We start from the raw sequence: 140,008 nt of genomic DNA, 5'->3' as shown, positions 1-140,008 counted from the left end.
TCTCTTTTCTGCAATAATTAATACTAAAACAGAATCATAAGTTAACTATAGTAAGATGATAAGAGAACCGTTTTGTTAATCCGTTACTATGGTTACCTACTTTACTGTTACCGTTGGTCAAACCGTTTTTCTTTTCTTTTTTAAATCCTGTAAAACCAATTAGAAGCATAACATTAAACGTTTCTATCTCCAGTGCTCTGAAATGGTCATTAGCTTAGCCTGGTGAAAAAAACGTTTACAATGTACTAAGTAAGTAATACTAGCCTACACAACTGCTACTGACTGGAACGTTTATTCATTCATAAACCAATGTTAAACATTTAGGGATTACAAAAGGGTATGCAATGCATCGTTAGAAGGAAATAAATAAAGTTCAAATGAATTCATCCAATTAATTTACTTTAAACCATATTAAACTCATGGTGGTTCTAGATGAAAAGTCTGAGGAGCCAATAGCATTCATCTTTTAAGGACCACAACTTTGATTAATCGTTCATCAGAAGTCTTGCTGATAAAATGTATAATACTCTGACTTACTGATTAATTGACTAAATGTAACAGCTTCATAAGGAATCATATTATAGATGTTCTGTGATGTGTTAAAGGCTGCTCATTAATTCATGTTTGTATGATGTTCCTCCCAGGCATGCTGCTGTGGTGATTTCGGGGACGGAGTTGGCCCGTCAGCTCCACAGAGAAATACAGCGTGATGTGGAAGAGCTGGTCGCTCAGGGCAACATGAGACCCCATCTAGGAGTGGTGTTGGTGGGAGACGACCCCGCCAGTCGTACATATGTTAAGAACAAGACCCGGGCAGCCAGTATCCTGGGTATGAGCATTGCATGTATTCCTGAACACTTTATGCATAATGTGTATCATGCAGGTCAAGAAACATTACATATTGCACATCACATTTCATAGGCATGCATGAACATATAGCTACACATGGATAAACACTTTTCGAAATTAAAATCATTGTAATGCGTAAAGTCACACAACTGCAAACTACCATGCTGGCAATCTTTGAACATGGGCTGCTGCAGTAAGGTTTTAGCTGTGTGAAAAGATCTGCAAGTTCCTTAGTGGCAGCCATAATAAGGGCTGGTTTGAGTCTTTAAAAGCAAAGGAAAAGTGCTTTAATGCTCTTTTCTTATCTCCTTTAGCATAGGGTACACTAAACCATCCCTTACCGAAGGAAAAGAGATGATGCTGCCCCACAAATCCTTGCAGGAACAACTTACCATTCCACTGTCACTGATGTCCTATAAACTATTGATACAATTAAATTAATTATTCTTTAGAGGTTTAATTTCGCTCTTGGACAGGAATCCTTACTAGATGAAATAGTCAATTTTAAAATGTTGTATGCGTCATCATGAATACAATTTCAGAAAAATATCAGCCGTCGCACAGTGCAGTCAGATTGTCTTAACACAGCGGTTTATCTCTCCTAATTCCCTATGAATCTCTCCATGACCTCATGACATAATCCAACTAGGTTTAGTAACAGTACATTTTTGACTTTTTGACCACAGCCACGGAGTGTGTATAATGTGTTTGTGCTCTCCAGGTATTTCCAGTGACACCGTGGTGCGGCCCAGCTCGGTGTCCCAGGAGGAGTTGCTGGAGCTGATTGACAAGATGAACCGGGACTGGAGGGTCAGCGGCCTGTTGGTGCAGCTGCCACTTCCCGGTAAACACAGGCCCCACAGCTGCCTCTCACTGACATCAAAGTTAAACCGATAAGTCTGTACAGTCCAATTTGCAGTGATTGTGTCTGTATGGTTATTTCCTTTTAGACACATGTGGAAGTTATTTGCAAATAGACTTCGATGGCTTTAGTTAAATAAATATATTTCCATTGTAGAAAAATATAGGTTTTTTTTCTCCCACTTGCCTTGACAATAATGATGATGATGTTAATTAGAAGAGTTGCTTGCCTTTGAATGACCTTACTTTACCCTGATAGGCCTTTCTAACAACTGACATGTTGACGTTATTAATCTTTACACTAGAGTTGGCTCTGTGCAAGTGTTCGAGTAAGAGTGATAGTGAGTTAGCATGGATGAGACAGCAAACCTGTGTGGATTCAGACATCATTAGTTCCATTATTTGGACCTTTGCTTTTTGGGCTGTGATGAATCTGAATATTTCCCCAAAAAAAGCACATAGTCCCAATAAAATAAATAATTAAAAATCTCTCGTCCTTCCCCCCTCTAGAGCACATCAATGAGCGAGCAGTTTGTAATGCCATCGCTCCAGAGAAGGATGTGGATGGCTTCCATATTGTGAATATTGGTAAGCTGTGTCTGGACCAGAGATCCATGGTGCCTGCAACACCTGCAGCCGTGTGGGAGATTATCAAAAGAGCAGGTATACCACTAAAACCTCTTCAGCTCCATTACTCATTCTCCAACTTTATTTGTAATGCTTTTATTTGTAGTGCTTTCAATTGTGTTTTTGTGTTTGTCTTTTTTTACTTTGCTGCAAACAAAAAATTCTGTAATGAGCAATAATTCTCTAAATAAATGTAAGTTTAACAAAGTTCAACAGCAAGGTTGCATTTAGTTCAACCTTTTTTTCTTATGTCTCAATCATTAAACTATGATATTGAAGCAACATTTAGTAAATGACTTTCCTCCCAAAGAGCTTCTTGCATTGTTAGCCCTATTGGTTTTACTTGACTCCTCATCTTACTCATATTCTGCTAATCAAACCTTAGCACATGTTTGATTAATTCCAAAGTAAACTCTGGAGGCAAAGGGAGGTGTGAATACATCATCCTGTGTTTTCACATCCCACTAGATGGCGACCAACCATAATTTCCCCCACCTGTACTTCAAATCTGTCCATTGGTAAATGCACTTGATAACATAGTCAGCTTCTTGACCAAGTAAAGATGTAAATATTTGGACAATACAATAAGTATTATGCTCTGGTGCAAAATGTAGATAAGTATGAACATGTATTGGATCTTTTTTTTTTTTTTTTACAAATTACTCCAACCACTTCTAATGAAATACAAAATATATTGTTCAAAATCTCCAAAAGGAAAAAAAACGTTGTGAATGAATTGGCAATAGTTTGAAATAAGCCCATCACCCTTCAAACAACAAGCTGGTTTAATTTAATATTTGTAAACTGACACAAAGACAATAGTTTATCAGTGAGGACATTTTCATTCCACATGAGGATTTAGAGTCTGACTGTACTTTGAAATACAAAGAACATTTCAGTATGATAACATTGGCTGCCATTGGCTACAGTATTCCTATGTTGCTTTACCAAACCAACTAGAGGGTTGTTGATCAATTATAAGCAGAGCAGAGCTGAACCTTAATTTAAAAGGTGATTTGTGCAGTTTAGGTTACTGTTGTGGCTGAGAGGCCTGGCTGCTGAGTTTTATAGTCTGTCAGTAGAAGTTTAGAAAGCCAGCGTATGTGAGAGCATGTGGAGGGTCCTTGGCGATGTTTGACTGTTTGTTTTTGTTTTTTATGCAATGTGTATGATGATTGATGATAAGTGCCATGTTTGTAGGTGACAGAGACCCTGCAGGCTGTTTTCTCTACCAGCTATCAGGGATTTTTGCAATTCCCATACCAGACAGGGTTAAAGAATGCTTTTTCTGCTGCCCCTTAAAACATGTATTGAGGAGGAGAAGGTGAAGGGTTATTTTTCGCTCTCTGCGCTTCATCGACACACTTGGATTTTGGGCCGGAAAGAATGTTGAGATAGCATTTAGAAACAAATAATGTATGTGTATGAATCTTCTTATGGAATTCGATCATCTTTAAGCAATCTTATGTAGACCAAAGAGAAAGGGCCCTTATGCATATTGATGGGGAAGTTGGGATACATTCTAGAAAGAGAACACATGCACAAATTAAAGAACTAAACTGAAAATCTACATAAATAATACAATTTCATTCCTACTTCCATAAATTCCTTTTTTTTCTATAGCTGCGTGTTTGTCAACTGACGACACGACTGGACAACATTCATATATTCAGTATAGCCTTTGTGAACCAACTTAAATACCGTCTAATGCATGCATATCTGTCCTCCCTCTATCAATCATTTGAACATCTCTGGTGTCGGCTGAAAATAGATGTAGTAATTGTTACTGACGCGACTTTGTGGTGCCAGGCTGTGGTGCAGCCGAAACATTGGCCCCCCCGCACGCCTGTTTGATCATTGAAGGTGAATTTCCGCCCCGGGCTCCCTGGATGTTTTTATTGAAGTTCAGTATTTTGTGCCAATAATTATTTTATTGCCTCTTGCACACTTAAGGTTACCTTTATTTCAAATGACTGAATCAATCCTAATTCATTATCAAAAATTCACTTTCCTGATAAATGTGTTTCTGCAGGTATTGAGACAGTGGGGAAGAATGTGCTGGTTGCGGGTCGCTCCAAAAATGTTGGAATGCCTATCGCAATGCTGCTGCACACTGATCGCAGGCATGAACGCCCCGGGGGTAAGTGTGTGTGTGTGTGTGTGTGTGTGTGTGTGTGTGTGTGTGTGTGTGTGTGTGTGTGTGTGTGTGTGTGTGTGTGTGTGTGTGTGTGTGTGTGTGTGTGTGTGTGTGTGTGTGTGTGTGTGTGTGTGTGTGTGTGTGTGTGTGTGTGTGTGTGTGTGTGTGTGTGTGTGTGTGTGTGTGTGTGTGTGTGTGTGTGTGTGTGTGTTTTAACTTTGTCTGTGAGTCATCAATGCATTGTAAAATGATTTGAGTGCTTCTCTTTGTATGCATATTATATTGCACCATGTTGGCTTTCCCTGAAAGGTATTTGACGTTGTTGTCATCAGGAAGTGACTGACAAAAAGTGGATTTTATTTAAGCAAATAATAAATGCTGAGGCACATCCTGCGGGAGGAGTTCAAATGGGAAAGATCCAGGTGAAGTAAGAGTACTCACAGGGCGAGACTTTTGGCAGACGGATAAAGTGTCCTTATAAGGGTGTAGGAAGGACGGAGAGGATTTGGAAAGGTATTGCATTTAATTTGCTTTTTAGATGAAGCAACATCTGTTTGAGCTGTCAAAGTGTAGCATTATTACCGCTCAAAAGGTGTAAATAACTCAATAACATTCAAACACAATGTGTAACATTATGTGTAATTTACAGATGTCAGGGAAGATTGATTGAAGTTGTCTTACCTGGCGTTGTCTTATAAATCAAAGGAGTGGGCCCCCTAAAAGCAATCTTTGCACACCGCACCTTTCAGAATCAGAATACCTTTATTCGTCCCACAGAGGGGACATTTACATTTGTTACAGCAGAAAAGAGCCAAATACAGCTTAATGTTAACTAAGAAACATGCATAAAAAAATATTAAAGATACAAAAATTAAAAAGATTACACAATTTACAAAATACACATCCTGTAACAGTTCTGAAGATATATTTATCAGACATAAAGGTCATTAGACATGCAGAAACAAAGCTGCAGTCCCCGCTGTCCATAACTTTGAGGGCCCAGTCATTCATTTAGGTTGCTTAGCTGGTGAAAGTGTAAGATCTTAGACCACGCTGATCTCAACCAGCTGGGGTATGTAATGTTTCTGATACATGACGCTATCCTCATTTGTATTTCCCTTTGTTGAGTTTTGAACAGTAAAGAGGAACAGCAAACATGGAAGTAGTAAAAAAGCATTTGAATTAAACATGTTATTATCTTATCTGTGGTCGAACTGTATGTAATCAATCAGATGTATTAAGAATGAAAGGGAACTCTTACATTAAAGACAACCTATTGAGCTTTTAAACACATTTGCATTTTTATTCTTTAAAGCTTTTACACAGTACGTTTCCAGCGTCCCTTTGAACCTTCTATTCCTAGAAAGACGAGGCCAACTAAATGTGCAGCATCACACGATGACGCAGTTACAGAGCCTCAGGTTTAACTGAGTTTTAATAAGTGAGTGCATTGACATTTAGGGTACAGTTCCCTTTTGTTTTCTTTTACTCTCTTGCTTACCCACACACACACACACACACACACACACACACACACACACACACACACACACACACACACACACACACACACACACACACACACACGCACACGCACACGCACGCCCACACACGCATCACATAAGGTATGTGTCCTGCAGGTTTGATGTGCTGTGACTTGCCTCTCATTCTTATCTTCCTCGAAGCCCTCTGAGCGATCCTCTGCGTCCCGCCCCACACCTTCTCCTGGTCACAGTTCAGTTGTGACTACACAGGATGTCCTCACATATTTAAGATTGAGATAAGGATTACTTTCGTCATTTTGACTTTCCTCATTGTGTAATTTCTGACTATGTGTCATATACCCAATACTAATATAATAAACATACTACGATCATTTGTGTAAATTAAATAAAGTATGTACACACTATTTCAATAATCTTTGAATTATCCTGTGCTACTGAGCCATAATCAGAGGTGGGAAGTAACTAAGTACATTTACTCAAAATTGTTATTTTAAAATTTACAATTTTGAGATACTTGTACTCTACTTGAGTATTTCAAATGTATGCTATTTTGTACTTCTACTCCAATACAATTCAGAGGTAAATAGTGTACTTGTACTCTACTACATTTATTTTGTACCTTTAGTTACTTTGCAGATTTGGATTATGATGTGAAATATTATTCACTTAAATCAGACGTTAGTAAAACCTTGATTACATTTACAATCTACCCTGCAGTATACAAAGTGATTAAAACTGGCTGCACCTTTACCAGCTGTGATAACACTTTAATGATCAATAAATATAATCAAAACATATAATATATATGATTCTGAAATGGACCAATCTGCAGAATGAGTACTTTTGGTACTTTAAGCATATTTGTATGCTTATACTTTTCTAGTTTTACTTGAGTAACATTTTGATTGCAGGGCTTTGACTTGTAACAGAATATTCCTACACTCTGGTACTTCTACTTTTACTCAAGTACAAGATGAGTACTTCTCCCACTTCTGGCCAAAACATATTTAAAATGCTGTTGCTTTTACTTTTCAAGCTTGTAAACACTATGACTATTTTCCATCATACTGTAGCATGCTTCTCTGAATATTCTCTGTGAATGTGCAGTGGCATCATCGATCAAGTTATGCATACAACTATTACAAACAATCATATATTTGTATTCATTTTTTCTCCTGTGAAAACTGACAACGGTAAAAATGCAGTAGCTGCAAATCACCAAGATGTCTTCATCATAATATGTTCAGGTTAAATGTAGTGCGTCTGAAATACTCATCAACAGGTTCTTTAATGTTTAAATTATACCTACAATGAAATAATAAAGCTTGTGAGGTTTACGAAATATTGATAAACCTTCAGGAACATATGTGATATATGTTTTTCTGACGTTATCAGATTTGACTGGAGGCACGCCTCAGGAAACCCATACAAACATGTCATTGTTAGTCAGGATAACTGTCACGTCCACACATTTCTGAGAGACTGTTTCTTTAATAAGCAAAACGTTCCTGAAGAAAACCCTTCACAAAAAGAGATACGTTTTATATAATTTGTCACTGCTCTGAGCACTCAATAGGTCATTTAATTAGGCAAAAATGTGTGTTTCCTCTCAGGTGATGCCACGGTTACCATCGCCCACAGATGTACACCCAGGGAGCAGCTGAAGGAGCTCACCTGCCTGGCTGACATCATAATAGCAGCTGCAGGTATATCTACAGCCAAGACACCCTGTAATGACACCTTTAACACACATTCCTAATCATTTACAGATTAACAACTGAAGTTAAACATCTAATATGGATACAAGTTGATCAATGGCACAAGATCATGCAACTCACAATCATTTGTCATTTCATATTGACTTACAATCTTTCATATCAAAGACACAAATGTGTAATAGGCTATTCGGTCAAAAAGTGAAGACACATTTGAATTGTCCAACGATTTTTGATCTTGTATTTTTGATTTGCCAAAACGATTTCCTCTTATGTTTACATGTCCATTGTACATGTCCATTGTATTGTAAGCAGCACGACAGAACAGACATTAGGTTATGGATGAATTATATCATGCACAATCTAATTTGTCTGAGTAATAACGTTATCTCTGTTTCACTTTCAAATACCTTGGTGAGTTACTACTATGTGAAACTACTCATGTTGTTTTCCGTCTCGTTGCCTTTGATGTGGGTAATCCAAGCTTAACAACATATGAATGAAAACAGGGTGTTGTTGCACGCTCTCAAATGTGTCTGGTTGGGAACTTTACATGTGTCAAAAGAGGTTTCGACATGTTGGAATTGCCATACAGGCAATTATGTGTGTGTGAAAATCATAATAATCAACACTGGAGCTTCTGTATATTTAACTGTTTAACAATTGTGTGTGTGGGTCGCAGCTAGAATGTGAGACAATCAATCTGTGCAGGGCAGGAGTTTCTGTTGAAAGACTGTTAAGTGACTGTATATGCCTTTGGGGGGGGCTGTGTGGCACTTCCTTTGTAATGAATAGGATGTTTCCTGATGACTAAAAGCAGCTCTCGGGGAAGGGCACTTTATTTTCTTTTCATCCAACTGTCAGGGTGGACCTTTGGAAAAAAGAGACTGCATTTACGCTGCACTGTATGATTAAGTGTACTGCAGCATATCTGTCGACACCTGTTTTTATGTCGCAGGGAAATTCATATGCACTTTATATTGTTGATAATCGAGTGAGCGTTTGGGATTTAATTATTTTAATTGGACATTATACTCAGGGTGTGGTTTACATTAGCGTGTCAATAAGCTCCAGCGATGTCCGCATGCTAAATACAGTATGAGTATTCTCACATTTGGTACTTTATTGTTATTTGACTCAGACATGATGCTATTGCAGAAGAGCTATAATTACAGTCTGTCTGGCAGCCAACTTCAAAGTGACCAAAATAAATACATAACGTTTAGTTATTTCCTTCCTTTTAGACAGTCAGCTGAGGTATCGTCTTATTCTGCTGTGCTGACTTTCAGGTCCAAGATAAAGTAGTCATTTGTCCCAAAGAGCCTGTGATTAAAAGGAGATGACAGCAGAAAGGAATCCACTTGCTGTTGAATAAACTGGCACAGCTTTTATCTGTGTCCCAACATTGGTTATTTACATTTGTATAGGAATGTCAGGTCAGGAGGGTGAGTCCTTGTCTTGAAGGGGGGCTGAAATCTTTTTTTTGATACTTTGCTTACAAACTGCATATCAAATGATTTGTGTTAAAATAGATTACCACAAAACCCATCTCCAGGAATGTTCAATGCACAGAGAGGGGGGAGGAATGAGGGTAATGTATAAGGGTAGCTCATTTTCCCCAAGAGGCATGATGTGTCCATGGGTTGCACTAGCTGACGTTCTCATTACAATGTAATGTTGCAATGATCATAATTTTCTTGGAACATCTAGTTAAGTCACCTTGCGTCTGGTAACTGTTAACCCCCCGTTGGTCGCTGTGTGTCCAGGTGTTCCCAGGCTGATCACAGCAGATATGGTGAAAGAGGGCGCAGCTGTCATTGACGTGGGCATAAACCGCGTTCTGGACCCAAAAACGGGGAAACTCCGGCTCGTTGGTGACGTGGACTTTGAGGGTAAGCGATCCAAACATTAAGTTGAATTTATTCATAAAATGGTGACTAAAGCTGCAACTTTTACATAATTTGTTATCAGGTTTGTTCATATGGGGACAGAAAACCAAATTGTTTAGCAAACTGTTTTTTCTAACAATTAAGACAGATATCATACGTAGGCAACAGTTTCTATTATTTAGAATTTTCGCACTTTGTTTTATTTGTTGTGCCTCTGATAATATCCAGGCTCCCCACCGTACTGCTAATTGAAATGACCTCACAGGCTTCTGGTGATAGATAAGAATAGTATTGTTAGGTTTACTGTAAGCAATGTTGAATACGTTGTTAAACATATTCCTGTTAATCTTAGCTCTGGTTCTTGGAAGTAACTCATTTGGTTTGCCTTGCAGGAGTGAAGGAGAAGGCAGCCTTCATCACACCTGTTCCCGGAGGCGTGGGTCCGATGACCGTCGCCATGCTGATGAAGAACACTGTGACCGCTGCCAGAAACGCACTGATGCATTAAACACACACACTTGTTTTATTGAATGATCTGTAGTACAAACAGTGTACAACTATATTCGCATACATTGATTCATTTAGGTTTACACACACTTTACCATCAAACACACTTTTATTTAAATACATAAACTAAAGACTCCATACCTGCTGGGAAACTTACTTGATATGTACTTACTATATGTTGGATTTGTTCATTTATTTGGGTTATTTATTTCAGTGTTCACTTTTTAAGATTTAAGATTAATATTTTTTCTACTGAAGTTTTTTTGGTTCATTTTTGAACATTCCAGATTCCCTGGAAAAGGAATATTAAATGAAAAACAATGCAGTGCCAGTACTACAATCTCTGTCTTTATTTTCTGATTCACAGATGCCCTTTTTTGCCATTTTGCCTTTAATGGAGAGTGAACTCTTCAGAAAGAGAAGTTTGACATGCAGATCCTCACCTGGAATCAAACCAGAGACATTGTGAACATGAGGTATTAAATACAAGATCTAATGATTTCTACTTCGGTTCACAGTCATTTTACTGATAGAAGAAATGTTGTGCATCGAAATAAGTAAAGTGAGGCACCCTTTAGAAAGGGTTTATACGGTGTAATCAATTACTTTAGTAATGTTAATACAAATGTATAGCACTTTATATATTAGGTATGAACATTTAGAAACAACTGGCTTTAATCTATTGGTGTTTGTTCTATCTGAGCTACGTTAATTTGTTACAATACATTCCTTGCTATTGTAAGGAATGATATTTATGGAGATATGGAGATGCAGTACATAAAGTCTTAAGTTTATATTAATGGCGTATGACTGATCTAAAAACATTAGCTGGTGATTTATTAATCATTAGTTAAGGTTATAATTATGGCTCATTAACCCTCTAAAAAAGGGGTACTGATATTGCATTTCAAGAATTCTTCATCTTTAAAACATTTACCATTTAGGTTTATGTCTAATCAATACTTGTTCTCTTCACCTGTCATACAGGAAGCTATAGCCAGCTATTTTACTTGTGAAAACCTTTGTGTAATCTTCGCTTTGAAGATATTGAGGCGTTCACAACATCTGTCAGGCTTAATTAATGAAGCAACCACTAAAACCTGCAAAGAAGGCATTTGAGTAAACTATCAACCTGCCAAAGGATTGCGTTGGTTCAACACTTCCAAAGAAGAAACGTCAGTAGAGCTTCTGGGCAATAACGTGCCCCCACCAGCAGCATCAAACATTTCCAGCTTTGCCTCTGCATGCAGAGTCGGTGCACATAAAGAAAAGAGTCCTCGTTTAAAAAAAAAAAAAAAATCTTCGGCTCATTGATTGGCGGGTTCAGTGGTTGGTTGGGAAACTCAGAGAACTGTGCTGATCACACAGAGGGAGTTGAGCTGAGAATCAGACGTCACACCAACAGAAGACAAGATGGTTACACAAAGACAGAAATACCTGGAGAACGGTAAGGTTCTACTTTAGTCAAGTTTTAAATAACATTATGTTTCATATAAGATACCTTAATCAGAGGAACTTTATTACAATTTGGTGTTTTGGTGATGAAACTAGAATAGCAATATTTCAATTTAAATCACAATTCTGTCATAGATTTGTGATCACACCAGTAAAGGAGTATAAGAATGACAGCACACAAAACTTGATTATAAATCTGAATACATTTTTTTCCCTCCATGTATCCAGCCCTCCTCTCAGCAGTGGCAGTGCTGCTTCTGGCCACAGCAGGACGATGTGAAATGCTGACTGTCACCGTGGAGACCACAGCAACACCTGCTACATTAAACTCCTCTCCCACCACACAGCTCCCCAACAGTAAGTGTCCTCAATGGAGGCAGATGTCTCTCAGCTGTTCTCTTTAAAACTGGTTTACCGGCTTTCTACATATATCTTGTGAACACAAATTGTTAACTTTTTCATATAAGATTTAAATTGCAAACATTTAGAAAGATGTGTGGGGAACAGTAGTCGCTACGGTGGTCCAATTGTGCCACTCGTAATTGCCAAAGATTAACTGGGATCGGTTCTAGCCCCCCAACAACCCTGGAAAGAATAGCTGACAGATAACTGCTTGAGGGAAAAATCCATTGATTTATTAACCCATACAATTATAAATAATTGTGTTAAGGTCCTACCTCCTGCTACATGGTAAACAATCAAAAGCGATTTAAAATCCTAAATTGTAATAATCTATTCTTAGAAATATTCTTTTACTAATCAAATCAAGAAAGACAAGCCTTTATTTATATTTATTCTCACTGATTTTTAAACTTTTACTAACAGTGATTAATTAGTGGCACATATGCAGAAATCTATGTTATAATGTTGGTCATTGATTGATAGTTAAGTCTCTCTCTCTCTCTCTCTCTCTCTCTCTAGGCAGCATGGAGAAGCCTCCAGTCTCACACTCCTCGCAAAGACCATGTCAAAGTCAAGATGAAAACTACTGTGCCAACGGGGGGGTGTGCATGTTACCCCAAGACAGCGACAAGCCCTCCTGCATGTAAGACATTGTATCTCACATACGTTTAACAAAAGGTTCCTATAGGCTTCTCCTCCACATGCACATGTTGGTGCGTGTTGGCTCTGGAATGCACTCACATTATGTTTTTCTCTTTGTTCTGCAGCTGCAAGTTCTCATACACCGGGCAACGCTGCCTCTTCGTCATTTCACCCTCTCACACTCTACCTGAGTTAGAGAAGGTGATCGCCATCAGTTTTGGGGCCATTCTCATCATCTTTGTTCTGGCCATCATCTTTTGCTGCTTTGCTCATAAGAGGTGAGCATCTCTGTCCGTACAACGATGCACTGGTATTAAAGAATCGGAGAATGTAGGATCAGGGGTAAACGCCTCGAAACATTGGAAATACAAATAAATTATGTTATTAAAAATATAGATTAGATAAAACTTTTGCCATTTGAAACCCCTCCCCCTTAATTCATAAGATTAGATTGACATTTATCTTATAAATTCTTGTACAGATTTACCTTTTTTTTTTTCTCTTGACAAATTATAATAGTCTCTCCCTCACTACAACCCTAACCCTTAAATAATTTTTTTTAAAAAACGTTTCAAATGATTAGCATTGGTGTATCCACAGTAGTTTATATATTGCTTTATATACTTTGTTTAAAATGTTTTGAATTGTTTCCAAGCATAATTAAATGTATACTAATCCAGATCTTTCTTATTTTCAGGTGTAGAAAATCTGCCCCGCTCCTAAAGTCTGCACCGTCTGAGTCGTCAGTGTGAACCCTACCAGCTCATCTGTTTGTCGTCTTCTTCATCGTCACCATCTTTTCAGTTATTTATAAACCATAAACCTGCAGCATTGTAAATTATTCACGAACAATTAAGAGACTTTATGGACCTTTTTTCCCCATTTATTGGACATTTGGTGTGCAAAAAGATGACCACTTTTCAGTAAACTGTTTATTTATTTGTAACATGTTAAGATATCAATCACTTCATTGTCTTGTAAAAGGTGCAGGAAGAACAAATATGATTATTTATTGTAACATAGAAATGTATTTATTGATAGCATTCATTTGAAATGTTTTAATAAATGTAAATAACAAATGTATGTGTTGCTGAAATTCCTTTGGATAAAAGGTGGATTAACACACACACACACACACACCCACACCATTATTAACGTGTAACTTAAGATGATGGAGATTTAAGCTTAACAAGTATTTTTGAACTTACCATTTTGGAGTATAAAAGATAAACATATATAGAAATATAAAATGGAAGTGTCCCTCGACTCATTATACCCATATATAGGTAGCCAAATATTGAGCCATTGAACAACTATTACAAATGCTTTCTGCTACGGTCCATGTACTACTCCCTTGAATACACATTGATCTAAAGATGAACTTTAGAAGAGTCTTTTTTGTGTTGGTTGTTTTTAGAATACTTCAAAATAAAATATTTAAACAACAAATATTTTTTTCAGTCCAAATTAGGTTGGGTTTTGCAAATGACTATTTTTTTTATTGATTTTTTTAAAACAAGGGACAGTGTACATTAATCAACATATTAAAAATATAAATGTACTCGAATTAGCCAAAATGCTAGTTTTCACCGATAGTCCCTTCGCATGATGGTGATCCTAAAAGCAAGAATGAAAACACCACTACATTGTTATACAAAAATAAAAAGTACACATTTACAATAGACGACATCACTGAATACAGGTAAGGAGCAAGTCATAATAATAAAGAAAACATTCACAATATGCACTCATACACACACACATCAGTGCTGACACTTGGTTATCAATGAGCTACTTTTTAACACTGCTTGAATGAGTAATAGGATGAGGACTCTCTTATAGATTGTGGTATTGAATTCCATTGATGGGATGCGTTGAATGAAAAGACAGCCTAGCTAAATGCACTTTTCCTAAATGGTATCGTGCAGTCTCCCCTCGCCGCACTTCTAGTAGCCCTGGTTGAGGTGGGCTTTAGGCTGATGAAGCCAGCCAGAGGAGGAGGAGCCAACCCACGAGTGATCTTGTAAACTAAGCAGACATTTGTGTATACTATGAGATTTTCCCAGCTGAACAGATTATACTTTCTAACAATGTGGCAATAATGATACCGGAATGGCTTTTTGTCTAGTGTTTTGAGAGCTTGTTTATATAATGATTCCAGTGGTTTTAGAGCTGTAGAGTGTGCATTAGGCCAGCTTATCAGACAGTAGTTGATGTGGGAGAGAACCATTGAGTGAAGGTATAGCTTAGCTGCTGCAGTTGATAGGAAGTTTCTAATGTATCTGAAATTTGACAGGTTGAACTTCACTTTATTGCAGACCTTTTTGATGTGGGTTTTCAAACTGAGGTTTGTGTCATTGTGTACTCCTAGGTTGCAACCTCTTCTGCGGTTTTGCCATGAGTCAAAACAACTGTATCATCAGCAGACATTAATACATCACATTGTCCACACACAGAAGGCAGATCATTGATGTACATGCTAAGCAGGATTGGGCCCAATACAGAGCCCTGCGGTACTCTAGTTGACAGACATCGCGCACTAGACTTATGGTTCTCAATTTTAACACATTGGGAGCGGGATGAAAGATACAATTTAAATTGGTTGGTGAATTCTATAGAAACATGTAAGTTGAGCATTTTTTGCAATACGATGTTATGATTAACAGTGTCAAAAGCTTTCCGTAAATCAAGGAACACGGCCCCCACAACCCCACCCCTGTCCATCGATGCCTTAACTTTCACTCTGTTGAGTGATTAGCCCTGAATCCAAATTGCACAAGGAGCTGTTGTTGAGATGATTGATGATCAGTTTTTCAAATACCTTGGATACCATGGGCAAGATACTGATGGGCCTGTAGTTGGATGTCATGAGAGGGTCACCACCTTTGAATAACGGGACCACAACAGCAGGCTTAATCTGACGTTTATTTTCTAGGTTATTCAAAGGAATCATTTGAAATATAAAATATTAGAAATAAGTGAAAGATGTACAACCCAGTTTCTCAAAGTCAGAGTTGATTTCTTTACATTTTATTTTATTTTCAATTCAAAGCCCAAATGTATTCAGTATTTTTGAACTTACCATTTTGGAGTATAAAAGATAAACATATATAGAAATATAAAATAGAAGTGTCCCTAGACTCATTATACCCATAGGCTATAGGTAGCCAAATATTGAGCCATTGAACAACTATTACAAATGCTGTCTGCTACGGTCCATGTACTACTCCCTTGAATACACATTGATCTAAAGATGAACTTTAGAAGAGTCTTTTTTGTGTTGGTTGTTTTTAGAATATTTCAAAATAAAATATTTAAACAAGAAATATTTTTTTCAGTCCAAATTAGGTTGGGTTTTGCAAATGATTTTTTTTTTTATTGATTTTTTTTTTTAAAACAAGGGACAGTGTACATTAATCAACATATTAAAAATATAAATGTTCTCGAATTAGCCAAAATGCTAGTTTTCACCGATAGTCCCTTCGCATGATGGTGATCCTAAAAAATGTTTTTAAGTTGAGCATTTTTTGCAATACGATGTTATGATTAACAGTGTCAAAAGCTTTCCGTAAATCAAGGAACACAGCCCCCACAACCCCATCCCTGTCCATGATGCCTTCACTTTCACTCTGTTGAGTGATTAGCCCTGAATCCAAATTGCATTGGATGCAGTGGGAAGGAGCTGTTGTTGAGATGATTGATGATCAGTTTTTCAAATACCTTGGATACCATGGGCAAGATACTGATGGGCCGTAGTTGGATGTCATGAGAGGGTCACCACCTTTGAATAACGGGACCACAACAGCAGGCTTAATCTGACGTTTATTTTCTAGGTTATTCAAAGGAATCATTTGAAATATAAAATATTAGAAATAAGTGAAAAATGTACAACCCAGTTTCTCAAAGTCAGAGTTGATTTCTTTACATTTTATTTTATTTTCAATTCAAAGCCCAAATGTATTCAGTATTTTTGAACTTACCATTTTGGAGTATAAAAGATAAACATATATAGAAATATAAAATAGAAGTGTCCTTAGACTCATTATACCCATATATAGGTAGCCAAATATTGAGCCATTGAACAACTATTACAAATGCTGTCTGCTACGGTCCATGTACTACTCCCTTGAATACACATTGATCTAAAGATGAACTTTAGAAGAGTCTTTTTTGTGTTGGTTGTTTTTAGAATATTTCAAAATAAAATATTTAAACAAGAAATATTTTTTCAGTCCAAATTAGGTTGGGTTTTCCAAATGCTTTTTTTTTGTATTAGTTTTTTTTTAAACAAGGGACAGTGTACATTAATCAACATATTAAAAATATAAATCTACTCGAATTAGCCAAAATGCTAGTTTTCATCCATAGTCCCTTCGCATGATGGTGATCCTAAAAAAAAAATGTAAGTTGAGCATTTTTTGCAATACGATGTTATGATTAACAGTGTCAAAAGCTTTCCGTAAATCAAGGAACACGGCCCCCACAACCCCATCCCTGTCCATCGATGCCTTCACTTTCACTCTGTTGAGTGATTAGCCCTGAATCCAAATTGCATTGGATGCAGTGGGAAGGAGCTGTTGTTGAGATGATTGATGATCAGTTTTTCAAATACCTTGGATACCATGGGCAAGATACTGATGGGCCCGTAGTTGGATGTCATGAGAGGGTCACCACCTTTGAATAACGGGACCACAACAGCAGGATAATCTGACGTTTATTGTCTAGATTATTCAAAGGAATCATTTGAAATATAAAATATTAGAAGTAAGTGAAAAATGTACAACCTAGTTTCTCAAAGTCAGAGTTGATTTCTTTACATGTTATTTTCAATTCAGAGCCCAAATGTATTCAGTATTTTTGAATTTACCATTTTTGTCACGATTCTCATGTCATGTCACATTTCTATGTCTAGGTTTGGGTGTTTTTGCTGTTCTCTCTGTCATGTTTTCCTCCTGGGTTATTGTCTGGTCCTTTTCCCTGTGTTTTTCCTCCTGTCGTTAGTTTCCCTGGTGTGTCTGATTACCCAATTGTGTTCACCTGTGGCCCCTGTGTTTTCTCCTCCCTCCTCACCTGTGTCTTGTTTGTGTGATTAGTCTTGTGTGTATTTAAGTTCTGGTTTTTCTGTCTGTCTTTGTCGGTTCGTCTTGTGTATTGGCTTGTCCTCGGTGAGTGTTCTGTTCTGTCATTGTAATTTTAGCCTTGAAATAAAGGAATTTGACGTTAATCTGCATTTGGGTCCTACCTGCGTCACACATCGTAACATTACGAACCGACCATTATGGACCCAGCAGACTCAGCCCATTTGATGCTACAGGCAGAATGTCTTGGATACTCTCTGGAATACATTTTTTATACATGGAAAGGCGCCTCATCTAGACGGGGTAGAGAGGCTGCGTTGAAGGAGGCACGTCAGGAGGTTGCTCGCAAGCCCTGGCTCTTAGCTTGTTGCCCGAGTGGCTTAGGGTTTTCTCACGTAGCCCTGAGTGCCAGTCTGCATGTTCTGACCCTTTCTTGGGGTCTGGTCTGGCGTTTGGAGGTCCACGAAGCCTCCAAAAGACTCCTAAGAGACGCAAGGCCAGGGTTCCAGCCCCAGTTTCGGCTCCAGAACCGGCCTACAAGGCCATGGATCATGCACCAGTACCGGTCCACGCAGCCATGCTTCCATTCTCCATTACCTGGCTTACACAGCCAGGGTCCAGGCTTCCGCTCCGCCCCCAGCAGCCATGGCTCCAGCCCCAGCAGCCATGGTTCTGGCTTCAGTACCGGCCCCAGTAGCCATGGTCCCAACTCCAGTTTCGGCTCCAGGACTGGCTCTCCGGCCGACGCCAGCTCCCCGTGTCTTGTCGGCATACCGGCCGACTCCAGCACCTTGTCTCCTGTTGGCTCTCCAGCCGACGCCAGCTCCCCGAGTCCTATCGGCGTACCGGCCAACGCCAGCTCCCCGAGGCCTGTCGGCGTACCGGCCGACTCCAGCACCTCGTCTCCTGCTGGCTCTCCAGCCGACGCCAGCTCCCCGTATCCTGTCGGCGTACCGACCGACACAAGTTCCTTCTCAAGTCCCCTCTCGACTTCCCTCTCAAGTCCCCTCTCCAGTTCCCTCTCGAGTCACCCCTCAAGTTCCCTCTCGAGTCACCCCTCAAGTTCCCTCTCGAGTCACCCCTCGAGTTCCCTCTCGAGTCCCCTCTCAAGTTCCTACCCAAGTCCCCTCTCAAGTCCCCTCTCCAGTTCCCTCTCGAGTCACCCCTCAAGTCCCCTCTCGAGTCACCCCTCGAGTTCCCTCTCGAGTCCCCTCTCAAGTTCCTACCCAAGTCCCCTCTCGAGTCCCCTCTCGAGTCCCCTCTCGAGTCCCCTCTCGAGTCCCCTCTCGAGTCCCCTCTCGAGTCCCCTCTCGAGTCCCCTCTCGAGTCCCCTCTCGAGTCACCTCTCGAGTCACCTCTCGAGTCCCCTCTCGAGTCTTCTCTCGAGTCCCCTCTCGAGTCTCCTCTCGAGTTCCCTCTCAAGCCCTCTCTCGAGTCTCCTCTCGAGTTCCCTCTCAGGTCCCCTCTCGAGTCCCCTCTCAAGTCTCTTTTCGAGTCTCTTCTCGAGTCCCCTCTCAAGTCCCCTCTCGAGTTCCCTCTCGAGTTCCCTCTCAAGTCATCTCTCGAATTCCCTCTCAAATCACTGCTCGAGTTCTCTATCAAGTCTCCTCTCGAGTCTCCGTTCAAGTTCCCTCTCGAGATCCCGCTCAAGTCACCTCTCGAGATCCCTTTAAAGTCAACTGTCAAATTTCCTCTTGAGCCCTCTCTCGAGTCCCAACTCCATGTCCTGAGCCGTTGGAGGTCCCGCAGACTGCTCTTCTGCCCGGGGTCCTGCCAACCCTATGTCCTGTGCCGTTGGAGGTCCCGCAGACTACTCTCCTGCCGGGGGTCCTGCCAACCCCATGTCCTGAGCCGTTGGAGGCCCCACAGACTGCTCGCCTGCCGGGGGTCCTGCCAACTCCATGTCCTGTGCCGTTGGAGGTCCCGCCGACTACTCTTCTGCCGGGGGTCCTGCCAACCCTATGTCCTGTGCCGTTGGAGGTCCCGCCGACTACTCTTCTGCCGGGGGTCCTGCCAACCCTATGTCCTGTGCCGTTGGAGGTCCCGCAGACTACTCTTCTGCCGGGGGTCCTGCCAACCCTATGTCCTGTGCCGTTGGAGGTCCCGCCGACTACTCTTCTGCCGGGGGTCCTGCCAACCCGATGTCCTGTGCCGTTGGAGGTCCCGCCGACTACTCTTCTGCCGGGGGTCCTGCCAACCCTATGTCCTGTGCCGTTGGAGGTCCCGCAGACTACTCTTCTGCCGGGGGTCCTGCCAACCCTATGTCCTGTGCCGTTGGAGGTCCCGCCGACTGCTCTCCTGCCGGGGGTCCTGCCGGCCCTGTGTCCTGTCCCGTTGGGGGTCCCGCCGACTACTCTTCTACCGGGGGTCCTGCCAACCCTATGTCCTGTGCCGTTGGAGGTCCCGCCGACTACTCTTCCGCTGGGTGTCCTGCCAACTCCATGTCCTGTGCCGTTGGAGGTTCCGCCGACTGCTCTCCTGCCGGTGGTCCTGCCGGCCCTATGTCCTCTTCCGTGGGGAATCTTGCCGACACCTGTCCCACAGGCTCCGGAACCTGTCCGGTCTTCGGAGCTGTCCGGTCTTCGCCCTCGAGCCCGGTCCCCTGAGTTCGCCCGCTGTGGTCTTCGCCCCTCCTCGAACTCTGCCTTGTCCCCGGGCCATCCGCCCGAGACCTCCTCCTCGAACTCTGCCTTGCCCCCGGGCCGTCCGCCCGAAAACCCCTTTTTGAACTCTGCCTTGCCCCCGGGCCGTCCGCCCGAGAACCCCTTTTTGAACTCTGCCTTGCCCCCGGGCCGTCCGCCCGAGACCCCCTCTTTGAACTCTGCCTTGCCCTGGCCTGTCAGCCAAGGCCCGTCCTCCGGACCCCCTCCACCCACCCTGCTGGACGTTGTTGGATTTTTGTTTTGGTGTTTGGGGACGTCTAGAATCCGTCCCTTGAGGAGGGGGTTCTGTCACGATTCTCATGTCATGTCACATTTCTATGTCTAGGTTTGGGTGTTTTTGCTGTTCTCTCTGTCATGTTTTCCTCCTGGGTTATTGTCTGGTCCTTTTCCATGTGTTTTTCCTCCTGTCGTTAGTTTCCCTGGTGTGTCTGATTACCCAATTGTGTTCACCTGTGGCCCCTGTGTTTTCTCCTCCCTCCTCACCTGTGTCTTGTTTGTGTTATTAGTCTTGTGTGTATTTAATTTCTGGTTTTTCTGTCTTTGTCGGTTCGTCTTGTGTATTGGCTTGTCCTCGGTGAGTGTTCTGTAATGTCATTGTAATTTTAGCCTTGAAATAAAGGAATTTGACGTTAATCTGCATTTGGGTCCTACCTGCTTCACACATCGTAACAATTTTGGAGTATAAAAGATAAACATATATAAAATAGTGTCCCTAGACTCATTATACCCATATATAGGTAGCCAAATATTGAGCCATTGAACAACTATTACAAATGTTGTCTGCTTTTGTTTAAGTTTGATACATATAAAACTCGATATGTGAAAGGCTGAAAGCAGACTTTTGCATTCAAAACATTAGATTACTTTAAACTCCGCGGAGCTGAGGCGGGACCTGCTGCAGCCTGCCTCCGAACTGGAAGTAAACAGAGCTAGCTCAGGCTAAGAAGCTAAGCTAACATGAAATACATGCATACCAAGTTACTGCTAACAGTGTAGTTCCCCTATATAAACGTTACATTCATAATCAAATGAGACAATCTGCAAGAGAATTAGCTATATTTTGTTTTTCTTAATGCTTGTCATTCACACGTTGAGAAAAGACGGACTCCACCGCCCGGACCTAACGGAGCCGCAGTGGGCTAGCTCCGGGATGCCGGCTGGAGCTAGCCCCCTGCGGCTCCGTTAGCTCCGGCGACCACCACTGGGATAATTGGGTCCCCTATTAACATTTTCTCCCGTTTAGCATTATGGGCGTCATAGCCATAGACTATAAAAGTCTTACCCAAGGCTGAATCATAAACTAAAATGTATATGTATGCATAAAGGGTTACGTCCTTAGCTGGCTAATAAGTAACAAGCTAAGCTACCAAGCACACAAACAACTGCGAACGGGGTTAACATGTATAATATTATCATTTTAGACTTCTTGGAAGTTCTGTTAGTACATTCAAGCGCACAGCACGACATTTTAATTGTCTGGTATTTGTAACAATATTCCCTAAAAGGCACAATCACCACGAACACGGCTAAAGCTAAAGGGTCAAGTACAGTACTATGACTAACTAACGTTGTAGCCTCTATGGTTGTAGCCTAGCAGAGTGGACAAGTTGCTGTTAGCTGACAGTGAGGCATGTACGTGTCCATCAAAGTGACCACGCCCTAATTTATGCAAACACTTTAAGACATAATATAAATAAAAGGGTCGTGTTAGAAAACAATTCACTCACAGATTCATAATCGTGAAGGTGGAATCTAACTATATCGATAATAATATTTATTGCATCCATGGGTAGAAACATGTTTTTTTTCTGCTGTAAAGTTGGGCATTTTAACATGGGGGTCTATGGAAATTGCTCCTTTCTGCAGCCAGTCCCTAGCGGCCGATGTATGAACTTCAGTGTGTGGCACTTCCCCAGAGTTTGCCGCTTGCACCACACCCAGACCTCAGGAATGAGCCAATTGGTTTTTTAGTTTATATGTGTCAGGAGAGGCATCGCCTTCCCCCTCTTCCTAAAAGTTTTTGGACAAATTGGAAGCGTCTCTGATCCAGCCTGCTCCACACCTGCGGTGCACCGAGCCTGCTGTCAGCGACCTGTGCGCCTCAACATGGGGAACCCTTCGGCGATCCTCTCAATGATCGGTAACGTTTTTATGTTTTGTTTTTTAACAAGTAATTTTAACACATTTGTTTGACGCTGATTTGATGTGTGGGTTAGGATTGCCAGGCTTCAGGTGTGTGCAGTTAAAGGGATCATTGTAACGCAGCGTCACACAAAGCTGCATTTAAAGGAGGCTAATAAGAAATTGCAATGAAGCCCCTGATATTATATAAGAAACAGCTAAGAAGCACACCTTACTGTTATCAATTGCAGTTTGACGCAATGTTACTTTACTTCAGTGTGTGTTATGCTATAGGCTATATTAGGTAACCTACTTCAGATTCAAATTGTACAAATCCAAACCTCTTTAAAATCCCCACTCAGGGTAGATGTGTTAAAATAAGTCCCATGTAGACGCACTGAATCAGTAATATATTACTTTCACATCAATGCATCAGTATTGATAATCAAGAACATAATAACACTCCTAGGGGACATGTTTTTCCAGCACAACAAGTAACCTGGTATGGAAACCCATTAGAGACTAAATTAAAAAAATAAACTAAATGTAAACAACACAATATCATCAGAATCTCCCAGATATGTATGTTTTATTTAAATAAAATATAAAATTGGATTATCCTATTTCGTCTTCACATACTCGAATGGGCGGTCTATGGCCATATTAAAATAACAATGAACACGTTGTTATTCATTCAATTGAATAATGTTGTATGTAGCCCATTTTTTCAGAAATAAACATTTTAATATTTAAAGATGCAATGCGTAATTCCTGCCCACATCTGCCAAATAATTAGGGGGCAGCATTTCCACTCTTCTACTGGGTTCATACAAGGTACATTTACAGTTATTAGTTATTTAAAGAAAAAAGAAAAACACCAGGGTAAGAATATGCAAAGTTAGCTTTTGTCAAAGTGAGATTGAAAACTCAATCTGTCAGTCGTGTCATTGAGGCGGCTCTCCAGGTAGGATGTAAATCATTCTCTGTAAGCCTCTGAGGAGCAGCACTTTACAGACCTAACTTTTACACTATATTTTGTAAACTGCAGTTACTAAGAAGATCAATACCTACGAAACATACTTATATTAGGATCCATCCTGCTGTGTAATGAATATTTTGACAATCATTTAAAGTTTTTCTATTGCCATTTATGTGAAATTAAGGATACATTTAACTTCTAATGAAAAAATATCTGAAAAGTGTGTCCACTTCTCTAAAATGCAGCTAATGTCAATTTGAAAGAATCTCAAGGAATAATAATGTCTTCCCCTTTGCATCAAATCTTTAATTAGATAAAGATACTGCAGCAGTTTGAATTTTGCGTAATGAGTATTCTAGGTTAGATTTAATTAGTAAATTATAAATAATTAGGATTATTTGTTGAATTAGGCAATATGATGATTTATCACCTAATCGAAGGCCTGTTTCCTGAGTTTTATGTTATTTCAGTAATCAGAAATGGAGTGGAAGTTTTTTTGGAGTACGTTGAACGTCTTTGCCACATACCTGTTATAAAGAGCTGACGCACAAGCTGAGCTCAGAGCCTGAGGGATGCTAACGGATGTTGGCAATCAAACCGGGAATGGAAGATTTATTATAGAGGTCTGAATAAATCTGTCATATGCTTGTTGTTTGGGCTCATTTTTGTCCATAAAACTTATATTACAACTGGCTTATATAAACTGAATCGTACCCATTGGTGGAGGAGTACAGAGATCCTTTGTTTAAGTAAATGCACCAATTCTAAATACTCAATTACAATAACTACATTTAAAATTCAACTTAGATCATCAAAATGTATTTGAATAATCAGGAAAAATATTCTTTCTGCAGATAAAATGTCCTCTGTGTCCCTCTTTTAAGTTATAGTTAAATTAAAAGTGTTACAAAACAAATCAGAGGGGTCATGAGATAATTTGTCGAAGAGCCACGAAGAACATAAAGACATACAGTTTGTCTCCTTTTTTCCTTCTTCTTCTAACAACAACATTCTGCTGCATACATTTGTATTCATGCTTTTGCCTTTTTGTAATATATTGAATACTTAATTTGGGCATTGTGCTGATATAAAACATTTATCAAATCAAATCAAGTTTTATTTATAAAGCACATTTAAAAGCGATTTTTGGTCGAGCCAAAGTGCTGTACATGTAATAAAAACACATTACTACAATCACAATAAAAGACAATAAATTACAACAGCTATATAAAAAACACAGGGAAAAGTCAGGAGTTGTGCTCCGCTCTGACTAGAAGGCCAGGGAGAAGAAGTGAGTCTTAAGAGTAGATTTAAAACCCCCTAGTGTCTGGGCCGACCTCACATGGAGGGGCAGAGTGTTCCAGAGCCTAGGGCCAGCTGCTGCGAAAGCTCGGTGACCTCGGGTTTTGAGCCTGGTCTTGGGCGCTACCAGCAGCAGCTGGTCAGCAGACCTTAAAGCTCTGGCTGGGGTGTAGCGCTGGAGGAGTTCGGCTATATAGGCCAGAGCCAGCCCATTTAGTGCTTTAAAAACAAATAAAAGGAGTTTAAAATCAATACGGAACCGACCTGGAAGCCAGTGTAATGAAGCCAGAATTGGGGTGATGTGGTCACGTTTTTGTGGCCAGTCAGAAGACGTGCAGCTGCGTTCTGGACTAGCTGCAGGCGTCTAATTGAGGCCTGGTCCATACCCACGTATAGAGCGTTGCAGTAATCCAGTCTTGAGGTTATGAAGGTGTTAATAACTCTAAGATAAATACGACTTGGTTTTGGCCAATAGTCTTATTTTAAAAAAAAAAAAAAAAAAAAAAAAAAAGCAGGATTTGACTACGGTGCTGAACTGCTTATCAAATTTAAAGGTGCTAGTGAAGGTCACTCCAAGGTTCGTGATAGAGGAGAGGATGTTATTATTGAGAGAGCCCAGAATATCAACCGGAGAGGCTGGCGGTTGGGGTCCAAAAAAAATGACCTCAGTCTTGCTCTCGTTGAGGTTGAGAAAGTTTTTGCTCAGCCAGGATTTTATCTCTGTTAAGCAGTCCATCAATAGCTGTAGTGAGTGTTTGACATTTGTTTTGAGAGGCAGATAGATCTGTACATCGTTTAACCACTGAGACGTTTAGAGATTAAATCTGCTACTCACAACTCACAGACATCTGAACGGGGCAAGTGGTCCCAACTAGACACTATACTTATTGGTAAGGACTCACAAGCCAAACTAGTTGTGAATGGCAAAATAACATTAACTGTAGTGGTAAAACATATAAAGTGAAGTAAAAATAGAATATTTTCCTCTGAGAATACTGAATAAAGTACCACACATTTGAGGTTGAGTGTGTCAATGTCTCAATACATGTACACTGCAAATCCTTACAGGATAATTGTAAAAATGTGTCATTTGGTAGTTTTTTGCGTCTAATAAACCTACTTGTATTCCTATTTTTTATTTTGTGTGTGTAAGCACACTTGAGTTTTTATGATAAACCAGTTATCCATCATGATACGAGTAGTTTGTCTGCCCTGATAATCTTCCTTCTGTATAAAGTAAGCTTGTTGTGCCACTGTCCACTTTACCCTATATTCATTTACATTTTTATCATCCAGTTCTGTGTTGCATATTATACTTTTCACAAAGTCAGAAGAGTCCAAATCCAGATGCTGTGCAAAATACTTTTAAAAAAGTGAAAATTCTGTCCAAATGAATGCGGTAAGGTCAGAAGGGGGTCATGGTCACATTGGCTCTGGCAAGATTAGAGTGAGTCATCATTAATGATGTTAATGTGCTGATCAGACAGTGACTAAACAATAATAGGCAAAAGTTCCCTAAGTTCTTTCCTCGAATCATCCGAATCAGAAACACCCAACAACCGGGCTGAAAATATCTGTGCATCCATAACAACGGACAGAAACCCAGAGAGGGCCGGCTTTTATAGCGAGTTTATCCAGATTCAGGTTCCAGGTTCAAGTTTTCTCTCCTGCCTGCAGGAATGTGGGCGTTCTGCAGATTCAGCACATTAACAGTTGTGCAGGCTGCTACAGGCATGTGGGGCTGGGCACCATGAGCCACACCGCATCAAATCATCATCATGCTCTAGCTAGGCAGGAAATCTGTTTATTCTCTGCAAAAAAACATTTTCCTTACAGTTTTTACTTCTGATTTTAGTCTTGCAAGTTTTGTAAAACAGTTAAAAAAAAATGTAAATCAATTTGGGGTGTTGGCGATTAATAATATAACAATCCCCCTTCTAATGTACAATGTCATATTTCAAAAGCACATTTATTTTGTATGTAATATTTCATTTATTTCAATCAAGTTCTCAGTTTAAATGTCGAATGAAAGTCATTTATAATGAAAAGTCAAGTCAAGTAGAAGTCACATCAAAGTTTTCATGTGGGAGAACATGTTTAGGTTATATTTAGTTTTCCTTATCTTAAATAAATGAATAAATACACTGAAAAACCTGAAATGTTGACTTTAATTAAATGTATTATGTCAACAAACTTCACATAACCGTATTAGGTGAGTTGAAAGCAATAATATTAAGTTGAATCTAATTTTTTTTTATTTAAACCTAATATATTTGCTGAAATATGTCGACATAATACATTTAATTAAAGTCAACATTTCAGTTTTTCAATGTAAGAATGTCAACTGTGATGTCAAATATCAAATATGAAAACCAGCTTAATGTCAACCATGCAGCTTGTATTAAGGGATCTTAAATGAGACAAATATTCTCTGTTCAACAGGTGTCATGCTGCTCTGGCCAAATGTCTCCTCCAGACTGCAGACTGCAGACGTGAGCACCTCTCTATCTGCAGGTATTTGCCTGGACAAAATCACTTTAACTTTCAAAAATAAGATATTGTGTGAGGATGAATCATTAGTGCATTGTCAGAAATCAGGATGTGCTGCTTTTCACTGAATTATGGTAAAGATCTATGAGTTTTGGTCTCTTGAAAAGAGGTTTTCTTTTTGCGGCCTAGTTATGAAGATCAGGTCTGTATGTTGTATCTCAAGAATAATGCATTGAATTAGCTGTCTTGGTTTTTCAGGACAGAGAGAAGAGCGCCCTCATGTGGTGAAACGATCAACACAGAATTGCGGCAGCAAGTTTGACAGCTTCTGCATGAACCATGGCCAGTGCATGCTGCTGGTGGACCTGCACGGACAACACTGCCAGTACGTGTGTGTGTGTGTGTGTGTGTGTGTGTGTGTGTGTGTGTGTGTGTGTGTGTGTGTGTGTGTGTGTGTGTGTGTGTGTGTGTGTGTGTGTGTGTGTGTGTGTGTGTGTGTGTGTGTGTGTGTGTGTGTGTGTGTGTGTGTGTGTGTGTGTGTGTGTGTGTGTGTGTGTGTGTGTGTGTGTGTGTGTGTGTGTGTGTGTGTGTGTGTGTGTGTGTGTGTGTGTGTGTGTGTGTGTGTGTGTGTGTGTGTGTTTTAATTTTCAGCTATAACGGTTATTTTTGTTTTGCAGGTGTGAGACAGGCTTCTACGGCCCAAGGTGTAGCAAAGTGGAGTTTGTGGTTAAGGGATTAGGGGAAAATCAGATAGTTGTCATCATTTTCTGTGTGAGTCTGCTGATTATAGGTCTGGCTGGAGTACTGTACTTCTTCTGCAAATGGTAAGGCTTTGCTCTGTAAATGTGGGTTTTGTGTATGTCTGTGTTCCTGGATTTGATGTCATAAATGATCAGAAACCAGTGTTTATGCTGCAGCATCACAGCTTCCATTAAAGTAGCATTCATGTCCAGATTTCTCAAAACACCACAGTTTTGTGTGCAACTCATAATTGAGATAGGGCAAAAAACAAATAACCAGGGGGTGGAATGTAACTTCAGTAACTTACTGAGGTGTAAATAATGTGATTAACTTAAAAATAATTATGTATGGAATTGTTTGTTCACTTTCACAGCTTACATAGCGTCTTCATCAGCTTCAACAAGCAGCTTTCTTCAGTAAAACAGCCCTAAATAATACCTTACAATACCTGACCAGCAGGGACACAGTTAGTTGTCTATTTTGTGGTAGTTCATACTCCTACTCTGCTTAGGTTTTAAAGCAAATATCGTCCTTTTTTTCACGAATTACAAAAAGATGAATTTAAACTGTCATCATGTCTAACCACCAGCACCTACAGGTGTAGCCCGTTTCAAATCATGCCTCATGGCCCTAGAATCCTGAGGGATGGGCAAATACACAACAAGCTTATTTTTTTACATTTGAAAGATAGTTCTTAAGACATTTCATCTTGTTCCCCTGCTCTTTTTTGTGGATTTTGGAATTCAAAGTAAAGATCTGGTTAGCAACTTTTTTTTTTAGATGAAATAAATGATGTTCTGTGCTTTTTTTTGTAACAGGTATAAGAAAAACAAATGTGGACGTCAACAGAAGCAGCAAGGTTACAAAGGAGTCCAGATAGCTTAGAGTCTCACTCACACACACACGCACGCACGCACGCACGCTGTAGCATCTTTACACCAAGCCCTATGTGTTAGCAGTCACTGTGAGATATGTTTTTAAGATTATAATTGTTTTGATAATGCTGTCTTAACCATCTAGCTGCCTTCTGTCTGCTGATTATTTTCTACAGTAAAGTTCTTCACATTTGTACCATTTCTGCAATGTTATGCTTATATGTATGGTTTGTCTGTCTTCTGTTGTCACGATGAATATATAAATTTAACAAAAACTGTAATTAAACTAATATTTCTATGTTTTATTATATGAAATGTGCTAAGTGAGAAAGAATTTTGATAATTTATTATAAAGTATTAATGTGTAAAATGGTTTCTTGTCTTGTTTTGGAAGCTCTGTTACAAAAATAAACTATTTTGTGTCTCATTGACTTTGGTCTCACTTCACATGACATTCTTGTCTGAAGGGTTAAGAGTCTTCACATTTTTCTCACGTATGTCTACAGTTTTCACATTGTTCTCCTTTGTGATCAATCATTCCTCTTTTCTTTTTTATATTACATTTTTAAATTGCAGTATCAGCTCTAAATTTACCAGAAAAACATGTTTAATAAAATAAAAACTAAAGCAAAAACATTTCACATTTCCAGCTTGTATTGACTGTATTTAAAGTGTTTTTGCTTTTATTAGTAAAAGTTAATCATCAGATAAGTAAAATAACTTTCCTAATGTAGGATGTTCCGAGACGGAATCAGAGTCTTGTACTCTAGTCTAGATCTCTAATAAATCAAATCAAAGTCCATTTGTATCGAACAATATCACAACTCGTTTGTCTCAGTGGGCTTTATAGGTTAAACAAACAACAACATTGCAAACAATACAGTTACAGCGAAATGAAAAGACAAGATAGTGTGTAAAATACAAATAGAAATAAATAAAAGTAAAATAACATACAACCAAAGAGAATAGAAATACTTAAAACAATAAAATAAAGCACCATAACATTTAAATAAATACCATAAAATGCCAGCTCTAACTGAAGGTCTTCAACTCACTCTTAAAAGTTTGGACACTCTGCTTCAGGAACTCCAGAGAAAGGGAGCTTGGTCGGTCAACGCTCTGAGTCCTGATCTGTTTTTTTAACAATCTAATAAAGAGCTCAGTAACCTAAAGGCTTCTAAACACCTACTCACATTATGACAAGTGTAATTAATTAAATTAACAACAGCTGCTTTTGATTGACAGTTTCGATGACCAGCCAAAAAAACGACTGAAACAAAGTTCTGTAACTTAAATGTACTGAAAAAAATACCTTTACAAAAACAAATACCAATTACTGTATTTTATGTTTATTTTACACAATTAATTTATACCGTCTTTGTCTTTTTAACCCACTTTTATTCTGCCCCTCTCATGAAATAACTGGCCCCAGCCTGGCCCCCCTGAAATTGGTCTAGAACCGCCACTGGCTATTTCCTTTTCCATCGATTGATTCTCATCTGATCTTGTGAAAGTTATTGCATCAAACCAAATTCGTATTATTATATAATTATTTTTGTTAACTAAATCTGACTTTAGGGTTTGAAGGTTACCCTGCACTTATAATAATGCTATGAAATAGCTACGTTTGTATGTCCTGGATGCAGGGTTGAGCTAATCTGTAACTGCTTCAACACTACTCTCTTACTCATCAGTGCTTCGCCCCGAGTCAATGAGCTGTCTTGAATGTTCTTTAGCAGTGAGCACACATAAACTTGAACTCTCTTAACATAACTTAAGACATACTTAAAAACACATAAGCATTAAGTTACACATACAAAGGCCCAAACAAACCCATTAAGTGGCCCTCATTTCATTCTAAATAAAGAACCTGTGCAGCAACATATCCGAAATTCAAGAATAACTATGCTAATCTCTACTGTGCTCATTCTGTGTAACAGTTATTACCTAATTATTGCATAAGCAATAGTAGTTGGCTCATTGCAGTGAGTCATCTGGTTGCCAGAAGCCCGTAAAGCTGCAACCTTGTGTGTCATTTAAGAAGACAAAAACGTCCACGTGTACCATGTACATATTTTTGCAGCTCAAATATGGCTCTAATATTTAACTGTAGCCTCACTAACACTCTGCTTCTAGGGGTGGTAATGTTGGTCTCTTGTGTCACCCCTGAAGTATCTCGACAGCTATTGGATAAATTGCCATGAAACACAGACATTCATAATCCCCAGAGCAGGAATACTCAAGACTGCCTTTTCCTCTGGTGCTTCTGCCATAACTTTTCACTTATTCAGTGAAACGTCTTAAAATGAATCGGCTCACACTTTAGTACAGGTATTCATGATTCTGAGAGGATGAATCATAGTGACCACTCTAATTGTAGTAACTTTGGTGATCCCCTGATTTTCGAACACCATACCAACATTAACATTTCTTCCCCAATGATTTGATTTGACATCAGCCTCTGTTCTACTTTGTGATTGCTAATTAGCAAATATTAGCATGCGTAAAATGGTGAACCTGCTAAATATCAGCTTGTTAGCATGTTGATAAGTATTAGGCTCAACAAAAAGATTGAGAAAGTTCCACATTTATATCGCTACAAAAATAGATCAACAGAAACTGCATTCATCAGGATAAAATACAGCTGTCACCGAAAAGGCGTTTCGCAAACTGATACAGGTGATACAAAGCATTAAAATAATAATCTAAGGAAGGGTTGAGACCAAACAGACGTTTAATTCTGACAGATTCAAACCTCTAACTGTTTTGTTACAATGCATGATTCAAACTTATCCAAATAGAAACGATTGTATCTGTGTGTCTGCGTGGCATTTAGTTTTCCTCCTTCATTAGTTAAGTAGCAGTGTGTTTACAATGGCGGCTATTATGAGGTACTTCTCTCCTGGCCTGTGTCACACTTTCCACACGTTCATATCACGTATCCCCAATGCCATCACACATAATCCAAACAATTCAATTCCAAAGCCTTCATAAACAAAACCAGTAAGGAGCTTCTGGTCGTGGTTGAAGGTTCCCAGCATTCCTGGCAGGTTTGTATTGGATCGCACCAGAGCTGGAGGATGGGTCATGCTCTGAGTGCAGACACAACAACATAACCAACACACCCATCTGTGCAGCATCCCCACCCAAGCCTTAAGGTCTCCTCTTGGTTACAGTGTACTAAAATAGTAACATCGTTTATTCAGACCACACACACACACACACACACACACACACACACACACACACACACACACACACACACACACACACACACACACACACACACACACACACACACACACACACACACACACACACACACACACACACACACACACACACACACACACACATTGATTCACATTGTTCCTGATGACCATCTTTCATCTGTGGCTCACGAGGTGGAGCAAGCAATTTATGATTGTGATTATTGCTTTTCATGCATGTATTTTCTTTCTGTAAATTGTAGAATTGCAGTGATGACCTCGACTTTCAGTTTATTACCAACACAAGCGTATGTTCATCATCTGTTAAACTCATTAAACGTTCTCACACTTTGAATATTCCAAAACTAAAATACAAATGATGTCTATGAAATCAGCTTTTTTTCAGTTTTTGTAAAGTTGAAACAAGGTCTTCACTTGTATCAGAGTTGTGAGTGTTTTTTTAGTTTTTTTGTGAGTGTGTGTCTATGTAGCTAATGGAATCACTTGGTAACTTTGGCCTGATTATTGAGCATAGAGGGAGACGTGCGGAGGCAATAACAATTACAGAATACATTAAAATGTTTTGTGTCTTGGTTTTGTTCAGGATTATTATTCAAGTCAGAAGCCTTTTTATATGTGAGGGCATAGGATGCTTAATCGATTGCCCCAGGCGATATACACGCACACACACACACACACACACACACACACACACACACACACACACACACACACACACACACACACACACACACACACACACACACACACACACACACACACGCACACACACACACACACACACACACACACACACACACACACACACACACGCCCTTTCGTTGTTGCATATAAGAGGCAGGCGTTGGTCTATAAAAGCTGAAGCTGCACCCAGTGGAGGTAAAGAGAGCAAATCACAACCTCGATCAGCAGGGGAGACACACACACTTGCACACACAGATACACAGATTAGCTGCCATACACACAACAATCTTCCTGGGATATGAACCCTCTCATCGTCACCTGTCTCTTCTGCTTCGGTAAGTCTGGACATGTACTGTATATTCTGTGTGCAGAGAGTGTGAATTGATGAAATGGAAAGAAAGATAAAAGTAAAATGGTATGAGGGCAGAGGGAGGGAGCTACTGTAGAGGAAGAAATAGATGTTTCTGCAAGTGAGAACAGGAAAAGGATATTCATTTGTTTGAGAGAAATAATTATTTGTGTCAGAAGTGTCAACATATTTACATATAAAGCTTTGATTGAATGTTTTTCGTAATTGTTGTTGTCTGGTGTGAATGGTGCGTTCAGGTACAGTGCAGTTCTGGATGTGGACTGGTTGTACTGGTTTCAGTTTGTCTAATTTACAAGATGTCAATATTTTAAGATAAATGGATGACTCAGATGTTCAGTATGTGGTCCATGATTATAATCTACATTACATAGTAAAGGTAAGTAAGGAACCTTTAGTTTTTGTTCATCATAGAGAAAAAGGAGAACTGTTGTCTGTTTCCTTGTTGCTTTTTAAGTATAATATTAAACATATCAGATAAATATAATACTTCACAGTTCTACTCTTAGTTTAGTTTCTAAACTTGTATAGCTTTAAAAGAGCATTATCTATGTTCCTATTTACTGATTTTTGACAATAAATGACATCATGTGATTTTGACCCTAATAATCGTATCCATATCCATATGCGGATTTGATGTGATCGCCCTGACATTCCCTTTATCTTTGTGTCCTGTGTGTTTTCTACTAGTCTCCGGTGCTTTAGGTGCCCAGGGTTCTGAGGCCACTTTCTCTGGTGAACTATCTGGAGTGACCACGGGTCCGGCCTCCGGGGAGGGCCTCCAGAGTTTGCTGAGCGACGATGATAAGCTGGAAGTAGACGAAGAAAATGTCAGCATTTCTGGTATGAGAAATTATTTTCTTCTTGGCCCTATACCTTTTTAGCATTTAATTTCTTTGAAAATGCTGGGTTATGTGATTTGAGGCTCATTTCTCAATTTAAACAGGATAACTAAATATGCCATTAGTACAATATGATTTTCCTAAATGCAATGGAGAAGTGTAGAAACAAAATTCTCTTGTACTTTATTTAGGATCTGCATTAGCTATTTGCGCAACAGTTTTTTCCTTGGGTCTACATAAAACGACATTATATTCAACATCAGATTATTCACATTCCAATGTAACAACAAAATGAACCTTTCAAGTTGTAAATAATTCAGTATAGTATCAGTGGTAGCGACAGTATTCAGGATATCTTTGTTGAACATGTAATACTTTTTTTTTACTTTGTTTTACTGGCGCACAAGTAGAAAGATTTATGATAACATCAACTGTTTTTGATTTGGAGTACATTCATTTCATTTAATTTCAAACCTTTATTTAATCAGATTGGTCCCTTGAGATCATACATCTCTTTTTCAAGGGAGACCTGCAGCATATAGGTTCCACATGAAACATAAAACAATAAAGGACATTATACATTATATTTACAGGATACATAGTTATAGACATTTACAAGTGCCCATTGTATCAGCAAGCATTTCATTTAGCCTAGCATTAAAAACATGCAGAGGAATGAGATTGCTCAGTTTCAATTCTTGCTGAAGATTGTTCCAAGCAAGTGGAGCTGCGCACATAAAATCTGTCTTACCTAAGACAGTCCTTGCTCTTGGCACAACTAACAATACTACATCATGCGATCTCAGACAATAGCTGCTTGCAACTCTCTGTGTTATCAGAGAGCAGATATAATACGGGAGTTTACCCAACAAAGCTTTATAAATAAACATGTACCAATGACTGAGCCTTTTTACAGTAAGTGATGTCAAACCCTGCCTTGGCATACAGGGTCGCTCAGTGCGCTGTGATAGGCGGCATCTAACTTGTTCAGGCGATAGGCAGGTGCATTCATACACAACAAATCACCATAGTCCAGCACAGGTAAAAAGGTCACAGCCTTTTCCTGGCTTCAAATGAGAAACAGGTCTTGTTTCTAGACAGTTCAGCAGAAAACCAAGGATTGTCTCGTCCCTTTACTCTAAATTTACGCAGGGGTGCATGTCTATCAATGATCGATTTTTCCCCAATCAAACCCAAACAGATCATGCACAAAACCCTGCTCCACAAAATGTTTTATGTCTCTCTTGATGATAATACGAGGTTTACCCTTTTGGACCTTTGTGTCCCTAATTGTGTTTACAGCACAGTGGTCACTCACATCATTCGCAAATACTCCCACAGATGAGTATTTATAGGGAATATTAGTTAGAATGAGATCAATTAGGGAGGATTTATTAGGGGACTTAATGTTAGGGCGAGTAGGACTGTCAACAATCTGAGTAACATTTAAAGAGATACAAAGGTTTTTAAAATCCTCTGACACTGCAGTTAACCAGTCCCAGTTAAAATCTCCAAGTAGCACTATTTCCTTGTAGTCTAGCTGTGATAAAAGATTTGCTAGCGAAGACAAGGAGTCCTTGACAGCTGAGGGGGGTCTGTAGCGGCCCACCACCATGACCTGTTGTCCCTTTTCCACTTCTATATTTAAGGCTAAAAATTCGAATTGCTTACTGATAGATTTGGAAACTAATGTGGTTACACTGAACTTATTCTTAACATAAATGGCAACGCCACCACCTTTATTAGGCCGGTCGGAACGATACACATTATAACCATTTAAGGCAATGTCAGAGGCCAAAATAGATTTGTTTAGCCATGTTTCTGATAAAAACAATGACGTCAGCGTCAGTCGAGCTCGCCCAAATGCGGACAAAATCTAGTTTACCTAACAGACTGCGCACATTCAAGTGGATGAAACCCAACCCAGACCTAGCTTTAAAATCAGCAGGAGTAGCGATCTGACTATTACTACTGGGCGGACCAGGGTTAGGTTGTACATTTCCTGACAGTAATAACAACAACAAAAACAGGCATCTTTTCCTCTTAAACGACACACATACATTGTCATCTACTTTAGAAACACCGGAAAAGTCTGCGAGGGTGTGATTAGAGCTTAAGAAGCAGTCCTGAAGAACCATCATCGCATGAAAACAAAAAAGACAAACATATTTTGTCGAGCAGATTGACTGTGACAAGGCAACCGGTAATTGTTTGTGCAACACATCCGAACCTTTGCAGGGGATGCCCACTGCGGGTGGCAGAACAGACCTGAATCCAGTAGACTCCTCAGAATGACTAGAGATCTTCTCATAGTCCAACACAGTTAACAGGCACAGCAGAATCCCGATATGGGCCATTTTCCCAGACCATGAAAACACTTTTATCAGAACCTATCATTGTAGAAACTCAAATCATGTCAAAAACCTTAGCTACCATTTCACTTGCAGTTTCTCCTGCTTCAGAGTTACACCCCAGTAAAGATGAGAAGAAGAAAAGGAAAGGCAAGAAGAAGAACAAGCACAAAAGTAAAAGCACGACTCCTCTCAACCCCGAGCCCACGTTCTCCACTAATGGGTACACGTCCACACACACCACCACGGAGAATCCCTGCACCTCCAGCCACGTGGGCTACTGCATTTATGGCCGCTGCAATTACATCGAGGGCCTGCAGGAGCCTGTGTGTATGTGAGTACAGCATCACTTCACTTTGTGTAGTTGCATATTTGTACACTAACAAAACTGAAGCATTGACTTTAATTAAATGTATTATGTCAACAGATTTCACATAACTGTATTAGGTTAGTTGAAAGCAGTAATATGAAGTTGAGCCCAATATTTTAAACATAATAGTATTGCTTTCAACTAACCTAATACAGTTATGTGAAATCTGTTGACATAATTCCTTTCTTAAGTCAACGGTTCAGTTTTTTCAGTGTCAAGAAAAGAAAATCACTCCTCCTTCTGTAAACTCTTTCCTCAGATGTCAGAAGGGTTATGACGGGGGACGCTGTGAGATCCAGTCTCTGGAGGTACTTAAAGACCAGACAGATCAGATCAACAATACTGAGCTGGTGCAGACGGTCCTGGTGATCATCGCTGTGGTCCTGTCGGTCATCAGCTGCACCGCCATCCTGCTCATGACCTGTGCTCAGTGAGTATTCAAGACACACACATCAGTACTTTGTGGGTGGAAGGCCAGTAAGGATTATTGTGGTTAAACCAGTTCAAACTTCTTAATGAAATGTGCAAAGATGCTAGCATAGCGACTTCAAGTGAACCTCACCCACAAACTTAACCCTGCTTAAGCTAACAAAGGTAGAAGTGATAAGCATTATTGTAGACATGGGAATGTTGCCAATTCCATAGAGATAATGAGATAAGAAAGATTATGACAAAATATTGTACAACACGCGAAGAAACATGAAACTGTTATCTTACTTAAACCGATTTAAATGTGTCCATAACAAGGCGGTACTCACCAGCATTATGTTGTTTTGCTGGCTCATTCCTTTTGTAGAAAGTACATTCAACCCCACTGGATTACAGTGTACCGGCTATCAGAGTGACATGCTTCTCTGTCCTTCTTTAGTATCACTTTTCACAATAGTTGGAACTATAACAACACTTTTAATCTCCTGGAATAGCGAGATTATTGAAGCTTTAAGCATGAATGCCTGAGGGCAAAACATCCTCATAAAACCCATGAAAACCAACATATCATACCCAGAAACCCTTCGTAGCATTTGGATACACTGATACATTAACACACCCAAACACACCCAAACTATAAAGGCATTGCTCATGACTTTAACAGGACTCCATGATCCACCTGTCTCATGGCTCATTCTTACTTTTACCGTAGACTTTCATTTCACTGTGTCAAGTTGATGAATGTGTTACTCATTCTTTATTTGAAACTGCCACCCACTTTATCTTAAGTGTCCAAGTCATTTGATGTTTATTCACAGTTCTCTATCAATATGTATCTAAATCACAGCTATTGTTGGAATGTAGGACAAAGTCTAAAGTCCGTTGCTTACAGCATCATAGCCAAAGTGGATAGAGAGAAAGTAAGACTTATTACAGAGTGAAACCGACAAATGATTTTCTTATCAAAACAGCCTGAAAATCAACAGTCACACTTTTAATATTCAATACACTTAATGTGCTGTACTTAATAGAAATTGTTGCCAAAACACAACAAAAGGCCACCTTCAATTTCATTTGTCCAGACAGCATCAAAGCCATGTAACTGACTCCCGCCTTTCAAAATTACTTTACTGTGATCATCTGATAAGAAATGTCCAAGTTTCATACTCACGTTGAATGTCTTTTGTAGCTACAGGTCACATAAAACTTCCTGGCATCCTACCTGGGAACTGGGACGGAGCAGGAGAAGCTACAAAAACCCAACAGGGATGTTGTGGTGTGAGGGCATAAAGTTACCATGAGGTAAGTGTTGCTGAGGTTCTGACTGTCACTTCTACTGTGCTTTTATAGTGCTCAAGAATTCATACTGCGTTAAATAGGCCTAGATTACATCGTAAAGCTTTTTAATTCATAAATATCTCAATACCCCAAACTTCAAAACGTTTGCTTAACTTCCTCCTTGTGATAAAGCTTAGCAACCCTAATTGCTAATGTTTGTAACAGGCTGTTTTATTTTAAAGTAGTGTTCATTGGCTGATCCTTTGTGTGTAAAGAGATGGATGCCCTTGTGCCTTTTTACCATCTCCAAAACCAAAAACACGAGGGCGAAGTCTCAAACTTTTCCGTTGTTTGTTCTAACGTAAGCGGCGAGCGTTAGCATGTCACTAGAATAGGGATAACACATATTTTAGGTCCATCACCTAAAGGTATTTTCTGTTGTAAAAAAGTGAAACATACCGTTTAAAAATAAGACAATAAAATAATAAATCTAACCTCAGTCTTGCATGTTTAAGTATGTAGACTGAGCAGCTAAACAGGTGTATCAGTATGTTAGATCAAAAGAACAGCCTAATCCTACATAAATCCTCATCATACTTATAATACTATAGGACAAACTACGGTATAGCTCTAAAATACACAAAATACTATTTCTTTATTCAATAATTAGGACCCCATATAGCTACCGAGTTTATGTTTTGAAAGGCATACTACCTAGCTAGCCAATGGTTTGTTAATGCCATATTAGATGCCGTAAGATGGACATCCAATCAGGCACTCCTGCATTTCCGGTGGTGTACAGTTTGGTGATGTATTACCGCCAAAAGTCTTGCTTAAGTCCTCAGAGGGTGTCGTCAGGCCTCCCCTCACGTGAGCCTTAAGCCAAACAGGAAAGAGTGGGCTCAGAGAGTGACAGAGAGCCGCACGCCTGTTGTTGTGTTTTTTTAACAAGCAAGTAATTTCACGCAAAGAGGAATCCCCACCAGAGGAATTATTTTGGATTAGCCTGGGGATGTATCAGCCTGCCCATCCCTGCACTGCATACCAGCGAAAAGACAGAAACCACACATTCGATCAAACACATTCACCATGTGTGTCTCAAACAATAACAGTTCTGACACACTGACTGTAAATGACCGTGAAGTAACAGCTTAATTACTCCACATACATGTGGTCAGATCTCACTGAGCAACACAGGCACAGCTTGCAGACTTCACCTGTTCAAACTGAAATAGTTAGCCTCCAGACAAACAATGAGGCTGTGCAGCATTCTCCTAAAAGCTGCGTCACTCAGTGTCCACAATAAATGTGTCTTTCAAATTGCACCTTGTTGGCTTGAGATTGGATCAGCACCCCAGCCTTGATTCTCACTCGCTTTAATAGTTTAATTAATGTGAAAACTATGGCCTGGGTATTATTTGTTAATCAGTTGAATCAGTTATGATAAGGGTTTACTCACCAAAGCCATTGGCGAAATAGGGGAAGTCAACGACATAGCTTCAACAAATGACAATAAATGAGCGGTCAGACCATTTGACAGGTTTTGAATTAGTAAGAATTCATTATCAAACCATGGCAAGTACAGTAGGTCATAGTTGAACTAGCAAATAAGTCTGTAGGCTTGTTCAATCAGATTAATTTCTAAGATCATATTTTTTTTTATGCATAATGGCCAATGGTAAATGATCATACTTTGTACTAAAGAAAAGTGCACTTACACAGGTTTAAATTGAACATTTAACTACACTGTACTGTATATGCTGACATGTACTTCATTTAAAACGTTTTTTATAGCAGTTTTGAATTTTATCTTGAAATAGTCTTACTTTGACTTAAAATGTGTTGCATCGTTTCTATGTTCACATCATTATTGACTTTTGATTTCTCTCCATCTCTCCTCAGCCAGCTGCGCGACTCAAAGACAAAGCCGACCAGAAGAAGTAGAGTGAATAGACAGCTTTATTAGATGTTTGTGTCAAAAACATTGTCCAGACCTTGTTAGAATGTAATTTATTTAGTGTGATTATTTATTGCTTATGACTGTATGAGTATGATTGAGTGTTGGACTATGTGAACTATGGACTTGCAAAACAGTGCGGTTTGGTTTTATTATTTACTGCTGTTATAGGTCAGAGAAAAGCTCCTCATCTCTCTCTGGGATGGGATTTGTTCACCAATAAAGTGTCTCAGTGTTATATGAAAGAGTTATTTATTTATGCATCTATGCCTCTGAATTGTGTGTTTACATTCCCATCTGCGGAGGCATCCCATACCTCTGCAGCCTGCTCACACAAACACCTCGACCTTTTAGCCAAACACAGATCAGTAGACCAGGAATAACCCTGAGAAAGCTCAATGTAATATCAGGAGGAATTCAGATAATCATGAGAGCAACCAAAAGCATATCAAGTATTTGTGTGTGTGTGTGGTGTGTGGTGTGTGTGGTGTGTGTGTGTGTGTGGTGTGTGTGTGTGGTGTGTGCGTGCGTGCGTGGTGTGTGTGTGTGTGTGTGTGTGTGTGTGCAACTCATTAACCGTTGTGTTGCCATAGCACTGAAGTGTTTTTAACAGCGGTAAGTAGTAACGCCTAAAGCTTTGTGAATGGGTCGACAACAGACAGGTTGCAAGAGGCAAGAAGCGGGGGGCGTGTTCAGTCTGATCTATTTTGAGATATTTCCAGGTAGCTTGGAAGTTATCTCCTATCACATATACAACACATACTTGAAACATAATTAGATGTTTCACGTCCGGACAAAGGAGCCTAGAATAGCCTGAGCAAAAGAGGGCGACACAGTTCCACACAAACACAAGTGTTGACGTGCAGCTCAGAGTTAGTTAGTTGAAAAAGGCCATAGCTACCAGAACAAAAATAATAAGATGTTAAGCGCATGTTGACATGAAAAGAAGATGGTTTAGCCAAACTTTACTACTTGCACTGCATTGGCTTCTCTTTTCAGCCATGGAGGTTGCAGCTTAAAAAAATCGTTGTTTACAGTGTTGCTCAGCAAAATACATTGTAGCCTACATTCTTGAGGTCTAACAAACGTGTTGACTAAATGTCCTTCCTCACATTTTCAATGGAGATTCTTTTTAAGGTTTAAAACCTAAATAGTGTAGCGCCAGGAAAAGGGAGTCGGAGGCGGTGTATTCAGAACGGAGTTCCACTCTTTATTATCCATTAAATATAGAGAGGTCAACACATCGTCTGCTCTGCTTAACGAGCTAGCAGGAATGGAGGCTAACACTCCAGGTGTTCCCACTAAAGGGTCCGTGTGGTAACACAATAAGAGAGGTGAATTATGTCCCATAACGTGTCACCACACAAGCCCCCCCAGAATTCACGTGTAAACAAAATCCGTTTATGGCGGGGAGGAACAATCCCCCTGCCCCCACGAGACCTGCGCACCGGAGTCGGTACAGCGACCTCCGCCCGTGCGGCCCCTGACAGAGGAGGGACCGGAACAACAGGTCCACACTCCCTGACAGGAATCAAAGCCGGGGGTCGGCCCCGTCTCGGCGGCCGAGCCAGCACCACCGGCCGGTCCACGTCCAAGTGAGCAGCCTTCACCCGGTCAACCGAGACGTGCTTAGCCTTACCGCCCATGTTCGACCACCAGGTGTTTTTCACCGTGTTCCAAAACCCGGAAAGGTCCGTCGTAATGGAGCTGCAGGGGGCCTCTGTGTGCGTCGTGACGGATGAAGACGTGCCCAGCTGAGCGTAGCTCCGCGGGAAATTGAGACCCTGGCGCACCGTGCTGAGTAGTCGGGACTGGAGCGAAAGCCTCCGCCGCGTCACGCAGAAAAACTCGCTGGGCCGTGGCAGACCAGGGAGCTGAAGCATTTGGGAGGAAATCCCCCGGAACTCTCAGCGGCTGACCGTAGACCATCTCCGCTGTAGAACACTGCAGATCTTCCTTGGGTGCGGTCCTCAGGCCCAGCATCACCCAGGGCAGCTTGTCGACCCAGTTACCGTCCGTAAGGCCGGCCTTGAGGGACGCCTTGAGGGACGCCTTGAGGGACGCCTTCATGGAGCGATGAAAGCGCTCGCAGAGGCCGTTAGCCTGAGGGTGGTAAGCGGTAGTCCTGTGCAGCTTGACCCCCAAACCGCCTGCCACAGCGTTCCAGAGCTCGTACGTGAACTGAGAGCCCCTGTCTGAGGAAATGTCTGACGGGGTGCCAAAACGACAAACCCACGTTGCATGAAGGCCCGGGCAACGTCTGCGGCTGATGTCGAAACGAGCGGAACTGCCTCCGGCCAACGGGTCGTTCTGTCCACCATGGTGAGGAGGTAGGAAAACCCCTGAGAGGAAGGCAACGGACCAACCAGGTCAATGTTGACGTGATCAAACCTCCTCTCAGGCACCAGGAAACGCTCCAACGGGGCCTTCGTGTGGCGGTGCACCTTAGCGCGTTGACAAGCCACGCACTCCCTGGCCCAAGTTCTCACATCCTTTTTCAGCCCATGCCAGACGAACTTCGCGGCCAGCAAGCGCACCGAAGGTTTAACGCCGGGGTGTGATAGGCCGTGCACCGCTTCGAACACAGAGCGCCTCCAGCTGGCAGGGACGACAGGCCGCGCCAGGCCCGTGGAAACGTCACACAGGAGGGTAATGCCCGCGTCGCCGAACACTACGTCCTCCAAGCGCAGCCCCGCGCCCTCCACCTTCAGAACCTGGACGCCGGGATCTGTGACCTGGTCCGCCGCCATGCGAGTATAGTCCAGGCCCAACTGGACGGCACCGATGACGACTCTGGAGAGGCAATCAGCAACCAGGTTCGACTTGCCAGCCACGTGCTTAATGTCAGTAGTGAACTCTGATATGTAGGAAAAGCTGCCGCTGCTGACGTGCCGACCAAGGCTCCGCCACTTTTGACATGGCGAAGGTGAGCGGCTTGTGGTCGAAAAAACGCCGTAAATTCACGGCCTTCCAGCATGAAACGGAAGTGCGCACGGCAATAATAAAGTCCAAGGAGCTCTCGGTCAAAGGCGCTGTACTGCGTTCTCTGGGCGTCAGCTGGCGGATGAAAAAGGCGAGCGGCTGCCAAGCGCCCTCCACCCACTGCTCTTGCAGCCTCCACCTTCGCTGGCAGAGGTGTCGCACCGCCCTTGGTGACGCGTTGCCCCAGGAAATCAATGTCAGACACCCCGAACTGCACTTTGCCGGATTGATGATTAATCCGGTCCGTTGAGCCGTGTGAAAAGGGCCTCGGAGGTGGGACAGGTGCTCTGCACTGAAGCGCTGGCGACGAGTATGTCGTCGAGGTAGACAAACACAAACGGCAGGTCCCGTCAGTACCGATACATCAGGCGCTGGAACGTCTGAGTGGGCATTCTTGAGTCCAAAAGGCATCCGCAGGAACTCAAAAAGTACCAAAAGGTGTTATATCACTGCCGTCTTGGGAATGTCCAGGGGTGCATGGGCACCTGGTGGTATCACACGCACCAGGTCCACCTTGGAAAACACCCCTGTAACCGGCCAGATTGACGCCCGAAAAGTCCTGAATGTGGCAGGCACTGGATAGCGGTCAGGCGTAGTGGCGTCGTTGAGTCGGCGGTAATCCCCGCAACGGGCGGAACCCGCCGTTCGGTTTGGGGACGACGGCAGGGAAGCCCAAGGACTGTCAGAGCAGCGGGACAATGCCCAGGCGCTCCATGGTTGCAAACTCCGCCCTCGCCACAGCCAGCTTTAGAAGGGTTCACCGCCGGGCCCTGGCGTAGACAGGAGGCCCCCTCGGTAGTGACGTGGTGCTCCACGCCATGCTTAGTGGTAAGCGCAGACAAGTGTGGCAGCGACAGGTCTGGAAACTCGGCCAACAGTCTAGAAACGTGTCTGCCCCTGACAGCGAGCCCGACAGCCCGTCAGTACGCTGCGCTGCCAAGTGTGCACACGAGGGAAGAAAACGTAAGGCATCATCAAACGCACTATTCTTAAAGAGCCTGTGACACGGTTTTCCCCCATCATCCAAACCCATCAATTTGAGTACATATTGTCCCCTTGAAAACCGTTACTTGAACTGATTTTGGATATTTGTACTTTGATAACCATTAATCTGCCTTTCAATGTTGACAATTTTGTTCTGGATCTTCTCGCGGATTCTTCAAGTCCCGCCAAATGATGGGTGACGTCATTGCGGGCACAGCGCTCCAGCTGCACCGTCCAGGATCCCAGCATCTGCATGTAACCTTTATATATATACAGTCAGATGTAAACGCACGACGGCGCACACAGCAGCAAGCTCAGACAGCGATGACGGTTAATGTTGAACGTGTCTGAGAGCTCATATGAGGCTGAAGGATCGGTTTATGTTGTATCTGTTAGAAGTTTAGGAATGAGGTGCGTCCAATATGGGCGATCATATGGTCATGTAGCCCAGTGGTGGACTGGGACTAAACATCATCCCGGGACTCTCGACCGGCCCACTTCGGGTTACCGCTAGTAAATTGTCAACGGGGGGAGGCGGGGGATGTAAATACAAATATAATGTATAATGTCTGTGTCTTGACATTAGCGCTGCTCGCCACCTGTGGCCCTGTACTACGAAGCCAGTTCAACAGACCCTGGATATGTTTGAGTAACAAACAAACTAACAAACGAGATCTCGCTAAGCGGTCCTACGACGCTGGTTATCAACTCGGTAAATCAAGCCAGGGTTTCTCTCTCCAGCTGAGAGCGCGTTCACGTCTAAGACACGAGTGGATCTGACTTTAATTACATTTGTCTCGAGTGTTTCGTCAACATAATGTGTTAAATAATACTTCTGCATCCAGTCTGTGACACTGTGAGTGTTTGCACGGCCAGATGAGGCTGGAGAAGCTGACTCAGATAAGGAAATATATGATTATATTATGATATTATATGATCGATGATCTGATTGATGATGTAATATGAATGATAAGTGCGACACGTCGGCGTCTTCTCTGCATACGGCAGTTTAAACTGTATTTCCTTTATCCTGTATATATGACTTGAGAGATTTAAACTCCGCACACTGAGTGGATCTCTTTTCTATAGACGCCGGAGGCGGGCCAGCGTCAGGTTAAAAGAAGTTATTTAGGCCTTCTCAAACCTGAGCCTCACGCGCCGCCTATGGGGGGATGTGCTAGTTACTGATCGACCGGCCCACTTCGGTACCGGCCCATCGGGATTCGTCCCGATGGCCAGTCCGCCACTGCACCCCAGCCCACGTAAACTGTCAACGGGGGGAGCCTCGCTGCAGGGGAAACGGTGGACCTAGTATCCCGATCGGGAGTGGGAATACTAATAATAATCCGTGCATTTTATCCATTAATTTCCCCAACATTGTGGTCAAACACCACACGTTTAATCCACGTTGGTGTAATACAACTACAAAAAGCATCGGTTTGTTTTCTCATCAGTAAATGCAGACCGGCTCAAACAAACGATTTTTAATCATCATCCTCACGATCATTTAATGTATAATATGTTCGCCGAATTGACATGAAAGCACTAATAAATGTAGTTTCATCCACTCTGAGTTTATAACCACAAAAATAATCGATTTGTTTTTATATCACATCCGACGGGAGGAAATTCAGCAGCTCTCACTCCCGATTTGTAATCCTAATGTAATCATCATCTTCACCACGATCATTTATGTTATGTCGCCGAATTGACATGAAAGCACTGACAAATATGAATATACTGTAGTCAACTTCATTACAACGTTATTAACGTGCCTAATCTCAGTAATTCACCATTTCTAGGCATGACACAACACACTTTGTCCGTGTTTGGCTCTCGAAGCGTTCCCGCATTGACGTCACTTCCGGCTTCCCCCAAAACTTCAAATGAGTGAAGGAATTTCCCCGCGATGTTCGAAATTATTGATATTTAACGAAACGGTATCGCTTTTTTCTTTTTTAAACTGACGGTTCGAGATTACTAGTAGCCCAATATTTCATTGCACAACAGTTTGTTGGGATGGTGTCACAGGCTCTTTAACGTCCACTAAGAGTCCATGAGCACACAAAAAAATCCGCTCCGAGGAGGGGAAAAGAAATGTTCCGCTGTCACGAAATCCCAGCTGAAACGCTGTCCTCCGATGCACAAACACATAGGCCTCACGCCGTACGTGCGAATGGGACCGCCGTTAGCCGTCGTCAATCGCGGTCCGTGCCCCTCCCCGGGTGACGTCTTCACTCGACGCGGGAACTACGCTCCGTTGAGCGCCCGTGTCACACCGAAACGCTGTCGCTGACGAAGAGGAGCCTGCACGTGCCGCCGACGCTCAGGCCACTACCGAGCGCCGGCCCCTCCGTTTTCCCGGGGGTTTGTAGCTGCACGGAGCGATGCATCTCTTCGCCCTTGTCCCGAAACGTGCGTGGTAAGAGCACTCTCCGGTGTCTCCACGCCGGCTTGCCACAGCCGTGTCCGGCCCCCGCCATGCTGTCTTGACTGCAGATGGGCTGCTGCGCGTCGCGCTAACGTCTCTGCACCGGGCTGTTGTGTAGCCAGGAAAAAACGATCCGCTTCCTCAGCCAAGGCACGCGGCTCCGTGACAGGCGTGTTGGCCAGCGCCGTCTGGACCCGGGGAGGCAAGTGACGCAGGAAAATCTCCGTGAATAAATCCGGGGATCTTCCCCCCCTAGCAGATTTAGCATTTTTCTCCATTAGCTGAGATGGCTTGCTGTCTCCCAGGCCTTGAATGTCAAGCAAACTGGCGGGCCCCTCTCCTTAGCAGATAAGCTAAATGTCTTAAGGAGAAGGGCATTAATCGCCTCATATTTGCCATGATGTGGGGGGGCCTGCGATGAATCCCACCAACCTGGACGACGTAGAGCTGCCCAGCGTGCTACCACATGGTAGTATTTCAGGTCCCCGTCACGGACCTGTCGGCAGGCGAAGTGCGCCTCCACATGTGCGAACCATGCCTCCGCGGCGTGCTCCCAGAATTCCGGCAGCTTTACGAACACATCGCGTTCAGCCATGCTCGTTAATTTTCCGGAAACTTTCTCGGAAACGTCAGGGGTCACCAGTGTAGCGCCAGGAAAAGGGAGTCGGAGGCGGTGTATTCAGAACGGAGTTCCACTCTTTATTATCCATTAAATATAGAGAGGTCAACACATCGTCTGATCTGCTTAACGAGCTAGCAGGAATGGAGGCTAACTCTCCAGGTGTTCCCACTAAGGGTCCGTGTGGCAACACAATAAGAGAGGTGAATTATGTCCCATAACGTGTCACCACAATAGCTTGCATCCATGTTTAGTGGCAATGTTCTCCTTTTTGCTGGTACCTAGCATCTTGGCTTTTGTCCCGCAACTTAAGATATCAATTAAACTCAGTTAATCAATAAACATATAAAGCAAGTAGCTATAACATGTATCACAATTATAATTGTAAGCTTATTGAGCTCTAGGGGTGCCGGTAGGAATCCTGTTTCTCTTTGTGCTAAGCTAACTAGCTGCTCCATTCCTGACAAGCCCTAAGAGTGTTCAACATCTTCTCAACAACCAACTTTATGACAAAAAGTGTGTTTAAAATAACTTATTGTTCAGGTTTTTTTATGACTGTTTTTAGCCATATGTCTATTTCTGTAAATGATCAGCCACATTTGTTCTATGTGTTCTTACTTACCAGTAGTAGAACTGATTCTAAATATCTGAACCTAGCCTCTGATTATAAAAAGATACAAGGCAGAGATTAGCATATAAATATGACTATGACTCACCTGCTAGGATAAAACAGTTTCTAGCCACCTTTATAAAACAAGGTTTCACTAAGTGTTTGTGTGGCGTTGCGTCACTAGTGATGAGGGAAAAGGTGGAGGCAAGGTGGGCAGCCCATCCTGGTGATGCAAGCAGAGGTAAACAATTACTGTGTGCGTGTGTATGTGACAGTTATCTCTATCATAGAAAATGCTATCCAAACACATCAAAAACATACAGAAACACGTTGGCATTCATCCACTTGACAAAATAAGTTGATAAGAGCGTGGTGAGCTTTGATAGTTTTTTCGGCAGTGAGGTGGGCCCTGAGCTTTTGTTGGTGGCCATGGAACAGAGTAAACAAACGGGCAGATGGTTGGTCAGCGATAATTCACTTCAAATAAAGACCAACTGGAAATTCATGGATGTGGTAATGTATTTTCCCCTTAAGCTTTACAAGAGAAGGTCTGTTGCCAAGGCGAGAACTTTTTATTTCTTCTGTTGTTTCTTTGACTTCCTGCACTGAAATTAATTCAGGCATGCTTGCAATGTGGCTCCTTGGAGGGCAAAGTCAGTCGGCCCGACAATTTGTTAGAAACTGAAATATCCTCACAACTATTGGATCAATGTCCATTAAATTAGCTTCAGACATTCATGGAGCCCAGAGGATGAATGAAAAATGATGATCCTTTGACTTTCTGAACTGTTTCATGGATTGCTCTGACATTTGGAATACACATTCTTATGTTTTTCTCAGGATGAAATATAACAATTTTCCTATGGCGTCTTTATCAGTTTAATTTTAATTAGTTTAAAACTTTGGTTTATAACCAAATATCAGCGAAGCTGTAGTTTCATTCGCTAGATTGTACTTAGTGCAATTAAGCACATGTCAGCATGTTAACACGATACAATAAAATGTCTTTGCATTTGTATGCTTATTAATTACTTTTCAGTCATTTTAAAATGATTTAAAAAAACCTTTATGTTTAATGTGGTTGTATTAAATGCAACCACGGATGTGTATTGCCTTTAACTTTTTGCATCAGTTTTGTATCAATTGTAAGTTAGATACTAGATTTAACCATTTCCACTGAACTGTTGTAAAGACTAGAATGACTGCTCACTAAATGCAGTAGAGAGCACCACCTGGTGATGAAAACTGAGCGTCAGTGCAACATTTGCAGTCATTCGCAGGTCATAACGGCCGGGTGTATGACTCTGCTGATTTGTGTGTGAAACGATAAACCCACAAGAATTAGGGGAGCACTAATGATTTCAGCCCACAGCAATAAAAGAGAACAACAGTGTTAAGATAAAAAAGACACAGAAGCAGTGATCAATCCTTTCGAAATATGACTGTGCCACTTTGATTACCACGCAAATATTTCTTTTGCTGGATGTGGACATATATATGTGTTCACTGCATTTGAAGGAAGGCATGTGCAATCCCCAATGATTTGATTTGACATCAGCCTCTGTTCTACTTTGTGATTGCTAATTAGCAAATATTAGCATGCGTAAAATGGTGAACCTGCTAAATATCAGCTTGTTAGCATGTTGATAAGTATTAGGCTCAACAAAAAGATTGAGAAAGTTCCACATTTATATCGCTACAAAAATAGATCAACAGAAACTGCATTCATCAGGATAAAATACAGCTGTCACCGAAAAGGCGTTTCGCAAACTGATACAGGTGATACAAAGCATTAAAATAATAATCTAAGGAAGGGTTGAGACCAAACAGACGTTTAATTCTGACAGATTCAAACCTCTAACTGTTTTGTTACAATGCATGATTCAAACTTATCCAAATAGAAACGATTGTATCTGTGTGTCTGCGTGGCATTTAGTTTTCCTCCTTCATTAGTTAAGTAGCAGTGTGTTTACAATGGCGGCTATTATGAGGTACTTCTCTCCTGGCCTGTGTCACACTTTCCACACGTTCATATCACGTATCCCCAATGCCATCACACATAATCCAAACAATTCAATTCCAAAGCCTTCATAAACAAAACCAGTAAGGAGCTTCTGGTCGTGGTTGAAGGTTCCCAGCATTCCTGGCAGGTTTGTATTGGATCGCACCAGAGCTGGAGGATGGGTCATGCTCTGAGTGCAGACACAACAACATAACCAACACACCCATCTGTGCAGCATCCCCACCCAAGCCTTAAGGTCTCCTCTTGGTTACAGTGTACTAAAATAGTAACATCGTTTACTCAGACCACACACACACACACACACACACACACACACACACACACAAACACACACACACACACACACACACACACACACACCACACACACACACACACACACACACACACACACCACACACAACCACACACACACACATTGATTCACATTGTTCCTGATGACCATCTTTCATCTGTGGCTCACGAGGTGGAGCAAGCAATTTATGATTGTGATTATTGCTTTTCATGCATGTATTTTCTTTCTGTAAATTGTAGAATTGCAGTGATGACCTCGACTTTCAGTTTATTACCAACACAAGCGTATGTTCATCATCTGTTAAACTCATTAAACGTTCTCACACTTTGAATATTCCAAAACTAAAATACAAATGATGTCTATGAAATCAGCTTTTTTTCAGTTTTTGTAAAGTTGAAACAAGGTCTTCACTTGTATCAGAGTTGTGAGTGTTTTTTTAGTTTTTTTGTGAGTGTGTGTCTATGTAGCTAATGGAATCACTTGGTAACTTTGGCCTGATTATTGAGCATAGAGGGAGACGTGCGGAGGCAATAACAATTACAGAATACATTAAAATTTTGTGTCTTGGTTTTGTTCAGGATTATTATTCAAGTCAGAAGCCTTTTTATATGTGAGGGCATAGGATGCTTAATCGATTGCCCCAGGCGATATACACGCACACCACACACACACACACACACACACACACACACACACACACACACACACACACACACACACACACACACACACCACACACACACACACACACACACACACACACACACACACACACACACACACACACACACACACACACACGCCCTTTCGTTGTTGCATATAAGAGGCAGGCGTTGGTCTATAAAAGCTGAAGCTGCACCCAGTGGAGGTAAAGAGAGCAAATCACAACCTCGATCAGCAGGGGAGACACACACACTTGCACACACAGATACACAGATTAGCTGCCATACACACAACAATCTTCCTGGGATATGAACCCTCTCATCGTCACCTGTCTCTTCTGCTTCGGTAAGTCTGGACATGTACTGTATATTCTGTGTGCAGAGAGTGTGAATTGATGAAATGGAAAGAAAGATAAAAGTAAAATGGTATGAGGGCAGAGGGAGGGAGCTACTGTAGAGGAAGAAATAGATGTTTCTGCAAGTGAGAACAGGAAAAGGATATTCATTTGTTTGAGAGAAATAATTATTTGTGTCAGAAGTGTCAACATATTTACATATAAAGCTTTGATTGAATGTTTTTCGTAATTGTTGTTGTCTGGTGTGAATGGTGCGTTCAGGTACAGTGCAGTTCTGGATGTGGACTGGTTGTACTGGTTTCAGTTTGTCTAATTTACAAGATGTCAATATTTTAAGATAAATGGATGACTCAGATGTTCAGTATGTGGTCCATGATTATAATCTACATTACATAGTAAAGGTAAGTAAGGAACCTTTAGTTTTTGTTCATCATAGAGAAAAAGGAGAACTGTTGTCTGTTTCCTTGTTGCTTTTTAAGTATAATATTAAACATATCAGATAAATATAATACTTCACAGTTCTACTCTTAGTTTAGTTTCTAAACTTGTATAGCTTTAAAAGAGCATTATCTATGTTCCTATTTACTGATTTTTGACAATAAATGACATCATGTGATTTTGACCCTAATAATCGTATCCATATCCATATGCGGATTTGATGTGATCGCCCTGACATTCCCTTTATCTTTGTGTCCTGTGTGTTTTCTACTAGTCTCCGGTGCTTTAGGTGCCCAGGGTTCTGAGGCCACTTTCTCTGGTGAACTATCTGGAGTGACCACGGGTCCGGCCTCCGGGGAGGGCCTCCAGAGTTTGCTGAGCGACGATGATAAGCTGGAAGTAGACGAAGAAAATGTCAGCATTTCTGGTATGAGAAATTATTTTCTTCTTGGCCCTATACCTTTTTAGCATTTAATTTCTTTGAAAATGCTGGGTTATGTGATTTGAGGCTCATTTCTCAATTTAAACAGGATAACTAAATATGCCATTAGTACAATATGATTTTCCTAAATGCAATGGAGAAGTGTAGAAACAAAATTCTCTTGTACTTTATTTAGGATCTGCATTAGCTATTTGCGCAACAGTTTTTTCCTTGGGTCTACATAAAACGACATTATATTCAACATCAGATTATTCACATTCCAATGTAACAACAAAATGAACCTTTCAAGTTGTAAATAATTCAGTATAGTATCAGTGGTAGCGACAGTATTCAGGATATCTTTGTTGAACATGTAATACTTTTTTTTTACTTTGTTTTACTGGCGCACAAGTAGAAAGATTTATGATAACATCAACTGTTTTTGATTTGGAGTACATTCATTTCATTTAATTTCAAACCTTTATTTAATCAGATTGGTCCCTTGAGATCATACATCTCTTTTTCAAGGGAGACCTGCAGCATATAGGTTCCACATGAAACATAAAACAATAAAGGACATTATACATTATATTTACAGGATACATAGTTATAGACATTTACAAGTGCCCATTGTATCAGCAAGCATTTCATTTAGCCTAGCATTAAAAACATGCAGAGGAATGAGATTGCTCAGTTTCAATTCTTGCTGAAGATTGTTCCAAGCAAGTGGAGCTGCGCACATAAAATCTGTCTTACCTAAGACAGTCCTTGCTCTTGGCACAACTAACAATACTACATCATGCGATCTCAGACAATAGCTGCTTGCAACTCTCTGTGTTATCAGAGAGCAGATATAATACGGGAGTTTACCCAACAAAGCTTTATAAATAAACATGTACCAATGACTGAGCCTTTTTACAGTAAGTGATGTCAAACCCTGCCTTGGCATACAGGGTCGCTCAGTGCGCTGTGATAGGCGGCATCTAACTTGTTCAGGCGATAGTCAGGTGCATTCATACACAACAAATCACCATAGTCCAGCACAGGTAAAAAGGTCACAGCCTTTTCCTGGCTTCAAATGAGAAACAGGTCTTGTTTCTAGACAGTTCAGCAGAAAACCAAGGATTGTCCTCGTCCCTTTACTCTAAATTTACGCAGGGGTGCATGTCTATCAATGATCGATTTTTCCCCAATCAAACCCAAACAGATCATGCACAAAACCCTGCTCCACAAAATGTTTTATGTCTCTCTTGATGATAATACGAGGTTTACCCTTTTGGACCTTTGTGTCCCTAATTGTGTTTACAGCACAGTGGTCACTCACATCATTCGCAAATACTCCCACAGATGAGTATTTATAGGGAATATTAGTTAGAATGAGATCAATTAGGGAGGATTTATTAGGGGACTTAATGTTAGGGGCGAGTAGGACTGTCAACAATCTGAGTAACATTTAAAGAGATACAAAGGTTTTTAAATCCTCTGACACTGCAGTTAACCAGTCCCAGTAAAATCTCCAAGTAGCACTATTTCCTTGTAGTCTAGCTGTGATAAAAGATTTGCTAGCGAAGACAAGGAGTCCTTGACAGCTGAGGGGGGTCTGTAGCGGCCACCACCATGACCTGTTGTCCCTTTTCCACTTCTATATTTAAGGCTAAAAATTCGAATTGCTTACTGATAGATTTGGAAACTAATGTGGTTACACTGACTTATTCTTAACATAAATGGCAACGCCACCACCTTTATTAGGCCGGTCGGAACGATACACATTATAACCATTTAGAGGCAATGTCAGAGGCCAAAATAGATTTGTTTAGCCATGTTTCTGATAAAAACAATGACGTCAGCGTCAGTCGAGCTCGCCCAAATGCGGACAAAATCTAGTTTACCTAACAGACTGCGCACATTCAAGTGGATGAAACCCAACCCAGACCTAGCTTTAAAATCAGCAGGAGTAGCGATCTGACTATTACTACTGGGCGGACCAGGGTTAGGTTGTACATTTCCTGACAGTAATAACAACAACAAAAACAGGCATCTTTTCCTCTTAAACGACACACATACATTGTCATCTACTTTAGAAACACCGGAAAAGTCTGCGAGGGTGTGATTAGAGCTTAAGAAGCAGTCCTGAAGAACCATCATCGCATGAAAACAAAAAAGACAAACATATTTTGTCGAGCAGATTGACTGTGACAAGGCAACCGGTAATTGTTTGTGCAACACCATCCGAACCTTTGCAGGGGATGCCCACTGCGGGTGGCAGAACAGACCTGAATCCAGTAGACTCCTCAGAATGACTAGAGATCTTCTCATAGTCCAACACAGTTAACAGGCACAGCAGAATCCCGATATGGGCCATTTTCCCAGACCATGAAAACACTTTTATCAGAACCTATCCATTGTAGAAACTCAAATCATGTCAAAAACCTTAGCTACCATTTCACTTGCAGCTTTCTCTGCTTCAGAGTTACACCCCCAGTAAAGATGAGAAGAAGAAAAGGAAAGGCAAGAAGAAGAACAAGCACAAAAGTAAAAGCCACGACTCCTCTCAACCCCGAGCCCACGTTCTCCACTAATGGGTACACGTCCACACCACACCACCACGGAGAATCCCTGCACCTCCAGCCACGTGGGCTACTGCATTTATGGCCGCTGCAATTACATCGAGGGCCTGCAGGAGCCTGTGTGTATGTGAGTACAGCATCACTTCACTTTGTGTAGTTGCATATTTGTACACTAACAAAACTGAAGCATTGACTTTAATTAAATGTATTATGTCAACAGATTTCACATAACTGTATTAGGTTAGTTGAAAGCAGTAATATGAAGTTGAGCCCAATATTTTAAACATAATAGTATTGCTTTCAACTAACCTAATACAGTTATGTGAAATCTGTTGACATAATTCCTTTCTTAAGTCAACGGTTCAGTTTTTTCAGTGTCAAGAAAAGAAAATCACTCCTCCTTCTGTAAACTCTTTCCTCAGATGTCAGAAGGGTTATGACGGGGGACGCTGTGAGATCCAGTCTCTGGAGGTACTTAAGACCAGACAGATCAGATCAACAATACTGAGCTGGTGCAGACGGTCCTGGTGATCATCGCTGTGGTCCTGTCGGTCATCAGCTGCACCGCCATCCTGCTCATGACCTGTGCTCAGTGAGTATTCAAGACACACACATCAGTACTTTGTGGGTGGAAGGCCAGTAAGGATTATTGTGGTTAAACCAGTTCAAACTTCTTAATGAAATGTGCAAAGATGCTAGCATAGCGACTTCAAGTGAACCTCACCCACAAACTTAACCCTGCTTAAGCTAACAAAGGTAGAAGTGATAAGCATTATTGTAGACATGGGAATGTTGCCAATTCCATAGAGATAATGAGATAAGAAAGATTATGACAAAATATTGTACAACACGCGAAGAAACATGAAACTGTTATCTTACTTAAACCGATTTAAATGTGTCCATAACAAGGCGGTACTCACCAGCATTATGTTGTTTTGCTGGCTCATTCCTTTTGTAGAAAGTACATTCAACCCCACTGGATTACAGTGTACCGGCTATCAGAGTGACATGCTTCTCTGTCCTTCTTTAGTATCACTTTTCACAATAGTTGGAACTATAACAACACTTTTAATCTCCTGGAATAGCGAGATTATTGAAGCTTTAAGCATGAATGCCTGAGGGCAAAACATCCTCATAAAACCCATGAAAACCAACATATCATACCCAGAAACCCTTCGTAGCATTTGGATACACTGATACATTAACACACCCAAACACACCCAAACTATAAAGGCATTGCTCATGACTTTAACAGGACTCCATGATCCACCTGTCTCATGGCTCATTCTTACTTTTACCGTAGACTTTCATTTCACTGTGTCAAGTTGATGAATGTGTTACTCATTCTTTATTTGAAACTGCCACCCACTTTATCTTAAGTGTCCAAGTCATTTGATGTTTATTCACAGTTCTCTATCAATATGTATCTAAATCACAGCTATTGTTGGAATGTAGGACAAAGTCTAAAGTCCGTTGCTTACAGCATCATAGCCAAAGTGGATAGAGAGAAAGTAAGACTTATTACAGAGTGAAACCGACAAATGATTTTCTTATCAAAACAGCCTGAAAATCAACAGTCACACTTTTAATATTCAATACACTTAATGTGCTGTACTTAATAGAAATTGTTGCCAAAACACAACAAAAGGCCACCTTCAATTTCATTTGTCCAGACAGCATCAAAGCCATGTAACTGACTCCCGCCTTTCAAAATTACTTTACTGTGATCATCTGATAAGAAATGTCCAAGTTTCATACTCACGTTGAATGTCTTTTGTAGCTACAGGTCACATAAAAACTTCCTGGCATCCTACCTGGGAACTGGGACGGAGCAGGAGAAGCTACAAAAACCCAACAGGGATGTTGTGGTGTGAGGGCATAAAGTTACCATGAGGTAAGTGTTGCTGAGGTTCTGACTGTCACTTCTACTGTGCTTTTATAGTGCTCAAGAATTCATACTGCGTTAAATAGGCCTAGATTACATCGTAAAGCTTTTTAATTCATAAATATCTCAATACCCCAAACTTCAAAACGTTTGCTTAACTTCCTCCTTGTGATAAAGCTTAGCAACCCTAATTGCTAATGTTTGTAACAGGCTGTTTTATTTTAAAGTAGTGTTCATTGGCTGATCCTTTGTGTGTAAAGAGATGGATGCCCTTGTGCCTTTTTACCATCTCCAAAACCAAAAACACGAGGGCGAAGTCTCAAACTTTTCCGTTGTTTGTTCTAACGTAAGCGGCGAGCGTTAGCATGTCACTAGAATAGGGATAACACATATTTTAGTCCATCACCTAAAGGTATTTTCTGTTGTAAAAAAGTGAAACATACCGTTTAAAAATAAGACAATAAAATAATAAATCTAACCTCAGTCTTGCATGTTTAAGTATGTAGACTGAGCAGCTAAACAGGTGTATCAGTATGTTAGATCAAAAGAACAGCCTAATCCTACATAAATCCTCATCATACTTATAATACTATAGGACAAACTACGGTATAGCTCTAAAATACACAAAATACTATTTCTTTATTCAATAATTAGGACCCCATATAGCTACCGAGTTTATGTTTTGAAAGGCATACTACCTAGCTAGCCAATGGTTTGTTAATGCCATATTAGATGCCGTAAGATGGACATCCAATCAGGCACTCCTGCATTTCCGGTGGTGTACAGTTTGGTGATGTATTACCGCCAAAAGTCTTGCTTAAGTCCTCAGAGGGTGTCGTCAGGCCTCCCCTCACGTGAGCCTTAAGCCAAACAGGAAAGAGTGGGCTCAGAGAGTGACAGAGAGCCGCACGCCTGTTGTTGTTTTTTTAACAAGCAAGTAATTTCACGCAAAGAGGAATCCCCACCAGAGGAATTATTTTGGATTAGCCTGGGGATGTATCAGCCTGCCCCATCCCTGCACTGCATACCAGCGAAAAGACAGAAACCACACATTCGATCAAACACATTCACCATGTGTGTCTCAAACAATAACAGTTCTGACACACTGACTGTAAATGACCGTGAAGTAACAGCTTAATTACTCCACATACATGTGGTCAGATCTCACTGAGCAACACAGGCACAGCTTGCAGACTTCACATGTTCAAACTGAAATAGTTAGCCTCCAGACAAACAATGAGGCTGTGCAGCATTCTCCTAAAAGCTGCGTCACTCAGTGTCCACAATAAATGTGTCTTTCAAATTGCACCTTGTTGGCTTGAGATTGGATCAGCACCCCAGCCTTGATTCTCACTCGCTTTAAATAGTTTAATTAATGTGAAAACTATGGCCTGGGTATTATTTGTTAATCAGTTGAATCAGTTATGATAAGGGTTTACTCACCAAAGCCATTGGCGAAATAGGGGAAGTCAACGACATAGCTTCAACAAATGACAATAAATGAGCGGTCAGACCATTTGACAGGTTTTGAATTAGTAAGAATTCATTATCAAACCATGGCAAGTACAGTAGGTCATAGTTGAACTAGCAAATAAGTCTGTAGGCTTGTTCAATCAGATTAATTTCTAAGATCATATTTTTTTTTATGCATAATGGCCAATGGTAAATGATCATACTTTGTACTAAAGAAAAGTGCACTTACACAGGTTTAAATTGAACATTTAACTACACTGTACTGTATATGCTGACATGTACTTCATTTAAAACGTTTTTTATAGCAGTTTTGAATTTTATCTTGAAAATAGTCTTACTTTGACTTAAAATGTGTTGCATCGTTTCTATGTTCACATCATTATTGACTTTTGATTTCTCTCCATCTCTCCTCAGCCAGCTGCGCGACTCAAAGACAAAGCCGACCAGAAGAAGTAGAGTGAATAGACAGCTTTATTAGATGTTGTGTCAAAAACATTGTCCAGACCTTGTTAGAATGTAATTTATTTAGTGTGATTATTTATTGCTTATGACTGTATGAGTATGATTGAGTGTTGGACTATTGTGAACTATGGACTTGCAAAAAAGTGCGGTTTGGTTTTATTTATTTACTGCTGTTATAGGTCAGAGAAAAGCTCCTCATCTCTCTCTGGGATGGGATTTGTTCACCAATAAAGTGTCTCAGTGTTATATGAAAGAGTTATTTATTTATGCATCTATGCCTCTGAATTGTGTGTTTACATTCCCATCTGCGGAGGCATCCCATACCTCTGCAGCCTGCTCACACAAACACCTCGACCTTTTAGCCAAACACAGATCAGTAGACAGGAATAACCCTGAGAAAAGCTCAATGTAATATCAGGGAGGAATTCAGATAATCATGAGAGCAACCAAAAGCATATCAAGTATTTGTGTGTGTGTGTGTGTGTGTGTGTGTGTGTGTGTGTGTGTGTGTGTGTGTGTGTGTGTGTGTGTGCGTGCGTGCGTGCGTGTGTGTGTGTGTGTGTGTGTGTGTGTGCAACTCATTAACCGTTGTGTTGCCATAGCACTGAAGTGTTTTTAACAGCGGAGTAACGCCTAAAGCTTTGTGAATGGGTCGACAACAGACAGGTGCAAGAGGCAAGAAGCGGGGGGCGTGTTCAGTCTGATCTATTTTGAGATATTTCCAGGTAGCTTGGAAGTTATCTCCTATCACATATACAAACACATACTTGAACATAATTAGATGTTTCACGTCAGGACAAAGGAGCCTAGAATAGCCTGAGCAAAAAGAGGGCGACACAGTTCCACACAAACACAAGTGTTGACGTGCAGCTCAGAGTTAGTTAGTTGAAAAAGGCCATAGCTACCAGAACAAAAATAATAAGATGTTAAGCGCATGTTGACATGAAAAGAAGATGGTTTAGCCAAACTTTACTACTTGCACTGCATTGGCTTCTCTTTTCAGCCATGGAGGTTGCAGCTTAAAAAAAATCGTGTTTACAGTGTTGCTCAGCAAAATACATTGTAGCCTACATTCTTGAGGTCTAACAAACGTGTTGACTAAATGTCCTTCCTCACATTTTTCAATGGAGATTCTTTTTAAGGTTTAAAACCTAAATAGTGTAGCGCCAGGAAAAGGGAGTCGGAGGCGGTGTATTCAGAACGGAGTTCCACTCTTTATTATCCATTAAATATAGAGAGGTCAACACATCGTCTGCTCTGCTTAACGAGCTAGCAGGAATGGAGGCTAACACTCCAGGTGTTCCCACTAAAGGGTCCGTGTGGTAACACAATAAGAGAGGTGAATTATGTCCCATAACGTGTCACCACACAAGCCCCCCCAGAATTCACGTGTAAACAAAATCCGTATGGCGGGGAGGAACAATCCCCCTGCCCCCACGAGACCTGCGCACCGGAGTCGGTACAGCGACCTCCGCCCGTGCGGCCCCTGACAGAGGAGGGACCGGAACAACAGGTCCACACTCCCTGACAGGAATCAAAGCCGGGGGTCGGCCCCGTCTCGGCGGCCGAGCCAGCACCACCGGCCGGTCCACGTCCAAGTGAGCAGCCTTCACCCGGTCAACCGAGACGTGCTTAGCCTTACCGCCCATGTCGACCACCAGGTGTTTTTCACCGTGTTCCAAAACCCGGAAAGGTCCGTCGTAATGGAGCTGCAGGGGGCCTCTGTGTGCGTCGTGACGGATGAAGACGTGCCCAGCTGAGCGTAGCTCCGCGGGAAATTGAGACCCTGGCGCACCGTGCTGAGTAGTCGGGACTGGAGCGAAAGCCTCCGCCGCGTCACGCAGAAAAACTCGCTGGGCCGTGGCAGACCAGGGAGCTGAAGCATTTGGGAGGAAATCCCCCGGAACTCTCAGCGGCTGACCGTAGACCATCTCCGCTGTAGAACACTGCAGATCTTCCTTGGGTGCGGTCCTCAGGCCCAGCATCACCCAGGGCAGCTTGTCGACCCAGTTACCGTCCGTAAGGCCGGCCTTGAGGGACGCCTTGAGGGACGCCTTGAGGGACGCCTTCATGGAGCGATGAAAGCGCTCGCAGAGGCCGTTAGCCTGAGGGTGGTAAGCGGTAGTCCTGTGCAGCTTGACCCCCAAACCGCCTGCCACAGCGTTCCAGAGCTCGTACGTGAACTGAGAGCCCCTGTCTGAGGAAATGTCTGACGGGGTGCCAAAACGACAAACCCACGTTGCAATGAAGGCCCGGGCAACGTCTGCGGCTGATGTCGAAACGAGCGGAACTGCCTCCGGCCAACGGGTCGTTCTGTCCACCATGGTGAGGAGGTAGGAAAACCCCTGAGAGGAAGGCAACGGACCAACCAGGTCAATGTTGACGTGATCAAACCTCCTCTCAGGCACCAGGAAACGCTCCAACGGGGCCTTCGTGTGGCGGTGCACCTTAGCGCGTTGACAAGCCACGCACTCCCTGGCCCAAGTTCTCACATCCTTTTTCAGCCCATGCCAGACGAACTTCGCGGCCAGCAAGCGCACCGAAGGTTTAACGCCGGGGTGTGATAGGCCGTGCACCGCTTCGAACACAGAGCGCCTCCAGCTGGCAGGGACGACAGGCCGCGCCAGGCCCGTGGAAACGTCACACAGGAGGGTAATGCCCGCGTCGCCGAACACTACGTCCTCCAAGCGCAGCCCCGCGCCCTCCACCTTCAGAACCTGGACGCCGGGATCTGTGACCTGGTCCGCCGCCATGCGAGTATAGTCCAGGCCCAACTGGACGGCACCGATGACGACTCTGGAGAGGCAATCAGCAACCAGGTTCGACTTGCCAGCCACGTGCTTAATGTCCGTAGTGAACTCTGATATGTAGGAAAGCTGCCGCTGCTGACGTGCCGACCAAGGCTCCGCCACTTTTGACATGGCGAAGGTGAGCGGCTTGTGGTCGACAAACGCCGTAAATTCACGGCCTTCCAGCATGAAACGGAAGTGCCGCACGGCCAAATAAAGTCCAAGGAGCTCTCGGTCAAAGGCGCTGTACCTGCGTTCTCTGGGCGTCAGCTGGCGGCTGAAAAAGGCGAGCGGCTGCCAAGCGCCCTCCACCCACTGCTCGTGCAGCCTCCACCTTCGCTGGCAGAGGTGTCGCACCGCCCTTGGTGACGCGGTGCCCCAGGAAATCAATGTCAGACACCCCGAACTGGCACTTTGCCGGATTGATGATTAATCCGTGTCCGTTGAGCCGTGTGAAAAGGGCTCGGAGGTGGGACAGGTGCTCCTGCACTGAAGCGCTGGCGACGAGTATGTCGTCGAGGTAGACAAACACAAACGGCAGGTCCCGCAGTACCGAATCCATCAGGCGCTGGAACGTCTGAGTGGCATTCTTGAGTCCAAAAGGCATCCGCAGGAACTCAAAAAGTCCAAAAGGTGTTATCACTGCCGTCTTGGGAATGTCCAGGGGGTGCATGGGCACCTGGTGGTATCCACGCACCAGGTCCACCTTGGAAAACACCCCTGTACCGGCCAGATGCGCCGAAAAGTCCTGAATGTGCGGCACTGGATAGCGGTCAGGCGTAGTGGCGTCGTTGAGTCGGCGGTAATCCCCGCACGGGCGGAACCCGCCGTTCGGTTTGGGGACGACGTGCAGGGGGAAGCCCAAGGACTGTCAGAGCAGCGGACAATGCCCAGGCGCTCCATGGTTGCAAACTCCGCCCTCGCCACAGCCAGCTTAGAAGGGTTCAACCGCCGGGCCCTGGCGTAGACAGGAGGCCCCTCGGTAGTGACGTGGTGCTCCACGCCATGCTTAGTGGTAAGCGCAGAGAAGGTGGGCAGCGACAGGTCTGGAAACTCGGCCAACAGTCTGAGAAACGTGTCTGCCCCTGACAGCGAGCCCGACAGCCCGTCGTACGCTGCGCTGCCAAGTGTGCACACGAGGGAAGAAAACGTCAAGGCATCAATCAAACGCCTATTCTTAAAGAGCCTGTGACACGGTTTTCCCCCATCATCCAAACCCATCAATTTGAGTACATATTGTCCCCTTGAAAACCGTTACTGAACTGATTTTGGATATTTGTACTTTGATAACCATTAATCTGCCTTCAATGTTGACAATTTTCTGGATCTTCTCGCGGATTCTTCAAGTCCCGCCAAATGATGGGTGACGTCATTGCGGGCACAGCGCTCCAGCTGCACCGTCCAGGATCCCAGCATCTGCATGTAAACCTTTATATATATACAGTCAGATGTAAACGCACGACGGCGCACACAGCAGCAAGCTCAGACAGCGATGACAGGTTAATGTTGAACGTGTCTGAGAGCTCATATGAGGCTGAAGGATCGGTTTATGTTGTATCTGTTAGAAGTTTAGGAATGAGGTGCGTCAATATGGGCGATCATATGGTCATGTAGCCAGTGGTGGACTGGGACTAAACATCATCCCGGGACTCTCGACCGGCCCACTTCGGTACCGCTAGTAAATTGTCAACGGGGGGAGCGGGGGATGTAAAATACAAATATAATGTATAATGTCTGTGTCTTTGACATTAGCGCTGCTCGCCACCTGTGCCCTGTACTACGAAGCCAGTTCAACAGACCCTGGATATGTTTGAGTAACAAACAAACTAACAAACGAGATCTCGCTAAGCGGTCCTACGACGCTGGTTATCAACTCGGTAAATCAAGCCAGGGTTTCTCTCTCCAGCTGAGAGCGCGTTCACGTCTAAGACACGAGTGGATCTGACTTTAATTACATTTGTCTCGAGTGTTTCGTCAACATAATGTGTTAAATAATACTTCTGCATCCAGTCTGTGACACTGTGAGTGTTGCACGGCCAGATGAGGCTGGAGAAGCTGACTCAGATAAGGAAATATATGATATATTATGATATTATATGATCGATGATCTGATTGATGATGTAATATGAATGATAAGTGCGACACGTCGGCGTCTTCTCTGCATACGGCAGTTTAAACTGTATTTCCTTTATCCTGTAATATGACTTGAGAGATTTAAACTCCGCACACTGAGTGGATCTCTTTTCTATAGACGCCGGAGGCGGGCAGCGTCAGGTAAAAGAAGTTATTTAGCCTTCTCAAACCTGAGCCTCACGCGCCGCCTATGGGGGATGTGCTAGTTACTTATCCGACCGGCCCACTTCGGTACCGGCCCATCGGGATTCGTCCCGATGGCCAGTCCGCCACTGCACCCAGCCCACGTAAACTGTCAACGGGGGGAGCCTCGCTGCGGGGAAACGGTGGACCTAGTATCCCGATCGGAGTGGGAATAATAATAATAATCCGTGCATTTTATCCATTAATTTCCCCAACATTGTGGTAAAACACCACACGTTTAATCCACGTTGGTGTACTACAACTACAAAAAGCATCGGTTTGTTTTCTCATCAGTAAATGCAGACCGGCTCAAACAAACGATTTTTAATCATCATCCTCACGATCATTTAATGTATAATATGTTCGCCGAATTGACATGAAAGCACTAATAAATGTAGTTTCATCCACTTGAGTTTATAACCACAAAAATAATCGATTTGTTTTTATATCACATCCGACGGGAGGAAATTCAGCAGCTCTCACTCCCGATTTGTAATCCTAATGTAATCATCATCTTCACCACGATCATTTATGTTTATGTCGCCGAATTGACATGAAAGCACTGACAAATATGAATATACTGTAGTCAACTTCATTACAACGTTATTAACGTGCCTAATCTCAGTAATTCACCATTTCTAGGCATGACACAACACACTTTGTCCGTGTTTGGCTCTCGAAGCGTTCCCGCATTGACGTCACTTCCGGCTTCCCCCAAAACTTCAAAATGAGTGAAGGAATTTCCCCGCGATGTTCGAAATTATTGATATTTAACGAAACGGTATCGCTTTTTCTTTTTTAAACTGACGGTTCGAGATTACTAGTAGCCCAATATTTCATTGCACAACAGTTGTTGGGATGGTGTCACAGGCTCTTTAACGTCCACTAAGAGTCCATGAGCACACAAAAAAATCCGCTCCGAGGAGGGGAAAAGAAATGTCCGCTGTCACGAAATCCCAGCTGAAACGCTGTCCTCCGATGCACAAACACATAGGCCTCACGCCGTACGTGCGAATGGGACCGCCGTTAGCCGTCGTCAATCGCGGTCCGTGCCCTCCCCGGGTGACGTCTTCACTCGACGCGGGAACTACGCTCCGTTGAGCGCCCGTGTCACACCGAAACGCTGTCGCTGACGAAGAGGAGCCTGCACGTGCCGCCGACGCTCAGGGCCACTACCGAGCGCCGGCCCCTCCGTTTCCCGGGGGTTTGTAGCTGCACGGAGCGATGCATCTCTTCGCCCTTGTCCCGAAACGTGCGTGGTAAGAGCACTCTCCGGTGTCTCCACGCCGGCTTGCCACAGCCGTGTCCGGCCCCCGCCATGCTGTCTTGACTGCAGATGGGCTGCTGCGCGTCGCGGCTAACGTCTCTGCACCGGGCTGTTGTGTAGCCAGGAAAAAACGATCCGCTTCCTCAGCCAAGGCACGCGGCTCCGTGACAGGCGTGTTGGCCAGCGCCGTCTGGACCCGGGGAGGCAAGTGACGCAGGAAAATCTCCGTGAATAAAATCCGGGGATCTTCCCCCCCTAGCAGATTTAGCATTTTCTCCATTAGCTGAGATGGCTTGCTGTCTCCCAGGCCTTGAATGTCAAGCAACTGGCGGGCCCTCTCCTTAGCAGATAAGCTAAATGTCTTAAGGAGAAGGGCCTTAATCGCCTCATATTTGCCATGATGTGGGGGGCCTGCGATGAATCCCACCAACCTGGACGACGTAGAGCTGCCCAGCGCTGCTACCACATGGTAGTATTTCAGGTCCCCGTCACGGACCTGTCGGCAGGCGAAGTGCGCCTCCACATGTGCGAACCATGCCTCCGCGGCGTGCTCCCAGAATTCCGGCAGCTTTACGAACACATCGCGTTCAGCCATGCTCGTTAATTTTCCGGAAACTTTCTCGGAAACGTCAGGGTCACCAGTGTAGCGCCAGGAAAAGGGAGTCGGAGGCGGTGTATTCAGAACGGAGTTCCACTCTTTATTATCCATTAAATATAGAGAGGTCAACACATCGTCTGATCTGCTTAACGAGCTAGCAGGAATGGAGGCTAACTCTCCAGGTGTTCCCACTAAAGGGTCCGTGTGGCAACACAATAAGAGAGGTGAATTATGTCCCATAACGTGTCACCACAATAGCTTGCATCCATGTTTAGTGGCAATGTTCTCCTTTTTGCTGGTACCTAGCATCTTGGCTTTGTCCCGCAACTTAAGATATCAATTAAACTCAGTTAATCAATAAACATATAAAGCAAGTAGCTATAACATGTATCACAATTATAATTGTAAGCTTATTGAGCTCTAGGGGTGCCGGTAGGAATCCTGTTTCTCTTTGTGCTAAGCTAACTAGCTGCTCCATTCCTGACAAGCCTAAGAGTGTTCAACATCTTCTCAACAACCAACTTTATGACAAAAAGTGTGTTTAAAATAACTTATTGTTCAGGTTTTTTTATGACTGTTTTTAGCCATATGTCTATTTCTGTAAATGATCAGCCACATTTGTTCTATGTGTTCTTACTTACCAGTAGTAGAACTGATTCTAAATATCTGAACCTAGCCTCTGATTATAAAAAGATACAAGGCAGAGATTAGCATATAAATATGACTATGACTCACCTGCTAGGATAAAACAGTTTCTAGCCACCTTTATAAAACAAGGTTTCACTAAGTGTTTGTGTGGCGTTGCGTCACTAGTGATGAGGGAAAAGGTGAGGCAAGGTGGGCAGCCCATCCTGGTGATGCAAGCAGAGGTAAACAATTACTGTGTGCGTGTGTATGTGACAGTTATCTCTATCATAGAAAATGCTATCCAAACACATCAAAAACATACAGAAACACGTTGGCATTCATCCACTTGACAAAATAAGTTGATAAGAGCGTGGTGAGCTTTGATAGTTTTTTCGGCAGTGAGGTGGGCCCTGAGCTTTTGTTGGTGGCCATGGAAACAGAGTAAACAAACGGGCAGATGGTTGGTCAGCGATAATTCACTTCAAATAAAGACCAACTGGAAATTCATGGATGTGGTAATGTATTTTCCCCTTAAGCTTTACAAGAGAAGGTCTGTTGCCAAGGCGAGAACTTTTTATTTCTTCTGTTGTTTCTTTGACTTCCTGCACTGAAATTAATTCAGGCATGCTTGCAATGTGGCTCCTTGGAGGGCAAAGTCAGTCGGCCCGACAATTTGTTAGAAACTGAAATATCCTCACAACTATTGGATCAATGTCCATTAAATTAGCTTCAGACATTCATGGAGCCCAGAGGATGAATGAAAAATGATGATCCTTTGACTTTCTGAACTGTTTCATGGATTGCTCTGACATTTGGAATACACATTCTTATGTTTTTCTCAGGATGAAATATAACAATTTTCCTATGGCGTCTTTATCAGTTTAATTTTAATTAGTTTAAAACTTTGGTTTATAACCAAATATCAGCGAAGCTGTAGTTTCATTCGCTAGATTGTACTTAGTGCAATTAAGCACATGTCAGCATGTTAACACGATACAATAAAATGTCTTTGCATTTGTATGCTTATTAATTACTTTTCAGTCATTTTAAAATGATTTAAAAAAACCTTTATTGTTAATGTGGTTGTATTAAATGCAACCACGGATGTGTATTGCCTTTAACTTTTTGCATCAGTTTTGTATCAATTGTAAGTTAGATACTAGATTTAACCATTTCCACTGAACTGTTGTAAAGACTAGAATGACTGCATCACTAAATGCAGTAGAGAGCACCACCTGGTGATGAAAACTGAGCGTCAGTGCAACATTTGCAGTCATTCGCAGGTCATAACGGCCGGGTGTATGACTCTGCTGATTTGTGTGTGAAACGATAAACCCACAAGAATTTAGGGGAGCACATAATGATTTCAGCCCACAGCAATAAAAGAGAACAACAGTGTTTAAGATAAAAAAGACACAGAAGCAGATGATCAATCCTTTCGAAATATGACTGTGCACACTTTGATTACCACAGCAAATATTTCCTTTTGCTGGATGTGGACATATTTATTATGTGTTCACTGCATTTGAAGGAAGGCATGTTGCAAGACTCATGCGTCCTTTTTTGAACGTTTCCTGTGGGGGTCTTAAGATACTCTGTGTGAATTTGTCTCTTGTGGTGTGGTCTAAGTAAGTGCACCATCAGCAGAGCTTTTTTTTTCTTTATAGTTAAGAACTCCATGTTCTCTGCATTGACATTACTGTAATTGTCTCATGCAGGAAGCGTTTCGGCATTATGACAGACAACCTCAAGAGCAGCAAGAGAGGAAAACACAAACATGTGCTGTCATGCTTACTGAAACATCAACATTTTTTTTATTTAGACACAGAGCTCACACAACCAGAGAACAGAGAACTGAAACACAAATCTTTGATGCCATGAACGTGTGAAACTACAGGAGCTTCTGTAATGGAAACCTATTATAATAGTAATACAAAATTACGAATATGTTGCACCGTTGGAGGAGCCTGTGACCTAAGATTTTCATTGACATAGCTATGTACAAATGACAATAAAAGCCTTGAATCTCAATCTTGATCTTGAAAATAAGAAAGAAAGATATATGGATGTCTAAGAATAAATATAATTGGTTTTGGGTTTTCATGCAGTTGTAATGACGAGGAAAAAAAGGGACATGCCTGAGAATCAACCTAATTATAAAATATATCCATATGACTTGAGTTATAGTCTATTTAAGCTTCTGAATCTGTCTGGTTGGCGGATTGCTTTGGAGTTTTGCTTTCCCCTGAAGAAAATATAGCGCTTTTCTACATAGATTTAGAAAAATCCCTCAAGAAAACATATAATGTAAATGTCTTCCTTTTACAGTAGGAGGATGAAATGAACGTAGCATACTATTAGCACATAAATAGACGTTAACGAACTGGGCTGATTATATTTCAGACTTTTTCATTGTCTTCTTGATCCAGATTATTTGTTTTTCTGAGAGAAAAGAGTACACACCCGGGAATTTTTTCATGCCACAATTCTTTCCAAAAGAAGTGACACCAACCAGGGCTCCATTGCACAACAGTGGGCCTCCTGAATCCCCCTGGAGAGATAATAAATATACAACATTATATATTAAGACACATACACATGAGTTAAGGGGTGATAGGCAGTATGTTTCCTTTACAAAAAAATCGAAATGCACTCACCCCACAGGTATCAGCCACCTCTTTCACGACTGAACCAGCACATATCTGGCCCCTGGTGATAAAAGGCTTCAGGTTGTAATGCTTAGGAGAGTTGCACTCCATTCTATCGATCACGGTCACATTGACAGACCTCAGGACATCTGAAACAGTCTTGGCGATGTTGTTTGTTTTTCCCCATCCAGCCACCAGACAGCTGGTGCCAGCTGCTGGATATTTGATGGTGTCCCCCAACGGGAGACATTTCACCGTCTTGGTTTGCTTCACCGGTTTTTCAAGCTGAGATAAAAAAAAAAAGTTTGATGCTGACCAGCTGTATGTTGTCTTTCAGAAATGTAAGGCTTATGAAATTAATGCTCTTTGTCTTTCTTTTTTTAATGTTTTGTACCATTTCCCTATGTTGGTGTCATTGTACTTATAGCAACCTATTAAAGCTTGAAAATGATTCCACTTTCGCTAAATATACTTCCTTCAAGTTAAAACAAGTTTTATTGCACTTGGTTAGAAAGACAAAACAAACAAGACAGGCTCTCCTGCCTTGCCAAACCAAAAAGCATATATTAAGTTCAACGAAATATGCTCCTGAATCATCTTTAACTGTTTCCAAGATTGCATATTTTGCACCTTTGCTTCAACTTGGTTACTTGTGATTACAACTTACCTTGAGCAGCATGAGGTCATTGATGTGTTCTGTTGCATCATAACAGGGATGAGGAAAACTTTTCACCTTGCGGACCTGCCTGGAATCTTTTACATCTCCTTTGATTGAGTGCACTCCCAGAATCACTTTCGTAAAGCTGCGAAAGCAGAAAAAAGAGTTTAAAATCCATCTTAAAATGTATCTTCGATAGCCCTAAATTCATACTTGCTTTTATAAATCTGCTTTTTTATCCAATACTTGGGCAATCCTATTCTCACAACCTTTCAGTCTCTGTCTTGAAGTATGTTGTTTACGTCTGTGTTGGACTCATGTGTCTGTTATTTGTGGGTGTTCAAGAGTTGCTATCAGAAATGGAAAATGAACCAACAGTAGTTTCCTTTTTCTTTTCTTTTTTTACCATGAATAGTATTTCAGGTTAACTTTGACTGTTTTACCAAAGTGCAGAATCATTTCTTCATTGAGATGAAAATCATTATAATATTATATAAAACATATATCATCAGTATAGGTTATACAATAGTTTTAGTGTATAGGAATTTTTGTATCATGCTCTTACTTTTTACAGTGGGCAGCAGTCAGGACCCATTTTGGATGGATGAGTGTCCCTCCACAGTACGGAGGCTGCATCAGAGCCATGAAAGGCAGAGAGTGGGGAGCCACTTCTTTCCCTCCAATAATCTCAGAACCATGACCTTAAAGAGAACAATAATTCAATAAGAACAGTTCAATAATTTTGAAAAAAGTGTAGAAATGAATCAATAAATGGTAAACCAAATAAATTGCAACACTCTGCCTCAGCTGCACTGTAATATTGAAAGTAACACATTACTTACTATGCATTCTGCATGCTTACATGAGTGAGGTAGATATCACAAAGTAAATGCCTGCAATACAAATAATGTTTTACTCACATGATTGGACAATGAGAAGGACCACACACGAGATAAAAACAATGAAATCCCTTGGGCACAACATTTTCCTTATCTCTCTCTGATGTGACGGTGAATGCTCTTCAACATTACCTTGAAGCAAACCCTCGTATTTATGTGTTGCAGTTGAAGGATGTGGTCTGACCTTGGAAATGCATGAGTCAGCAGAATGGACGCAAGCAAGACATGAGAATTGGTGTGTTCGGTCTTCATTTAGAAGCCTGTGGTAACAGTTTTGTCATTTCCCACTCATCATTAGCATGTGACAGTCTGCGTGGTGAAGGCTTTTTATTTACGTGAAGCAGGTCACATCATCAGGGTGATGTTCACGATGTGGGACCACCGCCTCAGCTAAAACTGGAGGCTGTTGTCAAGCGTTTCAGCTACAGTGATGAGTGTGTGTTAAAAATGATTCAAAGGAATTCATCAGAAAGTGGAATATGTTGTCTAAAGTGACACTAAAGACACATGACCAATAAGACATAACTCAGAGGAAGAGTTAACTATAAAAATAATTGGATGCCTATTTTTTGCAACCTTAAGGCATACTCCTGACATTACGCATATGATATGATATGGCTTTGTATGGTAATGTATTGATTGTATTGCATTGTTATATTACCATTAAAATAGATTATTGTTTTAACGGATACTTATATGTTCTGGATTCCTTCCTGTATGATAACCAGCTTGTTAGGGACGCGCGGAGATTTGGAAAGCGGACCAGTTGTCCCTCAAAATCTCTAACAACTTCCCAACACACAGCCGTGGTCACATCCTGGACTTGGTCTGCTCCACTGGTCTCACCATCCATCATCTGTCCAGCCTCAATCTCCACATCTCTGATCACCTGGCCATTATCATGGACATCAACATCCCCATCCCCGCCGAAAAGCAAAAACGTACAATAACCTACAGAAATCTCAAAAAATCCATCTCACCTTCAGCAATCACTGCCTCCATTACCTGCAAGATGTCTGTCTCCCCCCCCCAACTTTCTGAAAACCCATCTGAACTTGTGGACTATTATAACAGCACCCTCTCCTTCTGTCTCAATGAACTGAACATTTCTCTTTCATACACTCCGCCCCCTAGTATACCCCCGAACTCCGCCAAATGAAATCAAGGACACGTCAACTTGAACGCCAACACAAGAAAACCGCACTAACAGTCCATCTTCACATCTACAAAGACTATCTCCAGCAGTACAGTAACACACTCAAAGCAGCCCGGTCTAATTACTACTAATTACTACTCAACTAATTCAGTCTGGCTCCAGCAACCCCAAGCGTCTGTTCTCCACCATCAGCAAACTTCTCAAACCCTGTGACAATGCCACCTCATCCTTCACCACCGAACAGTGCAACTCCTTCCTCTCGTTTTTCCAAACCAAAATCAGCAACATTTACAGCAATCTGACACCCTCAGCAGCACCCCCCACCTCCCCTCCTGGCTCCCCCCCTTCACCTCACAGCCCCTGTTCCACTTCTCCCCTGTGACACTGACCCCATGCAACTGTCCGACTTCATGACTTCAGGAATTAACTCCACCTGCACACTTGACCCAATGCCCTCCAAATTTGTTAAAGAGAGCCTCCCTGCCATCTCCCAACTCATCGCCACCATCATTAACTCCTCCCTCAGGTCTGGATCAGTTCCCCCCTCTCTCAAACTGGCTGCTGTCACATCCATTCTCAAAAGACCTGGACTCACACCTGAAATCATGTCCAACTTCCGGCCCATCTCAAATCTCCCTTTTCTGTCAAAAATACTTGAACGTGTCGTTGCCTCACAACTTAAATCCCACCTCAGCTCCAATGATCTCTTTGAGCCATTTCAATCCGGTTTCCGATCAAAACACAGCACAGAAACAGCTCTTCTGAAAATCACAAACGACCTCCTCCTCTCCTCCGGCAACCTGAACATCCTCATCCTCCTCGACCTCATTCAACACCATCAACCACGCCATCCTGCTGTCCCTCATCGAATCATCACTCAACATCACCGACACTGCACTCTCCTGGCTGAAATCCATACCTCACCAACAGACATCAGTTTATCAACATCAACAATTGCACCTCCTCCTCTGCTCCTCTGTCCTAAGGCGTCCCCCAGGGTTCGGTGCTTGGCCCCCTCCTCTTCATCCTCTACATGCTCCCCCTTGGCAAAAATAATTAGTCGCCACAACCTTCAATTTCACTGCTACGCCGGTGAAATCCAACTTTATATCTCAACAAAAACCATCACCCCCACAACACACTCCACTCTCACCAACTGTCTCTCAGAAATAAAAGCATGGATGCAAACAAACTATCTTCAACTGAACAGTGCCAAATCAGACATCATCATCATCATCATCATCATTGGTCCCCCATCCCGTACCAAAGCCATCCAGAATGTCAACTTCACCATTGACAGCCACACTCTATCCCCCCCCCCCTCCTCACATCCGCAACCTCGGAGTCATCTTCGACAGTCAGCTCAAATTCAACCACCACATCAATCACATCACCAGGACTGCCTTTTTCCACCTCAAAAACATTACCCGTCTCCGCCCATGACTCTCCTACTCTGCTGCTGAAACCCTGATTCATGCATTTATCACATCACGACTCGACTACTGCCATAGCATCCTCTACGGCATACCATCGAACCTCCTCAATAAAATCCAATATATCCAGAACTCTGCTGCCCGCCTCCTCACCCACTCCCGAGACCACATCACTCCCGTCCTCCAGAACCTCTACTGGCTCCCGTCCGTCAAATAATCAACTTCAAAGTCCTCCTCATTACTCACAAAGCCCTCAACAATCAGGCCCCCCCCTACCTCACAGACCTGCTGCACCACCACACCCCTTCCCACTGCCTCCGCTCATCAGAAGCCAACCTCCTATCCATCCCCTCCCACAACATTCACCGGACCTGGGGGGACAGAGCCTTCTCCGTCGTTGCCCCCTCCCTCTGGAACTCACTCCCACAACCCATCAGAGACTGCACTGACCTCACCTCCTTCAAAAAACTCACCGCTTCAATCTGGCTTTTAATGTGTGATTGTTTTTGTATTATTTGACTTTAACTTTAACTATATATTTATTTGTTGTTCCTTTCTTTTCTTTTCACTATATCTGTAAAGCGTATTTGAGCACCTGTAAAAGCGCTAACAAAATACATCTATTATTATTATTATTAAAGTCAATTTTCTAGTACCTCTAAAGCTCAAGTTATATATAATTTATTTAATCAGTAAAAATATGTAAGCGTAAACTGCCAAGTAACTTTCTAGCTGATAGACTTCAACCACTCCCCCACAATTATCACCACAACAATCATGGACGCGGGAAGGGGGGGTCCAGAGGGGGCTGCAGCACCCCCATCTGCGAGGCTCCACTAGCACCCGCACCCCCAAACGTGGCGCACCTACAGTGAAAGCGCACCACAGTTTCGCCACTGCGAGGCTACACTAGCACTTTCCCTGTTTGTTCGTAATACAGCACTGATTTTGGTTCGTACCTTTAAGGTACAATTTTAATAGAGATGGAACTATGTTACGGTATTTTGTTTAACACGTGTTTATATCGGGACACCAGAGAAATGTAGCACGGTGTGAGCTGTCTTTTGGATGGAAAATAATATTATGAAGGAAACAATATGCAGTATCAGCCCCTCTAAATTATGAGCAGCCTATGATGGATGTTAACTTATTGCTTAAGCAACTGTGTGTGTCTTGCAAGTGCTTTGTGTGTTTGTATGAATGCTATGGTGTGTTAGCGTATTCTACGTTCTACATGCTATGCGTTAGCTGTAGCCATGTCATATCACCCCCATCCTTAAAACACTACACTGGCTCCCCGTAGAACTGATGATTGAATACAAGGTCTCCCTCCTCACCCACCAGTGTATCCATGGAACAGCCCCCCCCCCCCCCCCCCCTACCTCAAGGAACTCCAACTCCTCACCCCTCATACTTCCTTGCGGACCTCTCGCTCCAGCAATAACCTCCTCAAACCCCCCAGGACCAAGCTCCGTACTATGGGAGACCGGGCTTTCTGCTCGGCTGCTCCCAGACTGTGGAATGCTCTCCCCGAGCACATGAGAGCACCACAGACCGTGGAGGCTTTAAAAAAAGGCCTCAAAACCCATCTATTAAATAGAGCCTTTTCTTAGACCTTTCATCTTATTTATTACTACCCTTTTATTTATTTATTTTTTGGTTTGTTTTTTACTGCTTTTAATTCATTATACCTTGTTGTGTACTGTTTTTATTTTTGTTCCATGCTAACTGCTTGTAGCATTTCGGGATCTGAACTCAGATATGAAGTGCGTTATAAATTAAACCCATTATAATTATTATTATTAGCGTGTGCTACATGCTACATGCTATGTGTTAGCTGTGTTAGCGTGTGCTACATCCTATGCGTTAGCTGCGTGGCGTTTATTGTGTAGTTTGGCGGAATTCATCGCTTATACATATTTATTTATTGTTTACTTTCAATTTCTATCTGTTCTTCAACCCAGTTCTCACAGGTTGGGTTGGTATGAAAAGAAACCCTGTATTTTAATGAAGACCTTGGCCCTGTGTCTATTACTGGAGGGAGCTAAAAGCATTTTAAGAAATACGCCAATAATTAGACTCTACTCAAACGTAGCTGAGACTTTGCCTCCATTACATACTGGCATTGCATGTCATGATTCATAAGCCTGGAGTTTAAAGTATAGTTTTTACACTTTTTAAAAAAAGTTTCTAGGCAGACACTGATGGTGTTTTTCGCAAATTAACCCTTTCTAGAAATCCTATATGACAATCTGTATCATTGTATTATAACCTGTGGTACAGTCCTCAGACATCTGTGGTGACAAACCTCACATGGTGCATTATCTTGTGAAAAACTTGTGCATGTGAACATTTAAAAGGAAGTCTTAACCACACTTCTCTGATGTCTTGTCTAGTTGCATGCATACTTTTACCATCCAAGCTTTCAACCCACAGGTCTATGCGAAGAGTACCTTTATTTGCATCTATTGTCTTGTAAAATGCGCAATTAATTTAACTGTTGGCTAAAATGAAGTAGTAAAAGTGATGGCAGTAAGAGTATCCACTCCACATAGGAAGTTACACACATCATCATCAAATGTCAAGTTAAAACACATAAGCCAGATAAATAGAGAAAAGAATAAACCCAGCCTTAATTTAAATTGTTCTTTATAACTATTTTTTATCGAGTTGCATATCTAAGGACTGGAGGTAACCATTTAAGTGTAGGCAACAAAGAAAAGAAACATGGAACAAACATTACATTTAATTTGTCACAAGTTACATGAATACATAACAGAAAATGTTTAATGTGCAAAGTATTTGACTTTGGACTGCGCTCCTCAGCAGCAGCCTGTTTTGGTATATTATCTGTAATATTATCACATAACTGCCCTGGTATCCATATTTGGTATCTGGAAAATGAAAAAAAGATAGGAATATATTGTATAGAATGAGAATATCTTCCAAGTGTTTTATTCTACCCTTAAATTGTGAGGTATGAACCATCTTGGTTTGATTGTGGTTTGCCAGCTTCTTATTGTGATGGATTCAGGAAAGGGAACAGGAAATGTGAATTCTTGACACGATGTGAATAAGAAGAGAACGTTTGAGACAGGTCCAACCACCTGCCAACCACCATTATGTCCATTTTTTGGTGACGTCAATATTTACATATCCCAGATGTGAAAGCGCTGGTCTGCTCCAGCAGAGAAAATCGGAGTGCTGTCAGAGTTTATGGCCAAGTGCAAGACTCGATCAGAATGAGCTGAAAAAAAATCATAAACGGTATTAAACTAGGACATCTAAATACATTATTTCCCATATGATAAACAGGGGTTACGTCTGGTTTCAATTGCATGTCATAATTTGTGTCACATAGTACAACATTTTAGCAGCCATCAATGCAAAGATGCATTCACTTAACAGTAAATCACTGTGTAGTTTGGAACATTATACCTTTTTAAAGTAGTTTCAAAGAATGCCTAATATCTTCAATTGATGTGAAAATTCATACCAGAAATGTCAGTTACTACTGATTGGTTTCTGAACAAAAAAACGCCAAAATGAACATAAAGTGCAACTGAATAATGAAGTGAAACAGACTGGCAGCTCAAAGATTTTCAGGCTATAAATCACAAACAGATAAGTTGATAAATAACACAATTAATTAACATTTAGAAAACAAAGAAATTCAAAAGAATCTTTATTGGATTTTAAAAGAATGGTTTTCAAATTTCACATTGACTGGAAACCCAGGATATGAATGACTCAAAATGGCTCTTAAATATCTCAGCCATAGATGACAGAGCTGCAGGTCCAACTGTCACACTAATGCTGCTATATTACTCAGCATCTGATGCAATACATGTATTCCTATGTGGCTGTTGTGAATGTGTTTATGGATGTTATTGCACATTAATCATATTTCATATTCTCTCACCTCTGAGCTGGTAGAGGGGGCTGAGGGAGGGAAACTCTGACGACCAGCAGGTGACTTGGTGATGAGGCAGACCGTGACCTGTGACCAGATATCTCTTCTTTTCAGCCCAACGTAGAGAACAGATCTGCAATTTCAGCCATTAAAAACAGTCTGTCCAATATTTATACCCAGTCAATTGCTACACATTGAGAGTTAAGTACCTGAGACTTTGTGTTAGCTGATGTCACACATGTCCCCAAATCTGTGTCCCAGATTCTCAGCTCTCCATCTTTCAATCCGCCTCCGGTGGCAATCATCTTTCTCTGCCATGGACACCATCCCATTGCCTTAACATACAAACACAAGATATAAGAAAGCACACACAAAGGTCAGCGGATTGTCTGGTTGTTTAAGCAGACCAACTATCGAATGGTTGCAACTGTGTTTTTGAAACCTCTGTAACAACAACATCCTTTACCTACAGTAGCAGCATGGTGCTCAAGTTTGCACAAGCTATTATTAGTCATCCTCAAATCATACAGCAGAACACACAGTTGCTGACAATATACAAGTGTGATTGTGTCAAACCCGTCTTCCACCTGTAAATGATGCAGGTATTCTTTTGCAAGTTGCAACTATGACATTTGGTACAGACATTTATGAATCCATAAGGATACATTATATTAACATTGGTTGTCTTATGACGTTTTGTCTCGTGATACTATCACTCCAACATTTCAATTTCCAATACTTTATGGCCAAATACTTGCAATGTTATCATACAATCATACAAAATGAAGTTGGAAAACACATAAAACATTACCTGCTAAACGTTAGAATGGTTACATTGCCATTTTGAGCTTATTAAACAACCGGCCATTAACTTTTGGGTTTAAGCACCAGAGAGCCACTAGTATGGCTGTTGACTTGTAGTCATCATTGTATTATAAAAGTGTATGAAGATGTGTCCTCCGTCCCTATGTCATTAGGTAGATAAGATACAGTGTAAATAAAAAGTATTCATGTTTTATTGTTTTACAACATTATATACAAGCCTTTTTCTTTCTTTTTCTTTTTTTTACAGTGAACAGTCCAATACCACTGTCAAAGTTACAAAATACAACTCACATTGATCTAAATGAATTACTAAATATTAAAAGCACTACAATAATCAGGCTTCTCCTCCCATCTGACAGGCAGGAGTTTAGCTTACACTGACCTTTACAGCGCTGGGCTGTGTCATCGTAGTGATTGGCTGGTGTGACCTCGTGACCCCTGCGATGTCTCCGTCCCATATACAGAGGAGGCCCTCTGTGGAGCCGCTGGCCAGACAGTCCTCTCCTGGGGCCCACTGGAGGCTGCAAATCGCCTCCTTCTGGACAACGGCACCCACGAGAGGTGAAGGAGCCCGAGGGTCGAGGTGATGGATATGCCCAAGAACTGAGCCACTGTAGGGTTGTAGAAACTGTCATTAACGCGTGAATACTACACACTTCATATTGATATAGACTGTGATTCCCTTTTTTACAACAGCTACTTTTCGTTTTGCTTAAACATTAAAACAGTTTAGATTTGAATACGAATGTCATTCCTTCTTTATTGGAGTTTGAAGATAATACGTTATTTTGCAGTCCTTAACTTTCATTTTGGGTACTTAAAACACACACCTGCTGAGTAACTGCTGTTTCCAAGAAAGAGCCATGACCACAGACTGATGTGACCACAGACGCCTCATACTCTTCTTTTGTTCAACATCCCACAACTAAAACGTCAAAGAGACACCACAAACAGTCATTCTGCTGATTCAACTTGGTGTGACACCTCCCCTCACACAGGCCCCCCAGACCACCATTTGTGCAAACCAGTTTCTAAGCCAAATGTACTCATTTACTTTAAGCTCCAAGGCATTTACCTGCATCTCCCCTCGCCTGGTGCCGATGCAGAGAGTTCTGCCATCTCTGCTCCAGCTCAGACACGAGATGGTCTGAAGGTACGCTTGTCCTGGTTGTGGACTCGGGGCCAAATGTCCCACCAGAGCACGAGTTTCTGAATTCCAGAGGTAAACAGAAGAGCCCAGTGCTAAAGCAATTATACCATCACAACTGCAGTCGAGAAGATTAGTGTCTGAAGGGAAAAGATGGAAAAAAGAGAGAAAGGCTACTGAGGAGTAATACTGACAAACTTAACTGCTGATTGACACACCATCAGATAATTTAGACCAGACACTAAAAGTTCCCTTTTTAATTTTTCACATTGTGTTTACTGGTTTAACTGTTGTATTGTTTTTATTTCCCAACTTGAGGGTGTATATCATGTTTAAAAAAAGTCCTCATATTGGCAAGAGTAGTAGTAGTAAATGTTGGCGACTTTATTCTTTCTTATTATGATAGCCTAAAAGTGGTCATATGTGTTAAGCTCATACTGTTGCTTAAACTTGAAGTGTCTTTAATGCTAACTGACGTATGACAGTTTATTTGGGCCAAAGTGAAGTGAAAACTCACTGGCGAACCATGTGCTAATCCACCGTTACAAATAGTACCTCAACAAATACACTATTTCCTCCTATAATTTGCTAAAAACTACAGTCTTAGTGTTTTAGGAAATAATAACACAAGCGTTATAATTTAAATACAGAGACAGAACAGCTTAGTTTTCTTCGCAGGATTAGTATGTTTTCTTACAGTAGTCGTTCAGCAGTGACGGTGTCGCCAACTTCAGCACTGACTTTCCACACTGACTGACAGAAGTACTGTCCAGAACAGCAAATGGCTGCAAAGCATGTGTCCTCTCATCAGAACCTGCATGGAAAAATATTACATAAAAAAAAAACACACACACACACAGTTTCACACCCAAAGCATTTTACTTTGATTTACTGCTGATAATGTCCATTGCATTTATTTTCACTCACTGAAATCGAATCACTTCATAAGCTCTACAACAGTGGTTCCCAACCTGGGGGGCGCGCACCCCTTGGGGGGGGGGCCCCAAGATCGCAGGGGGGTGCCAGGCCTCAGATGATTTGAGGCCAAATATCATATTTAGACTTTTTTTTTTTTAAACATGTTTTACTTTTTTATTTTTTTTACATATAATTGTAAAGCAATACATGATTGTCACTAAAAGCCTTGTCTCTACATTACAATAAAATATAAAAAATAATTGATTAATTAATTTGAATAACAATTCAAGTTAGTAGCTATTAAAGGCATACAAAGACAGAAATGTATAATTCTTTCTTTAATAGAAATGTTTCTTCTGCCCGTAAAGTGTCCAAACCGGGCTTTTCTGGATAAGCGCATTTTTAAAAACATAGTCCTTGTCCATGCCGGTTTCAGTTGGATTATTTGTCACAGTTGCTCCGACCAGATCGGTCTCCTCCATTTTGTACATTATTTACGACTTTTGAATCCACATAAACACATGCGCAAAATCCGGCTTACTTTGAGCATGTGTTTTAAACAGTTTAATCACTTTGTGAATTGTTTCCACTTTCACGCCGTCCTTTAATTTCTTCATACAGCGGGAATCCAAATGAATTAATCCTGAGTCCAATAACCAAGTCACTCCAATAGTGCTCCTTAATTACGCTTTCATCCTCCTTTAACAAAATACTTCACATTCATCTAGTTTGTGACAGTAGTTGTAGCATTTTTGAGACTTTTAAACTTTAATTACCGCTGTTTCGCCCCCCCCCCTGTGTGTGTGTGTGTGTGTGTGTGTGTGTGTGTGTGTGTGTGTGTGTGTGTGTGTGTGTGTGTGTGTGTGTGTGTGTGTGTGTGTGTGTGTGTGTGTGTGTGTGTGTGTGTGTGTGTGTGTGTGTGTGTGTGTGTGTGTGTGTGTGTGTGTGTGTGTGTGTGTGTGTGTGTGTGTGTGTGTGTGTGTGTGTGGAGGGGGGGGGGTGCGCAACTTCCAACAGGAGTCATTTGGGGGGGCTCTTGGGAAAAAAGGTTGGGAACCACTGCTCGACAAGATGGACTAGTGATCATGTACAGATACAATGATATCAGTAAACAGGAACATAAACAGACCTCCCACAGGCTGCACACAGTCTCTTAAAATCCTTTCTGCACGTTTCTTGTTTACTGGTATGACAGCATAAATCGCCCTACAAGTCATTCAGATCAGAACTTTTTGTAGACCTTGAAGTGCTGTAGGAATGTAGTGAAAGACAAAGAAAAAATGCATGCTGTACCAGCCTGTTGAACATTTCCATGTTCATGAATTGCTGCTCTCCAGACCAATCCCTGCAAAAGAAAAGTAAGAATTATTACAATATTTAGTCTTTTACAGTCTTTTTTTGTTTTACCTAGTGATCTCATGGCTTCTCCACCTCAATCAATTTAGCAAAAAAACAACGTTTGTTTTTGCCATTTTTAACTGAAGCTTCCAAATAACTTTCATTGTTAGGGTTCCTGCCTTGTTGCTCACTTTTCAACATTTCCATTGATATAATAAATCCAACATTATATGTATAACTTTATTTACATAGAACCTTTTAAAGTATAGGTTAAAAAGTCTCACAACCCACTGAAAACATGTAAACATCAAACTCCAGTGGTACAAGTTCCCAGGGGCGGTTCTAGGGGGGCCATGGGGGGGCAGTGCCCCCTAACACTGACCTCTGACCCCCCTGTGGACCCCCTAAAAATGAAAAGTGAAAAAAGTGAAAACATTTTAAAATGTAGGATTTATTACACGATTTATTGAATGACGGAATAGGCGGAACTAACGTTATTCGTCATTCTAGTCAGACCCATTAGAGCGGTGCACTCAGGACCCATTAGAGCGGTGCACTCACTTTCACTGTCCGGCTGAAGCGCGCGAAAAACAAACACTTTTCATCTCGGATCATCAGAGGCTGTTGCATCCAAGAAAGACTGAAAAACCTACGTTTCGAGAGACTACCACGATAATTGAAGGTGAGTTAAACTATTGTATCCGTGTAATTGTAGATGTAAAGTAGAGATGTAACTGTTCATTGCCTTTATTTTTATATAAATATGATATGGTGTTAGTGCAAAAATTGTACTATAACTTAAGCTGAAGCTAACAGTAATAACTATAAGATATATCTGAAATAAATAAGTGTACTGAAACAAATACCAATAACTGTATTGCATTGTTTTCTTATACGCAATTACTTCATACTCTCTAGTTCTCTTTTTCGTCCTGCATTTATTGTGCCCCCCTCAGAAAATAACTGGCCCCCCAGTGCCCCCCCCAGTCAAATTGGTCTAGAACCGCCACTGCAAGTTCCTTAAACAAACCTGCTCTGGGGCATTCTCCGTAGCAGTCCATCTCCTGGCAGTGAAGGTGTGTTGTGTGTTTGGATATGTGACACCGCCACAGTGTGATACGCCTCCTGCCAGCTCTGTCTCTGAATAGGAAAGATGATATCAGAAAACATAAAAGCACCAAACAATGCTGCTCGGAATCCACACTCCATTTGAGACCGATAAACATAATGGTGAAAACAACAAAGAGTGGATACATGAGTGTGTGTGTGTGTTGCCCTAAACAAACATTTGGGCCTCTGGACCTAAAACAAGGACAATGACTATGTGACAAACTACAGTGTATTATATTTTAAAGGGGAGGGCTGTGCAGAATTGTGTAAAAATATATTCAGAGAGCTGAGCATCAACATGGCTCACAGTTTTGTAATGCATAACGTTTGTGGGGTGGATACAAGTCAGTGTCAATGGGCCTTGTTTGTGAGGCCAATAGCAGGGGGGAAGAAGCTGATATAAGTATTTGTGTGTGTTTTATACATTCTTAGCTTGGGGTTTGAATAATACCATGAAGGTTTCCCTGCAGGTGTCTCTTTGCTGGTTCATGGTCTCTCGGAGGGGAGTCCAGCTCCAGTCTCTGGCAGACTGCCTCCAGATCAAACCTGGGCTCCCTCTGCCCCCCAGTGGCCAGAGGTGTGCTCGCAGCTGGACCCTCACTGCTGCTCCTCTGGATGATCCTTCTCCTGAACCGCCTGTACGAGACGTGATGGCCATCGTTTGGTCCCTGGAGAGACAGAAACATATGCATGATTTTAACAGAAATAAATGCGAGTCTTAAACATCTCAAATACTGCAAACTGACACCAACTTCCTACCTCTGCAAACTCAAAATACCACAACTTTACTAGTGTTAAGCTGGCAGTGTTCACAACATGACGTCCGGTTACGTTTCCAAGTAAAAGCATGGTAAATGCCTTTTAATTGCGAATTATATAGTGTAAGAAGAAGAAATAAGAAGGCTACTCACGCTGGGAGGCGCAGTCAGGTTATAAGCATCAGCTTTTCGGCGACCCTTTATAACACATTATTGTAAGCACATAATTTAACTTTTAGAGCTATTGATTTGTTTAATTTCTTCTTTACGCCTATTTAATATATCAATGTAGCCTACATAACTAACCTAATGTTCAGCTGTATCTTACTCGGAACACCCTACTAAAAAGAGTTGCAAAATTGTGTTAATAATGAAAATGAAATGATTTTTCATATTTTAGGGGAAACGATGCAAATACCACACGGAATCATGAAAATACTATTTTGGATTGAGAGGTTTAATGTCGCAATGGAAACGCATTACCTTTACAATGGCACTTACAACTGATGCTTTTTGAGTGGATCACGTTTACTGTTCTTATTTGGAATGGTATTGTTGGCTTCCGGTATCGTGCTAGTGTTTTATAACTTAAATCTGTGTTCCTTTTCCCCTGGTCCGCCCGGAGACTTTATGCAGGAGCCCCCGCTACCTTCTCGGTTTGTTCTTCCCCCTCCAAGATGGAGGCCTTAGGGGGCTACCGTACAAAGTCCTCCAACCCAAATGCGAAAAAGTTGACGGTTTTATTGAGCATGACAGTCGGGGTCGGGTGTTTGTTTCTCCTGCAGACTCAGCTTGTGAAGCCGAGGAAACCAACTGATTTTTACTCGTTTGAGGTGAAAGACGCGAAGGGGAGGACGGTGTCTCTGGAGAAGTACCGAGGGAAAGTAAGTCCACATCATCACCAGTCATTTCAGTTTGAGACAACATCTGTGCAAACTCTAAGTTATCCAGTGTCAGTTTGTTGTGTTTTTCATTGAAATTGTAGTTTTCGCACATAACAGTTACACCGTGGTTTCTCCTGTACAGGCGTCTCTGGTTGTAAACGTGGCGAGTCTCAGCGAGCAGACGGAAATGAACTACCTCTCATTGCAGGAGCTGCACCGGGAGCTGGGCACCTCTCACTTCAACGTGCTGGCCTTCCCCTGCGGTCAGTTCGGGGACACTGAGCCCGGGACCAGCCGGGACATCGAGGCTTTTGCCAAGTCCACCTACGGAGTCACCTTCCCCTTCTTCAGCAGGATCAAAATAATGGGCTCCGAGGCGGACCCTGCCTTCAAATTCCTCACAGGTGGGCATAACCACATCTGTCACATCACATCACATTTTTATTTTATTTTATTTGGGTTAAGATGATAATTGAATGATTTATGGACTGACCCTACCAGCTGTCTGGCAGGAAGTGCAATCTGGAGCTTACTTTCACTGCAACACAATGACCCATGGCTGCAACTCAATTTTAGTAGGGTCAATAGTATTCAGTTTATAATGGAAGCCTTTGCATTATGAAGCTGCAACAAGTTTTAACACCTGACTTCTATAGATAACTGTCATGTCCCAAACTAAATATACAACTAAAACATATTTATGCTGCCTTCCTCATAGGGAAAACCTAATGGTTAAGTTTATATGTAGTCGTGCGTGCATCTTAAAGAACATCTGGAAAACTAGCCTGTGAACTTCTGAGGTTATTGAAATGTAATATTTGCTACCTATTTATAAAAACTAAATAGACTCAGGCTTAATATTAATTTGTATACATGTTTAATTTATTGTAATAATAGATAATAATAAAGCAGCTACTCATTGTATATTCCATTCACTTCAGAGAGATCTATGTCAAACTGTACTGATTATTCAGTGTGTGAATTTGATCAGTTATATCGACCTTACGATAATACCATGATTTGTCAAACCGTTTATATTGTAGTAGCTGTCACTTTATTATCTTTGATTTTTGAATCAATGCAATGAAGTGTCTTGAGTTGAGAACAATTACTTATATGGCAAAGTTGCTGTTATGAGGTGTGATTTTATTTGATACTTTACAACATTAAATTAAGTCAGTGTGACATAATCAGGAGCAATTATCTATATTTGACAGTTTATTAATAAGAAGCACTGGACAGGGAAGAGCGTCATCAGAGTTCCTTGCTTATATTTAGGTTAGATGCACCATTAATGAGTGCATACTAATGTGTTGTGTTTCAGATTCTGTGCAGAAAAGTCCCAGGTGGAACTTCTGGAAGTTTCTAGTAAATCCAGAGGGTAACGTGGTCCGATTCTGGCGAACAGACGAGCCCATAGAGAGCGTTCGAGAAGAGGCCACGGCATTGGTGCGAGAAATCATCGTAAAGAAACGGGTGGAGCTATGATGGAGATGGATACGGGACACATCTAAGTGTGTTGTGCCTGTGTTCCCTTTGCTTTGATAGCAAGGAATGACTGAACGCTGAGCTGCTACAGTGAGGGTGGTTAGTGAAGTCTGGCTCCAGAAACTTGCCGAATGAAAATATCAATTTTCAGTCATTCAAAGGTAGTTGGAGTGTGTGTTGGTGCGTGGGAAACATCGGTTAATAATGACAATCATGATGAACATTCCTTATAATGACCACTGCTGCAGCCAAAGGATTGCTTAGCCATTGAAGTGTTTGATTTCTCAAATGTTCAGTTTGCCTTTTTGTGCCATCTTTTTCAAATGTTTACATTAAAATCAAATTCTTAGGTGAAGCATAACTTTTTAGCCGATTTTTGACTGATTTGAGACCACAAATTGTAAATCGCCCATGATGACGTAATGTGATAGGACTACGTCATCATAGTTAATTGATTGACGAGCTGAAGATACTTTGTTCAGTTTAAATACATCCACATTTTAAATGCAGAATGTTGATGCCAAGTAGGATGCCAACTTGCAAGTATTGCAATAGAAATGCATAGTGTCACTGCTATTTTGTATTCTAAAGGTGATTTTGTTATTTGACATTACTTAAAACAGTTTTTTTGAATGTCTGGTATAAGTCACATAAATCAACACCTGCAACTTTGAATCCCAACTTGCTGTTTAAAATTGAAGTACATGTTAATTGCAGCATCTCCTGGCTTGTTGGTGTGGGTTTGAATGGAAAGTTGGAGGGCAGCAGCAGGTAAGCTGGCACGCAAAGAACAAACCAGCTAACAAGACACTGCCTACCAACCACCCACAATATGAGCATTTTTCTTTTTTTATCTTCCTTAATCATTTATTTCTAGCTCATTGTATTCCAGAAGCTCAAGCATAAAAATACCAACATTCCATATTGGACATCCTCTTCTGTGCAAAGCTTCCTACAATCCTGATCTGCTAACATAAAGTGCATGAGCGTTCAGGGAACAAGTGATAGACGTAGTCAAATGTAACTGTTAAGGTAGCAGAGCAGTGTGAGCTGTTGAAAGCAACATCAGCTAACATTACACTGCCTCCCGACCAGCCACCACTCCCCAATCATCCTGCTGTAAATGCAAATGAACAGATTTGACTAAATTGAAGTGATGTTGAGTTGAATGTTTTGACATTGTGCTGAATGTCCAATTCAGGGTTTTTTCATTCAGTCGCCTCCAACCTTTACCCGGCTGTTGACTTTTCATTTCCCCGGTGAATGAGGTGTGATGTTTGAGTTGAGTTGCAGCAGCAGTGAGGAGTGTAGCTGACAGCTGTCAGTCAGATAGCACAGCCAGCAGCAGTACACTGCCACACTGTCACCACCAGATCAGAGGCTGCCACAACATGTAACCTTTTAATGCACATTTCTTCAACATTTCCCCTCTTACCTTGAAGGGACAATGGCTTCTCTTTCCGACAAAATCTCGCAGCATTCTTCTCATATTGTCCTGGTTATAAAAACAAGAATACTTTCGTCAAGGTGATGCTAAAACAATATCTTTCGATTAACTTTCTTTAGGTGAAATCTGTTTGTTTTTCAATCCATTATTAATAAAGTCGTGGATCATTGTAATATACAATGGATCACAGTCAATGTGTTTTTTTAATCAATATTTAAAAGCAAAGCTTAATTTCAGACACCGCCCTGTGTTTAGAGCCCTGTGTTTTAAGGGGTTGCCTGGTAGCAACAGAGCATAATGTGATTAAGGACATAGCTTATGTATCAGGCTATTTTTATATTATTTTGTACTCACCCAGTCTTTCGCTTCTTCACTTGCTGGCTTCATTTCCAGTTGTAATGACTTTGCGTAAAGCAGCAGTCCCTCCTGTCTCTGGTCCTCTGTCCTGCCTGGTGCACCTGCTGCTGCTCTCCTGGACGGACTGCTCCTAAATACTCTCCCCGGGCGCACGGTGGAGCGGGAAGCCCCTTCCTCTGCTCTGCTATTGGCGCTTCAGGTTTGAGTTTGTTTTTAATCAGTTCTTGTCAGGGATTCCCTCCGCGTCCTGGTTTCTACTGGATACCAATAGACACATTGAAAAAGAACAACGCGGTAATGTTTTCAAGGTGGAGGCGGCAACATGTTATCAGTTAATGACCCGGACAAGGACACATTTATTTCTTTAGGACTGTCAACCTCTACAGATTATAACCTAACTGCCAGATGTATGTCGTGAGAAAAATAATGATTCATGAGTTGGTATTATTATAAGGGAAATACATTGATGGCTAAGATATGAGACATTTCAATCACAAGTCATTTAAAGCATGAATCGAGATAAAATATTTAACGGAAATACGAAGGAATGTAAAGGCTATAGGCCTTTTAAAAATAAGATTTTCCTCAATAATGGGCAGGGAAAAATAAATAAATAATTTAGTAACAGTATATTCTAGTATTGTTTATTTTGTCTTAACAAATTATAGACATTTTAGCAGTTTATAGGTTGCAAATGGCATTTATTTTATAAAATTCGTGAATAAATATTTTTGTTTTATTACAATTTAACTGCAATTATAAGGTACAAGTATAAAGTGGCATAACATTTTACTTAACAATACAAATATGTGTAACTTTTCAGAATAAAAACACCAACAAAATAAATAAAGCATTCAGGTAAATTAGTATGTTTTGGATAGACATGGAACTATTCTTTTACAATCATCTGTATTTGCGGGAAAAGGCTGTGTGTCCGCGGGCCACACGTTTTAATGATGATCTGCTCTGGCGCTAAGTGGGCTGAACGGCGCGAGGAACGCACGTTCGCGCCACCTGCCACTTCCATATGCGCCCACACCGGGCTCGAGCCTGACTGTGCGACAGGTGCGTGCATTAAGCAGCACACGCACATCCATCAGAGCTACTTCAACAGTCAACCACAATGCAGTCATAACAGATACACATCACATAATTCTACTTTTGAAATCGTCCCACCTTAAGTTTATCCACACAGATCAATGTATAATGTTAAAGGGCATTATTCACATCTAGATTGATCATACATTTATTAAAAAGTATTGCTTTTATAAACAATCTTATAGTGCTGTTTAATATAATCAGACAACACTTATGCTGCTTTATTTGTGTGTGTTAGGCAGTTTGTTTGTCTTAATTGCCCATATCCATAGGCATGTTTTCGTCATTGTATGACTTTAAATATATATTTTTTCAGTTATATTTGCCTAGAGACCTTGAGCAGTCAACAACATCCCTCCCTCCACAGAAAAACTAATATTAATATGTTTCCCGCGGGACTTTGTCTGAATGGTAACCAATCCCGCTAGGTTTGGCTTCAATCACCTTAGAAACTCATTGTGTGTGTATTTTCCTTTCCCCTCCCTTATTGTCCCCCGCAGTTTGGCGGTAGCTTAACCGGTCAAATGTGTCACAACCAGTTTAACAAAGGCCGGCCTGCCCGCTCTCCCCGGCGCTGCTGGTCAGTGACACACGGAGCTGTTTGCAGAAAAAAAAAGTGGCTCAAGGAGCGCCTGGGTGTGAAGGTTTGAGGTATGACAACAAGCGTCCAGTGTGATTTACGTTGGCAGCTGGGAGTTAAATGGTTAACGATAATCAGGTCTGGGGTCAACCAGCGTGGTCAGGGTTAGTCAGACCATTGTACCTCGATTTTGGAAGGTTGGCCTACTTAACAGTATAGCCATAGCATTTTCAGGTACTTATAGCTACAATTCAGAATGAAACATTGCACTTTTTAATACTTTAGTATACGTTTTTATATTATAACTTCAAAGATTCAGTTAAATAAATACAATTATGATGGTACAATTTAATTATATTGATCACGATAAGATCTTAATAATTCACAAAGCAAAATAACCCCTTTGTCAGCTGCCACAATAAAGTAAAGCCTCAATATATATACAGTATTTTTATATATATTAAACTGAAATGGGAAGTTAAGCATGAATGCTTTAATATTGGTATGTAAATGGCTGCTAATCCTTGTGTTATCTTATTTGATCACTATTTGATTGAAGAACCTTCTTACACTGTGGTATTTGTAAGAGCTGAGTACTTCAGGGCGTACACAGTTGTTTTCAATAGCCTATAAACCAAACTGCTACATGTTGCACAGTTTAATCAATCAGTCATTCAGCTTTCAAATTACTTTCTTCTGACATAAGCTGTATCTTAATTCAGATAGATCAGGCCACACACTCTTATCAGGCTCTTCTTATCTTTGTTTATGTTGTCACATCCTATTTCATGACAGTATCTGTCAAGTGTTGCCAGCCCAGGGCTGCAGTGCTGCCTTCATGCTCGAAAGTAAAAAGGCTCAGGTTTGGGGAGTTTAAACAGGTGTTTTACCTGAGGTTCGACATTATCCTCTGGATTGGCCCGCCTCGCACCATCCCATTTGTTGTACAGCTAATGCCCTCAACCGTAAGGTTAGAGAAGGATCATGCAGCCTACATATACCAGAGGTCAGAAGGTCACATACTCTTAAAATAATTGAATCTCTTCTTCATGTCTTGATTTCCTCTTATTTTCTTTAGCTATCAAAATTATGATTTATAATCAACGTTTTTGTGAACCTTTCTCATGGGGAATACTTTTTATACACCTGTTGCCAACAAGATTTAGAAGTCATGAATTCAGAAGACATTTTTCTTTCCAGAACGAATGATGTAAACAAGGATGTTAGCTGCAATGCATCATGACATGTGCCCTTTTTCAGACCACACAGTCACCCAGACACAGACAATAGGAAAGGAAGTCCTTAAGGTCACAGGGTCATATTTGCTTCACTGCTCAAACAAGGTAAGTTCACATTGAAAACAGTTTCTTTCCATTTGTTTGAACATCACCTCCTTCTGTGGTAAAAATCCCTCCAATGCAGCTTTATAATACAAAACTTTTATTTCAAAACGTATAAAATCATTTGTTATTTTTCAAGACAAAACATGTTGTGAAGTGTAGAAAAAATTGAATTGCTGCATTGTTTGGCTCGATTATAACATTTTGAGTGGTGTAAACAGAAACACAATGAAAACAAAAGCTGTGGCAGGATCATTTCCTTTGTCAGGCAGCAGCTGACTGATTGGCTGACAGGCCAAATCTGTCTGAGAAAGACATTGAATCATTTACAGATCTCCCTATAGATTATAAGTTAGGCATTAACAGTAACTGCCACCCACACTTCCTTCCATCACTAATTAGAAACATTAATGGATGTAATTTTATATCTTTTAACCATCATTTCAGCTGTCGTTGGGAAGCCAGCGGAACCGATATCCTCCTAGCTGAGTCCTCGAAGTGAAAGCACGTCCATGAGGAAACACCTGAGTCCTTATGGTGCTGTGTTCTCTCACAGACGTTCTGAAGGATGAGACACTCTCTTGAAGCTCTGATGCATCCATCGTCATGCTATTGTCTTTTGATATAGAAGTCTTTAGGCCTGAGAATGCACCAAACATGTGTATTGTCTCTGATTCCTGTGGCAGTCTTGTTCCAGTAGCAGCGTTGTGCAGGACGGCATTGCAGCGTGTGCTGACGTCCCTCAGCATGTCCTCCACTGTGTCAGAAGACTCGGTGTCATATCCTTCATCCAGTCGTTGACGCTTACAGGGACTCAGTGTAGTTTTATCACCACAAGGTTGTTCTCTTTGGTCCCTGACTGTCATCAGTTTCTGAAGACACACGTATATAGAGATGAATTCATACATAAGGGGTTAAACATGGGTCCAGGATGAAACTGTGCAAAGGGTGTTTGGCTGTGCTTGTCTCAGCCATGAACTCACCTCAAGCACTGAGGCCAGGTGCTTAGCTCGGCTGGCCAGCTGTCTGAGGTGAAGGTTTCTCTCCTGAAGGCAGTCAATCTCTTCTTGTTGCCGGTGTAGAGTCTCGTGGAGCTGCAGGCACACAGACAAATATGTTGAGTCATGCTGAAGGGAGTCATTACTCAAACAGAGGGCTTTACTTAATTGTGCATAACCAATGTATATGCATTTTGTTGTGTTTTGCCTTATTGATGTTTTTTTATGTAATTGTAATCATAACATTTGCTCATTGCTGGTTTACACAAACTCTCCTGTAAACACATTTCAACCAACTGGGAAAAATAAAAAAAGAATAGTCTCTTGTCCTGGCATCAAGTCTTTACACAACAGAAGGACCATGATTGAGTAGAAATCTGTCAATTGATTTATTTCATTATGTTCATTATGTGTAATCATCCAACAAATCTAACATATTACCATTTAGATCCACCATAACACAAATCACATATCACTATTACCTTATCATGTGCACCACAGTTATCAAGTAAAGGAGCATATAGTTGTCACAGTGAAGTTTTACCTGATTGTTGACTTCCATAGAGTCTCCGAACGCCCTGCCTTGGCACTGGGCGATGCCTTGCCAGGGAGCTCCATCTTGGACAGATGGGTCGCTCGCTTCTGTGAAAGAGTGGCTCAGACTGTCCTCTGGAGAGAAATACTGCTGAGGGGTGAGGAGAGGTATGACACATCCCTGAAATGGCACCAGTTCAGCTGGAGACAGATTGCTCTCCAGCGTGGCAGGAGAATCTGACAGATAAACACACAGGGCTTCGGTCAACATGGGAGAATTTTAAGGATTTCCTCAATGTTAAAAATACGATAATAATAATGTTGAGGATTAAGATGAAAATACAATAGCACATATTTAGGATTATATATAAATGCTGCATCTCCACACACTATTTGCTTTGCTTACCTGCCATGAAATCCAGTGCATAATCTCCAAAATCGTGGTCATCTGCATCAGATTCATTTACCTGTTGGCAATTGAAATGTACGATTAAATGACAAATTGTAAATTAAACACATAGTCGACAGAGAAATCATTCATGCCCCTAACCTGAAAGTCCCACCACGACCAAGCAGGGTAATGTGGCGGTATGGCAGAACATGTAGGCCTATAGCTCGTCATTTCGGTAAGTGTTCCGTCGCGTGTTGTGATTTTAGTGTTGAGCTGTGGCAAAGAGGCAGCATGTGAACAAAATATGGGAGGTCCGGACAATTAGCGGTAGTCTGCGTGTCATGAGCAAACTACAATCTCATTCGTGCATAATTCCAGCACATCGTGTCAAACATTAACAGACGTATCCTGCTGCAGATCTGCATCTGATTTATCACCCTTCTCTGGATGATCGATGTGTAAATGCGATGATAAATGAGGTGTCACAAAACCACAAGGTTTCTAAATAACAATAACACATTTATTTCTGATACTATTTACTATGTTTTTCGTCACCTGAGAGCAGAGGGAGTCACTCTGCCTTCTCACCACAGACGCACAGTCTTCCAAATCATTCCATGCGATTGTGGATAAAGCTGTAACAAAAGAAGGGATGATCCATGAGTGAACTCTCGATCGAGCACCTGATTATAAGTACACGTGTTAAGGAAGTGCATGAAGTTAAACAGAGATGCACATACCTTGTTCAATGATGCACGGGAGCTCGACGTACACATTGATTGGACTGCTGCTTCTTGGCACCATATTATCCTGCAGGTATATAAAGTATATGTTGACACCACTGTCAAGAGCTGTGTGTGCATCATTCTAAAGAGAAGAATGTCATACCTTTCTGTTTCCTGCTGCCCTCCTCCCTTGTTGGCTCATTTGGTTTGGGCACCCAGCACCGAACACCTTCATGTCTCTTTGCATCTTCATCAGCTCAGCTCTGCAGGACTGGGTGTTCGTGGTTTGATTTAGAGCTAATATAGACGAAATTCTCCCGGTTTGTGTCTCTCCATGCCGCGGCCTCGTAGTTTTGGCCCAATCAAATGCACTTATTTGGTCTCCAGGGAGCGATGGCGTCCTCGGAGACTGAATTGGTGCCGACTAACGGTTTTTTCTGGTGTGAAGTGTAAGTGGTAGGCTACCGCGCGTAACGGCGCCATTACAGCAGGTGCTCTCTACAGACCTGCTCTCCCTCCTCCTGCGGCCAAATATCCCCTGCGCCGAGCCAGAGGCGTAAGTAGTGCCTGGCTTAATTTATCTACGTCTGTTTTATACAACAGCACACTGTAGCTGCCTCACAAGGCTGACCAGCCCGCCAGCATAGAGACCAATGCCTTGTCTCTTACAGCCACATAATTCAGTGCGTAATTATTATTCCGCTGTGCGCAAAATGTATTTAGGTCAAGGTCTATTGCAACATTTAAAGCAAAGTGGAAAAAGGAAAAGGACACTTATAGCAGACAGCTTAGTAAATACTCGTGACAAATACCTCTATTAGTAAACATACAAGACTTGTTGACCCTTAACGCTGAATGCACCTGTGTGGTCGACACTGTGTCAGCAGGTCGAGATGCCACGCGTAATGGATTATCAGAGAAAGCCCCCTCAATTGACCAGGCTGTGTTGGCACAGGTCAGTAAATAGTGATGCAACGTCAAGTAAAGAGGGTGGTAAACTGGGGTCCGGGAAAACAGTTACAATAGCCAAGACCTAACCTCGCATTTGGACATATGTCCATCTGATATAATGGGCTCTTGTCATACTGATCATAAATGTTACAGAGCAATAAGTTATGCTATGCTATTAAATCAAGATAAAGTGGACATCATCAACATTCCATTTTAAGTGTTGATTGTATATTTAAATTGCATGATCTATAATTCATGCCAGTCAGTGTCATCCATGGACAGAGTTATATCAAATAAATGCCTTGTGGTTTTTCATCATGTGAGTTATGGCTCCACATTTTATAATCCATTCAGAGACAAAACGCAGATAAAATTACTGATATTTTATTTCATTATACAACACAACAATGAATCACAGTACAATGTTCCAGATCCTTCATGTTGCAACAGTAACATACTTAAATAGCAAAAAGCCAGAGCATGCAGTAAACGGTGACTGATAGAATAAAAATGAACAGAATATAATAATATACTTTATTGGTAAACATAACCCGTATCAGTCAAATAAATCTAACTATTATGCTGCATTAACATTCCTTCAGATCAACATAATGAGGTAAACATGAGGATTTGATTGTATAAACATCAGACTTCACTTTTTAACTTACAGTAACCTTCATACAACCCGCCCGGAGAATATAAATCCCAATGAGGAGGGGAATAAGTGATTTTGGTAACATTTGACTGGTGGCACATCACTTGTCACATGGCAGACATCATTTCCATTGTCTCCTGGTTTAATGACACCAACAGCAACAGGTTCTCTTTGCATTCCTGGGCTAGAGTGTGCTTCCCCTGACTCACATACAAGAAGTGGCCCTTTACTGCCAGAGAGTCTGCCTCAGATAGATCAGGGCTGTCAGATGGTTGGGTACATAGTTCATCAACAAAACAGCCCCACTTGTCCTGTAGCTGGATGGCTGCATGCTCAACAAACCCATGTTCTGTTGTCAATAACTCACTGGCTATCCTCAGTGCACAGCTAGCAGTCAAAGATGGTGGATATTTGTTGAAAGCATAGTCTGCAAGGCTTAACTCGCACACCTTTTGTGCTAGGCTGCTGCACTGCTCGTATCTCTTTGTGTCTGTATTTGTTCTTTCAAATCTGCCACCACCTGTCTTCTCAGACTCAAGCTGGGCATCCTCAATGCAGTTGGTGTAATAGTCTAGGAAGAAGGCCAGTGTAGGTGCAGAGAGGCGGAAGTTGAGGCGGAGGAGGATGAGACACTCCAGGTTGCATAGCTGCTCCTTAGTGAAGGCGTCGCAGCACATTGACAAGAGATGGCTGATCCGCGGTGAGAACACCTCTACCTGGGTAACACGGAGAAAAGAAGTGTTATAAATAAAACAAAATCCCCAAGTCTTCGTTCATAAAGCTTCTACAACAAAAATACATACCTGTTTGCTTGCTAGGAGGAGTGCAGTGACACCCAGTAGCTGGAAGCAGTCAGCAGCCACTGGTGTGGTAACCATGAACCTGTCCATGATGTTCACCGCCAGGCAGCAGCACTCAAAGGACAGATGGAGATGTTTGTGTACGGCGATGAGCCAGCTGACAAGCTTACAGCGTGCTTCTGTAGTCAACTGAAAGTAAAACACAGACTCCTATTAGAAACTGAAAGAAAATAGGATTTTAGTGAGCGTGACTTGAAGTTGCATCTGATTATCCCTTATAAATGTATTTGAAACCTTTTCAGCCTTAGTTTAAATACAAGTCTTAATCCCGCATTTAGCAACTTTGTGTTAATTTCAGGAGACTATGATTGTACTGACAGCATAATCAGACATATTAATAGCCTAGTAAACTATGGTTTGCAATGAAAAAGTAATCTCAATTGTCAAAGTTGGTGCCACATGACGAAATGTATATAACGTTGACATATGTCTGTCTTAACAAACTTAAAGGCAATGTTACCAATTATCTCAGGGGCATGTATGAGCCAGATGGCAACATATTTTGTTTAGGATTGCAGGTGTTCATAGTTAATACAGGCTTACCATGGGGTTGTTAGAAACAAATAAAGTAAATAGAGACAGACAATAACCTAATTCATAGCATTGGTTAAATAAATTACACGTTTTGAGTAATGGTTTCCATAACTGAATTTAAGTGCAATATGCTAGACAAAAATAAACTAACAGTGCATAAAGTCAAACATGTGTATAGCATACTTGTGGCTGGCGTGCCAAGCTTTTGCAGGAATAAAACCGCGCCTCTTTGTCCATCTGAATCTTGAAACCGATGTCCCCATACTGCAGGTACCAGTTAGACAGCCGACCCGAAGTAGGCTTGTCTGAACGCAGAGGAGACACATCTATCCGAGCCGGGGATGAAATCGGGGAGGACCCTAAATCTTCCTCGAACCCGGAGTCACTCAACTTGGACATGAGTGTCTGCTTCCTGTGCCGGGCAGGCTGCCTCTGATGGACCGCTGTGAGCGCTTCTTTTGAAGGAGATGCGCAAATGGTGCGTCTCCGTTTCGAAACAGTCTTGGATCCGTTCACAAATGACACCATGTCAATATAAGCGATATCTAACTGGAGCTTCTACTGGCTTTGCATAACTGAGGTCAGGTCTGACAGAGCAGCAGTCTCCTGGATGTTGCTTGTGGGATGGTGAGATGTTGGGTGAGGGGAGTCTGGTTTGCTTATCCTACCACTTTTCCCGGGGCCATCCCCGCTCCTGCAGCGCACCCTTCTCCTGTCGCCTGGGCAACCGAGGCTAAACAATCACTTGTTCCAAGTAGAGTTAATTAAACCTTGAACCATATGTTATTGCTTGCTCTCTGCAGGCCTACTTCATGCTACAAAAAGGATTGGGCAACGTAAAAATGTATATATATAACATGTTGGCTATACCCTGATGTTTCACTTTATGAATATCAAATCTACATTAACAAACAATGTAGCACCTGTGTGACTTTTTGAAATATGAATTGCTGTGCTTTTTTTTTTTTACAGGAGTTGCCTCATATTTCTCAATAAATAACTCAAAACCATATGTGCCTAGTTTTGGAGTTTAAAATGTAGGCTATTTTAAAATGTAGGCTACTTTTCTTGTTTGCATTCATTTTGGCCTAGGTTTTTTGATATGCACCATTAAACCAAAACAATATTTCTTGCGCTGTAATCAGATTGTTATTATGATTCTGTGAAATGGTGTTGTTAGTTGCACATAATACACACGTGAAATGGTGTTGTAGTGTCATTGGCTACTTGCACATGATATAAATAGGAGATGTTGAGGTGTTCCGGTGTTCCACATGTGGTTAAATAATTTAAATGTATTATTTGTAAAAATATGGTTTTCCTACAATTTTTGTAGCAAACTGTTTGATCATATTCAGAGTTATTATTCTCAAAATAGTAGCCAAGTGGAAAACAACCGTGTCATTGTTTAAACAATGGCATTCCATCCACAACTGGTTTCAGACATTTTCTGGACTTTACTTCAGATTGCTGAAGAGATGTAGGCCTACTTAAATATTAGTGATACTTCTAACAGTTACAATTATATTTTCTACTAACATTCAGAGCGACCTGTCCTGGGTTTGCTGTGGGCGGAACTACAAAACGTCTACAAAACAGACGTACTGCATCTTTCAAACTCCAGTGCAAGACGAGCGCTTCAAGTATGCCCTCTGCAGACGTACACAAGGTATTTGAATGACTTTCTTATTCGTTGCAGATAATTTTGGTTTGTATTTTACTAATCGCTGCATTTGACGCCGTTGCAGATTGAGCCGTTTGAAGGAAACTATGAAATAAACATGAATGCTAGCTGTTGTTAGCTGTGTAGCTACTACCGTTAGCTGTCCTAGCTGGTAAGCTAAATATGCAACGGTAACGTGAGCTGGTTGCGCTTTATATGTAAGCTAACGTTACATAAGGTGACTAGCACTCATTTGTTGACGGTGGGTTAGCTACATGCGTGATGAAGTGATACGCCGTCAATTAAAGAAATAAGAAGAAGTAAGGTTACTGGGAAATCAGACTGCATACGCTAGTGAGCTAGCTTGAGCTAACACCATGCAAAACAAGCTTCCGAAGTCCGCCTGTGTTAAGTTAGTTAGCTAACCTTAGTGTTTGCAATGTAACTTTAGTCACCTCAATCAACCCTACGGTGATGTTATACGAGTAAGATAGATGTTTGGTAAAATGAGAATCATCATGCTATTAAGGTTAGGTTTTCCACGGGTTTCACATCCGTAGTTTAGTACTGTCATGTGTCACAGGTACAATAAAAGTTAGTTAACGGTTAACCTGCGTTTTCAGTGGGACAATCAAGTTACACGGGTCTAAAGTGACACAATGTATCATTGGATATCTGTTGGCTCCACTTACTAAGCTTGAAAGTGTAGCTGTGTTTTATTTAGCTGCAAAGTTGTGCAACAGTCTGGTCTGAAATACACGATGTGATGTGAAAGCTTTGAGCAGTTGCAATACAAATGCATGCAACTAATACTTGCTTATTCTCCAAAAGAAAGTGCATATCGGAATGTTTTAAACAATTTGGAATTTTTTCATATTAACTGAACATTTCTTCCAGCAGTTTTAGCAAACGTGAACCATGGAAAATTCAGGCAGGCCTTACCGGGGTAGGCAAGGCGGATGGGAGAGAGGATCAGGAGCAGGAGCAGAGAGAGCAGAACCCTGGAGGACCCCGGACCAGGGTCGAGGACAGAATTACAGATCGGAGGGAGGCAAGAACCAGGGTGGACCCTACCGGGCCAGTCCCAAGAAGGGAGGAATGGGGCCCATGGGCTACTCCCCTGGTGGATTCAGAGGTGGTCACAGCCCCTCACAAAAGGATGACCCTCGGTGGTCCTCGGGTCCTGAGAACAGTGGTGGGACACGAGAGGAAAACTGGAGAGAGCGCTCCCAGCAACAATGGAGGAGAAGTAACCAGGGAGAAGGGCCAAGGGACGACCGGGAGCAGGGAGGGAGAGATGAAAATGATGGTAATGCTCATAAAGCAGGTGTGGTTTAATAAGCCAGAGTGGGACAGTTTTAAGATTATCCCCACTTAAACAAGTTATAATGCAGCCGTCTCTATTGACACCTTAAAATAAGATGCTTCCTGATCCAGTTAAGAGTGATCAGTGCTAATAAAGCTTGAGTCTGACTGAAGTGTAGTACTCCATCATCCATGATGTACTATACACATTAATGATAACTTCCACGAAACTTGTTTACCACGTGTATTTTTTCTTTCCAAAGGGAGGAGACGGAGAAACAGAAACAAGAATAGAGCTTATGCTGAAGAGAACATGGGCCCTCTGATTGACGAGTCCACACTCTCAGCCAAAGAGCTGCAAACCCTTCGACAGGCAGAGAAGCGGCTTAACAAAGATGAGATCTACAGCCTGAAGAAGGTACAGGATCTGTGTGATAACCCACGAATACAGTCTTATGTTTATGCGCTTTCGCTGAAATTATAAATAGATAAAAATGTATCCGCAAATATTTGATAATTGATTCTGTGCTCCAGTCATAATTCGAGCGGATGTGACAAAAAAAATGGGGTTTCCCCAGTTCTTATATGTGAGAATTTGCTGCTTTTCTTGATATTGCCGAGTTGCACATTTTGATATGTATGGTTATTAAACTGTTGGTCAGACAGAAAAGGCCTTAAAATAATTTGTGTTTGGCCGTCTTTCCCTGTTTTGTGATGATTTATACCAAACGAACAGGCAATGCAGAAGTTGCACTGCTAATGTGCTTTGATAGTTTTGTTTTTTGTACATGACTAGGACTACTTTATTTGAATTGTTTCATAAAGAATGTGTGAAGCCTTTATGGGGCACAGATGAGCTAAGAATATCCATAAAAGTGTAACTACTGCAGCCTTTGTCTGATCTCTGAACTTTCCTCCTTCTTTCTAATGGTTCAGAGGTCCCACAGCAACCCCAGTGCACTTTACACCTGCTCTCTGTGTGACGTTCTGCTGGAGTCTGTGTCTGACGCTTACAGACATATCAGAGACAAACGGCACAAGAAGAGGGCCAGGGTAAGAAACAGTGTTATTATGCAAATCACAGTGATGATTATAACGGTATACATTTGTAGACCGGTGATGCTAAGGTACTCTCATGGGACTATTATTTTGCACTTAAAATTGTGTTGACGCTCTTTTTTTTTCCTGTTTGTGTTTATAGGAGAGGCAAGAGCAGGTGATGCTCACTGAGATTCTGCCTCCTGGTCCAGAGCTGATCAGTGCAGTGAGTGCAGCATTAGAGGAGGTTGTCCGGGAACATGGGATGAATGACCAGGATGTTGAGATGAGACAATGTGTTGTCTCCATGATGCAAGACCTCCTTCTGTCCGTCCTGCCTGGTAGGTCACCTGGGGATGAAATATGTCTTAGGTAGCCATGAGACGTGACCTCATTCCTTCATGAGTGGTGATTTTGCTTTGTAGAAAGCAAGCTGTTGGCTCTTATGCTTTACTTAAGTTTATTATTTTGTGATGTCCATTCTAATGTTAACAACTGTATTCCCTCTCTTTCTATCATCTGTAGAGATCAGGCTCAGGCTATATGGATCCTCCTGCACCAAGTTTGGATTTAAGGATGCTGACGTCAATATTGACATTCAGTATCCGCCTCATGTGAGTAGCCCAGTGTGATTTCAACAGTGTGAATTAGAAGTGCAACGGATCATAGAACTTGCGCTTCACATCATGTTGCATTTTTTTTTTTTTTTTTTTTTTAGTTTTCAGTTTTTTGGCTCGGCTGAAATAAGGCTGCTAGAATAACCCTTTAAACAATTTTCCTGAAAAGTGAAACTATCCCAAATTGTGTACAAAAATTGAAATATTATCCAACATCCTTAATGCTGTTAATGTCCTCTATAGTGGTTATGTACATAAAGATACACAATTCAAATGATAAGGAAATGATTAGTGGAATGAATATTGTGCAGTTTGAAAATACTGCAGCGGTTCAGAATTGTTCATATTGCTGTTGGATATTCATTAACACCATTCATGATAATGAATTGTATAATTATGAAAATATTTAAATCGCTATTATTTTGCACATTTTCTATATCGTATATCTGTATTAAGACTAAAACTGGAATGTATTTGCAGATGCATCAGCCAGACGTCTTGTTGCTGGTCAAGGAGAGCCTCTCTGTGAGCCGTGAGTCACCTCTTTGTTTATTTAAGTGCAATATTTGTCTTTGTTAAAACCATATCAAACGTAATGCCAGACTGTCATGGAAGTTTTAAATGGAACATGCCTTGTTGTGTCCTCAGCTATTTTCGTTGACATGGAAGCTGATTTCCATGCCAGGGTGCCTGTGGTCATGTGCAAAGAGAAAAAGAGGTTCGTATAGATTTGCTTGTCCACTTCATGTGTTAAACTCTGAATGATCTTTTGTTATTCCGTTTTTTCAGGACGTTATGAAACTACAGGAATGCGTTTTTTTACATGTAAAGAGAGAACAAAAGTTGATTGACAACTGTTCATATCAGGGTTACATTACAACACACACATGAGCAGTACATTGAAACTGTTATCTTTTCTCAACAGTGGCCTGACCTGCAGAGTGAGTGCTGGGAATGAAAACGCGTTCCAGACCACCTCCTATCTTTCTGCTCTGTCCAGTCAGGAGCCCCTTCTCCTCCCACTGGTTCTGGGCCTAAGACGCTGGGCAAAGGTATGTCTCTGCAGTTGTGACACTGTTAGCTCATATTATACACAACAGAAAATAATGGTGTTTTAAGCCTAACATTCTTTGGTAAAACATCACATCTCTTCCCGGCTTAGATCTGTGATATCGACCGTGCAGAGGAAGGTGGGCTGCCCCCGTATGTCTTCGCCCTCATGGTTATCTACTTCTTACAGCAGCGCAAAGAGTCCCTCTTGCCAACCTACCTGAAACAAGAGGTCTACTTTTATGTTCACCTTTAGCTTGAAATGGAATATAGAGAAATAATATCAGTATTGGTCATTTTTATAGTTTAATCTAATCACCTGATTTTCTTCATTTTTTTTTTTAGATTAAGGTGTTTTCACTGAGCAGGCTGTCGGACTTCAACCTCACACATACAGAGGATGGTCACGTACACTGGGCTTACACCCCTGCCTCTAAAGAACAGCCAGCAGAGGGCTCCTGTATTAAAGGAAAGGTAACCATGACAACACTTCCTCATTTTTTGAAGTTTGTGATAACAATTGTTTAGTTTTAATGATTAATATGCTGTTCCTAGAAGTTTTTATCATTGTTTCACTACTGTAAAGGCTGGAACTTTATATAACCATGGGTTTCATAGTATGATGTTTTTAATCTGCTCTCACTGACACCTGAAAGTGTGTAATATCTGTGATTTCTTGCAGGTTCCCCTGGTGTTCCAGAGCCCTCACCCGCCAGTGGAAGTTGGGCTTCTCTGGGTGGAAATGCTCCGCTTCTACTCACTGGAGTTCGACCTGGCTGATAAAGTAATCAGTGTGCGGACCAGCCCTGTCCTCTCTCGAGAGCTGAAAGACTGGCCAAAGAAACGTATCGCCGTGGAGGGTCAGAATCTTTCTTATTTTGTAATCTGAATTTAGGTTTTTGCACTAAAATCACTATTAGCGCTACGCTAATTCCGTGGTTGAAATAAAGAAGCAGCGAGTAAAAGATATTCCACTGTGGATTATTAGTGTGGTTCTGGGATTTTGTTGACTTTAGAGTTGTTACTATGATTCTATAACATTTTTAAAAACTCTTGTGTTTACTATTTATAACTCTTACAAGGTTTAACTTTCAGTACTATCTCCGTTTCTGTGTTCAGACCCATTTTCTGTGAAGAGGAATGTGGCTCGCACCGTGAACAGCCAACAAATGTACGAGTACATCGTCCACTGCCTCAAGAACACCTACAAGTACTTTGCCCTGCCACTCAACACGCCAGCTGCTAATGTCAAGACAAAGGCACAGCGTGAAGGGGCAAACGCAGAGACTTCCAATGCATCGGATATCACATCAGATTTCAGTGAGCTCAGCGTCCAGTCACAACCTGCAGATCAACCTAAAGCTGGAGAAAACGGCCCTGAAGACTCCGATTGCATTATTGAAGAAGAAGAGGAAGTTGAAGAATTCAGTGACTCGGATGAAGAACGAGAGAAGGAAGAAGTTGACCAGGGTAAAAGCAGTCTCTCTGAGGATGACGAGGATGAGGATAACAATGAGGGTGCACATAGCAGACATCACTTAGACAGCTTCACCACAGAGGATGAGGACATTTTTCCCGTGGACGAGATCTCAGGGGACGAGCTTTTGTCTGATGAGGAGGGTCCGGATCTGGACACACCGGGTTCAATGGATGACGAAGAGGTGGAGATGGAACCTGTGAGCCCCTCACCAGCAACTTTATCAGAAGATGCAGTTAAGGATCAGAGCGCAGAAAATAAAAAGCAACAGAAGAAGAAGCAGACCTATGTGTTCACCAAGCAAGTGTTCACCAGGGGAAAGGTAGGTCTTACATTTGTATTAATACATTCTACTTTTGCAAGCAACATTCTTAATGTAAGGGAAACTTCTGCAGCAATGGAGAGTCAGGACTCAGAGAGACACGAGGAGAGTTGGAGCTTTGATGTCAAACACTGATATGTAATGCAAGTATCGGCCGGAGAAATTCACATCACAAGTCACACAGTCAAAGATTCTGACTGCATGGGTGGGTTGCCATGTCAAATCTGACAAAATCTGCCTCGCATCTTGGTAGACCCTTTAACTAGTTTACAGAGAGTCAAATCCACATAATGGGGATGGGCGTAAACACCTGGAGACACAGGAGATGTCTCTCACATCTGTGGTGCTTAGAAGCCAGCGGTCTCACAAAACCCCCCCCTGTGCCCGCTAGGTCAGGCCATAAAACCTGGTACTATCAACATACGACTGCATTATCACATTCCTTACGGGAGATTAGAAGCAGGGTTGGTCGTAAATGTCAACACACAGAATAGATTAAATATCTAGGAGTAAAGACAGAAATATTCTTTGACACTTAATATGTATGAAAATGAATACAACATTTCAAACTTAAGAGCTTGTGTCCATCATCTAGGCTTAACTTCTCCAAATCTCCCTTAGTCCCACATGGTCGTGTGCAGCTTGTGCAAGCGCGACGGACATCTGAAGAAAGACTGTCCCGAAGATTTCAAGAAAGTGGAGCTGGATCCTTTGCCCTCAATGACACCAGAGTTTCTCGGTGTCCTCAACAAAGTCTGTGAACAGTGCCTCAGTGAGTATTATGTGATTTCAGAAATATTAAGAGATGATGAGATTATTATTATTATTGGATGGATGTTATTGTGATACCAAATACTTTTCTTCTTTTGGGTGAGGTTTGAGTCGGATTCAGTAAATAGTTGCATTCATATAAAATAAGTCAAACGTATTATTGATGTTTGCACATGTTTCCTATGACATCTTCTTCATTTCACTTTGGGGAAATCATTCAAATAAAGTGTAGGACTTGGGTCAAATCTGAGGATGACTCTTTATTTTCTTCTTCTTTTTTTAGCTGACTTCGCCCCTGATGAGCTGGAAGTGGGTGTTAGAGAGCACATCCTTCAAGACCTGGAGACCTTTGTCAGGCGGCAGTATGCAGGTGAAGGAAACCACCGTCTGCACTGTTCAGCGTCTTTCATTTTGTACAATTTAAACTAGCATTTCGTTTACTTTCATATTAACAACTCGTATTTTGGAACAGAATGCACTGATGATTAACTCAACATGTTTTCTGACGGACAGGAGCCCGGCTACAACTGTTCGGATCATCAAAAAATGGCTATGGCTTCAGGCAGAGTGACCTAGACATCTGCATGGTGCTGGAGGGGCAGGAGACAATGGATGTAAGCGATCTGTTTAATTATAGGATGTCATTTTTGAAAGTTATTTAAGTGTGGTGACATGACAAATGTCCTACTTTCAGAAAAAATAATTTTGGTTGGTAGACAGTGTTTCTGCTTTAATCATTGAGGATTAAACACGATGAGGTCGGTGGATGTTGAAGTTATTGGTAATAGTGAATTGTCATGAGGTTTATTGTAATCTCTAAATCCATCAAAAAGTAATGATTTTTATCAATTGCTTCCACAGGACATTGACTGCATCAGCATAATCGAAAGCTTGGCGAGGATGCTGAGGAAACACCCAGGTTAGAAAGATGCTGATTTATTTTATTATGTTTAATTTGGTGAATAAAGTACTTTTGTTTCTATTGTGAGGTTATATTAACAAGCCATTTTCAGAAGTAAAAATGCTGAGTGTCAATGCATCCTTTTACACGTTAACATATCTGCACCCCGTCACCAGGCCTGAAGAACATCCTGCCCATCACCACAGCAAAAGTGCCCATCGTGAAGTTCTACCATGTTCGCACCGGCCTGGAGGGCGACATCAGCCTCTACAACACTCTGGTGGGGCTCTTTCTTCTTGCCATCTGTTTCCTGTATATATTTGCTATTGAATAACTTTTGTATTCAAATAATGGCTTGCCAAACTTTTTGTTTAGGCCCTGCACAACACACACCTGTTGGCTTCCTATGCTGCCATCGACAGAAGAGTGAAGATCCTCTGTTATGTCATGAAGGTTTTCGCCAAGGTGAGTGTGGCGAAGATGTGTTTGTATGTCTCCAGGGTCATATATTTTATTTTTTAACTTCCTCCTGACTGCTTTTCTGTTTTGTTTTGTTTCTTCGTTTCTTTTTGGCTTTGTTTTTGTTTTGTTTGTCTACCCTCCCTCCCAAATGTAAAGCGTCTTTGGGTTCAACAAAAGCGCTACAGAAATTAAATTGATTATATATTAATATTACATTGTTTTACTGTATCACCATACTTTTTTGTTTGTCCCATTACAGATGTGTGATATTGGCGATGCTTCACGCGGCAGTCTCTCGTCCTACGCTTACACCCTCATGGTGCTGTTCTTTCTCCAGCAGAGAAACCCACCGGTTATCCCGGTGCTGCAAGAGGTACAAGTGACATGTTTGTTAAAAAAAAGAAATGGGTTAAAATGTATGTTTACTTATTACCCTATCCCACAAACTTAGATCAATGTGTAGGAATCTAAATTACCTAAAGTCGCAGACTTACTCACCCGTTTGAATTAATTTGATATTTTGCATCCCAAACGCCACAAGATTACAGGCTTTTTTCAAGCTAGACTGAAGCATTTCTTACATTATTCCCAAGACACTCTACATTTTCAATTTCTCAACTTTTGTTGCAGATTTACGATGGAAAGAAGAAGCCGGAGGTGCTAGTTGAGGACTGGAACGTGTACTTCTTTGACGATTTAAAAACGCTTGTGAGTGTTTGGGATATTAACATATTGTGTCTTAGTGCCTCTGTGAACATTTTTGTCAATATGCATATCACAGCGTGCCCTAAATATAGACCAATCCTGTCCTTTGCCACCTGCAGCCCAGTCGCTGGCCACAGGGTGGGAGGAACACTGAGACGGTGGGGGAGCTGTGGCTCGGCCTGCTCCGCTTTTACACCGAGGACTTCGACTTCAGAGAGCAAGTGATCTGTAACCGTCTGCACAGCTGCCTCACCACCTTCAACAAGCAGTGGACGTCCAAATACATCGTCATTGAAGGTCAGCTCTGGGTCCAGACTTGTACAATTAAATTATAGCGCAGAATCATGAGTATTATTCCACTGGGTAGATGCAAGGGAGTTTTTATCCTGGCTTAAACACCATCAAGTGTAAATAATAGTTTTGTCAGTTTGGAATCATTAATAAATCCTGCTGTCTATCCAATTTGTTAACTCCACATCACTATTACCTATTAGTATTGTGGAGTTTGTTTTCTGAATTCAAAGGTTCTAGAGGCTTCTTTGAAATATCTTCTAATTTGTTTTGCTTTCCCTCCTCTGTTCAAATCCCAGATCCGTTTGACCTGAATCATAATCTCGGTGCTGGCCTGTCCAGGAAAAGTATGCTTATTTCTGTCTGTATCTACTGTTGTCTCAATGTCTTTGTCTCTGGTTGCTTATCTAATATAATGTTTTTTTTCACCAAATCAGTGACTAACTTCATCATGAAGGCCTTCATCAACGGCAGGACAGTGTTTGGCACACCAGTCAAAGCTTTCCCTCCTGCGTACCCCAGCAAGATGGTTAGTGTTTGCTGTCTGAACTCCACATTTGCAGGTTTTGGTGCACTTGCCTCAGGTTTGTCTCACAATGATTTGTTCTTATTCCTCCCAGGAGTATTTCTTTGATCCTGAAGTTCTCACTGAGGGAGAAGTGGCTCCAAATGACCGCTGCTGCCGCATCTGTGGCAAGATCGGCCACTTCATGAAAGACTGTCCCCTGCGCAAAAAGTACGTATAATCACATGTCTGATTTGGCCCTGTGATGATAAATGTTTTTTCTTCACCATCTATCATGCTACATGTTTTTATAATATTTTGGATAATTGTATCCCAGGTCCAGGCACAGAAGGGACTCTGAGAAAAGGCCAGATCACATGAGAGACACAGCTGAGGACGGCAAGGACCAGGGCAGACACAGGGGTGAGCACTGGAGGAAAAGGGATGCACAGGAAGTGCGCTGCTGCTTCCTGTGTGGATCAAGTTCCCATATGAAGAAGGACTGTCAGCTGTACAGAAGCCCTGCAGGTATGATTCTTTTTTCTATGGCATTAAGGCCTTCCAAAATACATTTGTTTTAACTCCATAGTTGAACTTGTTAGTTAATGTCCTTTGGTTTCTATTGCATTAAGAAATATCAAATCTTATGCATTGATGTTGTTAATAAAGATTGAAAGGGCGCAATTGAGGCTTCTTCTTTTCATTTGGTAGGAAATGCCAGGATGGATGGCTTTTCTTCCACCTCTTCAGGCCACTTGAGGAATGTGAGAGAAAAGGAGAGACAGGTATGATATCAGTTTGTCACAGCCAATGATTCCTATTCTTGAAACATGTTTCTTCTAACAGAGACAGCTTATGTCCACTACTACACCTGTGCCTCTGTGTATCTCCCCTTTTCCAGGGTTCACCTTTACAAGAAGAGAAAAAGAAGAGAAAACCACAGAATGTGATATTAAGTCCACAAGCGGGTATGTACAAATTGCTTAAATGTTTAGATCCTTAGGGAATCAACGTTTCATTCTGATGGTACCAATGTGTGAATGTATAGGCTAACTAATTAAACAGTGATTGGAAAATGTATGAAGTACTCCTCTTCCATCAGAACACATTATGGGGCTGCTTTCTCTTGAGCACACATTGTCAGACCATATTTGCTTTATTTTTATTCTTACACCCCCCGTGATTAATTTAGGGAGACAAAGTGCTCTGTACTTTGAGCAGATATTGGTCTCAGTAAAAACTGTTGACAGTGTTTGGTTTTTTATTTTGGTCCACTTTCTTAGGGCTGTTGAGAAGAGAAAACGAAAGCAAGAAATGTTTGAAGCAGGTTCAGGTCTATCTATCTTCCTCTGAACTCCAGTTGCTAAAGATTAGTATGTTGTTCCTGTTTTCAGTTGCTTTCTATATAGTCAACATATTCTTTATGCCATCTAACTTGTAACCTGAAATGTTTTTTTGCAAATAAAGCGTCAAATAAAGAAAATCCAGCGTTCAGTTTATTAGGTTGAGGCATTATGTTCTGTTTTGTTATTTAACCTGATAAGATGGATGTTTTTTTTATAACGGGTGCTCTGGTGCAGGTTGAAAATGTGTTTTTGAATCAATTTTGACAATTGCTTTCTGGTCTGTTTCAGGTAGTGTAGCCTCCCGAAATGCGGGTCGCTCTGGTCACGGGAAGAGTCCGGTGGAATGAGCTGCAGCTGCAGCTGTGGCTACACAAGCCACAAGGTTATACTCTTGTCCAGGCAGAAAGCAACCCAAAGTCTCAGAAACCATTGAATCTCAATGGGACTGTTGGGCCAATGGGAGCCTGTTAAAAGCCAAAGCCAGGACGCCTTGACTTGAAGCCAAATAGGGCCTTTTTACTTGTTTTACCCCCCCTACCCCACCCCACCCCAAAGCTGTCCTCCCTGGAGGAGCTTTTTAAAGCTGTCCTCCCTGGAGGAGCTTTTTAACGCTTTCCTTTTAACAAGAGAAGCCATTATGCATGCACCTCATGTCTGTTTGCCTACACTGCCAGTCAAGTTTGTTTTATACTTATTACATTTCAAACGGTTACATTGTGGATTTAGTTTAGAATCTCTTAAATTATAATAAGTAAGTTATTTAGAGGTGTCAAGTTCATGTCTAATAGTCCATATTTTGTAGACTACAATACATTTGTGTTATACTTGATGCTAACCTTTTTTTGTCAGTATTGGCAATTGTCCTCACAGTAAGGTAAGACCAAGTGTCCGTAAGCACTGATACAGCTGTAACACAAAGGGTCATGGTTTAGTGTTTTGACTGCTACCTTAAAGCGACTTAAGCTCAGTTTAGCTCACCTCAAATGTTTGAGATTCAACTCAAAAAATTACAGTAAAGGTTATGTGAAAATGTTCATTGGCAGTGTACGTAGTGGCAAGGATCTTTTTTATATTTTTAACCACATTTTCTTTGAAATCCTGTTTATTTGTCCTGCACTAGCGTCCATCAGTCCGTCTCTCCTTCAGCCTAGCAAATCTATCGAAAGTTTTTATGTTGGAGAAACCACCCTGTACATATTTTTTCAGGATCATAGTTTTATTTTTGGTGACTGCTGATCCACCCCTATTACATAGATACATGCCCCTCAACTGCCTATGTTAACAGAAGGACAGTGAAACTGTGCTGTCCTCTGCTTATCCTGACCTGTATGTGTCACCACAAATGCTCGGAAGCGTTGTAACATTAGTGTAAGAACATAACATTGAGAGAGCATGACAAAAAGTGTCATGCTTACACAAAACTAGAGGTAATCTCAGTTAAGTGAAGACATAAATGTATTTATTTACCACAAAAGCTTCATTTTGTTGTAATGGTGCCACATATTGGTAGCTGCACTGTGTGAGGGTACATGCCCTTAAATTATGTTGCTGCTTGTTTAATGTCTCAAAGACCTGCTTATCATTCAACTTCAAAGATGGACTATCTGGCTTTATTGTTGTCCTATAATGGCAACATTTTATTAGAAGAAATGTGTTGTTGGTGGTATTGTAATCAAACTTTCTCATTTTAAAGTAGCTTTGTTTAAATGCCAGCTTTATTGGATATCTTTTGTTGGGACTCAATGAGAGGTTTAGTTTGTTTTTAAGTAACCCCAATCCTGCCAGGAAAAGTCGGCTTGCAATCCAGTTTGTGTCTCAAATAACTCATTAAACACAAAATCCAAACCCAGTGTGGAATATTTTTTGAATACAATTGTTTTGTCTCAAAACAATAACTCGATATCAAACTGTCAATGCATTTGGGGAACACAACCTCTGATAAAACGGGCAACACTGATATCGAACCATGGTAACTATTTGTTTTTCCTTCCGTCTTTGCTTACTACATTTTCGCCAATACAGCAGCTAAATAACACCATCTGTCACAATAATATATTTTACAATAAACTGGACTGGTTGTGTTATTACATGAGTGATTATTCAGTATTATTATATTTTTGTCAGAAGTAGTAAAGTTAGTATAAGCTACTCACTGTGTCATGATGTTAACAAGAACGCTTGTTTGCCACAAACAATTGCCCAACGGAGTATGTGTAAGTTATGTATCGACCTTGGAAACTTTGGGTAGGCAAACAACGCTGGTTTAAAGTAATGTTTTATGAAGTACCTCATTGTACACGAATACAACGAAACGATCCACTGAAGTGCCCAGAGACGCATAAAGTAGTAACTAAGTAGGTTACACAACGAATAGATGTTTATCAGTGAGCCCATTGGCTGAAACATCTGTCAGTCATAGTTTTAGCCAATCGTTGACGGTCTGTTTATTTTGGACGGTTGGCAATTTTCTTACGCGCTTACGCAATTCAATGTTGTGATTTTACTGAAGCAACATGTCTGCCTCCGTGGTGCGAGCGACCGTCCGAGCGGTCAGCAAAAGAAAGATTCTGCCTACAAGAGCCGCACTGACACTGGTAAGTCATTAGCTTTGTTAATAAACGCACATTAAATAGTTTTCTTCGCGTTCAATACATGTTAATACACAAAGTGTGGCGTTAACATCCTGCGCCCGTGAACGTTACGTGATCCAGCATTAGGTAAGCTAGCTAACCTTCTGTCACTTGAACGCCCCACGCAGTAAAGTACAACCTTTACCGAGCTTTCCTGCAACATGACAGTGACACATGTCCGCTTGTTGATGTTCTTATATCTGTTTTAGCTGATGTTCACACAAGGGTGGTTATACAATCACTCGGTCCTAAGAATATAACTGGCCTTGGCTGAACTAGATGCTAACCTTTGCTAAGCTAAGTTGTTGGGTAATGTGCTTTGGACACCTTTGTTCAGCTAGTTAGCCGCATATGAATATTTTGACATCTATAGAAATCTTTAGGGAATTGTTGGCATCCAAGTGGGCAATATGTTATAGATGTGAGCAGATCTGATGGGTGATTTATTAAAGTTCAGAGTAAACGAGTTGAGGCACAGAGGCTATGGGGCACAAGGGCATCCTCAATATTCAATATTATGTTAATCCTATGGTAAACTAATGGAGCTGGTCTCTCTTAACACTTTCAAGTGTTGCTTAATGACCGAGAAGAAGAAAATGCTGTCTGTAGGTTATTTTTACGATGTTTAGATGTTTGTTCTGTAACTGTGCTGCTGCCTATCTTGGCCAGGACTCTCTTGAAAATCTCAACGAGACCTCCCTTCTTAACTAAAGTTTAAATCCAATTTTTTTTAAAACAGCTCAATCATTGCATGTTGCCCTCATCAAACCCACATTTACTGTCAATCTTCACTGTTGTTAGCTGACGACTAAAGGAAATAATCGTTTGTGGCACATCACACAATGTTGTTTTTAAATGTAAACTAATAGATTCAGGGTAGCAATGTGTCAGTGCACAGTGACTGTTTGTTATAATGTCACTGTTCTGGTGTTGAATATCAGCCTGGCGAGCTCTGCTGTTGGTGGTGTTGCCAGATAATGTGTGCACTGGTGGTCCGAGCTGATAAAAGATAGTGCCGAGCAGGGACGTGCACAGACATTTGGACCGGCTATTGCTCTAGACTGAAAAAAGGGCCTCCCAGTTCAATAGGCATTATTCTTATCATTCTTTATGAGCACAGTAAGGTATCTAATTACTTATTTATTTAGTATTTCATAACTTAATAACAGAGATGGTCAAACTGAAGTAGAGACATAGCAGAAATCCTACAATGAAGCGGGACAGTGAAGTGTACTCCTGTGAGAGGGTGATCAAGAAAAGAGAGCGAGCGGCCCCGTTGAGGGAGTTTACAGAGTAAAAGACACAGACAGACAGACAGAATCACAATAACATATTTAGGTTTTTTTGTTGTAATCAACCGATGGTGTCAAGAGAAAGTAAAGTCCCCTGGTTTGTCCCCTATACTCTAACACCAGGCAGGCATTTGGTGTGATGACCATAGCCATATGAGGCCGAGGACTTTCCCTTGCTTCCAGCTGTCAGATTGTAAACAAAGTCACGTGACTTGGGGCTGACGAGGTGTGTTTCCCTCAGCGAGACGCTACAATACTAATTGTGGGCTTATGTTGATTCGGCCACAATAGAAAAAAAAACTCTCGCTCCCTCCAGAGGGGCAGGTCAGACAAAAATGGCAAACGGGCTGTTGCCTGGGCAACATTAGCCAGTACCTGTGCACGTCCCTGATGGACAGTTTGGTCATTATACAACTGGCTGTCACACATTTGAGATGTGCTGTACATTTGGCATCAGCAGCTCCACTTAGCTTAAGGGATTCATTACCACTGTGTGGCTAATAAGATAAGATACGATGGAACTTTATTTATCCCCTTGGAAATTCATTCATTTATAGCAGCAACAGTGTCAGAATGAAAACCAGGATTCACACAAGGTAAAGATAGAATACAAATAATAATACAGCTAAAGTAACTATTAAAACAAGATATCGCAGTAAAAAGTTGAGCATTTTTATGAACATGTTAATTATATTTACATAATGTCCACTCAATTGCACAAGGGGCTACAGGGGTGTGTTGTATTGTTATAGAGTGTTGGTACTTGCCTGGGCAACAGAATATTCTCAGTGGGGAGCAAAACTATTCAAAACAGTCATAGAAACCTACACCTGCACCTGCACCATGGACTGTATGAAGCACATTGAGCAAAAGTATGACAAACAAAAAACAGTTACCGTTTTTTAAACAAAAGCACTGCTTCCATTACATGTCACTTGTTAGACACTTTTATCCAAAGCAACTTACAAACTCAATACTGAGGGCAATCCCCACAGGAGCCATTTGGGGTGAAGTGTCTTGCCCAGGGACACAACGACATACAGTAGGGTTTGAACCTGTGACCCCCTGATCCGAACACCAACGCACAATCCACTGCACCACACGCCTCCCATCTGAATCCAATATTGTATTAACCTTTTATCTTCTATTCCGTTTCCTTTAGACTCCAGCAGCTGTGAACAGGATCAGTCTTCTGTTGAAGAACAAGCCTGGATTTGTAAGTAACTGATAGGACGCTGAACATCATATTGTCAGACAAACAGTGCTGCCACAGGGTGCTGTGTGGTTTTAGGATTACATTTTCAATTTACAATAAATCAAAAATAATGTATACTTATCTTCTTTTGAATTGTTGTATCGGACTGTGTTATCTTAATCTTATATATAATGGAATAATTAGGTTAATCACCTTTTTCCCTTCCTATGTGTGTTTTTTAGGCAACATATCTCTTGAAGTAGGATTTTAAAGAACTTTAGTGATATCAAGTGGCAGCAGACGATCATTAAACATCTGTTATTCCACACTGAATTTATTATTTTGCTGTTACCAAACTTGGCCACATTCGCCAGTGGTCAGACTCTAGAGGCTTCTCAATACTCAAAACTCCCCTCCTCGACTCCCCTCCTCGAGACTTAGTCCCGCCCACAGGAGATGCGAGCGGAGGACCGAGGAGGGGAACCGAGGAGAGAGGAGGGGAAGCAGCAGACGTTTAAAGAAATGAGAACTCCTCTCCTCTGAGCGGTCATATTAAAGCGACGTCCGTTCATTATTACGTGCCAACAGCTGCATCAGCTGTCGAGTGTTTTGTCATATTTTATAATCTCTGTTAGATCAGCTGAACATTGTTCCCCCACATATTTACCTTGAATTCATTGAGAGTGCGGTATAATGAGACAATAACAGGCTACAGATGCGGACACACACACATATATAAATATATTTATATAAATATATTTATATAAATATATGAAATTTAAAGTATGAGAGCACTCTCATAATAACGTAACACAATCAGAGACTGGATATATCCCCCCCCACTCTCTCTGGTCGCTGAAATGGGGAATTGAAATTACGGGCCAAAAGTTGTATTTGCAAGTATTAAAAGTAAGCAGAGGACACCAAACCAACTAAGACCTGTCTGTCCGCCGCATCTGCGCACACACTGTACCACACACACACCTACACACTGTACAGGACACACCTACACACTGTACCACACACACACACACACACACATACACACACACACACACACACACACACACACACACACACACACACACACACACACACACACACACACACACACACACACACACACACACTGTACCACACACACATACAGCTCCTAAAGCATAATCAGGCTACAGCCGTTGTGTATTTTATTATGTGAAGCACTAAATGGTTTTAGAAAAATATCGACTCTTTGTTTGTATATATCTACTAAACTAAAGCAAATAAAGAGAGTAGGTCTGTTATACTGAGTGATATTTATTTTACACACTGCTCTGCTTTCTGCAGGACCTCACAGCTGTTCTCACTGTAAACATCGCGTTGCAATGAAAGCAGTTTCTAAAATAATATCCAGGGGATGCATGCAGAGCTGTCATTGGCTGAGATAAGTCCGGCCGTGTGTCACGCCTCCACCGTTCCCGGAAATGCATCCGCGGAGGAGCCGTGGAGGAACCATCAGTGTATCCTCGGTTATAGCTCCTCCAGAGAGCCTCCTCGACGCTCGATCCTCGGTCCTCGGTGTGCATTTAGAGAAATGAGACGTCCTTCAAAATGGCGCGCTGAAATTCATTTCCGGGTCACTACCGGAGGACCGAGGAGTCGAGGAGGGGAAATTTGAGTATTGAGAAGCCTCTAATGTCTCATGCGGCACTGTAAGTAGTGATTTATAATGGATACCTGACAATGAATGGTGATGTCGTTGTGTTCGGTTCTTCATAGATCGCTATGAAGGTCGGAGTGAGAACGCGTGGCTGTAATGGACTGACCTACACACTGGACTACACCAAGGAAAAAGACAAATCTGATGAGGAAGTACTGCAAGATGGTGAGCCTTATCTCATTGTTTTGCTATCCTTGTAATAAAATGTAAAAGTTGGGTTCAGGAAGCCTGGAAGAACAAAGATCTAATACATTAAACTCTCTTTCTTTTTTTACAATGAATTACAGCATACATTGCTTTTTGACACGGAGCTTTTTTTTTATACTAAAACTAGGTTTGCTGAAGATGGAAATGTTCAAATTAGGGCTGTCAAAGGCAACCCTTTAATGTCTGTACGTCGTTTTATTGCCGCTGTATTGCCGCTGTATTGTTTGACTCATTGGCATGGGCAGAGGAGAATGAGTTAACATGAGCTGTTGTTGCCATGGTGAAACATGATGAGGCTTTCAAGGTCTACAGTCAAACAAAAAAAGCATAGGTACATCTTAAAATGATGTGTTCAAACGTAATAATATAAAATGTAGTTTTTGGAGGAACTTGAATATGTACAGTTGTGTGAGGGAGATTTTTTTTTAATGAAATCAAATATTAAAATGAATATACACTCATTTATTTGGTATTAAACAGGGGATTGAGACATTTGGAGTTTCACTAGAATTATTTTTTATTTTAATCAATTTACAGACCTATTTCCATTCATAGAGGTTTTATTTCAAATTGTGCTTTTTGAATTTTAAGGTTTGTTTTACTGATGGGAACGTGTCATACTCAGTCTACATACTAGACTGTGATATTATGTTAATGTCTGTTTCCTTTTATCTTGTCTTAAATATCATCGTATTGTAACGTCGTATGGTATACTACATTTAGGTAAGCAGTTGCGAGTGGTGACGGCTGTACTGTGCTTCTCTTGCAGGTGTTAGGGTGTTCATAGAGAAGAAGGCTCAGCTGACCCTTCTGGGCACTGAGATGGACTATGTGGAGTCCAAGCTGTCCAGTGAATTTGTCTTCAACAATCCCAACATAAAGGGCACGTGTGGCTGTGGAGAGAGCTTCAACATATGAGCGTGGTGGAGCTCCTGTACCCTGGCCTGCCTATAAAGACTGAGACACTGAATGTTGGCGAGGAAGTGGGACATGAGGACATCTGAGATGTGGAAGTGCCTGCGCTCCTCTTATACCGCTCTGACTGCAGAGGAGGCCAAGTATTGCATAATAATGCTTAGAGGAGGTTTTTAATACCATCTGTGTAGTTGTCTAAACTATCTTGACTTGTTGATTTTAGGTTCAGATACCTCTCTTTTTTCGCTTGGCTCCGAGTCTAAAAAAAAACCTTATAAGACCTCAATAGCAGGACTTTTTTTAATTAAAAGTGATTTGCTCCAATTTAAAACTTTCATGCTGTAAGACAGTGTTCTATCACCCAGTGGCAAGTTAGCAGCAGTATGCAAAAGTGGAAAAGCTTTTATGAGTTTGTAAAGTGTATATTTATATCTCTGTGTAAATATAAATAATGTATCTCCCTTGAACCACGCACACAAGTAAAAAATCACGCACAAAATACATTATTCCCTCATATAGGAGTACATGAGGTTTATGTTGGTTTCTTCATTATTTGAGCAAAGCCAGGACTTTGTGTTTGTACTGTGCAATATGTCTCTGTACATATGTGATAATAAATAGCTAAATACAGTCATGTGAAATTGTGTGGCCACTGTTTTTAAGTTTTAAATCAGATTTTTAGCTAACTCAAAACAACATTTGAGATCATTATATGAGATTATACGCTCCATTCTTTAGATGATACATTAAAAAAGGGGGTAGCATATGGACATAATGTGAACTGTGACAAATAAAATAGTTTAATAAAAGTTAGGCAAAATCACATTTCTTTAAAAAGAATCTCGCAGCGTATTATATTAACGATACATTTGTTATTTTTCATTATTCAGATAAACTGTTAATTGGGAGCTTAGCTTGTTAATGTGAAATGTAACAAGTTAAATAATCCTTATTTTAATTAGTAGTTATCTAACTTTAAATATTTATTCTGGTATTAACAACGGTAGATTCCTGCGATGGTTGTGTTTTTGTTCCATATAATAGTTTTTTGGGGAGAAAATGTGGATAAAGAATATTTTTGCTGCTGAAAATACCCTTTGATGACTTTAAAACAACTTTTCAGGTTATTTTGTTCAATTATATGTAGGCTAGTCTTTCTAATAAAAAAATGTGGTATGATGCGCAAAAAATATCCTGCAACATTTCATTCTTTTGTTTATTTTAAATTGAAGGTAACGTTCACATCCATGAAATCTAGTTTTTCCATGCAACATTTACCTCTCCAACCTGAGTTCCTTTTTTAAATCATGGCATTTACTTTTGCAAATCAAATTTAGTTTATTTATTTAAAGAGAGATTGTTGGATGAAGAGACGGGGTGACTTTGAGCCAGAAAAAACGTAATCATTGGAGAAACCAGGCCAGTTGTCATGGAGATGGCTCAGTTGTTATGGTGAGAGCACAAGTGTTGGAACCTAATTGAAATGTCAACGGGGAAGTAACTAAGGACAAGCAGGTATCATGGTTTTCAAATATATATGTTAATAACCCATATTTTAGGGTGTTCATCGAAGTAACATGTGGCTGCTCTGTTCGATGTTTGAAGGGCCTTCGGGGTCATGGACAATCAAAACAAGGATGGAGATCTGCTGGACAACAGAGAGCATAATGAGCTCAAGGTAGTTAACAAATGAACACAGCATGTATTGCTATATTATAATTTTGCTACAGTTTCAAAGTGAACTCTAAAATGTAGTTCAGAGAGATATCATCAATTAGAGTAAAGAAGTATGTGCAGATTGATTAAAAAAAACACATCAACTGTTATACTGTTGTGTTGGCTTCAGTTATCTAGAAAATAACATAATTATTAGGTTTGCTTTTTCCACTTAAGGACTGCTGAACAGGCTGTGAATGAAACTTTGACATGTGTTAAGACGGAGATGTTAGTTACCTATTTAAAGCCGCATCCAAGTAATATTAGCATTCATGTAAAGTTTAAAGATGGAGAAGCACTCTCCATCTGATGCTTGGCATTCCAGTTATCTATTTAAATGTATCACTATCATTGGTCTCTACCAACTGCTACGGGACACGTATAGCTCTATCTAGCAGCTAAAAGCTCCAGCATGTTCACTAACTTTGTTTTAGTGATAAGAGGTGGTTTCCAGAACCTTGTATTCAGAAACTAAACCAGCTGCTTGCAGAAATTGCGCTCATAAAAAGGTGAAAGTGAACCAAAAGAGTAAAGCTGCAGCCGGAGAATCAAAACAACTCAAAGACTGGAAGTGCACAGTCGGTAATAGTCCCATGTTGTTTTTTCACTACAACGGACCCCTTTTACTTTACATATATTTAGATTTGTGCAATTTGAGCTATGAAGTCCAATATGTTGACAAAGACAAAAAACACACACACAACCACCCTCTGTGGGAACTATGAGGTATGAATTACAGTAGAAAAGTCGCTGGAGGTTGATGTGCTTTAGAAGAATGTTACTAAATATTTCATCTCTGTCAGATTTCTGTGAAACTCCCCCTCTACCTGTGTCTGCTATTCTCTCAGATTTCAGAGTTATTAGCGGCTTTGGCTGTGAGGAGATCTCCATCTTTTGACCCCCGAAACATCAGCACCTCCCTCTCCACCCTGACGAACACAGGGGCAGGCCCTTCTAAAACCAATGGGACCTTTAGATCCAGAGCCACCCTCCCTGAAAACATCAGGCAGCTGTCGAGGCGGCAGTTTATGAGGCGGGACTTCCTGAAAGAGAGTTTACCAATCCCTCTTCCTGCGCCCATCAGCACTGCAGTGGCCTCTTCTCAGGAGGAGCATCTGCAGCCCAGTTTACCATCCTCGACATGTGTCTTTCCTGCTCACCTGGCAGACAAGAGGCTGCCCTCTGACTCTGTCGGCTCTATTGGAGAGCGACTTGAAGAGCGAGAGATGCATCCACACATCCTCGGGGTGCAGGCTCGGAGCAGGAGGACACTGCCTGAACAGAATCCCCAATCCGGTCAATAATAATCGTAACATTCATAAATACACATAGATATTCTGAAGACAGACCATTTTCCTGGGGTTGCATAATGATAATAATGTCATGGCAAACAAAGCTACTACATTATGGAGCAAATGCAATTCAAACAATGACCATGTTTTAGTGCATAGACCATTGAGTAGATCATTTGTAGATCCTTCTATAACTATTGTCATGTTGATCCTGATCCAGGGCCGACCAGTGCATGGTTCTTTGAGGACTTGACAGACCTCCAGAGGAAGCTGTTTTCAGGTGCCTCAAAGAAGTCTGGAGCCACAAGGAACTTTGCAGCAGCTGGGAAAAAGGCTTGCGACGACTAATCCAAACCAACAGAAACGATAAACTGGAACCAGAAGAGATAGTTTGTCTGTTGTTTTAACTTTTTGACATAGAACTTACAAAGTCAAAAAATGATGTTACACATGATTACTTTTTAAGGAGACATAAGTTCAAATATTAGAAACACAGCATGTAAAAGATGATCTAAGTCTAACGCAAATCCAAACTAAAGGCACCGTCTAAATTTGGTATTTTGCAGAGATGTAAAACAGATTTCTTTTTATTGTGGAAATAATAGGTAGGAGCAACTGTACTCAGATGGCAATGCAGCTCTCAACACATTTAACCTAAATATATATTTGTTCATGCACAGACAGGTTCTCTAAAGTACATGTTTTATATGTTTGAAGGCCAGAACTATACATCAAAAAACAACAAACTGTAAACATTGAATTGAACACTTTTTATCTCCACTTGTGTACCGCTGTGCAATTGGCACTTGCTACTCTGCAGCAAATCTCATGAAGGATGTAATGACAGCTATAAAAACGGGTTGTTGTTGTTGTTGTTGTTGTGGCGTCTGGCGGTCACCACAACCTCCAGCTGACTGATTCATGTTCATGTTGGTTTGCAGGTAAGTACCTGTTTTTATGATTTCCCTGTTTGAACCACTATGGTTCAGTATTGATGACATTAATTGCGAAGGTACGGGAACCTCTAGGCTGTACTTTTAGTAGATTCACATATGCACATTTAAAGAGGAAGTGGAAGGCAAAGGAAATAATTATTCAGACAGACTTTAACTGGAAAAGAGTTAAGGATAAACTGGGTCTTTTGTGACATCAAAGTTGAACATTACACTATTTTACTATTCAGCTGCAGACACATTGCAACTTCTGGATGCTCAGAGGATTCCAATCTAGCTGCAGTCATTTTACAGGGCACCGGGCCCTGGGCAATTACAGCTAATTAAGGAGATTAGGTTTAAAAGCTACCTCAGTCGCTCTTTCTTTTGCTCTCACATAAACACTCTCAGAGCCAAATGTCCCCTGTCTCATCCAAACACCCCCCCCCCCCCTCTCCCCATATATGGTGGGGGGTTACAGTGCTTTCATCTCAGACCTGCAGTGAACAGAAGAGCAGCGCATCACTGACCAGCGCGGGACAAAAGCTTTGTATAGCGGAGAGAGGAACACTGTGGAAGCAAACAGCACAGGTAAGAGAAGCATTTCAGAAAAAGCATAACATGTCTTTATAATTTGATGTCATCATCTTTTAGTTACATTTGCTTAGATTATAATAATAACATCAGCCCAGATTTGACCACATTTAAATATTGTCTGTACCACAGATCTCCACCTGGCTGTGCTTTGTGAAGATGACATTGGGAGGCTGTGAGTCTGTGTGCAACGAGTCTGCAGCTCTGGAGGGCCAGGGGCCCCCGGTGCTGGTGGACGCCTGGCTGGTCCCCACTTTCTTCAGCCTCATCATGCTGGTGGGCTTGGTCGGGAACTCGCTGGTCATCCATGTGGTCACCAAGCACCAGCAGATGAAGACCGTCACCAACTTTTACATAGGTAACATTTTGTATGCGCACAGCAGCTCTTTTCTTGTCTTTTCAGTGTCAAGTGAAAGAAATGTGGGAGAGGGATGCCCCACACGATAGATAATTGTGTACAAAAAGGAAATCTAAACCGAACAAAAGATAACTAAAGAGATGAGGGGACTCTTTCTGCAAGGCAGTAATGTAATGCACATGAAAGGCACCTTCTAGTTTTCTTTTAAATAAGCAAAGGTTTTATTCATAATCAGTTTTACTCACCAAAACTGTGAATGTTTAAGGTCCGACAAAAGCATTTTCCTCCTCGTAAGATTTGCAATACTGATTTTTTTTTTAATGTACTTTCGATTTAAAAGTGGTATTCTTCTGTCCTGCCTGGTTGTACAATACTTTCGCGTTAGTACAATATTATAATGCTCCATCCGTTCATCGCTGTGACCTACTCACAGCAAAGCGTTCCACAGTCTTTCTAAAAGATCAAACACTCCACAGGGAACCGTAAAGCTCTCAGTTAGTTTAGTCAGTTTATCAAATTCATTGTTAAAGTGTATTACTTTATACCTTTATCAATAAAAGCAGCAAACTGCTGAACACAGGTGCGTTGGGGAACTTTTGAAAGAGTGCATTTCTACTTGACATGTCTTGAATTAAATGTCTCTGTTTGGGCTATTCTCCTCCTCTTCCAGTAAACCTAGCCACGAGCGATATCTTGTTTCTGGTGTGCTGCGTACCCTTCACTGCCACACTGTACCCACTGCCCAGCTGGATCTTTGGAGAGTTTATGTGCCGACTGGTAAACTACCTGCAGCAAGTGAGAGATATGCACAAATAAACACACAAACTCAAACAGGTCTGGAACCTCTGGAGAACATTACTTCTATTATCAAGGCATAACAACTGATTATATCCCATGTTGACATTCTATTATGTGCAAAATAACAATTTTAGATGTTAAGTTACATAAACTATGCGACTCAACCTAGATGCAAAACATAAAACCTACTTGAAAATGTCATAGAAAAAGGGGAAAAGTGTTTGTGTCCTTGAAACAAATCTTCCCTGTGACCTTCATGTTTCAGGTGACAGCTCAGGCCACATGTATCACTCTGTCAGCCATGAGTGTGGACCGCTGCTACGTGACCGTCTACCCTCTGCAGTCGCTGCAACACCGCACGCCTCGCATGGCCCTCGTCATCTCTGTGTCTATCTGGATAGGTATCACTCAAAACACATTATACACACAATGACAATGGGAGAGTCAGATCAGCGAACGGTGTACTCTGTTTACCTTCTAATCACTCTTATTATTATTATTTATTCAAATCAAAATCAAATCAAGTTTTATATATAGCACATTTTTAAACGATTTTTGGTCGAGCCAAAGTGCTGTATATATATAATAAAAAAATAACCTACATCAAATACAACAGCACAGTTTGTGCAGCATATCAGTATGTCCTTAGACCCTCACATCGTACAAGGAAAAACTTCCGGAAAAAACCACACAGTTTATTCACTGTATTAAACTTAAGTCGAAATATTGAAGCAGCTGAGCTTTGCTGTTGTGTTAAAAAGGAAAAAATCATGAAACAAACATTTAATGCAGACTGGAGTAAACATTCTTTCTGCAATTTATTTGGGATTATTGTTCCGAATACATTTATTTTTTAATAGCCTCTCTTTCTTTTGGGTTTTTAGGCCTTGCTGTCATGTCAACATTGATTGACTGACTGTAATGCGTAAGTGTATACAAGGATTTGAAACGTTTTTAACTTAGGTTTAATTGTTATCAACATCTTGTCAGCTTAATATCTTCTTAATGAAATAAGACAGTTTAAAATAACTACAAAGTCACACATAACAATTGGGGATTTTCCATTTCCTTCCTTTTTTTGAAAGCCCTTTTTAAAACAGTGCCCAATGACAGCTTCTAAGATGGTTTTGTGTAACAACAGGTTAAGCATATAGTGGCAGTAATGGAACTTTTTATGAACACCATGATGAGTCCCACTGTCCTGTGCTCTTTCCTCCCCAGGCTCTTTGCTCCTGTCGATCCCTGTCGCTGTGTACCAGCGTCTGGAGGCAGGATACTGGTTTGGCCCTCAGACGTACTGCAGTGAGGTCTTCCCCTCTGCTAGCCTCCAGAGAGCCTTCATCATCTACAGCTTCCTGGTCGTCTACCTTCTACCCTTGCTCACCATCACCGCCTGTTACGCTTTCATGCTAAAGCGCATGGGGCAAGCCAGCGTGAATCCCATCGACAGCAGCTACCAAGTAAGAGAAAGATATAGGAATGACTTTCTTATTTAATCCACAAAATACAGATTGTGATATAAATAATTACAAAGCCTCTCTAACGCCAGCTCCAGGCTCATGCAGAGCGAGCAGCAGCCGTACGGGCGCGCATCTCCCGGATGGTCGTGGTGATGGTAGCTCTCTTCCTCATCTGCTGGGGCCCCATCCAGGTCTGCATCCTCCTGCAAGCTTTTGGCCTCCGCAGTTATCTTCTATACAAGGTGACACATTTTGTATTCATATTTTGGGACTTATTATATATGCACAGATAATCCAAAATGGTGCAGTCATATTTAACCCCTCATTGTGCAATCTGGATTTGAAAATGCAAACGATGAAAATAAATGTAATCCTAATCTTTGGCCACAGGGCAGAAGCAAATACATATTTTATTTAAGCGTATTGCTAACATGCAAAATTATACCAGGATCCCAAGTTCCCTAAATTGAAATGCCTTATAATCTGTGTTCCACTTTCTCTGCCTCTCCATTTTCTTGTTACCTTGCTCACCTCAAACTGTCTTGTGCAAAGTCATGTTTGTGTGCCATCCTCAAATTATGATATAGTCTATTCTAATTTGGTTTAATCCTTTTTTTGTGTTGCTCGAAACAACAGGCTGAATCAAACCTTATAGTGGTAGACTTTGTAGTGAGAATCAATCTGAGTTGAGCAGTTCCAGGTAGTGACAGTGAATGACAAGACTTTAGGGACAGAAATTGATGCTTGTCTTGGTTCTAAAACGGCCACAGATTGATTGTCTTTTATCTCAGTCAGTCTCAATTCTGCATCCACAGCTGAAGATTTGGGGTCACTGCATGTCTTACTCCAACTCCTCCGTCAACCCGCTCGTTTACGCCTTCATGGGCAACAACTTCAGGAAGGCCTTCAAGCACGCCTTCCCCGCCGTATTTCTGTGGCGCACAAGGGGGAGAGTCAGGGTGGGAAACATGGACACAGAGGACGGGGGAGACGTGGGCCGCCAGGCACCCAAAGGAGGAGCAGAGCTGAACTTTCTTTCATCTGTGTCCTAAAGGTCACACTGTGCCCTCATTGTTTATTTATAGTTTGTTCTGGAGATGAGAGCACCCTGGATGTACACTGGTCATCCTGACTCAATGTGGGCTTCATATAGAAAATACTAACAACAAAAGTAAGTAACAGGTTTAAACCAACACATCCAAACCATAATAACTGCCATGTGATCTCTTCGTAGGAGCAGAGCAGTCAGGAGCCTATTGTGACTTTCACAAGCTGCTGAAACACGTCACACGTTTCTAGTTTCCAATTTATTTTATTGAAGGTCAACGTGTTTGTGCTCTGGGCTTTATTGTCTTTACATTATTTCATGGAGATAACTGTCCTTTATGGACAGCAGCCTTGTTGAATATAATGATTTAGTAATGTAAGAAGAATCTGGGATAAACACTATGCTTTGCCTGCTCAAGTTCTGCTTGGTCTTTTTTGTTTCTTTAACTTGGTTTCACTGCACTACGGGGTATATTAGGTATTAGGTATATATTTGGGACCATCAGTTGAGCTTTACCTTTCTATCTGTAAGTACTCTAACAGGCTTTTAAGTATGGATATAAACTTTTCATAAAGTAAATAATAAAACAATTATATTAAGAGTTGGTATGTTTTTGGATTTTTTGTTTTGTTAAATTCAGTGTTGCTGACTCTGGCAAGTTAACTGGATTGCCAAACATGAAGCTGAGATTTTCTTTATGAGATAGTTCTGCTCCTCTGATATCCGCTGTACCCATCAAATATTTTCCTCCTTTATCTCCTTTTCTTACTAAACATGCAACCTGTGTCTTTACAGAAACACTTTGAACAACACTGATTTTGAAATGATGATTTTGTATTTACTACTTTACTTTTAATTGCTTAATAGGCTACTGTTCATTTTACACGATGGCATCCATAAACATGAACACAATTAAAAAAGAAAAACAATGCAAGGCTACATCTGCTACAGAGTTTAATTCATTACATTACATTACATTGCATTTAGCTGACGCTTTTATCCAAAGCGACTTACAATAAGTACATTCGACCAGGAAGACACAACCTTGAGGAAAACAGAATCATATAAGAACATCAGGTTTCAAAGAGCCAATCGTTTCAAGTGCTGCTCAACTGGCTAAGCCAGTCCTATATTAGTATATAAGTGCTCTGTTAGCAGTTCTTTGTTAGTCATTCTATCGCTCGAAGTGGAGTCGAAAGAGATGAGTTTTCAGTCTGCGCCGGAAGGTGTGTAAGCTTTCTGCGGTCCTGATTTCAATGGGGAGCTCATTCCACCATTTTGGAGCCAGGATAGCAAACCCACGTGTTTTTGCTGATGGGAACTTGGGTCCCTCTCGCAGCGAGGGTGCAGCGAGTCGTTTGGTTGATGCAGAGCGTAGTGCACGTGCTGGGGTGTACGGTTTAACCATGTCCTGGATGTAGGAAGGGCCAGATCCATTCGCAGCATGGTACGCAAGTACCAGTGTCTTGAAGTGGATTCTAGCAGTTACCGGAAGCCAGTGGAGGGAGCGGAGGAGCGGCGTGGTGTGGGAAAATTTTGGAAGGTTGAAGACCAGACGAGCCGCTGCATTCTGGATGAGCTGCAGAGGTCGGATGGCACATGCAGGTAGACCAGCCAGGAGGGAGTTGCAGTAGTCTAGGCGTGAGGTGACGAGAGCCTGGACCAGAACCTGCGTCGATTTCTGGGTCAGCTGTGGGCGTATCTTCCTGATGTTGACTCATTCACTCATTAAAGTTTACATTTATTTGAATAAACCGTTTCTAAGGAAAGTTGTTTGTCTGTCTTTCACGTGCGTGTCAGGCGCGCGCCCACATTGTGGTGGCGTTACAGTGGAGCCAATCAGTCCAGATCTACATCGATATTAACCAATGACAGCCGTTTACCAAACAGACATGTGACACCAGCCAATAAGATGGCTGTCTGAAAACGTGGGATCCTTGTGCTGCCTTCAGGAAATGCCGATTTTGGTAGTATTTCCACTGCGTGCTCATGAATGAATAACACACTACGAAGCAAACTATTACAAGCCTGGATTATCAACGGGATAAAACTGGGTTAAAGGGTAGTTTTCTTAAAACAAAAGGCAGGTGCCATAAACAGTGTAACAGGTTTTCCTAGCTGTAACCATTCCTCCTGTCCTTTACACATCACACATTAACCCTTCATGGTTTGAAGTGAGGGGGGACACATACAAAGTGTTGTTTTGTGTATAAGGTTATTCCACAGTTCATTTGAATAAACTATGAGGCTTCAGCAGTCTGGGTAAGACAAATCAAGTGGACGTCTTCAAAAGTTGCATTCTGCAGTTTTCACTGGCTATGTTCATTCCTCGATCACTATTGTTTACGAGGATGACGTGAACGCAGCATTTTACACACAGCGAAATAATTGCCAAAGAGTGCAGGAGGAGAGCAGAAGTAACTGAGGCTGAGGGGAAATCATTCACTGATCATCGCTGAACCAAACTGAGCAAGCATCCACCAATAAACATTGTTTTACATCATGGAGCAGAAACAAACCATCAACTTTGGCGCCGGACCTGCAAAACTCCCCCAATCCGTAAGTTAAAATCCTCACTTTTATTAGTCTAATAAAAACGTTGCATAAGAGGAGAAAACTTGTAATGCAATGCAACATGAACACTCAGCATGTACATATTTAACTGTGAATCTGTCGGCCAGTTTTTTTCCTTGCAATGAAAGGCTTGCAAGCAGTCATGTGAGATCATGTGTGTTGGCTGACAGTCCTGCTGTCTGCAGCTCCAACAGGCTACAATGAAAATTGTGTGTGGAGTTGCATCAGCCTCGTTCATTGATGTGGAAAACAGCTCCTTTGTGCTTCATGACAGGAGCAGATGCATCCACTAGATGGCAGAAAAACATCTTTGATGTCAGAAATAAATCCCACTTTTCAGATGTTATAACAAAAGCAATCTTCTGTGTTTTATTATCCTAGTTAGAGTAGCAGTCACAGGCTCCTACTGCTTAATTCAGTCTCATTCACATCTGTGAAGTTGGCATTGTCATTTGTATGTTTAGTTCCTAGCATGAAATACAATATTTGAAGAAATCAATATATATTTAAGCAAGTCTTGCTGTAACTACACTTAAAACAAATCACATGCAATCTGCACAACTATTTGGAGCATTATGAATAGAGGGAGCAATAGATTGAATGTTTAGGAAAGAAAATACAGAACATCTTCAGCTGAGAGCCACAGTGTATGGCTGTTAGGGTTGCAACATTCAGGGAATTTTCAAAAATGGAAACTTTCCATGGGAATAAACTGGGAATTTTCCCAATTGAAGGTTGGCTCTTCATAGGGAACTTAAATATAGTTGGGGAAAGTATATTTTAGCATAATCTTGACGCAAAACAAACAGATGCCATTCAAGTACACTTGAATATCCATGCCATAGAACACTGCTTACTATATGGCTATTGAGACCACACCCCCTACACAGGCACTGTGCATTACTTCATCACATGCACAGATGATTTCGAGAAGACTGAATCACACTTTTGAGCCCAAAGCACAAGACAAATGAAGCCACATCTTTTCATTTAACATTTTGAATGGGACTTTGTGGGGATTTTTGGATGGGGGGTGCATTTTTGTTCATTTTTTAATGAGTGGGGTTGGGGGGGATGAGTAATATTGAACTCAACATTCCTGTTTTCGTTCTTCAATGACACAAATAATTGTTCAATAAAATAATTAAAACTTGTTCTGTTCTACTTAAAAAAACGTTTAAATGTTGTATAATTTTGCATCGAATATTTCCAAAATTCCCCCGCTTAACTTCCCATGGAAACTTTTCCGGAAATGTTCCGCCCCTTTGCAACCCTAATGGCTGTAGACACTTCTAATTCTTGTTGTTGCTTACACTTTTACTTGTAGACTTTTTTTGTTAATGGTTGTTTTAAGATTTTAAAGAAAAACTGAACACCTTGCTTTATATTGCAGGTGCTGCTTCAAGCACAGAAGGAGTTCCTCAGCTACAGTGGTATGGGTATAAGCGTGCTCGGTGAGTAAAACAAAAAATTTGGTGCATTTCAGTTTTTATGAGGAAATAATTACTGTATTACTCGTGATCAATACATATGTTATTGAAAATCTTAACGCATTAAAAGACTGCTTACAATTTTGCTTTAAAGCATTTTTTTCTGCAATTTAGCTTTTCATACTGATCATTGATAGATCTATTCATAATGGGCCTTCAGTGGAAGTGCTTTGACACAAAATCCACAGTCGGCTCTGTGTTCAAAAAAGTTCCCATCCGATTGATAGATGTTCTCCACATTTAAATGTTATTATAGAATCTAGATATTATAGAAAAAATGTGCATTAAAGGTTAGTACATTTAAATGTTTTTGATTCTGTTGTTACAGAGATGAGTCACCGATCTGCGGATTTTAACAAAATCCTCACCAAAACAGAGAGTCTCTTGCGGGAGTTGTTGTAAGTGCTGCTTTTGTTGTTTCACATGGCATCTACTGTATTACCTATCTTTTTACTTCCTGCTTACTTTACTTTCAATATTCACAATATGTATTTGTAACATACTTTGTGGCTGCGTCATACCTAGGAATTTTGTGGTGACATACTTTTAATAGAGCATCACCAAGGGAAACCGGCACACCCACAACCTATACAGAAGAATATCAGTGTATATTAATCTAGCATGATAGGAATAATTTATTTGCCACATTAATTATACCGGTTCATTCTCTTTCATGTTCCTTCAAGTCCTTCACTTTGACTGTCTGTTTTTTAGACTACTGGTGGCTGCATGCCAAAAAGGGTTTAGGGTTGGGCCGTGCTGCAAACATAGTTGTTGTTGATCAACAGGCATGTTCTCCAAGTAGTTGTAACATCAGATTATTCAAGAAGAGTTCAGCCTTGCTCTACTTTTTATATTTTGTCAAAATGTTTGTAATTTTTGTGATTTTCTCTCTCTACAATTTATGAATTATATTTCAAATGAGTTGTAATCTACTAACATGTATGTACTTTACCACTTGCATTTAGTACACCAGAAAGCTTAACAATGGAAAATGGTGTGCAGCGTTAATAATGTGTCAAATAATGATATACTACTTTGCAAGGGACCAGTATTTAACAAAGTGACCTTTCGTCTACACAGAACCATCCCGGACAACTATAAGGTGTTGTTCCTACAGGGCGGGGGGTCTGGGCAGTTCAGCGCTGTTCCTCTCAACCTGATCGGACTCAAAGAGGACACATGTGCCGATTACCTGGTGACCGGCACATGGTCAGAAAAAGCAGCAAAAGAAGCGGAGAAATACGGCAAAGTCAACATTGTCCACCCGAAGCTGGACAGTTACACGAGTAAGTCTGTGTGAATGTTGTGTTGTTGCTGTGGCAGTCCAATTAGTATTTATTGTCTATACTAACAAAAGAAGAAAACTGCAATGACAAGCAGGTCAAGTAATCAGTAAATCAAGACATCTCTTAGAATACATGACACATTTCAAATTCGTGAATTCATATTTTTTGTTATGTTTAAAGTAAGAGTTAATCACCTCATTAAAAAATAGCTTCAGGTCATTGTCATTCACGCTGCATTACGACAGCCCCTCTGCAGAATCTGGCTGTACGCTCAGGCTGTTGCATAATAAACAATAGAGCTATAGACTACCAATGAGACTCTGGTATGCGGGCAGCCTTTTCCACAATGTGGTGTCAACTAGGGTTTACGATGGATTTCTTGTTTGTCATAATTTTGGTGTCGTATTTAATCAGAATCAGAATACCTTTATTAGTCCCACAGAGGGGACATTTTTTTTTAAACAGTTTTTGAAAATGAATTTAAATAAACACTCATTAAAATATTTTTTTTACACACATGTTAGGAATTCTGTTCTTACACAGGTCCTTCTGTCTGCATTTTTTTTCTTTTAATGGAATGTCTTTATGTAAACTATTAATATCACTGTGTTATTTATCATTGTCCTTGTGCACGCATTAGTCTTTCAAAAGTTCAGTCTCTCACAGAAGACAAGCGTGGCTGCAGACTCCTATCTAGGTTGACTGTGTAAGTCTGGCTAACTATTGTAGTCTGGTTTAACTTTGTTTTGCTTTTCCCCCGCCTCAGAAATCCCCGACCCCAGCAGCTGGACCCTGAACCCCTCAGCCTCCTACGTGTACTACTGCTGCAATGAGACGGTTCACGGCGTGGAGTACAACTTCACCCCCGCAACTAACGGGGTGACCCTTGTCAGCGACATGTCCTCCAACTTCCTGTCCCGACCTGTGGATGTGTCAAAGGTGAGGACAAGAAGGATACCCAATACATTTTTCTCTTCTGCTTCCGGGCCCTTTTCCTCCAAATGTTTATATTAATCTGATTTGTTTGTGAGACAAATACTGCGTTAATATACTGTAAATTCACCCATTGAAGTCATAATAGGACCTGAGATATACTGATGTTAAAAAGAAAACACTACAAAATAAAAGGTTATAATAGAAAAATGACCAAATGTTGACCTGTTAACAGCATGCTAACTTTACATGTCCACTACATAAGAAAGACATTTTGACTTGATTATATACACAGCCATATATTTTGCTGATCCATTCAAGTCTGTGGTTATACACAGGCATATTTCAATGTGCTGTCTTGCATTGTGTAGTTTGGGCTGATTTTCGCCGGAGCCCAGAAGAACGTGGGTTGTGCCGGGGTGACTGTGGTGATCGTGCGGGAGGACCTGCTAGGCCACGCTCTGAACGATTGTCCCATTGTGCTGAACTACAAGGTGCAGGCTGACATGAACTCCCTCTACAACACACCGCCATGTTTCAGGTACAGACTCACCTAGGTTTATTGTTAGAAGCTCCCATGTTCAATACAGAGTGAGGAATTTCAATATATTAATGTGAGATATGTAAAATGCTATTTTAAAATAAACATATCCTTGATGCATGTCATAGACATTAACTCTCAACAAGAAAGCAAAGTGTATTTCCCCAAATATTCTTTACAGATATTTAATAACATGTCACAATCATCTTGTTGAAAAATTATTCATTACTTAATGTTTTTTGCTTAGCATCTACATCATGGGTCTGGTTCTGGAGTGGATCAAGAACAATGGCGGCAGCGCTGCTATGGAGGCCCTCAACAAGCAGAAGTCCTCCATGATTTACGACATCATCAACGCCTCTAACGGTTTCTATGAGTATGTATCACAAAACTTCAGATAAATGTGTTAAAAAGATAATAAGAAAACAAGAAAAAAACATTAACATAATTTGGTATCCTATCGGAACTAAAAACATAATAACAAGAGGAAAACCCTTGAGTCTAGGCTTCTGGACCATACTACAGGTTATTTATATACAATTACTGAAACAAGAAATCAGATTTCAATGAAATACTTAGAATGTTTTATCACTGTGCAGGTGTCCTGTTGATGAAACCTGTCGTAGCCGCATGAATGTACCATTTCACATCGGGAGTAAAGAGGGGGATGAAGGCTTGGAGAAGGAGTTTCTGGCTGGCGCTTCAAAGCGTGGAATGATATCACTTAAAGGACACAGGTTAGTGAAACAAGCTTCCTGTTGTTGCATTAATGTCTACCTTTTGCTGTATTTTGTGGTTTACTACAGCGAATACTAGTTCCTATAGTTTTCCACAAGAAAGGTATGGTCAAGTTACAAATGAACAACAGCAGTTCGATACCTAATCAAATTTCTTGTGATGTAAGGTTTTTAGACTTTTAACATGGCGCTTTGTTCCCCCCTGCAGGTCAGTTGGAGGAATTCGTGCCTCTCTTTACAACGCTGTCACACTGGAGGACGCTGAAGCCCTGGGCACCTATATGAAAGTATTCATGAAAGAGCACTAATAAGTTGGCTATTCTTACATTTAGCTGATATGGCACACAGCAGTACATTACTCCAGTACCTCTGGTTTATCTGTAGTTTAGATCCATGTTGGATCTGGATGGTGCACCTTTAGACATGTTTTGTTTAACCCTTTTGTTGTTAATAACTCCTGTTGCCAGTTATTTCTTAATTCCATTTGTTATTATTTTAATGAACATGTTGCCTAACAGTGCGTTGATGTACATACTTTAGGTAATTATTGTTACTTCAAATGACTGTCCAAATTGTATTAACATTCCAGTAAATCGAATTTGGCAATACTGACATTTGCAGTGTGAATTCTTGTTTTATCGACCACATTTTGTTATTTCAATAATAATAATGTATATGTATATAGTGATCTCTTTCTCATTTCTAGTGGCATTTAGCCATGCAAATAGTTACGATTGTTTTTTTCCCAGGCATTTTTTCAATGTCTGAGATTTCTCCTTCCCAAAACAAAAAAACAATGTGATTAACAGTTTTACATCGTTAGTAGGGGTTAAAGTAGAATATCTCAAAGATGAATATATCAAAACGTATGCAATTACAACTAAATAATTAAAAACAGAAAGGTCTAAATGACTTGTTAATCGCTATTATATGATCTGTTGTTTGTCCCATTACCTTTGATTAAACAATTCAATTTAGACAGAATATGAGCTTGTCAGCAAGAAACCAAACAGTCTATGCAAGAAACACTTTATATTCCCATTTATATTTATCGTAATTTTCATTCAGGCTATTTCTTGGGTTTAATAGGCTACTGTATGAACAGCTCACATACATATTCCTTTACACATCAAACTAAAATAGTTGTGGAAAATATATGATGTGAAGTGAATGCATCATAGGGTCATAGTGTGTTAATGCTGGTTATCTGTGTTTGTTTGCAGATAGTAAATATATATCCCTCACCTGTTGCCAATTGGCACCAGGTTTTCTTTTGTCATACAAAATAATGGATATCATTGTTCAGCTGTTCTTTTATGATTTCTATATTTAGTTTACTTTAATAATAATAATAATAATTCCTTACATTTATTATAGCGCTTTTCCAGTGCTCAAAGCGCTTTACAGACACACATTACACATATTTGTTATACATGCAATGGTCACTGTGGACAATACCCACAGGAGCAAGTTCAGGTGAAGTGTCTTGCCCAAGGACACACCGGCTTTACAGACGCAGCAGCGGCGGGTTTCACCCCTTGATCTGATGATCATTGCACAGTGCACTGCGCCATACCGTCCATCTTCACGTCTCGAAGTCATCGAGGCGCTTTTACAAGTACACATTGATATTATACATGTACTGTGGACAATACCCACAGGAGCAAATCCGGGTGAAGTGTCTTGCCCAAGGACACAACGGCCTGACGCAGTGGCGGCAGGACTTTAGTTGTCACATGATTGGGTGTGTCTGACCCAGGAAGGGCATATGATTGTTGGCCGTCGTACTCTACTTTCACGATGCACACAATTGACAATAAATAGATTGTATTGCTGCACCTGATCACGAGCCTATACCTATTCTCCATTAAAACAACAACACAATATCCACAGAGGAGTAGAGTATCACGCGTCAGCCGAGTCATTACTGGGAGGTAAAACACCACAGAAGCTTTAGTATTAGGCTAAGACTATTAGAACATTATTGCAAAGATTGTTTGTGGCATAGACTGTGGCTGCCGGTGCAATGGGGCTTATATTGTTTATACACCTGTGTTTGCCACCTTGATGTTTTATTTATTCTGCTGTTTAAGTGGCAGATTATTTTTCTTCAAGTCGCCTAATGATTAGTTAATTAATTACTCAGGAATGCATTTCTTAATAATGTATCATCAGTTGTAGGACCCAGACCTTCTCAAAAATGAACAGATCCAAATAAAATATATGCACACAGTTCTACTTCCAGATCAGCACTTCATCACAACTCTTGATGTGCATTTAAAACTGAAGTATTTTATATATAGTTTTACTTTTCTCTATGTACATTTTTGTTTTGCTTGTGTAACATTGATTTTAAGTATGCTAACTTTGAGTGTGATACTCTAGTAGATCTAATATTTTCATCTCTTTTGTACGCACTACACTATTTGATTTAAGTTTTGAAGGGCTTGATCTCTATTATATAAAGGGCAGTAATTAAACCAAGAGCAGACTGAGAGGGACGTTGCTTCTTATTACATGTAATAATGGTTTACTGATACACAGGGGCGCCATAAGGGGGTGAAAAGTTAGGACGATTCTAAGGGCCCGTGATTGACAGGGGCCCAAACAATTTTAGTAACCTTTCATCATTCATCAATAATTAACATTAATAGAACGTTATATTGATAATGTACTCACTAAACTTACAATTAATTTAACTTATTTTCTTCCAAACGTTAATTATCTGTCCTGGTTTTGAGCGGGATTTAAATGTAAATATTTCTTCACTGTCACTTTCACACTATAATAAATAACTGCCTTTGCTTTGCCTCACACACAGTGGCGGCTCCAGAGTATTTTTGTTGGGTAATCTATGGTAGGGCTAATCCATACAGTAGTGGGGCTCAAGTCAGTATTTGCAATGTAATTACATACACGCTCCCCTTGACAGTGAAACGCCACGCGTGAGGTTTAGATTATTTCCCTGTCCCAATCCAAATTGAACTGTATGAAATAATAAGGCACATTTGTCTTGTAGTAAATAAAAAGGGCGACCTGGAGCCAATCCTGCCATTTCCCCACGGGTGAAAGAGTTGACATGCTGAAAACCCAACCCCTGCAGGGGGGTGTGGGGGGATTTTCCCCCAGGAGATTTTTTTAAATACTAACACAAAATACACATTCTGATACTCTCTTGAGAAGAAAAATAAATACATCTATTACTACCATAGACTGTATATATAAATGGACGTAGGGTCCGTGACGTCACCCATAGGATTCTGCAGAGTTGCCGAGAAGCCCTTAGTAGGCGGAGTCGGACACTAACGGCTCCACAGTGACGTCAGAGTTCAACTCCCGCCTGTTCCAGCCTGCTCCAGAGCCGAGGTGGGACCTGCTGCCACCGAGATGGAAGTTCCAGAGCTAGCTGAAGCTACCAAGCTAAGCTAACATGCTCCCCATCTGCACACTGCCGTCGCATTTTACATTTCTAAGGTAAGCGGACATGAAACTATTCAGCAAAACTATAAATAATAATCTAAGTTATTGAGTTTTTAGCATAATACTTCAGGATCTTAAAACCCCTTAACGTTTGTATGCAATTGTGCTAAATTCAACACTGGAATCAAGCAAATATTAATATGTTTGCATGACATTAGTTATTTATATTTTGATATCACTTAATTACACGTTTAATACATTTAAGTCAAGCTAAGGTACATGTGATGGTAGCTAGTTATGGCGCGTTTCCACTGCAGCGGGTAGCTCACTTTAAGCATGCCGAGCCGTGCGGGGCCCGTTTGTCGTTGTGTTTCCACTTGGCCTAGTTTTGGCCCGGGGCTACTTTTTCACCTTTTTTCTGGCCCGACTAAATTGTGGTTCTAGGGCCAGGAACAACCAGGCTGAGTCGGGCTGAGTATGCTAAACTAGAGAGAGAATCGCTGGCAAGGGGGCTACAACTACAACAAGATGAACATATTTGACCGTGATTTAATTGTAATACACGTTTCAAAATGATGCCGAAGTAACAACACACTGATACCGATTAGTAAAAACCATGAATTAATGCTTTGACAAGTCTGCAGACAGACGGCAGGCGGAAAACCCTTTTAAAATGCGTGCTTTCTAAATGGAGCTTGGCTAAGCTAACGTTATATATGCTCCGACCGTCCACACTCACAACAACGGCCTATACAGACATAAATAAACCAGCGACTGTATTCGCCATGACACAGGCAGTCTGTGGTTTGTACTTGTTTAACTTTTGTCTAGTTTCTGAACAGATATGAAGAGCTGTGAGCTCTGAGTGCTAAGAGCTAACGGCTGTGTTGTTTTTCTGGGGCTCTCATTGAAGATGACGTCACGGCTCCGCCTACACTGCGTTACTATAGTAACTACCCCAGTTCCTAAACTGTAATGGAAGCGCATCATTAAAGTGAGTCGGGCCTAATAAGGCCTAATCAAATCGAGCAAGGCCGAGCGAGGCCTGCAGTGGAAACGCGCCATTAGTGCTCTTACCTGTGATGCCTCCTCCAAACAGCATAATAACCAGACTGTATTGTAGCGTTCACAGGAAGGAGTCGAGAGGCAAGCTTCAAGTTACTAGGCTTTAATAACTGACTTCTACACAGATGATTACGGATGGGTATAGCTTGAGGCTCAACCTCACACACACTGACACTGACTTCTAACACAGCACCTATATAACACATTGTACACGTCACACTTCCCGCCCTCCCCCGTCTGCTCACCCAACCACAGGCCCGCACCTCAGTCAGCATCCCGTGCAGCTCCATGATTGGCAGAGAGACGGGGGATTCCTGAGTGACACCCTCAACAGCCTATACCAGGGTCGCTACACTACCCCCCCACTACAAAATTCCTCACCCACGAGGAACAAAAAAAACTCAGCACAAACACTATAATTACTCCCGTACATTGACTAGGAAGGTCTGGGTGGACTACCATCCCTTCCAATGAGACCAGGGCGCATTCTTGCCCTCTACAGGAACCGAGGGGTCTCACTCTACTTTACTACCAAACAAAGTCTCTGAAACGACCCGGGGGTCGTACCTGCCTTCTCGGCAGGGGAACTGGGGTCAGGAGGACAGGGGTGGCCGGTTCTGGCCCAGGCGGCGAAACAATGAGGGGACACCGCCGGGGGACCTGAGTGGGGGTGTCGAGGGAACGGCTGTGGGCCCCGATGTTCCTTGGGGTTCAGCCTGTGGAGAAGCGACTCCTCTGTACGGAGCCAACCTGTCTCTGTGGAGCACCACTTTTCTCCCCTTTCGGGGCAGCTGCACCCTGTAGACCACTTCCCCCACCCTCTCCAGTACTCTGCAGGGACCAACCCACTGACTGTCCAGTTTTGGGCACCGCCCTTTCTTCCGTTGTGGGCTGTAGACCCAAACCAACTCCCCGGCCCTGAAATGCTGCCCTCTTGTCCTGGTGTCGTAGTTCCGCTTCTGTCTCACTCCAGCACTTTTCTGCTGATCGCGGGCAAAAGCGTGAGCGGAATCAAGGCGGTCCTGAAGTCTCCTGGCGTACTCAGGCCCTGGAGGCGTGTCCAGGGAATCTGGTGGCTGACCAAACGCCAAAACAGCAGGGGTTCGAAGCTCTCTCCCCAACATGAGGAGGGCAGGAGAACAGGCTGAGGACTCCTGAACTGCAGAACGACATGCCATGAGCACGAGGGGCAGATGCTCGTCCCAGTCGCGCTGATGCTGAGACGTGAGGATGGCCAGCTGCTGTCCCATGGTGCGGTGAAATCTCTCGACTAGTCCGTCGCTCTGAGGTCGCAAGGGGGAGGTGCGTGTTTTGTGCATGCCCAGCTGTGAGCACATGGAGGCGAACACCCGGGACTCGAAATTTCTCCCCTGATCACTGTGCAGGGTCTCCGGCACTCCAAAACGGCTGAACATGCCGGCCACCAAAGCATCTGCGACTGTCTCTGCTTCTTGGTCAGGGAGAGCATACGCCTCTGGCCACTTTGTGACATAGTCTATGGCCGTGAGAACGTAGCGGTTCCCCCTGTTTGACAAGGGTAGAGGCCCCACCACATCAACCGCTACTCTCTCCATCGGAGCCCCCACGGAAAACTGTTGTAGCGGAGCATGGGAACGACCAGGTGGGCCCTTCCGCGCCATACACAAATCACAGCGGCGACAAAAGTCTTCGACATCCCTCCGACACTGCCCCCAGTAGCAGCCCTGACGAAGGCGCCGGAGAGTCTTAGTGACGCCAAAGTGCCCAGAGCCTGCCGTTCCATGCATGGCCTTGAGTACGACCTCTTGCAGACCCCTCGGGACCACCACTTGCCATCTCTTCTCCCCCTTTGCTGGCTCCTTCCACGCCCGCTGTAGTACGCCCTGACACAGACGTAGAGCCTCAAACTGAGACCACAGCCCCTTGGTTGCTTTGGAGAGCACTGCCACTTCCTCCCACGGTGGCCGATGCTGCGACTCAACCCACTGCAGTACAGGCTGTAGAACGGCGTCCAGCTCCTGCTGTTGCTTCCACTCGGCCACGTCCACTGTCTGGAGCTCCCGGCAGATAACCTCTTCCACTTTCCGCCCTGCCGCACAGACGATGTCGTCCTCCAGCAGCTCCTTTTCCCGAGTCTCTCTCTTCTCGCAGTAGTGGCATCCGCCGGCGGCACACGGGCGGCGGGAGAGAGCGTCTGCATTGGTGTGCCGCACCCCAGCCCGGTGCTCCACCCTGAAGTCGAAAGCTTGGAGCTCTTCTAGCCACCTGGCGACCTGCCCTTCTGGCTCTTTGAACGTCATGAGCCACTGTAATGCAGAGTGATCCGTCCTCACCATGAACGCCTGCCCACATAGGTAGTACTTAAAGTGCCTGATGGACAGCACCACTGCCAAAAGTTCCCTGCGGGTGACGCAGTATCGTCGCTTTGCTTTGTTGAACGCCCGGCTGAAGTATGCCACCACCCGCTCCCCCTCTGGTGTAGTCTGGGAGAGCACTCCGCCCACCCCAACGCCGCTAGCGTCTGTGTCCAGGGTGAACGGCAGCCCGGGGTTGGCTGGGGCGAGAACCGGGGCTTCACTCAAGGCACGCCGAAGGCTGTCAAACGCTGCTTGACATTGCTCAGACCACAGGAAAGCTCTGTCCTTTTGCAGCAGCTGGAACAGGGGTGCGGCAGTGCAAGCAAAACCCCGTACAAACTTTCTGTAGTACGAGGCCAGGCCCAGGAAACTCTTCAGCTGTTTCTGGTTGCGAGGATTTGGCCAGCCTGCGACCGCCTGCACTTTCTCTTGTAGGGTGCCGATGCCCTCACCCCCCACTTTGTGGCCCAGGAAAGTGACCTCTCTCTGCAGGAAATGACACTTGTCTGGATGTAGCTTCAAACCAGCGGCTCTGATCCTCTCCAGCACCACTCTTAGAGATCCCAGGGCCGCCTCAAACGAGCTGCCATGCACCAGGATGTCGTCCAGGTAGACCAAACACTGCTGGCGGGGAATCCCAGACAGCACCCTGTCCATCAACCGCACAAAGGTGGCCGGGGCATTACACAGCCCAAAACTGAGGACCTTGAACTGCCATAGTCCCCGGCCGGTGCAGAAAGCCGTTTTTGGTCTGGCCTCTGGTGCCAGAGGAACTTGGTAATACCCGCTGCGGAGATCCAAGGAAGAGAACCACGACGACCCTGCGACCAGGTCCAGGGACTCATCGATGCGGGGAAGGGGGTATGAGTCCTTCTTGGTGACCCCGTTCACCGGTCTGTAGTCTGAGCACAGCCGCCAGCCACCTGTCTTCTTCGGGACCATGACTACAGGTGCTGCCCACGGGGCTGTCGGAGGGCTCGATGATGTCTGCCTGCAGCATGCTCTGCACTGCCTCATCGCAAGCCTGCTGACGAGCAAGGGGGAGTCGCCGCGGGCGACACTTGATGGGACGCGAGTCCCCGGTATCGATCTCGTGTTCTACCAGGTGCGTTCGGCCCACCTCCTCCTCCTTCATGGCGAAACTGCCCTGGAACTCTAGCAGAATCTGCCCCAATTGCTCCTGCTGCTCGGGATTCAGGCCGCCACAGTTCTTCCTCCACACCTCCAATACTGCAGACT

The 140,008-nt window shown here is 41.7% G+C and overlaps 14 protein-coding genes and 1 pseudogene across 21 annotated transcripts in view; 11 read left to right on the top strand and 4 right to left on the bottom strand.

Moving 5' to 3' along the window:
• mthfd2l (methylenetetrahydrofolate dehydrogenase (NADP+ dependent) 2 like) overlaps positions 1-11,109 on the top strand; it is a 29,720-nt gene extending 18,611 nt beyond the window's left edge. Inside the window, exons 2-9 of one of the 2 annotated variants that reach the window (XM_071204354.1) lie at positions 645-829; positions 1,571-1,693; positions 2,221-2,373; positions 4,370-4,477; positions 7,593-7,685; positions 9,461-9,586; positions 9,976-10,566; positions 11,078-11,109. In XM_071204354.1, coding sequence (XP_071060455.1) covers positions 645-829; positions 1,571-1,693; positions 2,221-2,373; positions 4,370-4,477; positions 7,593-7,685; positions 9,461-9,586; positions 9,976-10,091 — 904 coding nt within the window. In that variant the 3' untranslated portion in view covers positions 10,092-10,566; positions 11,078-11,109. The remainder of the gene's footprint in view (positions 1-644; positions 830-1,570; positions 1,694-2,220; positions 2,374-4,369; positions 4,478-7,592; positions 7,686-9,460; positions 9,587-9,975; positions 10,567-11,077) is intronic. The other variant, XM_034091073.1, reaches the window with a different exon arrangement.
• A 270-nt stretch (positions 11,110-11,379) lies between these two features.
• Positions 11,380-13,670, top strand: epgn (epithelial mitogen homolog (mouse)). The gene is made up of 5 exons (XM_034091074.2): positions 11,380-11,537; positions 11,774-11,902; positions 12,467-12,590; positions 12,715-12,867; positions 13,287-13,670. Exons 1-5 carry the CDS (start codon positions 11,504-11,506, stop codon positions 13,339-13,341), a joined length of 495 nt encoding a protein of 164 aa, XP_033946965.1. The 5' UTR covers positions 11,380-11,503; the 3' UTR covers positions 13,342-13,670.
• Positions 13,671-22,346: 8,676 nt separating this feature from the next.
• Positions 22,347-29,198, top strand: LOC117453099 (proepiregulin-like). 2 transcript variants are annotated; one of them, XM_034091969.1, is made up of 5 exons: positions 22,347-22,470; positions 27,175-27,246; positions 27,481-27,607; positions 27,900-28,046; positions 28,782-29,198. In XM_034091969.1, the coding sequence occupies exons 1-5, from the start codon at positions 22,437-22,439 to the stop codon at positions 28,846-28,848; spliced, it is 447 nt and encodes a 148-aa protein (XP_033947860.1). In that variant the 5' UTR covers positions 22,347-22,436; the 3' UTR covers positions 28,849-29,198. The 2 variants fall into 2 exon arrangements, with proteins under 2 accessions (XP_033947860.1, XP_033947861.1); XM_034091970.1 differs by lacking the exon at positions 27,175-27,246.
• A 3,768-nt stretch (positions 29,199-32,966) lies between these two features.
• LOC117451884 (proheparin-binding EGF-like growth factor) lies at positions 32,967-40,346 on the top strand (annotated as a pseudogene).
• A 14,398-nt stretch (positions 40,347-54,744) lies between these two features.
• Positions 54,745-58,769, top strand: LOC117451940 (amphiregulin-like). The gene is given in 5 exon segments (XM_071204292.1): positions 54,745-54,860; positions 55,156-55,213; positions 55,216-55,325; positions 56,514-56,627; positions 58,506-58,769. Coding segments are annotated over 4 exon segments (378 nt in total). The 3' UTR covers positions 56,608-56,627; positions 58,506-58,769.
• Positions 58,770-67,945: 9,176 nt separating this feature from the next.
• LOC117452926 (granzyme A-like) lies at positions 67,946-70,460 on the bottom strand. Its single transcript, XM_034091747.2, has 5 exons — positions 70,377-70,460; positions 70,022-70,157; positions 69,466-69,601; positions 68,808-69,083; positions 67,946-68,701 (listed from the first exon to the last, which is right to left on the bottom strand). Exons 1-5 carry the CDS (start codon positions 70,438-70,440, stop codon positions 68,543-68,545), a joined length of 771 nt encoding a protein of 256 aa, XP_033947638.1. The 5' UTR covers positions 70,441-70,460; the 3' UTR covers positions 67,946-68,542.
• Positions 70,461-75,786: 5,326 nt separating this feature from the next.
• On the bottom strand, positions 75,787-87,210 carry LOC117453093 (cell division cycle protein 20 homolog B-like). Its single transcript, XM_034091959.2, has 12 exons — positions 87,127-87,210; positions 86,761-86,820; positions 82,647-82,863; positions 82,116-82,225; positions 81,041-81,092; positions 79,527-79,643; positions 78,758-78,969; positions 78,513-78,607; positions 78,065-78,293; positions 77,067-77,192; positions 76,867-76,990; positions 75,787-76,191 (listed from the first exon to the last, which is right to left on the bottom strand). The coding sequence occupies exons 1-12, from the start codon at positions 87,157-87,159 to the stop codon at positions 76,094-76,096; spliced, it is 1,473 nt and encodes a 490-aa protein (XP_033947850.1). The 5' UTR covers positions 87,160-87,210; the 3' UTR covers positions 75,787-76,093.
• On the top strand, positions 83,562-85,680 carry gpx8 (glutathione peroxidase 8 (putative)). 2 transcript variants are annotated; one of them, XM_034091961.1, is made up of 3 exons: positions 83,562-83,837; positions 84,046-84,241; positions 85,162-85,680. In XM_034091961.1, exons 1-3 carry the CDS (start codon positions 83,631-83,633, stop codon positions 85,323-85,325), a joined length of 567 nt encoding a protein of 188 aa, XP_033947852.1. In that variant the 5' UTR covers positions 83,562-83,630; the 3' UTR covers positions 85,326-85,680. The 2 variants fall into 2 exon arrangements, with proteins under 2 accessions (XP_033947852.1, XP_033947851.1); XM_034091960.1 differs by having other exon boundaries at positions 83,980-84,241.
• An 87-nt stretch (positions 87,211-87,297) lies between the features above and the next one.
• Positions 87,298-93,042, bottom strand: mcidas (multiciliate differentiation and DNA synthesis associated cell cycle protein). The gene is made up of 8 exons (XM_034090268.2): positions 92,959-93,042; positions 92,811-92,880; positions 92,626-92,705; positions 92,086-92,146; positions 91,690-91,916; positions 91,131-91,241; positions 90,584-91,019; positions 87,298-87,386 (listed from the first exon to the last, which is right to left on the bottom strand). The coding sequence occupies exons 1-7, from the start codon at positions 93,040-93,042 to the stop codon at positions 90,591-90,593; spliced, it is 1,062 nt and encodes a 353-aa protein (XP_033946159.1). The 3' UTR covers positions 87,298-87,386; positions 90,584-90,590.
• A 1,137-nt stretch (positions 93,043-94,179) lies between these two features.
• Positions 94,180-96,478, bottom strand: LOC117453010 (cyclin-O). The gene is made up of 3 exons (XM_034091848.1): positions 95,979-96,478; positions 95,205-95,390; positions 94,180-95,117 (listed from the first exon to the last, which is right to left on the bottom strand). Exons 1-3 carry the CDS (start codon positions 96,321-96,323, stop codon positions 94,509-94,511), a joined length of 1,140 nt encoding a protein of 379 aa, XP_033947739.1. The 5' UTR covers positions 96,324-96,478; the 3' UTR covers positions 94,180-94,508.
• Positions 96,479-97,250: 772 nt separating this feature from the next.
• Positions 97,251-110,097, top strand: tut7 (terminal uridylyl transferase 7). Of its 3 annotated transcripts, none has more exons than XM_034091846.2 (29): positions 97,251-97,464; positions 98,359-98,767; positions 99,027-99,181; positions 99,700-99,816; positions 99,965-100,142; positions 100,327-100,415; positions 100,899-100,950; positions 101,067-101,136; positions 101,344-101,470; positions 101,581-101,700; positions 101,814-101,942; positions 102,151-102,328; positions 102,588-103,267; positions 103,889-104,039; positions 104,322-104,408; positions 104,552-104,652; positions 104,900-104,957; positions 105,116-105,219; positions 105,315-105,404; positions 105,661-105,774; positions 106,032-106,109; positions 106,226-106,403; positions 106,697-106,744; positions 106,835-106,926; positions 107,018-107,133; positions 107,240-107,430; positions 107,614-107,687; positions 107,804-107,870; positions 108,186-108,506. In XM_034091846.2, the coding sequence occupies exons 2-29, from the start codon at positions 98,377-98,379 to the stop codon at positions 108,341-108,343; spliced, it is 3,993 nt and encodes a 1,330-aa protein (XP_033947737.1). In that variant the 5' UTR covers positions 97,251-97,464; positions 98,359-98,376; the 3' UTR covers positions 108,344-108,506. The 3 variants fall into 3 exon arrangements, with proteins under 3 accessions (XP_033947737.1, XP_033947736.1, XP_033947738.1); XM_034091845.2 differs by having other exon boundaries at positions 98,356-98,767; XM_034091847.2 differs by lacking the exon at positions 108,186-108,506 and adding an exon at positions 108,537-110,097 and having other exon boundaries at positions 97,298-97,464; positions 98,356-98,767.
• Positions 110,098-110,728: 631 nt separating this feature from the next.
• Positions 110,729-116,816, top strand: isca1 (iron-sulfur cluster assembly 1). Its single transcript, XM_034091849.2, has 4 exons — positions 110,729-110,842; positions 113,333-113,386; positions 115,124-115,229; positions 116,041-116,816. Exons 1-4 carry the CDS (start codon positions 110,762-110,764, stop codon positions 116,187-116,189), a joined length of 390 nt encoding a protein of 129 aa, XP_033947740.1. The 5' UTR covers positions 110,729-110,761; the 3' UTR covers positions 116,190-116,816.
• Positions 116,817-117,665: 849 nt separating this feature from the next.
• Positions 117,666-119,652, top strand: LOC117453008 (uncharacterized). Of its 2 annotated transcripts, XM_034091844.2 has the most exons (4): positions 117,666-117,701; positions 117,792-117,864; positions 118,751-119,198; positions 119,415-119,652. In XM_034091844.2, exons 2-4 carry the CDS (start codon positions 117,805-117,807, stop codon positions 119,540-119,542), a joined length of 636 nt encoding a protein of 211 aa, XP_033947735.1. In that variant the 5' UTR covers positions 117,666-117,701; positions 117,792-117,804; the 3' UTR covers positions 119,543-119,652. The 2 variants fall into 2 exon arrangements, with proteins under 2 accessions (XP_033947735.1, XP_033947734.1); XM_034091843.1 differs by lacking the exon at positions 117,666-117,701 and having other exon boundaries at positions 117,712-117,864; positions 119,415-119,651.
• A 946-nt stretch (positions 119,653-120,598) lies between these two features.
• On the top strand, positions 120,599-124,933 carry kiss1rb (KISS1 receptor b). Of its 2 annotated transcripts, none has more exons than XM_071204353.1 (7): positions 120,599-120,717; positions 120,853-121,078; positions 121,749-121,873; positions 122,142-122,277; positions 123,098-123,336; positions 123,426-123,578; positions 124,422-124,933. In XM_071204353.1, exons 2-7 carry the CDS (start codon positions 120,880-120,882, stop codon positions 124,497-124,499), a joined length of 930 nt encoding a protein of 309 aa, XP_071060454.1. In that variant the 5' UTR covers positions 120,599-120,717; positions 120,853-120,879; the 3' UTR covers positions 124,500-124,933. The 2 variants fall into 2 exon arrangements, with proteins under 2 accessions (XP_071060454.1, XP_033947827.1); XM_034091936.2 differs by having other exon boundaries at positions 124,152-124,933.
• Positions 124,934-126,739: 1,806 nt separating this feature from the next.
• Positions 126,740-132,556, top strand: psat1 (phosphoserine aminotransferase 1). The gene is made up of 9 exons (XM_034091935.2): positions 126,740-126,943; positions 128,352-128,412; positions 128,777-128,846; positions 129,532-129,737; positions 130,504-130,676; positions 131,042-131,211; positions 131,459-131,587; positions 131,811-131,948; positions 132,157-132,556. The coding sequence occupies exons 1-9, from the start codon at positions 126,887-126,889 to the stop codon at positions 132,254-132,256; spliced, it is 1,104 nt and encodes a 367-aa protein (XP_033947826.1). The 5' UTR covers positions 126,740-126,886; the 3' UTR covers positions 132,257-132,556.
• The last annotated feature ends 7,452 nt before the right edge of the window (positions 132,557-140,008 follow it).

Source organism: Pseudochaenichthys georgianus, chromosome 9 (genome assembly GCF_902827115.2).
Source record: "Pseudochaenichthys georgianus chromosome 9, fPseGeo1.2, whole genome shotgun sequence".
Classification (NCBI taxonomy): domain Eukaryota; kingdom Metazoa; phylum Chordata; class Actinopteri; order Perciformes; family Channichthyidae; genus Pseudochaenichthys; species Pseudochaenichthys georgianus.
Note: the sequence above shows the minus strand (reverse complement) of the source record. Positions and strands in the feature narration are given on the sequence as shown.

Excerpts from the sequence above, each read along its gene's own strand:
- kiss1rb (XM_034091936.2), top strand. The coding sequence starts at position 120,880 with ATGACATTGGGAGGCTGTGAGTCTGTGTGCAACGAGTCTGCAGCTCTG. Across the intron at positions 121,079-121,748 it reads CGTCACCAACTTTTACATAG|TAAACCTAGCCACGAGCGAT; the intron begins GTAACATTTTGT and ends CTCCTCTTCCAG. Across the intron at positions 123,579-124,151 it reads GCAGTTATCTTCTATACAAG|CTGAAGATTTGGGGTCACTG; the intron begins GTGACACATTTT and ends CTGCATCCACAG.
- LOC117453010 (XM_034091848.1), bottom strand. The coding sequence starts at position 96,323 with ATGGTGTCATTTGTGAACGGATCCAAGACTGTTTCGAAACGGAGACGC. Across the intron at positions 95,391-95,978 it reads GCTTGGCACGCCAGCCACAA|TTGACTACAGAAGCACGCTG; the intron begins GTATGCTATACA and ends TTTTACTTTCAG. Across the intron at positions 95,118-95,204 it reads TCCTCCTAGCAAGCAAACAG|GTAGAGGTGTTCTCACCGCG; the intron begins GTATGTATTTTT and ends CGTGTTACCCAG.
- isca1 (XM_034091849.2), top strand. The coding sequence starts at position 110,762 with ATGTCTGCCTCCGTGGTGCGAGCGACCGTCCGAGCGGTCAGCAAAAGA. Across the intron at positions 113,387-115,123 it reads TGAAGAACAAGCCTGGATTT|ATCGCTATGAAGGTCGGAGT; the intron begins GTAAGTAACTGA and ends GGTTCTTCATAG. Across the intron at positions 115,230-116,040 it reads TGAGGAAGTACTGCAAGATG|GTGTTAGGGTGTTCATAGAG; the intron begins GTGAGCCTTATC and ends CTTCTCTTGCAG.
- LOC117453093 (XM_034091959.2), bottom strand. The coding sequence starts at position 87,159 with ATGAAGCCAGCAAGTGAAGAAGCGAAAGACTGG. Across the intron at positions 82,864-86,760 it reads GAAGCCATTGTCCCTTCAAG|GGACCAAACGATGGCCATCA; the intron begins GTAAGAGGGGAA and ends CTGTCTCTCCAG. Across the intron at positions 79,644-81,040 it reads TGGAAATGTTCAACAGGCTG|GTTCTGATGAGAGGACACAT; the intron begins GTACAGCATGCA and ends TTTTCCATGCAG.
- tut7 (XM_034091846.2), top strand. The coding sequence starts at position 98,377 with ATGGAAAATTCAGGCAGGCCTTACCGGGGTAGGCAAGGCGGATGGGAG. Across the intron at positions 100,416-100,898 it reads ACATTCAGTATCCGCCTCAT|ATGCATCAGCCAGACGTCTT; the intron begins GTGAGTAGCCCA and ends ATGTATTTGCAG. Across the intron at positions 104,409-104,551 it reads TGTCAGGCGGCAGTATGCAG|GAGCCCGGCTACAACTGTTC; the intron begins GTGAAGGAAACC and ends TCTGACGGACAG.
- gpx8 (XM_034091960.1), top strand. The coding sequence starts at position 83,631 with ATGGAGGCCTTAGGGGGCTACCGTACAAAGTCCTCCAACCCAAATGCG. Across the intron at positions 83,838-83,979 it reads TGGAGAAGTACCGAGGGAAA|GCGTCTCTGGTTGTAAACGT; the intron begins GTAAGTCCACAT and ends TCTCCTGTACAG. Across the intron at positions 84,242-85,161 it reads TGCCTTCAAATTCCTCACAG|ATTCTGTGCAGAAAAGTCCC; the intron begins GTGGGCATAACC and ends GTTGTGTTTCAG.
- epgn (XM_034091074.2), top strand. The coding sequence starts at position 11,504 with ATGGTTACACAAAGACAGAAATACCTGGAGAACG. Across the intron at positions 11,903-12,466 it reads CACCACACAGCTCCCCAACA|GCAGCATGGAGAAGCCTCCA; the intron begins GTAAGTGTCCTC and ends CTCTCTCTCTAG. Across the intron at positions 12,591-12,714 it reads AGCGACAAGCCCTCCTGCAT|CTGCAAGTTCTCATACACCG; the intron begins GTAAGACATTGT and ends TTTGTTCTGCAG.
- LOC117453099 (XM_034091969.1), top strand. The coding sequence starts at position 22,437 with ATGGGGAACCCTTCGGCGATCCTCTCAATGATCG. Across the intron at positions 27,247-27,480 it reads GAGCACCTCTCTATCTGCAG|GACAGAGAGAAGAGCGCCCT; the intron begins GTATTTGCCTGG and ends TTGGTTTTTCAG. Across the intron at positions 28,047-28,781 it reads CTGTACTTCTTCTGCAAATG|GTATAAGAAAAACAAATGTG; the intron begins GTAAGGCTTTGC and ends TTTTTGTAACAG.
- LOC117452926 (XM_034091747.2), bottom strand. The coding sequence starts at position 70,440 with ATGTTGTGCCCAAGGGATTTCATTGTTTTTATCTCGTGTGTGGTCCTT. Across the intron at positions 69,084-69,465 it reads ATGACCTCATGCTGCTCAAG|CTTGAAAAACCGGTGAAGCA; the intron begins GTAAGTTGTAAT and ends TTTTTATCTCAG. Across the intron at positions 68,702-68,807 it reads AGGTGGCTGATACCTGTGGG|GGGGATTCAGGAGGCCCACT; the intron begins GTGAGTGCATTT and ends TTATCTCTCCAG.
- mcidas (XM_034090268.2), bottom strand. The coding sequence starts at position 93,042 with ATGCAAAGAGACATGAAGGTGTTCGGTGCTGGGTGCCCAAACCAAATG. Across the intron at positions 92,706-92,810 it reads CCCGTGCATCATTGAACAAG|CTTTATCCACAATCGCATGG; the intron begins GTATGTGCATCT and ends CTTTTGTTACAG. Across the intron at positions 92,147-92,625 it reads GTGACTCCCTCTGCTCTCAG|GTAAATGAATCTGATGCAGA; the intron begins GTGACGAAAAAC and ends AATTGCCAACAG.
- psat1 (XM_034091935.2), top strand. The coding sequence starts at position 126,887 with ATGGAGCAGAAACAAACCATCAACTTTGGCGCCGGACCTGCAAAACTC. Across the intron at positions 128,847-129,531 it reads AGTCTCTTGCGGGAGTTGTT|AACCATCCCGGACAACTATA; the intron begins GTAAGTGCTGCT and ends TCGTCTACACAG. Across the intron at positions 130,677-131,041 it reads GACCTGTGGATGTGTCAAAG|TTTGGGCTGATTTTCGCCGG; the intron begins GTGAGGACAAGA and ends TGCATTGTGTAG.
- LOC117453008 (XM_034091844.2), top strand. The coding sequence starts at position 117,805 with ATGGACAATCAAAACAAGGATGGAGATCTGCTGGACAACAGAGAGCAT. Across the intron at positions 117,865-118,750 it reads GAGAGCATAATGAGCTCAAG|ATTTCAGAGTTATTAGCGGC; the intron begins GTAGTTAACAAA and ends CTATTCTCTCAG. Across the intron at positions 119,199-119,414 it reads TGAACAGAATCCCCAATCCG|GGCCGACCAGTGCATGGTTC; the intron begins GTCAATAATAAT and ends ATCCTGATCCAG.